Source organism: Sarcophilus harrisii, chromosome 3, assembly GCF_902635505.1.
Source record: "Sarcophilus harrisii chromosome 3, mSarHar1.11, whole genome shotgun sequence".
Lineage (NCBI taxonomy): Eukaryota > Metazoa > Chordata > Mammalia > Dasyuromorphia > Dasyuridae > Sarcophilus > Sarcophilus harrisii.
Genome location: NC_045428.1, coordinates 204023704 through 204167882, shown reverse-complemented (window position 1 = coordinate 204167882; position 144179 = coordinate 204023704). Strand labels below are relative to the sequence as shown.

At 36.7% G+C, this 144179-nt stretch overlaps 2 protein-coding genes and 1 long non-coding RNA gene across 4 annotated transcripts; 1 reads left to right on the top strand and 2 right to left on the bottom strand.

Annotated features, from left to right (window-relative positions):
- Positions 1–60211: 60211 nt before the first annotated feature.
- CLDN34 (claudin 34) lies at positions 60212–65983 on the bottom strand. Its single transcript, XM_031959010.1, has 2 exons — positions 65168–65983; positions 60212–61391 (listed from the first exon to the last, which is right to left on the bottom strand). The coding sequence occupies exon 2, from the start codon at positions 61349–61351 to the stop codon at positions 60647–60649; it is 705 nt and encodes a 234-aa protein (XP_031814870.1). The 5' UTR covers positions 61352–61391; positions 65168–65983; the 3' UTR covers positions 60212–60646.
- Positions 65984–92402: 26419 nt separating this feature from the next.
- On the top strand, positions 92403–104525 carry LOC116422311. Its single transcript, XR_004232902.1, has 3 exons — positions 92403–95449; positions 100783–100932; positions 102509–104525. It is a non-coding gene; the product is annotated as an uncharacterized LOC116422311 (long non-coding RNA).
- Positions 104526–116400: 11875 nt separating this feature from the next.
- On the bottom strand, positions 116401–122454 carry LOC105749986 (claudin-4-like). 2 transcript variants are annotated; one of them, XM_023500340.2, is made up of 3 exons: positions 122323–122454; positions 120750–120822; positions 116401–117342 (listed from the first exon to the last, which is right to left on the bottom strand). In XM_023500340.2, exon 3 carries the CDS (start codon positions 117297–117299, stop codon positions 116631–116633), a length of 669 nt encoding a protein of 222 aa, XP_023356108.1. In that variant the 5' UTR covers positions 117300–117342; positions 120750–120822; positions 122323–122454; the 3' UTR covers positions 116401–116630. The 2 variants fall into 2 exon arrangements, 1 of the variants encoding a protein (XP_023356108.1); XR_004232901.1 differs by lacking the exon at positions 116401–117342 and adding an exon at positions 118637–118960.
- Between the last annotated feature and the right edge of the window lie 21725 nt (positions 122455–144179).

The following is a 144179-nucleotide window of genomic DNA, read 5'->3' as shown; positions in this document are numbered from 1 at the left end:
CCTGACTAGGAGCACATTTCCTGTATTTTTTTTTTACTTTACTGCAAGAGTATGAGGCTAAACCCCACTGGTCAACAGGAAATAACCATGTTTTTCTTCAGTACCAAGTTTGTTGTGTCCTGTCTATTGACTAAACGGTATTATCTCATTCAGTGTTCCAAGAATAAATTTAAAAAGGGAAAGATACAAAAGGTTTCCTTATCAGCAAGAATGATAAGCCATCTAAGAGGAAGAAAAAGTACTATTTCTTATCGCTGTCATTTGGAAGAAAAATTAGTCTTTTACTAAAGAGCTATCAGAAGTCAGATTGCCAATTTCGGTGATTTTTTAAAAAATGGATATGATTTTTGTCTGTGGTATCAACACATACAGATTGAATTTAATCACTGATAGTGGTCCAAACTATATATGATGAAATGTTCTTATATCCCTATCTCTCAGGGACCACCATAAGGAAAATAATTTTGAATCTCTCCATGAATATTTTGTTCTGAGGCTGTTCACTGGCAGAGATGTCAATTAATTATATTTAAGCCTTCTGTAGGGAAGCTAGGCAGTGAGTTGGATAGACTATGGGGCTTGGAATCAGCAAGACTCGTCTTCCTGAGTTCAAATATGGCCTCTGACACTTAATAGGGGAGTGATTGTGGCCAAGTCACTTAACCCTGTTTGTCTCAGTTCTTTATCTGTAAAATGAATTGGAGAAGGAAATGGAAAGCAATAGTAACAAAAAACTTTCTGTACAAGAGTACATGAAGTAGCCAGGTAGTACAGAACACAAAGTCTAGAGTCAAGAAAACCTGAATTCAAATACCCTAACTCTCATAGCTGTTTGCCTTAATTCACTGGAGAAAGAAATGGCAAACCACTCTAGTATCTTTGCCCAGAAAACCCCACAGATAGTTTCAGGATGCTATGGTCCACAGGGTCGCAAATCACCACCACAATAATAACCACCAGCATGTGTGTGTGTTTGTGTGTATAAAATCGCTATGTATATTTAAAACTCGGTCGATGTGCAGTCCTTAAGGACTTACTAAATGTTAAGCTAAATGCTATGGACACCCCCAAAAAGGAAAATACACAGTCTCTGCCTCTAAGAATCTCCCATTCTAATGGATGATACAATGGCAAATGACATGCAAATGATTATGTATGTTAAACACATGCATACATAGTCCCTGCCCTAAAGAAGCATATATTCTAATGGGGAGACATGTAAATAAGTAGATACAGACAAGACACTTAGAACAAAGATGGGTCTCATATGGAATAATTTTGAGACCATATAGTCAACCTTCCCTAGATAATCTCTAATTTTATAATATGAAATATGAAATAAAATATGACACTCAGAACTGAACACAATATTTTAAGGGAGATGTGACCTGAGTGTAGTACAATGAGACTCATCTCATTAGTCCTGAATACTTTATTTCTGTTAACAGAAACAGTTAAGTTCACTTTTTTGTTCTGACTGATACATCACATTATTGATTCATATTATGATTTTTTTTTTAAAAAAGAGGCAAAAAACCCTCCTGTCTAGCCATACCTCCTAATCTCGCACTTATAAAGTTGATCTTTTGAAGCTAAGATTTTACATTTGACTATATCTTTTTTTTCCTCAATAATATTTTATCTTTCCAAATATATATAAAGATAGTTTTCAACATTCATTTTTGTAAGATTTTGTGTTCCAAATTTTTCTCCCTCCCTCCCTTACCTCCCCTCTCCCCAAGAGAGCAAGCAATCTGATATAGGTTAAATATGTGCAATTATTTTAAACATATTTCCATATTTGTCATGTTGTACAAGAAAATCAGATCCAAAGGGAAACAACTCTGAGAAAGAAGCCAAAAAAAAAAAAAAAAGAAAAGAAAATATTATGTATGCTTTGATCCACATTTAATCTCCATAGTTTGCTCTCTGAATATAAATGGCATTTTCCATCCCACTTCTATTGGAATTGTCTTGAATCCCCACATGGTTGAGAAGAGCCAAGTCCATCACAGTTGATCATCATATAATCTCGCTATTACCATGTACAATGTTCTCTGGTTCTGTTCACTTCACTCAGTATTGGTTCATATAAGTCTTTCCAGGCTTTTCTGAAATCAACTTATTCATCACTTTTTATAGAGCAATAATATTCCATTATATTCAAATGCCATAACTTATTCAGCAATTCCCCAAATTATGAGCACCCACTCAATTTCCAGTCATTTGACTATATTTTAACAGACAAGAAAAAACTGATTCTAGATAAAGAACAATCATTTCATTGTTAGTTCATAATTTCCTAGTTAGAAGAAAGGCTAACCATCAACAATCAATCAATTAACAAACATTCATTAAGTATTTACTATATTTCCTGTTTTACTAGGCACTAGAGCAACAAAAATAAAATAATACCTGCCTTCAAGGAGCTTACATTTTACCAGTGATGAGGTAAATAGAAGATACTTTTCTTACATTTCAGTAACTCCAATTTAACCTGTTTATACAGATTAATAACAATAAGTTGTTAATTGTGAAAACTATGAAATAGACAAAAACAAAGACGTTAATGCTATCACCATTTTTTGGAGAATTTTAACAAATGAAAAATAATCACCATACAAGCAGGTTACAGGAATTCAGAAACCAGCTCAACCAGAGAACGCTTAATTTTCATGCTAACTGGAAAGACACAGGAGCTCTAATAAAAGCAACATCTTAACCTATTCCCCATGCAAGGTAGGCTAATTTTTCCTTAAAAGCAACTATCCTCCAGACTTAATTAGCTTTGGGTCAGAAGACTTAGGCTATTGACCTCATTTTCTGGTCACTTGAGGACAAAACAGCTAGGAGGAATTTTGGAATTGCTCTGATGTTTGGCTGGTGGGATCAAAACTCAGGCAAGGGAGCTTAGTTCAACTAAATCATTTCAATGTCCAATATTTCTTGTCAAATACCCTTTCCTTTCTATTGCTAAGCAAATCTCCTTTTGTTTACTGTCATTAGTGTCTCATTTTGTTCCAATATTAAATGTAAACTATCAAATGACTGTTCTGATTCTGGCCTAGTCCAAAACAAGGGAAGAAGGTGGAAGGAATGTAGTAGGAAAGTGACATTTCTATTTAATTTTTTTTCAATTACATGTAAAGATAGTTTAAAACATTCATCTTTGTAAGATTTTGAACTCAGAAATTTTTCTCTTTCTTTCCCATTCAATCTGATGCAGGTTATAAATGTATGGTCATGTTAAATATATATCCACATTAGTCATATTGTGAAAGAAGATTCAGGAAAAAAAGGGAAAAACCCCAAGAAAGAAAGAAAAAAACAAAGTGAAAATAGTACATGAAGTCCTTCTCAGTATCTCCCTGCATCTTTCCCCTCCCACTACTAGCACCTTCCTTCTAAGACTAACTTCCATTTCAGTGGGGTAGAGAGGTGGTTGTTTTTTGTTTGTTTACAGCTACACTGAGGACCAGAAAACACAAATAGCTTCCTCCTTTCCTCTTTCCCTTCCTCTTTTCATCCCTCCTTTTCTTTCTTCTCTGTCCTCTTCCTTTCCTTTCCCTTTCCTGCTCTTTCCCTTTCCTTTTTTTCCTTTCCCTTCCCTTCCCTTTTCACTTTTGTCTTTCTTTTCTTTTCATTCTCTTCCTTCCCCTTCCCTTCCTTTTCTTTGTCCTTCTCTTCTTTTTCTTTTTCTTCCTTTCCCTTCTCTTCCCTTCCCTTTTCTCTTTCCTTCTTTTCCTTCTTTCCTTTCCTCTCTCCTTTCCTCTTCCCTTCTCTTTCCTTCCTTTCCCTTCCTTTCTCAACAAAAGGTCCCAGACCAAGCCATGAAAACCCAAACAATGACCAAGTAAGGCTCAGGCTGGGACCTATTGTTGGCCAATCTGTGGGAACCAGCGTGTTTTGGGTTATGGAATGGTTGAGTAGCTCCATTTTGACTCACTACCAGATACTTAGTAAGTGCTTAAAATGATCATTGTCTAACTGATTAATGGATGGTCTTCATCCAGTGACTGTTAAGAAGGGAAAATTGTCCTGAGGGAGTTGAATTCATTATGGTTTCAGTTAGGATGGACACTGGGGGAGATGGGCAGCTCTTTGTGAGAACTAGGTGGTCCAAAGGCTAAAGTAGTGAAGGAGAATGCATCCAGGAACTTAATAAAGGGTGACAATTTATATTGAACTGAAAATTGACAGAAAACTATAAGAAGTATAATGCCAAAGACCAAAAAACTATAAAGGAGTTTCTCTTTGCCTAGAAAGCAGGGTGATTTCAGTTTTCACTCTTCCAAGTGCTGGATTTTGAAGCAAAAGACATGTATCTAAATCCTGGTTCTGCTATTTATTACCTATTGGTGTGGCTGGGATAGCAAATGATGCAGTTTATAGGCTCAGGCACCAAATGATGTGATTTAGGAGAACACCAAATGTACAATAGACACCAGGAATGGAAAATATAAGAGTGAAAGAACACATAGCAAGGAAAGGGGTTTTAATGATCAATAATGGGAAAAGTGGAACTTACAATTAGCCAGGAGAAAGGAAACACCCCCAAGAGATTAGGGCATGCCTTTAGTTAGCAAGCTAAGTCCTAAAAAGGGATTTAGCACACCCCAAAAATCAGTTAGCTCTAAGGAGAAAAAGATACCCCAAGACATGGTGGGGGGTGGGGGATGAAAGGAAAGATACCATGTGGCTAATGGGGGAGGTGTGAAGGGAAAGACACCATGAAGCAAAGTTCTATGGTGGACTGATCCAAGGGATTCATCAAAGCTGGCATGAGACATGGACAGATTTTATAGGAGAAATTTAACTTTAAGGACATGACTAGGACTTTTGACAAGAAATAGCTGGGCGGTCCATGACCTTCACAGGGTGTGGGCCTCAGAGTTTTGACATAATTTAGATTTCTTGGCTGGACACCGCAAGGTGAGGATATAAGGTTAAACCGATCCCCATCAGTGCCCTTCCCTGTTTGCTTCAGGGCAGTACTTCAGAGTTTCTCTGCCAACTGGACCCACTCATCCAGGACCTCATCACCTCATTACTATTTGACCCTTAACAGGTGATTTTGCATTCTTGATTCTCAAGCCTAATAATATATAAAATGACAGAGTCAGATTAAATTATTCCTTAAATTACCTTTCAAGTCTAAATCTAATATCAGCTTATACTTGGTGAAGGAAGTATTTATATTGAAGAAATCACAGAGTCATCAACATCTCTTGTTATCCAAAAGGCTGGTACCTGTCAACAAATCAAATTTGCACACCTGGATTCTTATGCTATTTAGAGCATGCCTTGGGTTATGATAGTTGGTGTAATCTGTGGTGTGGGATTTGTCAGCAAATGATGGGGTTCAGTCATGTGAAGAATTCACAATGGCCATTTTCTTTGGCAAAAAGTAGAATTATTAGGAGGATAGATTACAGACAAAAATGAAGGGATACAATAGACATTGGGAATGGTAACTATAAAATAGAGTTGGGAGAGCTTATGAAAGACAAGCTCCTTAGCGGAACTCATAATTACCCAGCAGAAAGGGAGTACCCCATGAGGTTGGGGCATGCCCTTAGTTGGCAGGCTAGATCCTGAGAGGAATTTAGCATTCTCAAAAAGTTAGTTAGCTGTAAGGAGAAGTGGGATAGGGAAGCATAGTGGAATTAAGAAAGATACCACCTAGGGTCCGGACCGGCTCACTGGAGGATTTTGATACCAGCACAAATCCTGATCATGGGTGAAGGGGCGGAACTCATGTGGATGATCAAAACATGGAATCCATTTATTCCAAATTCTCTCAGTCTTATATACCCTAATATCCTTACATAACTATAGCACACTGGGCATGCACTAACTATATACTGTGCATGTGAGACCACATAAACAACTTGCTATTGTGTGCAATGTCTCCTTGCCACTTTAGTATCACTCTGCTTTAAATACAACACAGGTTGTCATGCCCTCTGACTTCTCAGGAGACACATCTAGGGGGAATGGGAGCCAAACCAGACATGTCAGCAGGTTCCCTGGCTGGGCTAGAGGACCTTATACCTTACCCAGAGTTACCCCCACTATCTGTGACCCTCTACAATCTGGCATGGGGGAAGGGAAAGACACTGAATGGCAGAATGCCATGGTGGGCTAACTTTACTAAAGGAAAGTAGCAGCAAAGTCATGGGCCATAAGTTGTTTTATAGGGAAAATTTAGCCTCAGGGTTTTGACATAACTTGAATTTCTGACTGGATTTACCTTTAGAGGGTGGGACCAAGGAACTAAACTGAACTCCATTATCAGAGCCTTCTTCCAGTTTGCCTAAGGGATTAATTTATCAATCCCTCTGCTAACCACACCTAATATTGAAGACCTCATCATTTCCCTACTCTTCTAATTTATTAAAGAAATCTTTTGAAGAAGGGGTTGGGGGTTCCTAAACAGAATGGGATCTATCACACCAATGCTGAAATTTCAGGGGCCAAATCCTGGAACACTTGTTAAATAGTGTCCAGAAACTGGGAGTGAAATTCAGTGGTCTCTGGAGTTGGGTGACAACACAGGGATACAAAATTAGTTACCAAGACACAATAGCAGAGATTAACACAGAGTCACTTAGCACCTTTCTGGGGGCCTACTCAGACACTAGGTAATATTTTGCTGGGATCCATTTGCCCCCACAATCAGTTCCCTCCAAACAAATGGAACCCAAAGTCCTTTGGGAAATGGGGTGATGATCTCATCTTTTGAAACTACTTCCTGCTGAGAATGGATGTAGAGGTTATTTGGAGGGGGTGGGCCAGGAGGGGACTGAAGTAAGTTATCCAGTGAGGTTCTGAGTCAGAGCCCTGAAGTTGGTCAAATTCAACTGTTAGATGCTGGTCATTTGAAGGTGACAAAAGCCTAAAACTAACCTAAGAAGCAGAGGCTAGTAGTGTTGCAAACAGCAAAAAAGTCACGGGTGGCCAAGGAAACATGGCCAAAGGGTTCAAAAGGACTTTGGCTTTGGTAGAGAGGAGAACAGATTGAGATCTGGTTTTGTTCTAGTCTGACCAAAAATTCTCCTGTCCCAAACTGACAGGAGCCCACAGTGGAAAGGGATAGTTTGAGAAATCACCGAGAGCAGGGTTCTCATCCCAGGAATATGTGTTTAAAGGGAATAGAGTCTTTTCCAACCTTTTCTGAAGATAAGAGTTTACCAGACAGAGTGGAGATAAAGAGCTGGTCAGACCAAAATAAAGTGTTTTTTGTAGAGATTTTCCTGTTCTTGTGCTGGCCTGGTTGTTCCTCCTGAGGGATTTTTTCTGCATCAGTAGAAACGGGCTTAATTGGGGAAATATGACACCAGCAGAGAAATATAACCTTGGGAGTTTGACATGATAATATGGCTTTCTATTTGTAAAGGTAGTGTTTCCAGATCTCCCCACTTGGAATGGGACTTTAATCAAAAGTCTGTTGCTTGGAGAACTAACTAGGGGAGTAAGAAGGCCAAAATCATAGCAGCCTCTTTTGTGGCTTCATCAACAAACCAATTTCCTATAACTTGGTCTGTGCATATAAAATAAGTTGTTAAAAAAAAAAAAAGTTGTGTCACAGACAAACAGATGTTATTCCCCATTAATTTAAATAGAATTGACTTTTTTACATGTATGTAACAAAAACTTGTAAGTTATATTTTTTAAAAAATGCACTAAAATTCTTTAAATCATACTGCATGAGAATAGCAGCTGGGTCTCACAAATGGTTGCATTAGTAGCTTATGTTATGCTATGAAATATTCTTACAGTTTGGAAGATTTAGAGACCTTATACAAATATATTTCAAATAAAATATATTTCTAGTAACAAGCGGATGACTAGGTCAAATATTCACTTACCCAACGATGGCAAAGTCATTTACTTAATGAGTAACACATTTTCAGATAGACAGGAAGATTTTATACTTGCATTTTTGCTCATGGCTTGTAATGGTCATGGTCAGTTTAAAGCTAAGTTCACTTACTCTGAATATAGAGATTTGCTATAAGAGAAAAAGCAGAGACAGAACAAAACATCCTTAGCTGTTTGATTTCAGGTATGGAAACCACTCAGGAATTCCATGCCTCTGCCAGACCCAGAAATAGATGGGAATCATTCCTATAGAAAAGAACAAGATTTGGGGGATTTAGCTAGAAAGGCCTGACCTCAAGAACAGCTCAAAAAGCCATCCTTCAAAACTCCTTTATCCAGATGAACAAACTTCTACCTTTTGAGTTCTGTGGCATTTCTCCGGGATGACGGGTTTTCTGATTTATTGGTTCTCATCTATACCTGGATTCAAACTCAAGAAATAAGATAGTTATAGTTCCCCAAAATTTTTCTCTTAAATAGTCAAATCCCATATAGAGGCTTCAGGTCTGAAAAAAGGCCTAAATTAGACATTCTCGTGTGTTATGGGCCAGAAGTTGAAACAAGATGCTAAGTCAGTGGAACTGATAGAGACAATAGTTATCTAATTTAGGATGGTGCTTAACAGTTCTCTAGTTCAGTACATGTACTCAGTACTTACTACAGTTCTACAAGATTCACACTTTTTATAAAAGAGTATATAAGCTTGAACAAACTCAGCCACAATCAGAACTAGGGAAGGCAGACAACTGGTGGCAGACTCTCCTCCTTTGCTTCTCCACTGAAACCAAGATTCAGAAGGCCTCCAAAAAACTAGTGAAGGAGATAGGACTTTGAAGGAGACAATAAAGGATTTGGACGGTGATTACTGAACTGAAAAGAAGGCTGCTCCCAGAGGCCTCTAGAAAACCTCAACAGAGAACATTACATTTTAGAGAGAATATTACACTCATGGTATCCTTTTTTTTTTTTTTTTTTTTCACATGCAGATAAATTTGAAGACAGGGGATTTCATTCCCCCAGGGCTGTGCAGAAGGCACATACAAAGAAGAATATCCTGCTGTGGGTATTTTAAGAAAGCTATAAATCATAAACTTTAGGGAAGATATATTAGATGCATTAGTGATCCTGAGACTAACTATTGTTCTGACAATCTTGTCTGTGAATGATTTTAAAGTCTTCTGGCTTTAGGATAGTTCTGGATCTGCTGATCAGTGTGAACCAAATTCCTGAGATTATCCTCATAAAATTAGCATGTCAATGACATGAAGAACTGAAGAAAGGTGTCTCTTCTCCAGGTTCCTTACTAAAATCTTTGGACTTTTGCCCGCTTCAATTGCCATTACAATTATAATAAACTTTGCCCCTTGACTTGGATATGGGTTCATACACAAATTCTTTTGAGACGCTTCACAAATCTGGTCTGTGACCCCAACCTTTTGGGGTCCCTTCCCAATCTCAATACTATGATGTGGGATTTGTCACCAAATGATGGCAGGAACCTCAAAAGTTAGTTAGCTGTAAGGAAGAAAACTGGGGTTGGGAAGCATAGAAGAGTTAGGGGAGATAACACCTGGCAGAGGGAAAGGGGAAAGGCACCACGAGGCAGAGTGCCATGATGGGCTGACCGAAAAGAAGGTAGAAGTAAAGTCATGGACCATAAGTTTTTTTATAGAGAAAATTTCATCTCGGGGTCTTGACATAACTTGGATTTCTGACTGTATTACCTTCAGAGAGTAGGACCAAGGAACTAAACTGATCTCCATTATCAGAGCCTTCTTCCCGCTTGCCTAAGAGATAATTTATCAATTCTTCTGCCAACTACACCTAACATTGAAAATCTCATCAATAGTTATATACCCAAATATCAATTGACCAATAGGAAGAGTATGTGGAAATATTAATAAGAGAGTATATTAAAAAAAAAAAAAAAAAAAAAAGTTTCCCTGATTAAAAGGCTATTTTCAACCCCTACCTTCCCCTTTATATTCTGAACTCATTCTTCCCAAACATCCCGGATTCCTGTCTCACAGGTAAGATTCTGTTCCCTTAAGGAAAAGGCAGACTGGACTGTAGCTTGAAGGCTGCCCCCCCCCCAAAAAAAAGTGAAAAAGAAAGGGGAACTGAGGGCAGGTTTTCCTAGTGATAACTTCTTGAACAATGAGGAATATTTAATTAAATTCCCAGGACTTTAAACTAAGCTATAAAACCCAATGCCCCACTTTTGATGGAGTGTAATAAGGAAGTGACACCAAGAAATCCACAGACTGTCTCTGATGAAAGCAATCCTATAAAGATTATCTGTTTCTGAAGTGAAATGGATTGGGTTACCTCAGTTTTGTTTTTTAAGCCATTAAAACTAGATTTTATTTTCTTGAAAGTTTCAGCTTCATCAAAGTCTCATTTCAAGCAAGATGAAAGCCTATTTGGGTGGAAAATAATGTCTTGTCCTCAAGAACCTAAAGGGATTCTTTAAGGACCCAGCAATGATTTTGCCGCTTGGGAGAAAGGAAATGAACTGAAATCTGAAAGTAATAGAATGAAGGTAGGATGGCAGAGAAGGGACTTGTCAAAATTCACTCTCTTGATGTTATTAGGAGCCAAAGTCTAGGAAGCAGTTCTCTAGTTGGGGTATTGATTGTACACAAGATCTTTTTGTAGGATTCTATGATGATGTCCCTGGAGCTGGAAAAGAACTCCTGGGGATTTCACAATCCATTCCCTTCATTTTACAGAAGAGAAAACTGAATCTCAGACATTATGTGAACAGTAAATGGTGGAGCTTGCGATTTCAAAAGCTCTTTTTTTCTTTATAGAGAGTTAATTATCATAAAGATCCTACTCCTTCCAGGCTCTGTTTTGCAAATATTCTTCAACCTACTCAAAGAACCTAAGGCAGTCCTCTAATGAGCTAATTAAGAATAATGAGACCTCTATATATTATTTGAGTACCAAATACTAAAATATAGTTTGAAAGAAAACTCCTTTTTTTGACCATGTAATCATGTCTTCTGCTATCACTATTCTTTCAGAATATTTTCTCTTATCCCTGAATACAACTGGAATGTAGAAGCAGGATAGTTGCTATTATCTTCTTATTTTAAGCAATATAACAGGATTTTTTTTAGCACCTAAAATAATATAGGACTTTAGTTTAAAAAAAAAAAAAAGACTCACTTATGATCTCACTTGTTAGGAAACTCTCATTAAAATGAAAGTTTCTCTTACAATGTTTCAGAAAAGTACCTTTCCTGCATCTTTTGGCCTTAGATATTTACCTATAGCACCAAGAAATGATGGGACTTGTCCAAGATCATAAACCCAATATGTGTCAGATGGGAATTGAAACCAAGTCTTCCTGCCACAAAGGCCAGTTCCTGCTTGTGTGCTATCTATCAATGCCTTTTCTTTAGTTCCTTTTAAATAATAAAAGCTGCCATAATATATCAAGTGCTTTTACGGTCTACAAAATACACATTTGATACACCAATCTTGTGAGATAGCTAATATAAAACTCCAGAGAAGTTAAACGATTTCCTTATTAATTTTCTTGACTGTGTCAAGGCTGGGATTTGAACTTTTAAGTCTCCTAGCTTCAGATCTAATGATCTCTTTCCATTAGGCTTCCCACTTTAGTGTTATGACAACAGCTATCTTTTAAATAAACTTCAGGAGGGCGGACATATGCCAATGATATGGGAAATCCTTAGTATTGTGATAGAATCCCCATTCTAGGGAAAAGAGGGACTAGGTTGAAAACAAAATCCCAATGAAGGGAAAGCAAAGAACAAGAAGATGGATTGGGAGCCAGAGGATCTTTGCATATTCAAATCCCAGAGCCCAGTGGCTTATGGGAAAATCCCTATCTTCTTCCCTTTAAGTATCTGAAGCAACTTTTCCTGGGTTTCAGGTCAGCCAAGATCTTTCAGCCACCTCTAAACTCACTGATCTTGGGAGTTGCACTTGACCTCTATTTGATTTGGGGCCAGGAAGATGAGTCCTCCCATCTCTCTCCCCATTATTTACTGTACCACTTAGCAGCCCAAACATTTCTTTGGATGGTAGCTATTTTGTTCTCTAGACAAGATGGAATTGCTACTATAAATGTAGTAAAGACTCATTCTACACTTTTTTTCCATTCCTTTTTTATGATATTTAAACACCAAATCATTCAAAGGACATTAAGTGAAAGTTTGTTTCTTATACAACACTTTATTCCTCAAGTGACTCGTTGAAAACAATTTTTCTGCATAATACAATTTGATTCAACTAAGATCAATCAACATTTTAAGTGTCTACCATGTACATTCTGCTAGATTCTAGGAAAAATTATGAAAAAAAATGAAGCTGTATCTGTCTTCAAAATGCTTACATTTTACTTGTACAGATAGTAGAATTGAGGTAATTTGAGGTGGTAGTGAGCATAATAATGGTGCAAAGTGTAGGGTTGAAGGGAGAACCAGGTTTGTATTTCTGTAGAAAATAATAAATGATCTAAGCCTTAAAGAAAACTATGGATTTTGAAAAAACTGAGAGAAAAAGAAGCATATCTCAAGTTCTACAAAGATACAGAAATAGGAAATGGAATGCCAACTTTGACAAATAGGTAGTACTCTAGTTTGGCTGAAAGGTAGATGATGTAAAATAATATAATATGAAATAAGTCTGGAAAGATGGGTGGGATCCAGACTGTAGAAGCCTTTAAATATCAGGCAAGGATATTGTAATTTGTCCTAGAGGAAGGAATAGGAAGTCACCAAAGTTCCATCTTCAAGCACTTATTACAGATTTTTGTTTATGTGAGTGACATGATCAGACTTAGGAAGAGAAAAAAGAGAAAGGAGAGGTGGAAGAAAAGAGAATGAGGAAGAAGGAGAAGGGGAAGAAGGAGAAGAAGAAAAAGAGGAGGAGGTGGTGGCAGTAGTAGTATTTATATAACCACTACTATGGTTTAACCTATGTCTTAAGGAGGGGAGAGGTAAAGAAAGGAGGAAGAAAAATTTGGAACACAAAGCTTTACAAAAATATATGTTGAAAACTATCTTTACATATATTTGGAAAAATAAAATACTACTGGAAAGTATACTTGGCAGTGTATTTTCCAGGGATGTTTACATTGATAATAAGATTGTAACACACATTGCCAGAGCTAGGTCAGTGTTTTTGAAGCTCTGAAGGAAAGTGTGGGAGAGGAAAGGTATAAGACTGAGGTCTACAGAGCTGTTGTGCTGACCTTATTGTTGTATTGTTGTGAGTCCTCGATAGGATACAAATACTATGTCAGGAAACTGAATTTGAATTGTCTTAGGAAACCTTGAAGATCACCTGGCAGGATAAGATACTAGACACTGAGGTCCTTTCTCAAACTAAACTGCCAAGCATTCCAACTCTTCTGCAGAAAGCACGACTCTGTTGGACTGGTGACATTGTTCAAATGTGTAATATATGCTTGCCAAAGATTATTTTATGGAAAACCCAAACATGGTCAGTACTCACAAGGTGGTAAGAAAAAGTCAATGAGGACACTCTCAAAGTTTCTTAAGAACTTTAGAATCAATTGTATGACAGGGGAGACACTGTCAGGGGACTGTCCAGCTTGGTGTGCCTTCATGAAGGAAGGTGCTGTCCATCTTTTGCTGAGCAAAGCAAAATGGAATTAGCTCAGAAGAAACTTGAGATGCACAAAGTGAGAGAATCCTCCCCAAATGTACGTGGGGGCTGTTTTTGTCTCACCTGGATAGAGTAATCCAAGCTACTATTGGTCTGATCAGCCACAGTCAGACATGATGTAACTCAATTCAAACTTAGTGTTGTTATTTTGGTCCTTTTTGAGAATGAAGGACAACAACCACTACTGGAAAATTTAAAAACAAAACAAAACAAAACAAAACTATGGGCCAGACTGTGTGCTAAGCACTTTATAGATATCATTTCATTTGATTCCCAAAACATCACTCAGAGATAAATATTATTAAGAGAACACTGTCACTCACATATCCCAGGATTAAATTTATTAGGAACTGCTGTCTTTTCTGCTATAGCATTCAATAAACATGAAATGAGACAGGCTTAAAAGATGGTCTTTAGTTTGTGAAAGATGTAAACTACTGTACAAATTATTCCTCTGTAAATATAAATATATGCATATCTCTAGTTATATATATATATACATATGTGTGTATGATTTGAAAATTAGTTGACAAAAGAGTGCTAAAAAGAAGGAATTTGTATGGGGAACAAAGAGACTATTAAATGGTGAGATGAGGCTATCTGATGGTAGTTCCATATTGTGGAAATTGAGGGCATAACAACAAAGAATATAGAATGTGAGGATTATGCAGTGGAAAGTAAACACCTTAGAATGAAATCCTGGAAAGGAAGGACTTGGGACTGAAACTAAGTCCCTATGTCTTGAGTCAGATTCAACTGCTAGTTAGATTAGGGATTCAGTGATGAAGAATTGGTAAAGGTTTAAAAGAGAAGATTTGATTTTGGTCAAGCAAGGTTGTATGTTCTACCCTCATTACACCTATTTGTGAAAGTTTTTCTTGGAGGCAGCCTTAGTCTCAGTTACAATCAATAATTAATCCAAAATCGCAGCCAGCTGATAAAAATGCAAACATTTATTTCTCCTTCCAAATTAGTCCGGTTAGTTGAGGCCTATCTCTCTGCCTGGCTCCAAGAGCTCTTGCAGCTTTGTCCTTGGCTTCTGCCTCTGCTTTCTTCAGCCTCCAGCCAGCACCAAGTTGGAAAATGCAATGAATCTCTCTGTACCTCCAGTCAATTCCCAAGCTCCAAGAGCTCCCTCTATTTATGTGATCTCCCAAAGGTTAACTCCACCTTCTGGAGGGAGAGGGATTCTGGGTTATCTCCCAGAGTGCTCTCTGGTCCTAAGAACTTCAAGGGAGGTGTGAATTCAGACTAAGCCAGCCCTGAATTCTCATGTGAACTCCATTGAGTACTTAGATACGTGAGCTCTCGAAAGGTGTGAACACAAGCATTGTTTTATCAGTTCCACTTAGTACTTTGTTTCAAGTTCTGGCCCAAAATATCTCTTTCTAAGATCAAATCAACTCCAATGACTTAACACTTTGTAAAGATTCCAACACCTATTATCTTGGAGCACACTTCACTGATTAGTGAAGAATCATTCCTATTATTCATAGTATATAATTGCCTGTATTTTGATTAAATATTTTAATGATAATAATTAATAAAATTAACAATTTAATAATACCATGTTTCTTATAAGGAGTTAGTTCCATGTAGCATTTTGAAAATAGATTTTAAGATATCGGAAGGCAGGGACTATCTTTTGTCTCTTTTTTGTATTCCTAATATTTTGCACAGTATATGGCCTATAGTAAATAGTTAATAAATGTTTGTTGATTCATTTGTTCCCAAATATTCATCTTCTATATTGCTAGGCAGAATAACCATAATTTTTTCAGGCAATACCAGTTTTCTGATAAATCTAACCCATTTTGAACTTTGCAATCTCACCTTTTTTGTTCTGTCATAATGTTCCTTGGGATGCTATTGAAGGGGTGGTACTAATGAAATCTCATTTGTTTTCCAAAACTATATAGTGTGATACATTACTCTATTTTCCCTGGGGTCCTACAGTATGTTTCATATATCACTCAGTAGAAACTTAATAAATACTTGGATGATGGATTGAGCTAACCTTTCCCATGATTACTTCTTTGTGTCAGATCTCTCCATCATATTCACACATTATGATTCCCCTAAGCCAAGCTCTCAACCTTTTTTTCCCCTTAAACCTTGTCTCTTGGTTCCATCTGTCTCCCTTTATAAAGATCATTTGGCGATTTTCTATTGCCACAAGTCTTCATCCAAACTGTCATGACATAATACTATTTCATATTAACAATGCATTAACACTTGTGTGCAGGCCAAAAAGCATTATAAGATCCTTCATTCCTTGTATTTCACCTAAAATGATATTATTAATAATGTATTTCTCCCCTACATCATTAATCATTGTTGAGACGTTAAATTCCCAATCAGAATCAAGAGCTTGGTGAGACAGTATAGTACCATTTATTTCACTACTGCAATTTTTTAGATTTTTTTAGATGCAGTAAATTTTTCTGGAATTTTTTAGATGACATATGGTTGGATAACTCTGTAAAATTTGTGATTGAGGATCTCCAATGGTACCTCTTGTGGAACCAAATTTTCTTTTCATTATAACTCAGTATAAGGTCCTGATCAATGAGTATGAATTATTTCATGTAAGGGAACAACAGTCTGAAACATCTCCATTGATATAACATGTTAAATACATGTTTCACAAATATATCAGTTCATATATAGCAACCCTTGTTAATGTTGTAGATTTAAGGATGTTTCTATAAAAAAAAAAAAAAGGGCCACCTAAAAAAAGCATATTGTTCTTTTGCACAATAGTTCAAATTGACTGCCACTGGATATTCATAACCACTTATATGAGAAAGCTTAAAAGTTGTATCATATTGAAGAGGTCAATGACAGGATGCTTCAGGATTCCATAGTACATTGCCCAGTAGATTGAATCAAATGACTGATATTTGAGTCCACACTATGGGATATGAGAAAGAGACACATATAAGATATACATTTTCAAATATGGCCAAGGCATATTTGCTTTACTAACAAGCCTCATTTGTTACAAATGTCCTGTTTTTGCTTTTCTTTTCTTTTCTCCAGTTTGGGAATAGAGGAGCATCTCTTTAACTAGATCTGATTAAGGTAATGAGTTCATATCCAAGAAACCAGTTGATAACTTTTTGCATTACATAGGTTCTATTTTAGTGTAAGACCAAAGGATTAAAGCTAGAGGAACACTCACTTATTCACAAGGTAGCATCACAAGCTGATTTCTAAAAATATAAAGTAGAAAAAAGCCACAGTTAATTGAAATTTCTTCAAAATAGATTAATTTTTCAAATGTTACCATTATTTAAAAAAAAAAAAAAAAAACCTAAATTGAACAAATCAATCAATATTGAACACTGAGATTTACTAATCAATCACCAAGTATTAAGTTCTCATTATGGCTAGATAGGGAATGGATATAGTACTGACCCTGAAGTAAGGAAGACTCAATCTTCCTGAGTTCAATCTAGTCTCAAACCCTTACTGGCTGTGTGACCCCAGGCAAGTCACTCCATCCTGTTTGCCTTATTTTCTTCCTCTCTAAAATGAGTTAGACAAGGAAATGGCAAAACACTTCCGAATCTTTGCTAAGAAAACCCCAAATGGGATCACAAGGAATTGGACACAACTGAAATGGACTAAACAACAAAAATATGCTAAACATTGAGGATATAAGGTACTAGCAAATTGCAATATAATATAGGAATATAGCATTCTGGGGTTGATCTGATTCTGATGAAAAGAAACAATTTTATCCATCTCTAAGCAATTTATGTTTTAAAATATGGAATTATATTCACGTACAGTTATCTCATAGTTATGTAACCTTATCATAACTTTGCTTTTTGGGACTGGATTTCCGTTCATTAGGGACTTAGAATTTTGATGAGGCATGTTTATAATTGCTAAAAGTGTTTCTTCAGTTATAAGTCTTATGAAGAAAGAGTCTCTGTCTTGACATGTATGATATTTGTCTGCCATACACTTAGTCAGATATGAACAATTTAAAGCACTTTCCTCACAATCTTGTAAGTTAGGTGGAATCATTTTATAGATGGATGAATGGTTTTATTATGGTCAAAGAGCTAATAAGTAATAGATTTGGAATTTGAACATAAGACTTAATGCTTGTAAGACCAGGGCTCTGCCCCTTATACTAAAACTTCTTAAACTGTGGATCATGTAACTTAGTGTAAGGGTTGCAAAACGATGATTTATTATCCCTAAATGTTTGATTTGTATACCTGTTTTATATATCTATATACTTAAAGTCATGAAAAATTCCTTTAGGAGTGGCAAATGGAACAAGTTTAAGAAGTCCTGCCTTATATTATGTGGTCTAAACAAAGCAGTCAAATCTTCACTTTGAACACCTAAACTTTTAGGACAGTCTTTGGTTTTGTATTCTTTGGTTTGGCTTGATCATGAAGTATTTTGAGTATATATAATGCTGAAATATATTACACAAAGTTTTATGTTTGACACTTGTATTTAATTATCTATATTGGAAGATATGGCAAAAACTCTGATATAGGCAGGTTACTAAATAGAAGCATTATTCATGTAAGATAGCAAAAGATACACATGAATCATGAAAGAATACAGGATATGAATGTAGGGAATGTAGAAAACAGTAGAAATGAGGTCAAGGAGAAATAAGTAGAAATAAAATTCCTAAGAATTTTAAAACAACTGTTGTTTCTTTTACATTCTAATTGTGGAAATCTAACCCAAAATAAATTGCATTTAAAAGAAGTACTTAAATGCTAATTTAAAGGTGGTTGGAAACCAGAAGAAACAAACACCTACAATTTTTTTGGCTATAGCTCTACTTGTTATTATAAAGTCACAGTTAAGGTATAGTTTAAGGCTATATTCTCATGAGAGTGTCTTCACTCAGTTAATTCCACATAATCCCTCATTTATTAACCTTTGAAGACCTCTCACACCATTCTTGATATATTTTCTTTCTTTCTTTTTTTGCTGAGACAATTGGAGCTAAGTGACTTGCCCAGGGTCACACAGCCAGGAAGTGTGACGCCAGATTTGAACTCAGGTCCTTCTGACTTCAGGTCTGGTCTCTATCCACTGTGCCACCTAGCTGCCCCTCTTGATATATTTTCTCAGCCTTCTTATTCTCAGTCTCCAATCCTTCTGAACCTGCCTTGTCCTTTTCCTATACCAGGTCTGTCCTTATCTAACTGGACTTCCCTCGCAGGTTGCTCAGTCTTTCTTTTATGGAAATCCCAGTTATGTTCTTGAGGTTAAATTTTCCCTATAAAACTACTCTCCTCTAGTTTGGAACTATGCTCAAAAAGTTATCAAACTGTGCATACCCTTTGATCCAGCAGTGTTACTACTGGGATTATATCCCAAAGAGATTATAAAGAAGGGAAAGGGACCTGTATGTGCACTAATGTTTGTGGCAGCCCTTTTTGTAGTGGCTAAAAACTGGAAACTGAATGGATGTCCATCAGTTGGAGAATGGCTGAATAAATTGTGGTATATGAAAATTATGGAATATTACTGTTCTGTAAGAAATGACCAACAGGATGATTTCAGAAAGGCCTGGAGAGACTTACACGAACTGATGCTGAGTGAAATGAGCAGGTAGGAGATCATTATATACTTCAACAACAATACTAGATGATGACCAGTTCTGATGGATCAGGCCATCCTCAGCAACAAGATCAACCAAATCATTTCTAATGGAGCAGTAATGAACTGAACCAGCTATACCCAGAAAAAGAACTCTGGGAGATGACTAAAAACCATTACATTGAATTCCCAATCCCTATATTTATGCACACCTGCATTTTTGATTTCCTTCACAAGCTAATTGTACAATAATTCAGAGTCTGATTCTTTTTGTACAGCAAAATAATGTTTTGGTCATGTATACTTATTGTGTATCTAAGTTATATTTTAATATATTTAACATCTACTGGTCATCCTGCCATTTAGGGGAGGGGGGGGGGGGGGGGGGTAAGAGGTGAAAAATTGGAACAAGAGGTTTGGCAATTGTTAATGCTGTAAAGTTACCCATGTATATATCCTGTAAATAAAAGGCTATTAAATTTAAAAAAAAAAACAAAAAACAAAAACTACTCTCCTCTGGGTCAGCCCACCACAGCATTCTGCCTTGTGGTGTCTTTTCCCTTCCTTCTTGCCACTTGGTGTCTCTTAACTGCAGTATGCTTTCTGACCCCACTTTTCCTCCTTATAGCTAACTAACTCTTTCTGGGTGCCAAGTCCCTTTCAAGATTTAGCCTGCCAGCTAAGGGCATGCCTCAAATTCATGGGATGCTCCCTTTCTACTGGGAAATTGTGAGTTCCGCCAAAGAACTTATAAAAGCCCTTTCCTTGCTTGTTGGAATCTTTACTAAAGTGTTAAGACATTTCTTTACAAAGTGTTAAAGACATTGGAGTTAATTTAATCTTAGAAAGAATTATTTTGGGCTAGAACTTGAAACTAGGTACTAAGTGGAACTGATTGAACAATGCTTGTAGAGAGCTCATAAGTACTCAATGGAGTTCACAGTTTGAGAGATTCAAGGTCTAGAAAGAGATCTGAATTCACACCTTCCTTAGGACCAGAGATAACCCAGATATTCTGCGAGATAACCCAGAATCCCTCTCTCTCCAGAAGGTGGAGTTAACCTTTGGGAGATCACATAAATGAAGGAAGCTCTTGGAGCTAGGAGGAATTTCCCTGCTACATCAACAGGGCTCTGAGACAGAACACCCTGGAAGAAAAGACTACTCGCCACAGAGATTGAGAAGCCACAAGTCGGAGCTGACTGGAGACTGAAGAAAGCAGAGGCAAGAGCCAAGGACAAAACTACAAGATCTCTTGGAGCCAGGCAGTGAGATAGGCCTCAACTAACCGGGCAGATTTGTAAGGAGAAATAAACGTTTGCAATTTTTACCAGCTGGCTGAGATTTTGAAGTAATTATTTATTTCAACTAAGACTAAGGCTGGCCCCCAAGAAAACCACCACACTTGCTAACTATGTGCTCTCTCAATTCTGTATGGTTAGTAATTATTTTGACCAGGACCTGGACTCTAATGGCCTATTCAGCATACAAATTGGGGTTCTCTACCCTTAACTTCCATCTGGGGTCATCCCCCAACCACTTGTGCCTCCAGTATTTAGAATAGGTTACCTTCCACAAATAAAAATGCCTATCAGCAACAACAAAATGCTAAACGAAACAGATAATTTGTCTAGCAACAGATAGATGACTAGGCCAAATACTCACTTAATGACCATATATTTTTCAGATAGGGAACTGCAAGATCTTACATCTACTGAACACTTGCCCTGATTATAAAAATTTGCTGTAAGAGGGAAAAGCAAAGACATGATTATGTGAGGGTTGTAGAAGACCCTTACCCAAAATGACTACTCAGAGATTCCTCAGTAGAAGGCAGAAAAGTTGTTTATTGAAAACCTCCAGAGTATGAGCCGTCCCATTGTGAGATAAGAAAGAGAAAGCTTGCGGTAGGAGGGCTAAAGAAGTAGTAAAACTACATAGCTTTTATACAAGAAATAACATCACAAGTAAGAGAGCATTGAGAAGGAGAGGGGGAGGCATCTAATTGGTTGCTGCTATTTGGGGAGATTGGAATGGAAGGTTTCTGTTTCCCTGAAATCTCCTGATTTCAGGGAAACAAAGTCAGACCTTCAGATAGTGGTCTAGCTAATAGACTAAATATCGATAAATGTCAAATACCAATAAATGTCATCAGCTCAGGTTAAATAAATGTTTCTAGCTGGCCAAGACTTAAGTAAAATATGAGCCTGTACATATTATACAGGTCATAGGGGAAACACAGAAATAATAAAATACAGAAAAAGAATTCATACCTTCTTGTAAGTTCTTTACCTTATCTATTCCCCACAATTATAATCAAAAACTGGTCCTTCAGGCCTCAGCTTGGAGGCACATACATGACAGGATAAAGCATCCTTACCTCAAATAATAATCCCCCTTATAGCTAGACTCGGGAATAATCAGGTGGGTTCTTACACCACTGGGAAATTGAGTCAGAAGGATCCTACCTTATTTGGAGATCAAGGTTGTCCTCCCAACTCTTGCCCAGATACTAAGCTCTACCGGTAACAATTCAGGATCACATTCCTTTGAGTAGATTATGGTTTATTTCTCTCAGATGGTGGATTACTGACTTGATGATCCATTAGACAATAAATCTGAATTCAAAACCATCAGCTACAGTGCCAAGAGATTTTATCTCAAGTAGCAAGCCTCATTAATCAAAGTTTCGGGTGAATTTAGCTCTCAAGAATCACATAGCCTAAACAAGTATTGACTATACCTACTTACATTGAGAACAGTAGAAAGTTCATCCTAGAAAGTTCACAGCTTATCTTCATATCTAAGTAGATGGGTTTTAAATTCATCATTTACACAAATCATTTTACTTTAAAATGCTTAGTAACCAATCTATATCAAAACATGTTATTAACCATGTTCAAAGGGAAAAAACATTCTCAGAATTTCCCTAAACAATGGGAACAGATTTAAAATAACTTAATATAACCAATTAAAACTCAGAATATAGAATTTCCTAATTTCACATTTCTATCAGAATTAACAATAATTACTTCATACTAAAAATGTTAATTCAACTCCAATCAAGAAGTCCCTATAAAATAGAAATAACAGGTACAACATCAATATTGCCAAAATTTCTCTAAGCATAAACATTTCCACCTCCCACCAAAACATTCCTAATTGCAAAGTCAATTTTAGAGGTTATAAATTGTCATTAGCAGTCTATTTTTGAGATTCCTTTGCAGATCCTTTAAGCCTGTTGTATTCAGCCTCCAGACTGCAGTCTCATTCATTTGTAATGTCCTTCCACTCTGCTTCTTCCAAGACTTAGTAAATGCTCACTGCAAACTCCAAAGGTGTTGTCTGGATCAGTAATCCTTGCTTCCTAGGGGTTAAAAAGGGATGAGGAGGCCAGTATATAATTCCTTAAAAACTTATCCTTTGTCTGAAAGGATGGGACCTCTTCTTCTCTCCCCTACCCAAAGCATTCCATACAACATTTATAAGGGTGATAATCCTATATGCTGCCTTGGGGGTGTTCTGATTCTAAGAAGTGCTAGTATCAAACATTTCATCCAAAATTATTCCACTAACCCGTCTTAAAGAAGCAGAGATCAGAGGAAAGCTTCCACTCATCCCCTACATCCCAATTTCCCCACTGGTATCATTTCATTAAAACCTAACTTAAATATTTTCGAGCCAGCCTCCCTCCCTCCAGGACACCTCCTCAATACTTTATTTATTGTTAAACATATTACACACCTTTCAGACACAATTTGCTCTGCAATTACACACATCCCTATATGCCAAAGTTTCTTGCTTTTACTTTTTTGTTAAAGGGAGAAAGCAAGGCAAACCTTAAGATTAATATTCGAAATAACTTTGGACCAAATTTTACAAAATTTATACCACATATCCAACTGGGCTAGATGTTAAATGTTAAAGCATAGCTCACTTAATTTTACAAATTGCCCAATATTTCATCTAATTAGGAGATACCAACATGTGACTTTTTTTTTTTTTTGCTGAGGCAATTGGGATTAAGTGACTTGCCCAGGGTCATACAGTTGGGAAATGTTATGTGTCTGAGACCAGATTTTAACTCAGGTTCTCCTGACTTCAGGGCTGGTGCTCTATTCCCTGTACCACTTAGCTGCCCCAAACATGTGACTTCTTTAGCTAAATTACCTGAGAACCAAAATTTTTAACTTAAAATTAAATCAAATACAGATTTAAATTTCTAGTAACAATATTTCAATATCAATACACACAAACTTCTAAAATCTTTTACCAGAATAAACAAGTTCACAGTTTTAGCACACTAACTAGTTAATAGTAATTATCTCATGCAATTTCAGAATCAGAATTCCAATTTAAACACACACAGCTCCAAAATTTATGATGGCAGAAAACTGCCCTTTCAAGTCTGTCCACAGGACTTTAAAAAATTGGAAGATTTTAGGAACCTGGGGGGAGATGGTAGGAGAAATTTGGACCCAAGTGTCTGCAATAGGTCTGTGGCTCAGTGACTAGTCTACCCTCTATGCCAGTGTGTGGACCCCCTTATTCAAATCAACTACTCAGAGACATCTTCAGAAAAAAAAAGGAAGCATTTATTTGGTTCTTGAAAGAAGTCCAAGCACACCAACTGACCAGTGTGGCCCTGGGATCAGAAATGGTGAACTGATTAAATAGCAAATCTTTGGGTTCTTTGAATGGACTAAAAAGGAGGTAATCATTGACCAATGGTCAGCAATGCTGTCTACTTCCTGCGGGTCACATAATTTGAAGATTAGAGCTAGGGTCTGACCTTTCCTACTCTGTAAGACTTCTGAGAATAGCAATCAAGTGACTTCTTAAAACTTAGACCTAAGGTCTGACCCACTCCATCTCACAGACTTTTTGAGAAATCTTCACCTGGTTCCATTCGCCAGAAATACTAGGGGCCATATTGAAGATGATGGGGCACTTAGTACAAACCCCAGAAGAATTCAGTCAAGCCAGGGACACATCCCTAGCCAAGATAGATTCCACAAAGCTGAGGAGGTTGGAAAATCCCAGAGAGGGCTTTTTTTTTCTATAAGCCTCTAGTTCTGGCCTCAGAAGGCTTGTGATCATGTAAATTAGGTCTACTTAAAGATATAATAGAAAAAAACTTAATTTAGCTGATAGTGCTAAGCAACTTAAAACTTAGTCTCAAGAACACCAGAATCTGCTAAAATGTTTTAACAATTCTATAACTTTAACTATTTATGCAGACCCAAATTGGCCAGTTCTAGGTCTACAGAAATGTCACTTTTGTGTGTGTATGTGTGGCAGTGAAAAACTTTTCCTGTATCAGAACAAGTCCTTCCTCTCTCTAGCTAAAAGCTATTTGCATCAGTCCAATCATGTACAAAACTAACACTTTTAAAATGCTAAATAGCCAAATCTTTTCTTTTGTAATTCAGCTGACTAAAAGAAACACAGAAGACAAAACACTGGCTCTCTCTCACACACACACAAACACAAACTGCTTTTCTAAATCAATCAAGCTTCCATTCTCTGCCCCACCTTGGAGTGGAAGGAAAGAAGGGAGTTCAGGAGCTAAAACTTTAGGAGCTGTCCTGCTGGTATTGAAGGCTCCTTTGAATTTACAACCAAGTCTCAGGGTAATGGACTCACAATGACCTGGGCACCTGCCCAAAGAGCTATCTTCCCTGGACACCAAATAGGTTTAGAGCCAGCTATTTTCACTTCATAAAGTTAACAGCATCTTATCTTCTTTTTTTTTTTTTTTTTTTTTTTTTTTTTGCACCAAGGCAACTGGGGTTCAGTGACTTGCCCAGGATCACACAGCTAGGAAGTGTTAGATGTCTGAGGTCACATTTGAACTTAGGTCCCCCTGACTTAAGAATTGGTGCTCTACTCACTGCACCATCTAGCTGCCCCTATCTTAGCCTCTTTTAATGAAAGTCTTACCCAATCTTACCAAAAGAAAATAGGAGAATCCTTACAGATTTGAACTGCCTAGAATTTCCCCGTTATTTAGATGACTCACCAGTTACTTGGCAGAGGAGAGTTCTCTATCTGGATAGAGTCTCTCCCCCCTCACCAGTTCTTGCCTGTCAAAGGGAAATAGGAACCTTTTGTAGACTCTTAACTGCTTAAATTCTCCCAATCCCAATCCCAGTCTCCAGATGGCTCCTCCATTGCTTTGCAGAGTCTCTCTCCTTCCCTCACCAGTTCTTACCTTCTGGGCTGTGCTGTACAACTACCTGACTTATTTCAAACTTTTCTCAGTTGGATTATTTCCTGGGCCAAATTTATTCTCTACCTTTGCTAGCCTACTTCTGTTTTTGCTTTTTCTAAGTTTCTCTCTTCAGGAGTTTATCTGATTAGAGCGGGAGTTCCTGAGACTGATATAGGTTATACATGTATAATCCCTTTATTATATATAGAAATATATTTGTCATGTTATGTAAGAAAAATCAGATCAAAAGGGGGAAAAACACAAGAAAGAAAAAAAGCAAACAAACAAAAACGGTGAAACTATGCTTAAATCTATATTAAGTCTCCACAGCTTTCTCTCTGGATATGGATTGCATTTTCCATCAAAAGTTTTTTGGAATTGAAAGAGACTATGAACTTAAGTCTTCCTGACTGCAAGTCAAGTACCCTATCCCCTATGCTATGCTGTATCTTTATATAATTGTGTTATTTTTTTCCAACTTGGAATTCTTATTCATATTAACAATGTAATGTTGTGTCTGAATTCCTATGGCAACTCCAATATTTACCATTTCCATCTTTTATTTATTATCATCAATTATTAATTAATTAGATTAGTGTAATGTGAAGCCTTGCAGAAACCTTGTCCAGGGTTTTTTTTTTCTGGTCTATGAATTAAAAAAAAATTTTTTTTATTATAGTTTTTTATTTACAAGATATACATATAGGTAATTTTTCAGCATTGATAATTGCAAAACCCTTTGTTCCAATTTTTCCCCTTTCCCCCCTACCCCTTCCCCCAGATGGCGGGTTGACCAATGCATGTAAAATATGTTAAAGTGTAAGTTAAATACAATATATATAGAGATGTCCATACAGTTATTTTACTGTACAAAAAGAATCGGACTTTGAAACAGTGTACAATTAACCTGTGAAAGAAATAAAAAAATGCAGGTGGACAAAAACAGAAGGATTAGGAATTCTATGTAGTGATTCATAGTCATCTCCCAGAGTTCTTTCCCTGGGTGTAGCTGGTTCAATTCATTACTGCTCCATTGGAACTGATTTGGTTCATCACATTGTTGAAGAGGGCCACGTCCATCAGAATTGATCATCATATAGTATTGTTGTTGAAGTATATAATGATCTCTTGGTCCTGCTCATTTCACTCAGCATCAGTTCATGTAAGTCTCTCCAGGCCTTTCTGAAATCACACTGGTCATTTCTTATCAAACAATAATATTCCACAATATTCATGTACCACAATTTATTCATTCATTTTCCAATTGATGGGCATCCACTCGTTCCAGTTTCTGGCCACTACAAAGAGGGCTGCCACAAACATTCTTGCACATACAGGTCACTTTGCCATCTTTAAAATCTCTTTGGGATATAAACCCAGTAGTAACACTGCTGGATCAAAGGGTATGCACAGCTTGATAATTTTCTGAGCATAGTTCCAAATTGCTCTCCAGAATGGCTGGATGTCCACCAACAATGCATCAGTGCCCCAGTTTTCCCACATCTCCTCCAATATTCCGCATTATCTTTCCCTGTCATTCTAGCTAATCTGACAGGTGTGTAGTGATATCTCAGAGTTGTCTTAATTTGCATTTCTCTGATTAATAATGACTTGGAGCACCTTTTCATATAGCTAGAAATAGTTTCAATTTTTTCATCTGAGAATTGTCCATATCCTTTGACCATTTATTAATTGGAGAATGGCTTGATTTCTTATAAATTAGAGTCAATTCTCTATATACTTTGGAAATGAGGCCTTTATCAACCTAACCTATTCCACTGACCAACTAGTCTATTTCTTAGCCAATACCAAATGGTTTTGGTAACTGCTGCTTTATAATATAATTTTAGATCTGGTACAGCTAGGTCACCTTCATTTGATTTTTTTTTTTCATTAATTCCCTTGAAATTCTTGACCTTTTGTTTTTCCATATAAACTTTGTTATTTTCTCTAGGTCATTAAAGTAGTTTTTGGGGAAGTCTGATTGGTATAGCATTAAATAAATAGATTAGTTTAGGTAGTATTGTCATCTTTATTATATTTGCTCGCCCTATCCAAGAGCATTTAATATTTTTCCAATTGGTTAGATCAGACTTAATTTGTGTGGAAAGTGTTTTGTAGTTTTGCTCATAAAGTTTCTGATTTTCCCTTGGCAGATAGATTCCTAAGTATTTTATACTATCAGTAGTTACTTTAAATGGAACAAATGTTATTCCTACATTAGTAACAAACTTAAATAAAAATGACTTTCCCGTTGATGTAACAAAGTATTCCACAAGTTAACATCCCTCAAGAGAAAACTTGAAAACACTAAAATTTTCTTCTCTAAATCCATGAAAGATGTTTTAATAATCAATAAAAAAAAAAATAATAGGTTCCACAGACAGTTGTATCAATTGTTTTTACATTTACATAAGATCCTTTGAGGACTTTTATTTCATAAGATATATAGCAACATATAGATGATTAGGCCAAATTACTCATTTACCTAATTATAAGATATAATGACAACATATTTTCAAATGAAAACAGCAAGATATTACATACTTGAAATGTGCTTATGGTTTCTATTGACCACTTATTTCTGATTATAGAAATTTGATATAAGAGGAAAAAGCAGGGGCCTAATTATAATAATAATACAACTTTCTCTCAAATGGTGGATTGCTAATTTAATTCAGATAATCATTCTCAAATTCAAAACTCAAAACAGTATCAGTTATAATCCCAAGAGATTTCATCTCAATAGCAAGTTTCACTTAAAGGTATTGGATACCTGCAAAGCAAAGCCAAAATTAGATGCAGGACAGACAGCTTGAAATCCTGCTCTAGGTATTTCAAGAAAGCTATAGATCACATTTGCTATCATGTTCTCATTAAACAATGAGACCATGATGCACTTAATAAATATTAGATATTTGCTGAATAGGTTTTGAAATAATCATTTTCAAAGAATTTGCACAAAAACGTAACAAACTTCTCTTAGAAATTCCTTGCATGGCTAAGCAACATCACAAATGGCTTTGCCTCAAAACAACCACAGATTTGAAAAGTAAAAACAAATACTCAGTTATTAACATTGTGTAAACGTAAGTAATTCCTTTAAACAAGAAAAGCAATTGTGTCAGTTAGGTGGCACAGTGAATAGAGCATTAATCCTGAAGTCAGGAGGACCAAGTTCAAATTTGGCCTCAGACACTCAACACTTCCTAGCAGTGTGACCCTGGGCAAGTCACTTAACCCTAATTGCCTCAGCAAAAAACAAACAAAAAACAATAGAAGTAATTGATGTTAAGTGAATTTAATTTAAGGGAGGTAGAAAAGGGGGCGGGGGGGGGGGGGGGGGGGGGGGGGGGGGAGCTCCATGAGTGGATTTGTTTTCTTACTTCTAAGGAGCAGACACACTCAGTGGAGGAAGAGTGAACTAAGCCTTCACCTTCCCAAGCCAACAGATCATGCAAATAATTAGTATGCAGTTTTCAATACTAAATTTCAGATTAACTACCAAAAATTCCAATCAAAAACCTTCAAAAAGCTAAAAATGAAGAGACTGGAACTCTATACCCAGAATCAGATTTTCCCAATACAGCAAGTTCACAAACCAGGGAAATGGACTCCAGAGCTGAGACCACTCCTCCCTGTCCAACCCCACTTTAGAGTAATCCCTGAGGCAGGCAGGGAGAAGTCAATGATAGAGATCAGTTTAGCAACATGGTCCCACCTTTGGGAAGGTGGTCTAGTGTGAAATCCAAATTATGTCAAACTACTGAGACCCACCTTCTATATGGGTCTAGGGCAGTCTCACTTTGCCATGCCCTGTCAGGAATCCCAGTCATATCCATGAGGTTAAATTTTCCCTATAAAATCTACTTATGGGCCATCCCATGGCAGCTATTTTCCTTTGGATTCAGTCTGCCATGGCACACTGCTTCTTGGTATCTTTTTCCTTCCCCTTTCCCCATGCCATGTAATATCTTCCCCTAAATCCACTATGCCTCTCAACCCCATTTCTCCTCCTTATAGCTAAACAATTTTTAGAATTTTAAAGTCCCTTTTAAGATTTAACCTGCCATGTAAGGCCATGCCCCAATTTCCTTTCTCCTGGCAAATAGCAAGTTCCACTAAGGAATTTGCCATTTCCATCATTAATTATTAAATTCCCTTTCTATGTTCTCCCACTGTATTTTATGTAATTACCATTACTTGTGTCCGCTGTGGAAAATTCTTCATATGACCAAACTCCAACTTTTGGTGTCTATCATCATCCGATATCTATATAACCCACATCGTTTTTGGATCCTCAAACTACATTATTTGGTGCTAGCCCAACATTCTGCTCCTTTCTGTGTCTGTGTCCAACATCCCATTCCTCTCTGTGTGTCCAACATCATAATCTACATCAATAGTACTTATCAATTTTAGGTTTCAATATTATGACAATAATCTCAAATAACTTAATTAGCAATCTCACAATTTTTATAAGTGATAGCCAAATAGACATAACATACCCTATCACAAAAATGGATGGGAATCCCGTGTAATTTACGGTCAAGTTTCTAATTTTAACATATACACGGATTTAAAAAGTTATTTTTAAAATCAATACTTTAGCTTGTGAGATTCTAACTGGATATTCCTTTCAAACTATCAATTACTTTTGCAAATCGATCTTTATTGTCCCTTGTTTTTAAAAACACCTTTTCTAAACTTTCTATGAAATTTTACAAATTCTACCCTTTGGAGAAAGCAAGACAAACCTTAAAATTCAGAATATAGATAGTATCTAAATAACTTTAGACAAAATTTCACAAAATTTATACTTTGGGTCCAACACAACTGACAAAATTTTAAAGCATAGCTTATATAATTTTTATAAATTGCCCAATATATAATCAGCAAGCAACATAGTATCTTAAATATATTTTATCTGATTAGGAGATACAAACATATGACTTCTTTAGGTAAGTTACCAGAGAACTGTTTTAATATGTGGTTTTTTTTTTAAACTTAAAATCAAATCAAATACAGATTTAAAATTCTAATAGCAATACTTTAATATTAATACATACATATTCATAAAATCTCATTTCCAAATGAATCAATTGAAAGTAATTCTATCATATACAATTTAAATTTAAACACACAGTCATTTAGGTCACATCTTTTTTTTTTTAATAATTTTTTATTGACAGAACCCACTCCAGGGTAATTTTTTACAACATTATCCCTTGCACTCACTTATGTTCCGATTTTTCCTCTCCCTCCCTCCACCCCCTCCCCCCAGATGGCAAGCAGTCTTATACATGTTAAATAGGTTACAGTATATCTTAGATACAATATATGTGTGCAGAACCAAACAGTTCTTATTGCACAGGGAGAATTGGATTCAGAAGGTATAAATAACCCGGGAAGAAAAACAAAAATGCAAACAGTTTACATTCATTTCCCAGTGTTCTTTCTTTGGATGTAGCTAGCTTCTGTCCATCATTGATCAATTGAAGCTGAGTTAGATCTTCTCTTTGTCAAAGAAATCCACTTCCATCAGAATACATCCTCATACAGTATCATTGTTGAGGTATATAATGATCTCCTGGTTCTGCTCATTTCACTTAGCATCAGTTCATGTAAGTCTCTCCAAGCCTCTCTGTATTCATCCTGCTGGTTATTTCTTACAGAACAATAATATTCCATAACATTCATATACCACAATTTACCCAACCATTCTCCAATTGATGGGCATCCATTCATTTTCCAGCTTCCAGCCACTACAAACAGGGCTGCCACAAACATTTTGGCACATACAGGTCCCTTTTCCTTCTTTAGAATCTCTTTGGGGTATAAGCCCAGTAGATAGGTCACATCTTTAGGAGAAAACTCCTCTTCCCCTCTCAAAAATTCCAGTCTTTTAGGCTCCTCGAAATCTTTGAATAAGACCTGAAATAGAGACACAGGACCTTTGGAACAAAATGGTAATGGCTCCCATCTCTCCCTCAAAATTTTGTACTCTTCCCTATGTGCACTGCTGTATTGGGAAGTAATAACTTTTAACATGTAAAGTGGATTATCTTAGATTTCTCTAAGCTATGTGGAGATAGACCACACCCTTTTACAGAATCCATAGTTTTTAGAGAAGCGTTATGGGACTCTGGCAGGTTGGGAGATGTAGAAACCCATCTAGAGAGAAATTGAGGCTGCCTCCAGAGCATGGGGTTTTTGGGTAGTCTACTGTTCTCTGAAGAGGCTGGACTGGACATAAGTCCATATACATCGGCCCTAGTCATTCCTAGTCCCCTCTAGGAAAAGGAGCTTGAAAGCTTAAGAAAAATTCAGGTTAATAGTTCTCAGAAAAAAGAAAGAGGTACCCCCTCTCCCTTCTAGTAGGAAGACCCAGAGATGGCATTATCAACAGAAGAAGAGGAGAGGATGTAGTGCAAGAATTTAGGAGAGAAATAAAGGCTGGATGTCTAGATTTAGTTTATGTAGTTATGACTTTAATTCAGCCTCTCAACACCTTTTCCTTAAATTATTTCAACAGCCTCTTAACTCAACTTCCTCACTCAAGTCTCTCTCCATGACTGTCTATCCCCTACTGGTTTTTCTTTGGAGAAGATCTGAGGATATTAATCATCTACTCAATAAACTCTATTGGCTCCCTAGTCTGTCTGGGCTAGAATGTTAATTTTTCTGTTTGCCTTTTAACCTTTTTAGAACTCAAAATATCTTTCTACCTTTACTATACATTACTCTCCCTTTCTCCCAGACAAACTGGTCTTCATCCTTTTTCTTACTCATGGCATTCCATCTCACATTTCTTTGTCTTTGTATTGGCTGCCCCTTTTCATAGAATATACTTACTTTTTATATCTATTATCTCTCTTCCTTCAAGATATAGCTCCTAATAATCAATTTTTACAGTGTCACTTCCCCACCTCCTTTCTTATCCCCAGCTCCCCAACAATTTTGAATTGTTGCTGTTTGTCCTTCATTCTCAAAGAGGACCATGACATCAGGAAGTGATGCCATGCCATGATATGCTATCTTGAATTAAAATGTTGCTGTTATTCAATTATGTCTGACTCTGTGACCCTATTTTTTGTTTTTGTTTTTGGCAAAGATATTGGAGTGGTTTGGATTTTCTTCTCTAGTTCAGATGAGTTACATTTTATTTACAGATGATAAAAGTGCGGCAAACAGGAAAAAATGACTTGTGCAGGGTCCCACAGTTAGTAAGTCTTGAGGCCAGATTTGAACTTATCTTCTTAATTCCAGCAACCCCTGAATTAAAATAGCACGTATTTATTTATTCTGTACATATTTTTTCCCATTAAAATGTAAGTTTCTTGTAGATATTGTTTCAATCTTTTCATTTAAAATGGAAGGTTGACTTATTCATCTTTCTAGTCACTAAAAAACTACTTGTATTACATGGAAATTTTTATTTGAATATAATACATTTAAATGAAAATGTTTTCCCCTGCTTTGCAAAGTACCAAGAAGTTAAACTCTTCAAAAAGTATAATTAAAGATAATGAAAATACTTTGCATTTTAATGACTTCAGTCAATGATCCTTATAGACATTTTCTGATTTGAAATGGTCTTAGTTAGCTATATATATATATATAGTTAGCTATATATATTCCTGTGGTCCCAATAATGTCATGGAATAAAGTATGTTAGAGAGAGAATAGCTGATGTTTATATAATCTTCTACATATATTAATCAAAGCCCACCTACCTTCCCCCAGCAAAAGATTTCACCTCATGTTCTAAGGAAAAGAAACAATTCAAAACAAAATTGTGTTCATTCTGTGAAATCTCCCCTATTTTCTGAAATCTACATTTCAAAAACACCTTGATTTTATTCCTATCCAATCTTTCTTGGCTCTAGTTTTAGTGGAAGAGATATCACTTCTTGAAAATGTAATTGATCTTATTTCCTCTTATCTTCTCCAGAAACTTGCCCCTTAAATCATCCTATACCTCCTTAATTTTCAACATTTTCTTTATTCACTGATTCCTTCCATTTACTTGATCCTGATAGTTCCTAACAAAGAAATTCTTAACCTGGGGTCCACAGACCTTTTTTAAACTTCATGATTGTGTTTCAGTAATTCAGTAATGAATATGAATATAATAACAAAATGAAACATTGTTTAAAATAGTTTATGTATTAAATTGGTTTTGTAATCCTATGTATTATTTAAAATATTATATTTTGTAATCCTATATATTTTACTTTAGGTATTTAAAGACATCTTTCTAAGGAATAATCAGACTTGATAAAAGGGCCCACGACATACACAGGCTAAAAACAGCTTTTAAGAATCCCTATCAGAGTTACCATCTTGTATATTTCCTCCCTTCCTTAGCTAAACTCCTAGAAAAGGACTGTCTATGCTCATTGCCTGTGAATCTTCACTTTTCACTTTTGTTAACCCGTTACACTCTAGCATATATTTCTACCACTTGATAGAAACTATTGTCTTTGTAATCCAGTGGCCCTTTCTCAGTTTTTATTCTTCTTGACTACAATCTTTGTCACCTCCTCTGTCCCCCATGCCAGAAATGACTTCCCTCTTCATCTTTACCTCTCATAATCCTCCAGATCACTTCAGGCTGGAATCAGGTTCTACTTCCTGAGACTTCCTATTTCTCTTAGTTGTTGATCTCTCCTATAGCCCACACCTATCACATTGTATTTATGTTCTATATTGCCTGCATTTGCTTATCTGTGAATATAGTTTACCACTTTATTAGAATATGTCCTCCTTGAGAATTTTTTTGTATTTGTATTTTCAACATCTAGCACAATTTTCAGCAACTAGTAGATGTTTAATGAATGCTTACAGATTAAAGTACCATGTAATGTAAGATCCATGTAAGATCATAGATCTGAGCTTGAAGAGAACCTTAAAAGACATGTAGTTCAGTCCTCTCGTTTGATAAATGAAGAAAACAAGTCCCAAAGAAGCTAATTATTTTATTTAAGGTACATAGGCAAAAAAGTGTGAGAGATATAATTTAGACTCTTTTCCTCCAATACAAAAGCCAGTATTTTTCTTTTAAGCAATACTTTGAAGTAAGGCATTAGATTACCCAGTGGATAGATTGCAGGGCTTAAAGTCAGGAAAGCACATTTTCAGGAGTTCAAATGGCCTCAGACACTTCCTAGTTGTGTGACTCTGGGCAAATCATTTAAACCTGTTTGCATCAGTTTCCTTATCTATAACATGAGTTGGAGAACGAAATGGCAACTCACTCCAATATCTTTGTCAAGAAAACACCAAATGGGGTCATGAAGAGTCAGACATGACTGAACAAGCAACACTGGAATTATTCATGCCTATGTTTCATAGGTAAGATGTGAAAACAGGCTCAGACAATTGAGTTGACTTGCACAGAATCACTTGTTAATAAGTGTTAAGTATTGGAGGAAGGATTTGAATCCAGGTCTCTATGGATTGCTCATTCAAAACTCTTTTGTATTTATACCCAAAATTCCTGACTCTCATCTAAGACCATATTGAACAGTACTATGTCCAATCCGATTGAAGCAGGTACATTATTTAAAACAATAATAACCCTTTATTCATTTTTACTCTCCTTTCAGAGATGATGAATATTTCATTAAAAAATATTTAGCAGTACCCAAAGTATTCACTGCCATATCCCTTTTTATTTCTAAGCTGCTACAGATGTGCACATTGTACAATAGTAACCTATGTTTGATTTTTGGGCAGCTACAAATAGCTGTGTGCTATTTCTTGAAGTATAATGTTCTTCTCTAAAATATAATCTTCTCTGGGAGCAGGTTTCTTGATGGGCTTCTGGAGCAGCCTTTGTTTCAGTTCAGAGTAATCACCCCAAATGCAGCCAGGGTTTACTAAAGTCCAATTCCTTTATTGTTTCCTTCAAAGTCTTGTCTCTTTTCCTGGGGCTTGGCTAGTTTTTCTTAGAGGCCTTTTATAGTCTTGGTTCCAAGAGCTTAAATTGCCTTCTCTGGCTTGTGAATCTCCTCTCCTGGCTGAGACTCAGAGCTTCTAGTGGGCTTGTCCTTCCTGGCCCTGAGACCTCTTCCTTATATATCCCACACTGCGTATACACCAATCATTATATCACTAGGAAACCATTATTTGTTGTAGGAGTAAATCAATGCTAAACCAGATTTAATCACTGTCTTCTCAATTCCACTTAGTACCTTGTTTCAAGTTCTGGCATAACATCTCCTTGTAGGATCAGATCAATCCATACTGAACCATGTTAAATTAGATAATTATTGTCTCTATTAATTCCATTGTTTTAGCGCCTTGGAAGAATTCTAACACTGAAGCTATTTCACTAGAAGTAACCTTCAACTCTCAAACTTTGCCCTAGTCCCTGTGGGCTGGATCCTCACAATTGCTTTTCATGCTTTATTATGAGTTTCTTGTAATTATAATTACTCATTACACTGATAAGCAACAGGTAGATGGCAAATAGATAGAGTGCTTTGAGGGGTCTGGAGTCAGGAAGATGTATATTTCTGAGATGAAATATGACCTTAGACACTTATTATGCAACCCTGGGTAACTTAATCCTGTTTGCCTCAGTTTCCTCCTCTGGAAAATGAACTACAGAAGGAAATGGTAAACCAATTTAGTATCTTTGCCAAATGGGAATATGAGGAGACTGACACAACTGAAAAATAACAAAATAATGCACTGATAAAAGCTTTTAATTCTTCCCAAGGTGTTTGCTTTTGCCATATTGTTGACATTATATAAATTGTTTTCCTACTTCTTCTCAATTAACTTTGCAGAAGTTTATATGTCTTCCTAGTTTTCTCTGAAACTATCGCCTTTATTATTCTTTTTCATAAATGTGACAATATTCTGTCACACTTATATGACAAAATTCATTCATCTGTTTTCCAATCTGTGAGCACTCCCTTCATTTCCATTCTTTGCCAACTCAAAAAGAGCTCTATTTTTTTCTACATATTTAGGTTTCAGGACAAATTAGCCAAACTTTGTTTTTCGCTCATCTGTAGATATTTTGAAGTCATTTTCTTCTGCATTTGTCCTGAGCTTCCCTGTTATCATAAAGGCTCTTTATAGTGGTAATGTTTTATTTTCTCATTTTTCTAGACTAGTTCTTCACTAAGGATTTAATGTTAGGGCTTTTTGGCACTTTTGCAAGGAAGGTCTGGGCTAGTCCTGTGGATGCTTTCTTGGAGTACTGAATTTTGTGTTATTCCATAATCTTAAGGGTAGGCTGGGGTCTTGTAAGCTATTAGTGCCCACAAAGTGGCCTGATCCAAGCTAAAGGTTGGGTAGTGGTTCCCTGATCTCAGCTCTACAAGTTCCTGACCTGGGTTTGAGTCTAAGCAATAGAAGAGTGCTTCTGGATTTAGCCCCTCTCAGCTAGCTGGAAAACTCTATAGGTTCAGAAAGAGAGAGATCTGGGATTCCTACCTTGGTTATTCTTCTTCAGGTTGGCCTAGATGTTACAAAGGGGCCTCTGTTCTGCTCCTGGGCTCTTCCCACTACTGCTTCATTCTGAACTTCCTCCTCTTCTGATAGACAATCCAGGCCTTCTCTATCCAGGAATGCCAGCCTCCTCAATATACTCTGGATCTGTAAACCAGAACTAGGTAGTGCGGGTAACAGCTGCCAGTCAGTTCCTGTCTCTGTTATTCACAATATCTTGGTATGGGTTTAGGAATGTCACAGTTTGAGTCTTGGGCTTTCTCTTAACTTGGTAGACAAAACTAAGCAATGAAGTGCTTCTTATAGTGTGTTCATGTCCCCAAATCATCCCCAGTGACTACAGACTTCTGTCTGCCTCCCTGCTTCCCTTTGCTGATTCTGGCTAGACCAATGATGCACTGTGACTTTTTCTGTTGTTGTTCCCATTAGGATTCATTATGTTGTATTTTCTAGTTCTGTTTGGAACTTTGAGGAGAGGAAATCTGCTGTACTTCCTGCTGCTCAATTACATTTGACACTGCCCCTATCTTTTTAACTTTTGACACAGAGATAAGATGGATAGGTATTTCCCCAAAGGTGTCCATTACTGATAAAAAGAAAACCCTAAAAATACCAAAATATTTATATCAGTGCTTCTTGTAGTGGCAAAGAACAGGCTGAACAAACAAAAGAGAAACTCACTGATTGGGAATAGCTAAATTATGACATGAATGTTTTTGTGCTATATGATAAATAATAAATTTAATTATAAAGAATTAGAGACTTACATGTGTTCATGCACAGTAAAGTAAGCAGATCCAAGAAAACATTCTACACAATGAAAATGACAATATAAATGGAAAGAAAGGAAGTTAAGAAAAAGACTATATGTAGAAGGAAATAGAGGGTAAAAAAATCAGTAAAATTTTATTTTCAAAAAGGAAATTAATATTTAAAAATAAAGATAGCAAGAAAATTTTAGTGATTAAAAGGTGGGAAAAAGTCACTTGAAAAATATTTAACCTCATAAATAATGAAAAGGATATAAATTAAAACAACTTTGAGGTACTACTTTGCACTCAAAAAATTGGCCAAAATAATCAAAAGCTACTAATTCCAATGATAGGAATAGAAGCTATGTAACAAAACAGGCAAACTCCATTGCTGATGGAATTTCAAATTGTAGAAATTTTCTGGAGAGCAATCTGGTAGCACACAAGAAAAGTTACAAAAATAATCACAGTCTTTGACCCAGTAATTCAGAATATACTCTTTGATTCTTCATTTCCTGTTTAAGTTCTTTCAAGAACTCTTTTTGGGCTTGTAATTATTTGATTTGATCTTTGCCATAGGAAGTTTTAAAAAATTTTCTTCTTCTTATTTTTTTTTTTTACCTTGCTATATTCCTCTGAATATGAACCCTGATATTCTTGTACACTAAAGTAGCTATCTATGGTCAGGTCCTTTTCCCTTTGATTACTCATTTTTATTTTATTTTATTTTTAGTAGCTTATTGTTACAATCAAGTTTTAATTCTGATTGTGGGTATCTCCTCTAAGTAACAGTTGGGGCCTCTAGCCATGTTATCCCAAAAAATGTTCATGATCTCAGTGGCCACTGCATTCACCTGATGTGTGCTCATTCCTCTTCATCCACAGTCACAGCCTGGGATCACTCCTGGTCCCACACTGCAGGGGGAAGAAGGTAGCCTTCAATCTTCCCACTGTCAGTCATCTGCTGTCCCTTGAATAAATGTTGGTGAGGGTCTTGAAGCTTCTCTGCTTCTGGCAGAGCTAATACAGGTCCTGCTATTGGCTGATTCAGCAGTCAGTCTGTAGGTGTTGTATTGCTAAAGAGCAATGTGCTTCAGGAAGGTCTTTAGTTTTGGTTCTGATGGAGTAAATAGACTCTTGCACCACTGGGGGGGGGGGGGGGGGAAGGTTGATTTTAATCAAATAAAAAAAGAAATAAACATTACCAAACTGGGGAACAACCTACATCTGGATCACACAGTTAAATCACATAGTTCAGTCACCAGAGTCCTAATTGGGAAAGTGGCAGGTAATGCATCCATTCCACAGATGAGACTCTGGAGAATAAAGAGGAGAGCCCTGCTTTTTATATAATTTTAAAAATATTTTAGTTTTACTCAACTTAAGTGTGTAATCACCTGATAAATATATCCTAATTATTCAGGGTGTTTTGTTCACTGTAAACTGGGTCAGATCTTCAGAGAAGACATTTACCAGGGTTACATCCAACTCTGAGGCTGCAGATAGCATTTTCTTTTAGCAACAAAGGGGTGGTCATATTCCCACAATATTGAGCCCATAATTAGGCTTATTAAAGCAAAATGGAAGAGATTGTTATTGATTATTCCTGTTTCAGGTGTCTACACTTCACTCAGGCCAAACCTCAGTTTCTGGAGGCACTGTCTTTTTTGAGGCCCACTCAAGTTGTCTCAGGAGGAACACTGCTTTATCCTTTTATTTTTGCTGCTCTACATTAATTTCCTGTTAAATTTCTGTCTATTTGTGGAGGAAGTCTGGAGAGCCTAACATTTCTGATTACTCTGCCATTTTCCCAGAAAAAGCCCTGGGCCACCTTGAGAATAGAAACAAAAAAGGGCCATCTATTCACTGATTTTCCTGGCATCATTACATATAACTTCAAAACAAAACAAAACAAAACTGGAAGCAACTTGAATATTCAATCATAAGGAAGTAATGAAATATTTTGTTGCACATTAATGCTATGGAATAAGCTAGTGCTATTGAGACCACCAAATGGGAGAATTACAAAGAAATACAGAAAATCTTTCTGAAAAAAAGCAAAGGGGAAAAAGAACTAAAAGAATAGAACACACACTGTAACTATACAAGAGGAAAAAAGTGAATGAGAATTAATATACAAAGGATTCTTACAAAAAATAAACATACATACTAAAAAATAAACATAACTTTAACAAGAATTTACAATAAACCATGATCCAAAAATTATACCATGTAATGCACTAGAATTAGTTCACTTAAATATAATGACAAAGCAAATTTTTAAAAAATATTGAATCAACTCCTTCATCTCCAATAACTATTACTACTCAAGATACACTTAAAACTTTCCAGAGATCAAGTTATCAAATTCCCATATATTTCTGGAGATTAAACTCTTAATTATGCTCAAATTCCATGTGTTCTTTCATTCTTCCACAAGGTGGCAGCATAAGCACAAACAAAAGGAAGGAAAAGATCTTTTCAGTAATGAAAACTGATTTTACTTGCCTCTTCATTGTTCCTCTTTTATTTCAATCAGTGTGGTTAAAGTTATTAAAGTAGGTGATTCATAATCAAGGATATCCATCTTTGGTTTAAGATAAAAACAAAAAGGGTAGCTAAGTGGTTCAATGGTAGCATCTATCCTAGAGTCAGGAAAACTCATCTTCCTGAATTCAGATCTGACCTCAGATACTATGTGATTCTGGGTAAGTCACTTAACCCTGTTAACCCCAGTGTTCTCTTCTGTAAAAGGAACAAGAGAAGGAAATGCCAAACAACTTCATGATCTCTGCTAAGGAAACCCCAAATGGAGTCATAATGAGTAGGCTGTGACTGAAAAATGACCTAAACACACACACAAAAAGAAGTAGGATCTCCTTTTGTTTATTTTGAGAGCTTAGCTACCTCTCTAAGACTGAATCATTCTGGTAGAGATGACTGACAATGTCACTAAGTCCTGATTTTAAAACCACTCAAAATCCTAAAGAAATGGCAAAAGAGGAGGGGAAAATAATAAAAAGGGGGTGTCAACAGAGCCAGGAGAACATTTAATATTGTAACAGCAATACTGTTTGATGAAGAATTATGAAAGATTTAGCTATTCTCAGCAATACAATGATCCAAGACAATCCCAAAGGACTAATGATAAAGAATATTATCTTGCTCTAGAAAAAAAAATATTATTTAAAGACAGACTGACATGCTATTTTTCACTTTCTCTCATTCCAAAGAAGTACCTGGGTACTAGGTGGTGGGAGAGCTGTTTGCAATGTGAAGAACTCACATGACATACTTAATATAGGCACAAAGAATGCCATTCATTAATGTGAAACAGCTCATGGGCTAAATCATATGTGATTAAGCAAGATGATTCAGGTGAGCATGGCTTTTTAAGTTGGAGGGAAAAGGAGGAAGGAAATAACAGCAGGATCTTGGGAGGAGTTAGGGCAGAACCCAGTTGAGAACTCACATGCACATTGTGAGTAGTTGCATGCATTGTAACTATATAAGAGGAAAAAAGTGAATGAGAATGAACATACAAAGAATTTTTATGAAAAAAATAAACATACAAAGAATGCTAACAAGAACTTACAACAAGCCATGACCCCAAAATTATATCATTTAATATATTAGAATTAGTTAACAGACTGAGGCTGAGTTGAAGCCATCTTAAATATGCTAATAAGATAATCCTACAGAATTGAGCTCCTTTTGTGTATGATGGTGGTTGATAAGGAGAACAAGATGAACTTATTTAGCATTGACAATTTTTTGATAATACTTTCAGAATGAGCTTCTTTTAACATTCACATCAATTCTTTTTCTGTTATTTGAGTTTTCTTATATAAAATCACATATGGAAATGTTTTATAGGACTACACATGTATAACCTACATATGACTACCATCTCAGGAAAGGGGGAAGCAGAAAAGAATAGAAATTGAAACTCAAAACTTAAAAAAAAGATGTTAAATTATTTCGTCATGAGATTGATTCATCATGTGATATAGTAAAAAAAAAAATTAAAGAATTATATTCAGAGACAGAGTCATGATAGTGGAGAGGATAGAAATTATCTGAGCTCTCTATAGTTTCCCTCAGAAGCAACACTAAATCAATCCTCTTTACTGGATTTTGTAATAACAGAACCCCTCAAAATTTGGAGGAAGCAGTTGTCCAGGTTAAGATAATATAGAACTTCAGAAAAGGTCTATTTCACTTGGGTGGGAGGGAAGCACGGGTATGATGAGGAGAATCTAGTAGAAGGCTTTTAGGCAAGACCAAGTTCAGCAATTGAATCTCTCAGTACGGGCTCAATTTGGCCAGGGGCTCCTAGAAGGCCAGCTGTGAGACCTCCAATTCCAGTATAGAAGGCAAACTGCCCCTGAATGCTTGCACAATAGGCCAGGCCAACCCAGCACAGTGGGAAGGCTTGAAGTACTCTGGGCCCCAAGGCAGTGATAGATCCCTATCCCCTGTGTTTTAGGAATAGAGTTCAAATTTAAGAAAATGAACTAAAAAGCAAAAAACAAAAAACAAAACAAAACAAAAAAACAACCCTTACCATAGAAAGCTACTATGATGTCAGGCAAGATAAAAACACAAACTCAGAATAGGACAGCAGTGGGCAAAATTTCTACATGTGAATCCTCAAAGAGGAATATGAATAGGTCTCATTGAAAAAGTGCTCTTGGAAGAGCTCAAAAAGTATTTTAAAAATTAAGTAAGAGAGGTAGAAGAGAAATGAAGAAAAGAAATGAAAGGTATGCAATTAGAAATCCTGAAAGTCAAAGGAGAGATTTAAAAAAACGAAAGTAAGAAAACTATAAACAAAATTAAAGAGTTGGTTTGGTGAAAAAAAAACTCACAAAATATTTAAAACTTGGCTAATTTGATTTAAAAAAGGAAAGAAGAAAATCAAATTATTCATATCAAAAATGAAAAGGGTGAACTTACCACTGATGAAGAAGTTAAAGCAATAATTAGGAACTATTTTGCCTAACTGTAGGCAAACAAATCTGACAATCTAATTAAAATGGATAAATATGTATGAAAATACAAATTGCTCAGATCAACAGAAAATAAAATATTTAAATAATCCCATTTTAGAAAAAAAAAAACCAAAACAAACTATAAATGAACTTCCTAAGAAAAAATTTTCAGGGCCAAATGGATTTACAAATGAATTCTATAGTTTAAAGAACAATGACTACTATATAAATTATTTGGAGAAATAAGTAAAAAAGAACTGCTACCAAATTCTTTTTACAACACAGATATGGTATTGATATGTAAACCAGGAAGAGACAAAAACAGAGAAAGAAAATTTCCCTAATGAATATGACTGCAAAAATCTTAAATAAAATATTAGCAAAGAGATTATAACAATTTATCACAAGGATAATGCATTATAACCAAAAGGAATTTATGACAAAAATTCAGGCCTGGTTTAATATCAGGAAATATCAGCACAATTGATCATGTCAATTATAAAATTAACAGAAATCACAAGATTATTTCAATATATGAGAAAAAGTGCTTAAAAGTATAGCACCCATTCCTAATAACATCAAAAAACAGAGGAATAAATGCATTTTCTTAAAATGATAAATAGCATGTATCTCAAACCATCAGCCAGCAATGGAGGTAAATTAGAATCATTCCCAATAAGTTGAAGGGTGAAACAAAGATACTCATTATCACAGTATTCAATATCATAAAAGAAATCAAAGGAATTAGAGTAGACAATGAAGAAACAAAACTATTACTCTTTGCAGAATATATATGATGGTATAGTGTTGGAATCTTTACAAACTGTTAAGTCATTAGAATTGATAGAGACGATAATTATCTAATTTAGCATGGTTCAGTTGGTTGATCTGATCTTACAAGGATATATTATGGGCCAGAAGAAACAAGATACTAAGTGGAACTGAGAAACAATTCTTGTGTTCACACCTTTAGAGAGCTCATATAAGCAAGAAACTCTTAGGGCCAGAGAGCACTCTGGGAGGAAACCCACAATCCCACTCTCATATCCCACAATCCCACTCTCGGAGAAGGAGCATGAATAGAGCTTCAGGGAGCCAGTCAAGTTAGTTACTTCGGAACATTGCCAGGGATTGGAGAGGAGCACTCTGGGAGGAAGCCCACAAGCCCTATCTTCGAGGCAAGAGAGATTCATTCCATCTTCCACCTTTGTGCTGGCTGGAGGCTGAAGAAAGCAGAGGCAGAAGCAAAGGACAAAGCTGCATGAGCTCTTTGAACCAAGGAGAGAGAGAGGCCTCTAAGAAACTAACAGGGCTATATTGGCAACAATAAAAGATCAGAACTTTTATCACCTGGCTGCATTTGGGTGATTATTACTTTTAACTGAAACTGAAGCTGCCTCCAGAAAACTTCCCCAAGAAACCTGCTCCCAGAGATAACCATCTTATATTTTATTAAAGAAGAAAAACACCACAGTATACTAAGAGAATCCTAGAGAATTTAACTTAAAAACTGCTTGAAACAATGAACAACTTCAGCAAAGTTGCAGGATATAAAATAAACCCACATAAATCATTAGCACTTTTATTTTTAGCACTTTTTATTTTTATTTTTATTTGTTTAGCAACAAAAACCAGCAGTAAGAGATAGAAAGAGAAATCCCATTTAAAATAACTAAAAACAATATTAAGTATTTGGGAGTCTGCATGCTAAGAGAAACCTAGGAACTTTATGAACACAAGTATAAAACACTTTTCACACAAATTAGTTCAGATCTAAACAACTGGAAGAATATCAAGTGCTCATGGATAGGCCGAGCTAATGTGATAAAAGTCTCAATTCTATCTAGCTTAATATACATAAAAAAAGTTGTTTGATAGAGCTAGAAAAATAATTATAAAATTCAACTGGAAGACCAAAAGGGAATTAATAAAGAAAAAAAAAGGAAGGTAGCCTAGCTGTATTAGACCTAAAACTGTATTATAAAGTGGCAGTCACCAAACCCATTCTGTACTGGTGAAGAAATATGGTGGTGGATCAGTGGAATAGGTTAGGTACTCAAGATACAATAGTCCATGACTATAGTAATTCTTTGATAAACCCAAAGACTCAAGCTTCTGGGATAAGAATAATATTTGACAAAATAATTGCTGGAAAAAGAGGAAAATAGTATGGCAGAAACTAGGCATAGAATAGCATCTCACATCTTATACCAAGATAAAGTTGAAATGCTTTGTACATAAAGGGTGATATTCTAAATAAATTAAGAGAGCAAGGGATAGTTTACCTGTTAGATCTTTGGAAAATGAAAGAACTTATGATAAAGAAAGAGAAAATTATGAAATGCAAGACTGATAATTTTGATTACATTAAATTTAAAATATTTTGCACAAACAAAACCAGCTCTGCTAAGATTATAAGTGAAATGGATAGTTTCTTTGATTTAAATGAATAAATTATGATAGGTAACATTTATTTTAATTATTTTATAGAATCATCTATACCAATTTTATAACAAGTAAGAATTCTAATAATTGTATATTTGGCAAACTATTAAGTAATTTAAGTGATATTTTCCCTCTCCATGGGGAAAAAAGGAAGAGATGCAAATTAGAACAACTCTGAGGTACCACTTTACATCTCTCAGATTGGCTAAGATGATAGGAAAAGAAAATGATGAATTTTGGACGGAATGTGGGAAAACAATTCCAATCATTCTGGAGACCAATATGAAACTATTCTCAAAGGGTTATAAAACTGTCCATAACTTTTGATCTAGCAGTATCACTACTATGCTTATATCCCAAATAGATCATAGAGGAGAAAAAGGGTCTCATGTGTGCAAAAATGTTTGTAGCAGGCCTTTTTGCAGTGGTAAGGAATTGGAATTGGGTGGATGACCATCAATTGAGGAATGGCTGAATAAGTTATGGTATATAAATGTAATGGAATGAATGTTCTATAAGAAATTATGAGCAGGCCAATTTCAGAAAGACCTGGGAAAACTCACATAAAATGAACAGAATCAGAATATTATATACAATAACATCATCAACTATGATAGATCTAGCTCTTCTCAGCAATACATTGATCCAAGGCAGTTCCAATAGTTTTGGAATAGAAAATGCCATCTATATCCAGAGAGAGAACCACAGAGATTGAATGGGATCAAAGCATATTTCTTTCACTTTTTTTTTTTGTTTTGTTTTCTCATGGTTTTTTCCTTTTGTTTTGTTTTTTTCTCTCACAGCATAATAATATGGAAATGTTTAGAATTATTTCACATGTATAACATACATCAGATTGCTTGCTTTCTCGGGGAAAGGGGAAATGAGGAAGGGAGAAAAACAATTTGGAACTCAAAATTTTATAAAAATTAATGTTGAACACTATTTTTACATATAATTGGAAAAATAAAATACTATTGAAATTTTAAAATAGAATTATGTTTTTAAAAAATTTTTAAAATTTATTATGTGATCAACTATTTAATATTGATTTTGTTTCTGATTGCATGTTACCACTTCTCTGGAGTAGAATAGAAAATAAATACAACCAATTTTATTAGTTAAAACTACATTGAAACCTGCTTAACTTTATTTTGCTATGTATATAGAAGACTTAATTTTAATTATTTGTTAAGAACTTTTTTAAAATGAAAAAGGAATAATAAAAATTGCATTGACATCCTCATAAACTAACCATCAGACCCCATTCTCATTTTACATTTCTTCATTTACATTTCATGAGACCTGAGACTCATTTTATATTTCTTCATCCATAGCAATGAAGTTGTTATTGAGTGTCCTGATTAGTGTAAAATTAAATGAAAATTCAGGTCTCCATATCTCCCCCTATCAACCACTACAGTGAAATATAGGCAAAGTGGGATATTTGGAATCAGGAAGTCCTGAGTCCATATCCTGTCTCCTAAAACATTTAAAAGTTAAAAGTATACTAGCTGTATGACCCTGAATAAGTAATAAATAATATTTTTGTACCTCTTTAAGATTTAAAAGTCATGCCGGAACCTTACTTTCACTGGGAATAGGTTAAAGAGGGAAAGGCATATATATCCAGAAGGACATAAAAGATTTTTAAATCCAGTAAGAAATGAGAGCAAGGGTGCAGGAAGAATTTAAGAGAAGGATTCTTCAAGGAGTAGATGAAGGAATAGGAGGGTAAGGTAATGGATAGAAATAGTGTGAAGAGGGAAAGGATCAGTAGAGTGAGAAAGATAATGGGGAAAACAGGAATAAGGAAGAAACACTACAAGTAATTTTAGCTTAGAATGTGAATGGGATGAATTTATACTTATATAAAATATGTCCATATTTTATGAATTTATTTCCACAAAATGGAAATACATAGCAGACTAAATTCAACAATATGTAGCTTTCAGGTAATACATAAAAATAAGAGATACAAAGGAGTAGAATTTATCATGTTAAAAAAAAAAGCAGTGTTAGTAATTTTGGTGTTCTTGTTCTTTTTTATAATATAATATAATGGTTCTCTCTGGGAGCAGGTTTCTTGGGGAGGTTTTCTGGAGGCAGCCTTAGTTTCAGTTCAGAGTAATAATCACTCTAAATGCAGCCAGCTGATAAAATCCAAACATTTATTTCTTATCTCTTTCCTTGGGCCCAGTTAGCTTTTTTAGAGGCCTATCTCTCCTTGGTTCCAAGAGCTCTTTCCCCTAATCCTTTGCCTCTACCAGCTTCAGATTCATTCCTTCCAAATGTCTCCAGCCAGCACCAAGGTGAAAGTTGGAATGAATCTTCAAGAGAGGCCTTCTGGGTCTCCTCCCAGAGTGCTCTGTGTCTGTCCCAGAGTGCCCTTTGGCCCTAAGAGCTTCTTGCTTATATGAGCTCTCTAAAGGTGTGAACACAAGCTTTGTTTCTATCAATTCCACTTAGTACCTTGTTTCAAGTTCTGGCCCATAACATCTCCTTGTAAGATCAGATCAATCAGACTGAACCATGCTAAATTAGATAATTATTGTCTCTATCGATTCTAATGACTTAATAGTTTGTAAGGATTCTAACATCAAATGTGGTGTTCTCTTTTTAAAAATATAATAGTTCTCTCTGGGAGCAGGTTTCTTGGGGAGGTTTTCTGGAGGCATCCTTAGTATCAGTTCAGATCAATAATTACCCCAAATGCAGCCAGGTGTCAAAAGTTCAGATCTTTTATTGCTTACTCCAAAATAGCCCGGTTAGTTTTCTTGGTGGCCTATCTCTCTGCTTGGTTCCAAGAGTTCCCTCAAAATGTCTCCAAATCCAAAGGTTTGTCCTTCAGCCTCCAGCCAGCACCAAGGTGAAAGTTGGAATGAATCTGTCTTGCCTCCGAGAGAGGGCTTCTGGCTCTCCCAGAGTGCTCTGTGTCTGTCCCAAAGTGTCTCTGGCCCTAAGAGCTTCTTGCTTATATGAGTTCTCTAAAGGTATGAACACAAGCATTGTTTCTATCAGTTCCATTTAGTTCCTTGTTTCAAGTTCTGGCCCAAAATATCTCCTTGTAAGATCAGATCAATCATACTGAACCATGCTAAATTAGAGAATTATTGTCTCTGTCAACTCTAATGAATTAACACTTTGTAAGGATTCCAACAATTAATCATGATCTTAGATAAAATTAAAGTTAAAATAGGCTTAATCAAAAGAGAAAAACAGGGAAACCACACAATGTGTCAACATTATTCAATATTGCTTTACATTCTTAAAAATAACTAGACTGTATAAAATACCTGAGAATATACCTGCTAAAATAGATACAGGAACTATATGAACATAAAAATAAAACACTTTTCATAAAAATAAATTCAGATCTGCAGTAATATTTATTGTTCATGGATGGGTAAAGTCAAGAATGTAGCCTCCAAAGCTGAGATGCAGCAGACTACGGATCATTTCTTTGTACAGCAAATGGAGAAGTTTAGAATACTGTGGATAAGTTCACTTACTTTGGCAGTATACTTTCCAGGGATTACACATCGATAATGAGGCTGACACAAGCATTGCCAGGGTTGAGTTGGTGTTTGGGAGGTGTTAAAGATCATAGCCAAGTGTGAAACCCAGAAAGGGTTAAAGGGGATTGTACCATTAAGGGGCAGGCTGGTTCTCTGAAAGCCCCCACAGCTGTGAATCATAAAACACTTGAAGGAGTTGCAAATCAGCCTTTACTGAGCAGATGCTGTTTGTGAATTGGGAATGAAACAAATCAGAGGCAAGAGGGAAGAGGAAAGAAGTCTCCTTGTATCGTTATCCCTCTCACACAAAGGGAAACATTCTGCTGGTCAGAATTAGATCCTCAGCAGCCACTAGCAGGTAGCTTCTATAACAAATGGCCCTGGAAAAGGGAGGTTCAGAAGGAAAGTGTGGGAGAGAAGAGGTATTAGACTGACTACCCAACTGAAGGATTACAGAGCTATTGTTCTGACCTCATTGTTGTAGGTATATGAAGCTGGGACAATCTACCAGGGCCATGCCAGGAAACTGTATTGCTTCAATGTCAGTTGTCTTAAGAAGATTCTGAAAATCACCTGGCAAGATAAGATACCAGACACTGAGGTACATTCTATAACTAAGTTGCCAAGGATTCAAACTGCCAAAGAGTACATAACTCTTGATGGCTGGCCATGTTGTTTGAATGACAAAAGTATGCTTGCCAAAAGGACTATATTTTGGAGAACTCATAGAGAGAAAGTGCTCACAAGGTGGGCAGGAAAAAGTGATGTAAGGACAATCTCAAGGTTTCTAAAAATTTCAGAATTGATCTTATGACAGGGGAGACGCTGGCCCACAATAGCATGCCCTCATCAGAGAAGGTGTTCTGCTCTATGAACAGAGCAGAATTGAATTAGCTCGGAAGAAATTCTAGCTCTGCAAAATTACAGAGTCCACCTCACATATTCATAGGGACTATTTGTGTCTGATCTGTAGAAGAAAATTCCAACCTTATATTGATCAGATCAACCACAGTAATAGGAGAAATAGATAGGAATTTCTTTGGTTTCCACAGTTATGAAAATTAAAGTGGAGAAATGAAACAAAATAGAAAACTGAAACCTAAAAGGACACCAAAGTTGTGTCTACTAACCTAGACACTCATTCTTACAAGAATGGAATATATCAGTCTTGCCTGCATTTCTCAATAAGTCAGTGGAGGTTATTTATCTTCTCCCAAAAAAACATAAGTTACTTGGTGGCAGAGACTGACTTTTGTAATCAGGGGCAGTGATCTGAGATTTCAAAAGAATCTTTTGTCCTTTGCCTTTACCTTCCTCTGCCACCTTCCCCCTTCCAGAATGTAAGCTCCTTTGGAGCAGGGGCTGGCTATGTAATGAAGAGTGGAGATTCATGTCTTGTAACTTCTGTAATATCCAATTAATGAGGAATCGGGAGGAACTTGTGCTTCAGGATAGAAAATAAAATGCTGCCTTTGGAGTTTCAAAGTTGTGTCTACTAACCTAGACACTCATTCTTACAAGAATGGAATATCAATCTTGCCTGCATTCTTCAATAAGTCGGTGGAGTTCTTGGTAAGATATGTTTTTTACAAAAAGGAGCTTTATCAGAGATTCAGACATTATAAGTTAGGGTGGCCCCATCAAAGCATGAGTGTTGTGCCACAATTCCCTTTTGATGTCCTGACCTAGTTTCCCCATTGTTCTATTTAGTTATTCTGCCTCAGGTTATAACCTTTCCCTCTTAATGTTTGATGAGATAAAGGTCTACCTCAGTTGCTCTGCCCCAAAACCCCAGGCTGTAATCATTCTCTCTTAAATGGTTGATGAGATAAAGGGTTTATATCTTTAGGTTATAGATATTCCTTCTTAATGCTTGACAGGATAAAGGTTTATCCATTTTAGACATCATTAGAATATCAGTAACATCCCTCCATTAGGTTATCCCCATCCAGGTACCGCCCCCATTATGTCATTTTTCTTGTTATCCTAGAAAAATCTTGCCCTCTGATAATTAAGTGCTGGACTCTTTGAGATGATAGTCTTGTCCAGCCCTGGGACCAAGATCCATTTGGTCCCAGTATATCTTTCCATTTAATAAACTATTGAATTGGTCTCTAACCTCTGTCTTGCTCAGTTTCTCCGGCATTACATGAGGAGCTCCCCCAGCAAGATATTGGGAACTGAAAACGGGACTAGGGGTTAGAGACATTTCAAGTCTCCACTTTGGGCCTGGAAACAGTTGGGCGTCTGGGTTTTCTCTTTCTTGGAAAGGCGTCCTCTGGATTCCTCCAGAGGCTCCAAGAAGAGAGCAGTTCACCAGCTGGGGCCACTCCCAACAGTGAATACTTTCGATTTGGCCAAGAGAGAGTAAGTCCAATCTGATTTGTTTTTGTCTGTCTGTGTTAGCACCTGGATACTCAGAATATCAGAATATACTTGCTTGTGATAACACCTGGGTTCTTAGAATAAATTCTGAGTAATAGTGTCGAACTGCATGCAGTTGACACTACCTGAGTGTCTCCGAAGACACGTCTGGTTCTGTGTGCCAGTTGGCACAACTCTGGGCATTCCAGAGTATAAATCTGGGTGTCTTTTAAAGACACCATTTGACTTAGCCTTGTGTGTGTCTAACCGGACGCGGTTGTCACTGTTGGGATATCCTTGAGACGCCATTGCTTGGTTCTTGATTAGTCTCTAACCGGAGGCGATTGTCACTATTGGGGTGTCCTCTTTGAGATACCATTTGGCTTGGTCGATTAGTGTCGAACCAGACATGGTTGTAACAATTGGGGTGTCCTTTGAAGACACCATTTGGCTTGGTTTTAATGTTGGTGTCCTACTGAATGTTGTAATTGTGCAGTCTAAGCGTGATCAGTGTTCTGTATGTCTTATATGTTATTGCTCCATTTGGATTATGGGAGGGAAGACTGGAGCAGACAACTTCCCTCAGGGTTATTCTTTCCAGATAGCCCCTGGTCTGTATTAAATGGCTGCTGGACACTCTAGTTGTGTTCTGTGTTCTGTGTGATTTGTTTGTCTGTTTTGTTAATTTAAGAGCACTGTTAAATTTAAGAACAATGACCAATTTTGGGAATTGGTTATTTCAATACTGAACTCCAGCTAAAGAAAATATTTAATTAGGAATTTAAAGATGATTCTAAATTTGGGAAGTTTTACTGTTGCCTATGCAGGCTAGAATTAGTTATCTTTAAGTATAAGATCTTAAAAGAATAGCTTATTAAAGAAGTTCTGTTAACTTGCCTAAAAGGGGTCATGTGCCTCTAATTAGGTAAAGTATGTAATAAAAAGGATCTGACTTTTCTGAGAGCTTCAACTTTGGCCAAGTTGGAGCTTAGGAAGAATCCATTGGGAATAATGGCCACATGGGGCCAAAAGGAGAGAAAGAAACTATGCTGTTTCATTATTTGAAATGAGATAGGAAAAGCAGTTTTATATTGCTGGGGATTTAAAACTGTTTGTTACCTATATTATAACATTGTAAATTATGCTTTAAATCCAGTTCTGTTGGACATGTGGGTTTTATGGAATACCCCCATCCACCCACCCACCCACTGATTTCTGCTACTTTAAATGTTGGGTGGGATAGGGATCTTTTGTAGAGATTTAAACTCACTCCTTCTCCACTGCTGTTACTTCAGCTATTGGAGCATTTAGTTAGTCTGGAGTGAAGTTTAGTTCGACTCCCTCTGAACTGTTCCAAACATTTTTTTTTTTTTTATCAAGTTGTAACTACTTGGTTTTTGGCTAAAAGCAGCAAACTGATTTGTATAAATATAAGGTAATGGTAAATATCTGTTTAGGATTTGTTGTTGGAGGTAAAATTTCTTGGGTTAATGTCACTGCATTTTTTTTTCCTTCTGTCACTGATTTCTATAATCAGAGCAATCGTCAATAAAAAATTGTTAATGCAATTCAATTATGTAATACCTTGCTGTTTCCAATCTGGTTATCTGTAATCATTATATCCTAAATACTTGAGCAAATAAGTATTTAGTCTGGTCATCTATTGGTTACTAGATATTGTGTCTGGATATTCAGGGTTTTTTTAAAGTTTATAACTGAGAGGCCACATCTTGTAGCAGTCCTTGTGGACCAGTCTTTCTATTTCAGACTGTTCTAACTTTTCTTTGTTAGATTTGGTCAAATTACAGATATATTGACTTGCTTCTGGGACCTACATCAAGCCTTGATTGTCAGCACGCCACACTACATACACTCATCCCCCTCCCAGACTAAGTACTGTCCCTGTTCAGCAAGAAGAAGCAATTGAGAACCATCGCCTACTTTTCCTGATGTAATTTGGACTGATATGGGGGAGTGGGAAAGTGATTTGACTTGTTAGAATTTTAATTGTATTACTGTGTGTTTAAGACTTATGATGGAAATTGTTAAACTTGTGTAATTATTGTTATGTTTGAGGAACTTTTTAGCCTGTATATGCATATGTATATGATTTATATGTGGGATGGCCATTTGATAATTCCTTTCCAAAAGAAAAAAGGGAGAAAAAATAGGAAATTGGGGAAACTGGTGTATTTCCTTAGGCACTCCTGCCCTATCTCCTATATTGTTAGTTCAGATTAATTGGAAGTCTTTTACTCCTTGCTTAAATTTACTAGACTATGATTTGCTGGTTGTGCTTTAACTTGGAAATCCCTTATTCTGTTGGAATTGCCATGGTAGACTCAGTTTTGGGATTATTTTTTAGAAACAACCAGAAATTGGATACCTGTCTTGGAACTGGCAGTCTCTCTGAGCTGTTTCTCCACTCCTGTTACTCCAAGTCCTTAATTAGTATTTCAGCGTACTTAAAAGGACCTTGTAGTTGATATCAGACCTCTAAAAGTTTGGGGTTGCCTTCCTTGGTCTTACTGTCCATAATCTGCTCAGAAATCTGCTTTCTGCAGCCTTGTCTGTTCCTCTGGGCAGGGACAGGTGGAGCTATTCCAAGCCTCACCCTTCTCCCCTGGAGCGGGTTGCTCCTCTGAATGGGCAGCACAACTGCCTTGAGCCCTGCTGCTCTGTAAGCAGAGGCCGAGTCACGCACAAATGACCACAGCTGTCCATATTCTCCCCAACTGCAGAGGATCTGACAATTGATTGTCAGAAATAATTAAAATAAGGAACTTTGTGTATTGCTGATTAACTCTGGGGTTATCAGGGAGAGACTTGACCTTGCCATAAGTCCTTGCATTGGTCTAGCTTTATTTTGATTTTTATTTGGTCTATTCACTTCACATAGGGTTGGTCAAAATTATGGTGTTAAGACCTTCTAGAGGACGGTAATTCAAAGATTTGAATAGTTCCAAGAGAAAAAGTGGGCAATGTAATGTCAAAGTTCCCTTTTAATGTTGTGACCCAGTTTCTCCAATTGTCCTATTTAGTTATTCTGCCTTAGGTTATAACCTTTCCCTCTTAATGTTTGAGATAAAGGTTTTATAGACATTCCTTCTTAATGTTTGACAAGATAAAGGTTTATCCATTTTAGATATCATTAGAATATCAATAACCTCCCTCCATTAGGTTATCCCCACCTAGGTACCTCCATTATGTCATTGTTCTTGTTATTCTGATCCCTGTAGACACTGTGAGTGAACATACAAAGCTAAAAATGCGAGAAAGTAAGTGGGTATATCACTCCCAAAAGGACATTTTTATAACTTTGGGGTAGTGGGAGTCTATCATGACAGCAAAATTTAAGCTAATTGAGTTTGTTACTTTTACTCCACGGAATATATAAGAATGTCTTTGAAGTACATGACAATTCCTGAATCTAGCAGGTTATTAGAAGATGGCATCCATGGCATGATGTAGTCAGAAAAGCACTGGATTTGGAATTAGAAGCACTGGATTCAAATCTTTTCTCTGCTCCTGACCATCTGTGTGAATTTGAGCAGGTGTTTTGTTTTTTTTCACCTCTCTGTGTCTCAATTGCTTTGTGTAAAAGAAGGAAGTTCAACTGGATGACCTCTGAAGTCCCTTCTAGATCTATGACCCAAAATAGATTCATTCATTCAATCAATTAATCAATACATGTTAAGTAACTGTTATTTACTCATGAACTGGTGTGTGGAACCCAGATGATGTAAGGAGTGGTCAAAGGATATGGACAAGATCTGAAATTTCTCCTTGTCCTCCTGAAGAATGCATACTAAGTTGGACTCCTGCTTCATATCTAGATGAAGGAAAACTGGAGTCAGATTTCAAATGATCAATACAATTTGGGAGCAGTGGCAGAAGAGTTCAGCTACGATTTGTGACTGTGTTAAGGGACCTATAGTAGTGTCTCACTCTGAATTCACTGCTCCTTTTCATGGAAAGCATCAGAGCTCACACAATGTCAAACAAGGGCTTTATTTGGTCCTAAGGAAGGAGCTGGTGTCTTGAATAGCTGCTTAGAGTGACAATGTTTACATAAGCCACCAGAGGGCACTTCAAGTTTGAGCTGCTTCCAGTTCATTCATGCTGCTTCTCTGTGGACTTTCTGCTCATCCCAGCCTGGAGCAAACAGTTTTCTACTCACTGAGGATGCTTCTAGTCTCCTTTCCAAGATTTCTATCAAGGGTTTATAAATAATTTTCCTTTAATATCATAATTGTCTTAGCTTATTGGCCCCATTCCCACCAGTACTCCTAAGTCTTGTTTAGTAGGAGCAGAACCAAAGGAAATATTTTAAGTAAGGAAAGAATAGGTTATATCCAGAAGGGGGAGAGGGGAGCTGCTGAAAAGTATGTGCCAGGAGGTTTTTCAAGACTGGAGATCATGCAAGAGGGTTTTGTTGTTTTTCCTACTTTACCTCCTGCCAAAAACCAGCACAGGTACCCTAGTAAATGTGGAGGCTTGGCTTGTCCATGGATTTTTTTTTCATTTGACTTTGGTGTACTTGTCTAATAATGGAGTTTGAATAGTTAGAATTTTTATTTTCTTTAAAAAAAAACTTATTATAAATTTTTGTATTACTAAATTTTTTCTCAATGTCTATTCCCCATCTCCTATCCCAGAAAGTCACCTGGTAGCAAAGTGGTGAAATGGTTAGAGTACTGAGCCTAGAGTCAGGAAACCTGATGCTAAATCCAGCCTCAGACATTTATTAAATGTATGGCTTTGTGACTTAAATTTTGTTTGTATCCTTAACTATAAAATAGGTTATAACAGCATCTTTCTTGCAAAGATATTGTATCAAATATATAGGTGTTCAATCTCTTCCCCTTCCCCTAATAAAAAGGTATTTATAAATTTAAAGAGAAAAGGAAAGAAAAAGAGGAAAAGGGGAAAATCAGCTAAATTTAGCAATACATTAAAAAAAAAGTATAGGGCAGTTTTTGCATTGATTCAGCATGGTGGTGGCTGCTCTGGGCTAGGAGAGCTGAAAGATAACTGTCCCCCCAACCCTGGGGTGGGGGTAAAAATAACCATATGCCTGGTAAATTGTAGGAGGTCCAATGGTCCACACACCATCTTTGGGAAGAAGAAACCAATTGGAGATCTCTGCCATGCAACTCCAAGCACCTGGAGTGCTTGTTAGCTGTGGACCAGCAGGAGCAGAATGTCCAAGGGGCTCCCTTGTTAGTGGCAGGGGCTTATTGAGGAGCGAATTAGGCAGCCCAAACCCCTCATTGACATCACTGACATCACACCATCTAGAGTTTGAGAACACTAATGTAACGAGATCAGACTCCTTAGAGTGGCAGAATAGTTTGTCCCCAGCTCCCTTGGGGTCCTCCAGCCCCATGTCATCAAGAGAATGTTCAGACTGAGACCAAGGAATAGACAGAGTTTGGGGTCAGGAATTCTGCAGAGGGTTGGAATCAAGCAGGTAACTGCAAGGACCATGGTAGCAATAGCAGGAATGGAGAAGGGTCCCAAGCCATCATGGGAGGAAGCCAGGAGGCCACAACCACCCAGGGACAAACAATCCCTGTCAGGGTCTGACATCCAGACCCCAGCAGTTCCATCTCCAGGGAGTGGGGTAAAGTCATTGACTTGAAGGGTTTTAACACACACACTCTTGTGCTCCCGCAGACCATTCAACGAGGGCCCCCAGGAGAGTTCCATAGTCCTGCTCTTACTGGCTCCTCCACAGGAGGCCAGTCCATAGTTAGGTTGCTTCCCTGTACTGTCCAATCCCAGAGCCTGCCCCTGCTCAAAGTATCCTGAATGCACACAGGCCTCAGAAGTCCAGCTGGCCTCTTCTGTCCTTCCCCACCCCCCTTCAACCTGCCCTGCTGTCCCCCTTCTCCCCCCCAAGCAGAGTCCATTTGCCCCAGGTGTCCATCAACAGTTCTGTGAAGCACTGCATCTTGTGGTCTACTCTGGCAGTCCCCTTCCTTTCTTTGTTGTGATATGGGAGCCTGCTCTGGCAGGAGTAACTGGCCACCTGCCAGTGGCTGCTGGAGGTCTAACTCAGACCTGTAGCAGATGATACAAGGAGATTGAGAGGCAGTTGCTGTTCTCTGACCTCTCCTCTCTTCCCTCTCCCTCCAGTTTATTTCATTCCCCATCCACAAGGAACATCTGTGTCAGGAAAGGCTGCTTTGCAACTCCTTCAGATGTTACGATTCATAACCATAGAGGCCTCGGAGAATTGACCTGCCCCTTCACCTAGACATGGTCCTTAACACTTTTTCTCCCCCAATCCCTTCTTCCTGCTCACCTGGACAACTTCATCAAAACTGGCAAGAGTTGCAATGGTACTTTGTGTATCTGCACTGTGTAAAGCAGGCTAACCGGTCACTGTGAAGATGGATCTTTGGAAGCAGTAGCAACAAGAGCTTCTCTTTAATGAGGTGATCAGAGTGAGATACTGCTAGCTAGCATAAGAATGGGGTAAAGACAAACAACAGTTGTCTGATTAGAGAGGTTCTAGGAGGTCATGGAACAGGGAGCCCTCGTGGACACTGTCACTCACACCAGAATGAAGGGGGAGCAGATTGCTGCTGGTAGATGGTAGATGGGGAGCCAGCCCCCTTATTTAAATGACTGGCACTTGAAAGCCTTGAAGATGATCCAAGACAACCTGCTCCCTAAACTGAAAAACCTCCACAAAGTTTCTCCCTCCCTAAAGGACTTCCTGGATGGACACCTGGTACAGAACCCAATCCAGAAAACCATAGCCAATGAACTGTTGAAGCATCCTTTTCTGGGTAATGTGAGCCTCTCAGCCAGCAACGTCCCCCTCCTGTGCTACAATCACATGAGTTAAGATTTGATAGCCCTTGACCCTTCACCTTAGTAAAAAAGCACTTCACAAGGTGAATCCCATCTGGGAGTGGGTAGGGAGATGGTGGAACAGATTCATTTTTCCCCTTCCAAAACAGGGCAAAAAATGCCCTGGGTTAACCCCTGCCTGTCTCCCACCTCTACCATCATTTGCTAGATGCCTCCTGGGAGATGATCCTGTGACTCATTTCTTCAGACTGTTAGGGGACTCATTTATTGAGTTTCAGTTTTGATTTTATGATTTAAAGTAATGACTTGAGAGCAAAGGTCACTTTTGGGAACAGAGACACTATCCCCAACTCAACCAGTCAGCTTGGAAATCTGAAAACAAGGAGAGCCCAAAGCCTCCTCTGATCACCTCCCTCTTATGCATCCATTGGCAGAGCAAGAGGGGGGCTGAGGTGCCTGGGAGCTAACTACCTGGGATAGCTGTTGGGGGTGGACAGCATGGAGAAGTGTCATGGGTCTTCTGGGTGGGGGTTGTTTCTGGGTCTGAGCATGTGTTTCTTGGGTCACCACATTGTGTCTCTGTACATGTCTGCAATGGATGGTTGTGTACCTGTGGCTTTTGTGTCTGTGCACATCTGGCTGGCATTAAGGTATGTTGACATGGAAAGTATGTGGAAACCTGTTTTCCCACTCCAACTCAGATGGGGAGATGATTGAGATATATGGTGATCAAAGGATAGATTCATATATCTAGGTATGTTTATAAATGGATGTTTTTGGGAGGAGTGTGTGTATACATATATATGAACATATGCAGACACATACGTGTGTATATACATACACACAATGGTCTCTCAGCATTTCTGCTTCAGAACTAAAATTCAATATTTGACGCATTTTGATGTGAAAGAAACTGCTTTAACACTTGACACTTGCTTTATCATACTTGGTTGTTGTCTTGCTGAGCACTAGGGACAGGAAGCTGGTCAGGCTGACCGCCCAGCCTGCAGAGCCCTGGCCCTGCCTTCAGCCAGGAGCAGCTCCTCCCTGGTGAAAGCAGCAGTGCACAGGACGTTAGATCGAAGCCCAAAATGCTGGGTTGCAGGCACCAGTAGGCAGATTGTTCCTGCAGAACAATGGGGCTGCAGCATAGTCTCTCCTATCTCTCAAAACAGCAATGCTGGAGGGGGCAGAGAGGGGCTGGAAAGTTCAGGAGGAGCAGGGGGAACCTGGGCCTTGGAGGGCATGGGACCATAACTTCTCCATCCAAATCCAGGCCAGTCGAACTGCGCTGGGCTAGCTTTTTTTCCTCCATATCTGGAAGCCCCACTTGTCCCTTTGGAGAATTGGAAAAAGGGGATTAGGTTGCAGAGAGAGATGTGCTCCTTATGGGAAAAATTCATTAGATACTCGTTGTTTTGGCTACTCGTTATGGTCTCTGGAACCAATTAATGAGTAGCAAGGTACCACTATATAAAACATGTATAAATGTATATGTTTCTAATATACAAATCTACATCTGTTTATAATAACTGTTAATTGCAAATTAATCTTGGAAATCAAATCCTTATCTGAAAAATTTGATAAATTTTTTCCCATCCAAATGCTTCCATTCAAAACCTAGATGCATTGATTTATTTGTGCAAAAGTAACCCAATTTGTCTATTTTAAAAAATTTCTTCTCATTTCATTAAGATTACATTTGCTAAAACAATTATGCAATAGCAACAAAAATGTAAATATGGACAACTTTGAAAGACTTAATACATATAATATACATATACACATTCATATCCACCCACATATAAGTATATTTATATATATACATACATAAACCTACATGCTCACATATATACTCAAACACATATATACAAATGCATATATACATATAAATTCACATGTATCAAACAATATAGTTGACATATAATGGAGATTTCTCTCTTCATTGAATCTTTAAGTTTGACTGTCTAAAATCAATAATTACTAGCCCTATTTTTTTTTCTAATAAATTTTGCAGCTGATCCTTATAACTGTTTCTATATATCTTTCAATTCCTATTCTTGCTAACTCTTACTTCAATTCTTCTCCTTAACTTGCCTTGATATTACCTTCCCCTCACCCATGGATCCTTGTCTTTTCTCCCTCCACATTTTCCTCTTTATCCCATTCCCATTAATCTATACCTTATGCCATTCTTGTTAATTTAAACACTTTTCTGTACCCCACCTTATCTTATGCTGCCCTTTTCCTTCTTTATTCCTTTCCCATTAATCTATGTACCTTATCCCACTGCCAAAAATCTACACATCCTTCTGTATCTTATTCTATTTCCTTCCACCTTATTTCTATATAGATTTTAGATGGAGCTATACCCTTCATAGTAAATATGTAATGTTGCCTATTTAATCCATTCCAAATGTGAGGTTTTCAGAACTACAAGCCCTAATGTCACTGTCTTATTCCTCTGCACCTCATTTGTATAACATTATTTTTATCTTTTCCTGGACAGTTTTGCTTTTTAGAATCAAACCATAACTCACTCTGCCTCAATATTTCTTTTTAGTTTCCCAATTACTGATATCAGTCTTAAACATTTGGTTTATGGAAATATTGGAATATGGAAATTTATTGACAATATTTTTTTCATGTGAAAAAAACCAATTGGTCCATGTTAAGTTCTTTGAACTTAATCTTTGATATTGGCTCTTATGTTAAATTTTCTATTAAGTTTGGGTTTGCTTGAGACAAGATTCAGAAAATATGCCAGTTTGTTGAATATCTATTTTTTTGTCATTCAATATTATGGATAATTTTGCTGGATATGATATTTTTGGTTGCAGGCCTAGTTCTTTTGATTACTGGTATATTTAGTTCCAGGACTCGTAGTCTTTTATTGTGGCTGCTGAAAAGTAGTTCCAGTGTACTTCAATTTTTTTCTTTTATCTTGAACATTTGTCTCTTTGATCTGGAAGTTTCAACATTTGATAATTTTCCAGTATGTTTTCCACCTTTAAAAGACAGGAAAAACATCCCACCTAGCAACATCAGGATGGCAGCTACAATAGCCATACTCACCGCATCCCCTATTTCCTGTGTTTCTGGACTGGGAGGGATATGGAAAGTAGCAGGGAAAGTTATACTCTGATTTTTAAACACAGAGTGATAATTCCAGATTACACAAATTAAGATGCAAATCCCAGCAGATATATAAAAGAATCCTCCAATGGTGAATGGATTACATATTGCTGACCTCCGAGGAACTCCCAAGTAAAAGTTCCTTATTGCAATGGTAATAGAGACTTTTCCCATGGCCCCCAGAATGCAAGCAAACAGAAAGATGTTCTGAATAATCCTAAAGTCTTGAGGGAGAAACGTATCATGCTTGATATAAGAGTGGCAAATTTTGCCATTTTTCCCCTGATGAGGAGGATGCAGGCGGGGGCTGTAAAAGCACACTTTCCAGATCCCCACCCAAGTGATGCCAGAAGAGATCATGGAAGATGGGTCCTTCTCTAAATGCCACACCCTCCAATCCATTCGTCCCATGGAGGCAAGTGAGAGGATCCAGCCCACAGTGAGTAGGGCAAAGCTTGAGAGTTGAAGGTTACTCCTAGTGAAATAGGAGCTCATGGCCTGGATAGCTTCAGGAAATATCAGGTAGTTATGGCTGCTGTAAAAATAAACATAGATTACTATTGTACAATATGAACATCTGTAGCAGCTTAGACTGTAATACCATAAACAGAAATAAGGAAATCTAAGAGAAGGGAAGGTTCAGAGGTTGACACAAGTACAGAAGAAGCGTAAAATAGATAATTGAACAAAGTTTATTAAAAAAATGCCAATTATCAGCAACCATATCGAAAGATACTCCAAATCACTAATAGTAACAGATATTCACATTAAAACATCTGTAGGACTTCACATCATATTAATTTAATTAATTAATAATTGAGAATAATTTAAATGAAAGATGGAAACAGTCAATATTGAAATAGGCATAGGAATTCAGGCACAATATTGCAATGCTGATATGAATTCTTTCAACTAGGAAAAATAGCACAATTACATAAAGACACAACATAGGGTAGGGGATAGGACAGTGGACATGCAGTCAGAAAAACTTGAGCTCATATTCTGTCTCAATTCCAATAAACCTGGGATGGAAAATATCATCTGCATCCAGAAAGAGAACTATGGAAACTGATTTTGCATTGAAGCACAGTATTTTCTTTCTGCCCACAGAGACTAGGGCAAAGCTTGAGAGTTGAAGGAAAAATAAAATAAAATAAATGTAAATATAATAAAAATAAATAAAATAAAAAAACAAACTTTGCGTCAGATATTTACTAGCTGTATGACTTCTCAACCTCAGTTTCCATCTTTGTAAAATGAAAGAGGTAGGTCTGATGACTTTAAGGTCCCTTTAGCTCTAAGTCTATAATGTTATAAGAAAAAGTATTAAGCTGTATTCTGGACCTTTTCTTCTTCCAGTTAGTATTTATTCCAGCTCTGTAAAATATTTTTTGATAGCTTAATTGGTATGGCACTGAATAAGTAAATTAATTTGTATAGAATTGTCACTTTTATTATATTGATGAAGCCCATCCATGTATTAAGGGCTAAAAATCTCAGAAACAAATGCAGAAGATTAGAAATATTCAATTCACCCTTTTCAAAACATAATATAATAAAAATTACATTCAATAAAGGACTGTAGAAAGATAGATTAAAAATTATTTGGAAACTAAATAATTTAATCCCAAAGAATTAATGGGTCAAAGAAAAAATCATAGGGAAAATCAATAATTCCATTAAAGAGAATAACAAGACAATGTACAAAAATTTAGGGGATGTAGACAAAACATGTCTTGGAAGAAATTATCTGTAAACGCTAATATCAATAAAAAGAGAGAAAGAATAGATCACTGAATTGAGCATGCAATTTAAAAAGAAAAACTAGAAAAAGAAAAAATTAGAACTCTCCAATTGAACACTAAATTGAAGATCCTAAAAAATCAAATGAGAGATTAATAAAATCGAAAGTTAGAAAACCATTGTTCTAATAAAACTAGGATCAGGTTTTATCTTTAAAAAAACAATTATAAAATAGATAAAACATTAGTTAACGATTTTAAAAAGATCAAATTGTCAATATCAAATATAAAAAAATTAAAGCAATAATCGAAAGTTATTTTGCCCAATTACATGCCAATAAATCTGACATTTGAAGTGAAATGGATGAAGATTTATAAAAATATAAATTATCCAGATTAACAGAAGAAGAAATTGAACATTTAAATAATTTTCCCTATCTCCAAAAAAGAGATTGAGTGGTGATCCAAGATAATTCCAAGAGATTTGAGATAGAAAATGCCATCTGCATCCAGAAAGACTCTATTGAGATGAATGTGGATCAAAGCATAGTATTTTCACCTTTTTTGTTTATTTGCTTCCTTGTTTTATCCTTATGATTTTTTCCTTTTTTGGTTTGATTTTTTTTTTTTTTGCACAATAAGAGAAGTATGGAAATATATTTAAAGGGATTGTACATATATAACCTATATCAAACTGCTTGCTGTCTTGGATGGGGGCGTAAAAGAGGGAGGGAAGGAGGGAGAAAAAAAATTGGACAACAAAATCTTACACAAGTGAATGTTGAAAACTATTTTTACATGTATTTGGAAAAACAAAATACTATTGAGAAAAAAAAAAAAAGGAAGAGAGGCTGAACAAGCTATTTATTGAGCTGCTAAGAAAAAAATCCCCATGACAAATAATACTGCACTGTTTGCCCTTGAAACCCCCAACTTATCCTGTATATTGTAGTCCTTACAGCAGCATGAGAGTCAGTGAAAGATATACAACCAGGAGGGGCTTTAAATGCCAAAGAGAGTTGTTTGTTTCATAACTTTCAAGTAATAGAGAGCTTGAATTGATTGAGCAAGAGAGTGAGATTAAATAAAAGTGAGTCAAATTAAATGGTTTAGGAATATTGTTTTAGCAGTTGTGTGAAGGATGGATTAGAAAAGAGACAAGAAAGAAACCACTTAGAAGGTATTGCAGTAGTTCAAGGGATAGATGGTAGGGGTCTAGATTATGAAGGGTCATATAATTTGAAGGAGGGGGACAAATATGAGAAATGTTATATTATGGAGATAAAACTAACAAGTGAAGGATAAATGAATCATCTCAGTTTTCTTAATATGAGAAGATGTCTGCTGCTAAAGGTGAAATGGAAGACAGTGGTCTGGCAGTTTGAGGAGAGAAGAGGAAGATCCAAAATGGTAATTATAGAGCGCAATACAGAAAGTCAATTAGAAAAGAATAGAAGGTTTGATGTGGTATTGAGAACCTAATTGAGATAGAATAACATCCATTTCCAGTGGACTCAATCATTACAGTTGTAATTTCTTTCAACACTATTCAGCAGCAAGAGCATAGCTGTTTTTAAAAAAATAAAAAGTAGATGTAATGGGCTGAGATTTATTTTCCCCTAACCTGAATTCCTGACTCCGACTGATTTTAAAATATGCGATCTTCACAAGTAGGTAGGTTTGGGATTTGACAAAATATGAGCAATCAAGGAGACAAAAGATTAAGGAATCCAAGAAAGAATAGTTAATATTTAAAGCTAATTATGGGGACAAGACTGAGAAGGTAAAAAAAAAAAAAAAAAAAAAAAGTGAAACCAAATCAGGGATGCTGTCAAGAGAAGTGAAAGAATTGAAAGTTATATTTTAAAATATAAAATGCTTAGACATGGATAAAATTGTTCCTTTTCATTAGAAGCAGACCAACACCAGAATGCTACATTCCTAAAGTACATTGCAATTTGTTAGTATCCTGTATCCTCAATGTTTAGCATATTTTTTTTTTTGTCATTTAGTCCATTTCAGTTGTGTCCAATTCCTTGCGACTCCATTTGGGGTTTTCTTGGCATAGATTCTCAAGTGCTTTGCCATTTCCTTCTCCAAGTCTAAATTTAGAGAGAAGGAAAATAAGACAAACAGGGTGAAGTGACTTAGCTAGGGTCACACAGCCAGTAAAGTGTTTGTGACCAGATTTGAACTCAGGAAGATGAATCTTCCTTATTTCAGGCCAGTACTATACCCATTGAGTCACCTAGCTTCCTACCAAGCACATAGTGAGAACTGAATACTTGGTGACTGATTAGTAAATCTTATGTGTTCAATATTGACTGATTTAGGTTTTTTAATTTAGGTTGGGGTGGGATTTTTTTGAATAATGGTAACATTTTGAAAAAATCTATTTCAAAGAAATTCCAATTCACTGTGACTTTTTTTCTACTTTGTATTTTCAGGAATCATCTTCTGATACTACCTTGTGGATAAGTGAGTGTTCCTCTAGTTTTAATTCTTTGGACTTGCACTAAAATAGATCTAACCTATGTAAGAATGCAAAAAGTTATCAATTGATCATTACCTTGATCAGATCTAATTGCAGAGATGCTCCTCTTCTCCCAAACTGGAGAAAAGAAAAAAAGAAAAACAAGATGTTTATAACAAATGATCCTTGTTAGTAAAGCAAATCCACGCTTTGGCCATATTTGAAAATGTATGTCCTATATGTATTTATCTCTTTCTCATATTATATACTGGGAACCAAAGTCATTTTTTGATTCAACAATCTACTGGGCAATGCACTATAGAATTTTGAAGCATCCTGTCACTGACCTTTTCAAAATGATATAACTCTTAAGCTTTCTCATATAAGTGGTTAAGAATACTCAGTAACAAGCATTGTGAACCACTGTGCAAATGGACAATATGCTTTGTTAGATGGGTCTTTTTCTTAAAAAAGCATCCATCAATCTATAAGAAGAGTATTTTTTACAACATTAAACAAAGGTCGCTATACCTAAACTGATATATTTGTGGCCATTTGTGTATCTTCAGTGGGGACCCAAAGATCAGTGAGAATCAGAAGATGGAAGGTGTGGGATAAGATCTAACATGAAATTAACTGTGTTATTTATGGAAGAGACATTCCAGAGAGCAAAAATGAAAAGATCCTTAGCTTTAGAATGGAACATTGTGGGTTTGGGGGTAGGGAAGGGAGTGCTGGGGTGAGGCACATGGGAATGAGAAAAAACTTTCAATACTGATAGCAAGAAAGACTATGAGCCTGCCACCAAATTTATGGAGGACAAGCAGATGAAATTTAATCTGAATGGCATTTCTTATGGAAGTGGCACATATAGGCCTTATGCCCTAATGAGATTGAAAAATAAGTACTATTTATTTATTTATTTTTGGAGCCCATCCAATCACTTTTATTTTAACTAAAAAAAAAAAAAAAAAGGTCTTAACAAACTTTATTCACTTAGAATAACATTTATAGTAATCAAGGAAGATCCCACAACTTTTGTGACCAGAAGAGACCTTCCACTTTAGGACTTTCAAATTGCTAGATCCTTTTCAGAAAGCTACTTCTGATACAAATAGGAAGATAATTAAAGTTAATCCCAGGTCATTTCTGTTTTCTTAATGTAAGGACTACACTTGGGTAACATTTTTATAAGTCACAGGCAGGGCTGAAAGTAGATTTAAATCAACAAAAATACTATTGAATATTTTTTTTCATAATTATAACTTTTTATTGACAGAACCCATGCCAAGGTAATTTTTTACATTATCCCTTGCACTCAACTTCTGTTCCAACTTTTCCCCTCCCTCCCTCTATCCCCTCCCCTAAATGGCAAGCAGTCCTATATATGTTAAATATGTCACAGTATATCCTAGATACAATATATGTGTGCAGAACCGAACAGTTCTCTTGTTGCACAGGAAGAATTGGATTCAGAAGGTAAAAATAACCCGGGGAAGAAAAACAAAAATGCAAACAGTTTACATTCATTTCTCAGTGTTCTTTCTTTGGGTGTAGCTGCTTCTGTCCATCATTGATCAATTGAAACTGAGTTAGATCTCTTTGTCGAAGATATCCACTTCCATCAGAATACATCCTCATACAGTATTGTTGTTGAAGTGTATAATGATCTCCTGGGTTCTGCTCATTTCACTTAGCATCAGTTCATGTAAGTCTCTCTAAGCCTCTCTGTATTCATCCTGCTGGTCATTTCTTACAGAACAATAATATTCCATAACATTCATATACCACAATTTACCCAACCATTCTCCAGTTGATGGGCATCCATTCATTTTCCAGTTTCTAGCCACTACAAACAGGGCTGCCACAAACATTTTGGCACATACAGGTCCCTTTCCCTTCTTTAGTATCTCTTTGGGTATAAGCCCAGTAATAGCACTGCTGGATCAAAGGGTATGCACAGTTTGATAACTTTTTGGGCATAGTTCCAAATTGCTCTCCAGAATGGCTGGATGTATTCACAATTCAACTAACAATGTATCAGTGTCCCTGTTTTCCCACATCCCCTCCAACATTCCGCATTATCTTTCCCTGTCATCTTAGCCAATTTGTCAGGTGCGTAGTGGTATCTCAGAGTTGTCTTAATTTGCATTTCTCTGATTAATAATGACTTGGAAATAGGTACTAGTTAGAAAATTATTTTAACTCCCTAGAAATATTCCCACCTTTGAGAGGGATGGAATAGTACAAAGGGATTTCTAAGCCACAGAATACAAACAGGGCTTGGATCATCCTTATTTTCTGTCTCAAGACTACAAAAATCAACCAAATACCAATTTTTCATGCTAAATTAATATAATATGATTTTACTTCCTAACTGGGTTTATTGGTATCATGCATTTGTAATTAATTTTCTGAAGGAAGAGCTATTACATGTCAAATGAAATGGGAACAGACCAAAGAGAGACTTGTTCCCCAATTTAGTGATTGCAAAGTTATGCAAAATGCCTTTCAAATATAACTAGAATCAGTCTTTCTTTAGACAATGGGATACTAAAAAGATATCCCATATATTGGGATGGGAATGTATTCCTGGATTCTTTTTGCTCAGGATTTTTGGAGATGTTGCAGCATACGTTCCCATTTTGTGCATCCTTTTCCTTTCTTGATCAGCATCTTCGCTTCTACCTCACTTTCTAGCTCTTCCATGGAACTTTCTTCCCATCTCTGTTTCATTCTTCACTCCTTTCTCTATCTGGGAAATTTTTTTTTGCTCTCTTCTACCCTCAGAATTTGTCCCCATTTCCATGACTGTCTTCTGGCTCACTCATTGCTAGAGAAGATGTTTCTAGATTTATACCTGATGGCAAAATTAGGCCACGGACACACCCACACTTACCTCGAGGTCCCAGACTAAATTCTACAGTGAAATAAAGTGATGACCAGACACATTTTAAGGGTGGGGGGGGGAGATGCCTGTGGTGGGGTGTGGGTGGAGGAGCACCTCTGTGGGAGGATTTGATGAGCCCTTTTCAGGGCTGCTCATCCACCTAAGGTGTCCACTTTTCACCCAATTGTCCCCTGGGATTCTCCAGAAAAACCCTTTGAGCACATGTGCTAAATCAGGCTGAGGGTAGCCCCCAGGCTTCAAAGCCATTGGGGAATTAAAGTCATGCATCAGAAGAACTGCCCAGTGGAACAGGGGCATGAGAACAATGTGCCCCAAGAGCCATGAAGGGCAGCACTTGCAACTTGGCAGACACTTCCAAGACATTACTGCCACCCAGGCCATGGCCAGTCTCCCCATCTTTGTACCACTCTGTCCCACTTAAATCCAATCCCTGCCCAAGCCAAGAGATTGCCCAGGGACCCTATCACAACTCTTCCAAATGAAAGAACAGCCCTGCCCAACCTGGGTCAGCATGCTGTGGTGTGCCAAGCTCTGGCAGATACAGTGACTCTGGATTTTCTACCATTCTAAGTGAAAATGATCAAATATAAAGTCACCAAAGCTTTTCCCCCCGACTTTCTCTACTGTTTCAGGCCCTCAACTTCAAAGTTATTTCTGTCCAATCCAAGAAGCCCTCCAAGCCCCAATGGGTCACTCCTTGAGCCTGCCCTGCTTTGAGTGCCAACACTCTGCTATCTCTGCCCAAACCTTCCCCTCCTCCCCCCTTCCCCACCTCCACCTGGGCTGGGTTGAATCCCTCTCTCCCATCAGCTGATGGGTTTGGAGGCGGGGGTCCACGTCGGATGCTCCTCCTGCTTCTCCCTGAGCCCCGCACGGTGAGTCCCTCGGCTGCTAGAGCAGAGGAACCTGCGAAGCCCGGGAGCGTCAGAGAGCCGGCGACCGTTGAAGGCCAGCAGACTGTTTCTGGTCACAGGCTCGCTCAGGCTAAAGGGAGCCCCGCCCTCGTGCCCCTCAGCCCAAGGTCCTTTCTTCTCCCCCCCCCCCCCCCCCACCTGGAGTGCCGGGAGTCGCAGGCACCAGATCTCCCCAGACACTGGAGCCATTTCCAAATCCCAACTAATTCAGCCTTGGCAGGATGTTCGGGAAGGAAGAAGTCCGGGACTACTGGCCATCTCTTAGGGTCATTGAATGGACTTTGGACTTTGGCCTCATGAGCCCGTTCACAAGGACCTCTGCAAAGAACACCCCACCCCACTCCAAGGATGGGTAATAAATTCACCCCAGATTGGTTATTTATGTGGAATGATTGCAGGATGGATCCATTCTGGGGAGGGGCTGAAGGGATTCCCCCCCATCTTAGTCTTAAACAACCCTTGGCGTATATGGAAAGAAAAAGCATTTCAGTGACGCCCCATGCAGTCAGATTATTTTACCAAGACCATAGTAAATTCAGTTATTTTGCCTTTTAACATAATATTTGTTGTAGTCGGTAAACTTAAGATTGAACTTCATTCTGGAGTGACTTTTTGGGATTTCTAGATGGCGCAGGAAGACCTGAGTTCAATTTGTATATTTATTAGTTGTGGGATTCTAGGAAAGTTATTTGTTAATAGAATTTTACCATGTTGGTTTCTAAACTGTGTATAGATGGAGCCACATAAAGCAGGACTGGAGACATTTTTTTAGAGATCAAGTAACAGTTTAATTAATCATTTTCAGAATGAGGAATACAGTTTGTAAACTGGAAGTTCTCCTGGGCAGGAGACCTCTTGTTGTTGCAAGAAAGGTAGAGATTTTATACACAAATCATAATCAAGAAGGGAGAGGGAAGGTATTACAATACAATCATTTTCAGGGCCTGAGTGACAAGAGTAGGAGAACAGGATAGGTGTTCTCTAATCCTTGGATACAGTTTGTAAGTGGTTGTTTCAAATGGGGGAGGGATGTCATTGCTTGGTGCAGGGACAGAACCAGAAATCTGTAACAGGAACAGATTCTATAATCTTTGTTTCACTTCACTTGATATACATAAGAGTATCTCAAAAATTGATCTGGGTCAGCTAATTAGGGCAGTGGATAGAACGCCAGCCCTGAAGTCAGGAAGACCTGAGTTCAAATCTGGCCTTAAAACACTTAACACTCCTTAGCTATGTGGTCCTGGGCAAGTCACTTAACCCCACTTGCCTCAGAAAAAAGAAAAAAGAATTGATTAATCTGGGAACAGCTAGATGGTCTAGTGGATAGAGTACCAAGTTCTGAAATCAGGAAGTACTGAGTTTAAATACTGCCTCAGATGCTTAATACTTCCTAGCTACATGAGTTTGAGCAAGTTATTTAATCCCAGTTGCCTCTTTAAAAAAAAAAAAACAATTCATCTTTTCAAACTGCAACTCCCAAGCCAGAAAAGGTAGCTCTGAGAAATCTAAATTATTAGTATATTCATTTCACATATCATCTTAATAATTATGAAAATCATTGTAATTTTTTTTCTCCTAGTAGGAAGGGAGGGAGATGGTGGATTACAATGGTCATTTTTCAGAGGCTGAATGGTTTCCTATGACAAGGCTACAATAGAAGATGATATTGGTATTCGGCATTCCTCTGGGAACAGTTGGAACAGGACCAGAGTTCTGTGAAAGCAACAGGTTTTGCAGAGCTCAAAACAATAGTGAATTACAATCCCACAAGTTTTTACCTGAAATAGCAAACTTCCACTAATCTCAATTTAGAGCTTGAATATCTTTCCTGAAGTTTCCCTGTTAAGATTTCATTTTTGCTTTACTTTTAAATGAAGCTACTAAGTCATAATCATTCTCAGTTCTTAAGTAGCATTTCCATTGTCATGAGTGGACAAGGTTCTTGGGTTCTGTGGGAAAAGTCTTCAAATTGATTATCTCACAGCGGAGTATAGAACCAGATGGAACAGGAATGCAGAAACTGATTTGGTTCACTTGGCAGTTATAAGGAACAAGGACTTTGAGCATGCAAGAGATGTGATGGATGGTTCTCAGGTCCCTGGGAACACAGGCCAGTGAATACTCAATGTTGAGCAAAGCAATATGCTTTGACAGAAAGTAAGATCACCAAAAATGCAAATAATTGTTATTATATTAAACTCAGGACACAGCCTGTTTGCTGGGCCTTAGCTTTAGGAAATAGGGGGTCTTAAAAAATACTGTAACTTCTGTAACATCCAATTAATAAGAAATCAGGGCAGGGATTTATGCTTTAGGATAGGAAATAAAATGCTGCTTTTGGAATGTCTACTAACCTAGACCCCCATTCTTGCAAGAATGTAAACTCTTTCCTGCATTCATCAGTGAGTCAGTGGAGTGCTTGGTAAGATATTTTGTTTCTTACAGTAAGACACACTAACTTGTCTCTAACATAGTGTGTGGAACAAAGACCACTGGGTCAAGTAAATCAAGATTTCTCAAGGTAAAAGCAGAAAGGAATTTTATTATGATATCTGAGAAAGAGCATCGCCCTCCCAACAAGCAGTCAGACAAGGAGAGGTGGAACACAGTAAAAAGACAAGGATTATATAGAAGTCTGGGCTAACATTTCCTATAGGCTGGACCTTTGCCCTGATTAATCAGGACCAATGATTTCATATTCTAAGTCATAAATGAGGAAAAACTTTTAACCCAACCACATCTTTAAGATTACCAAATTGCTTTATATGGGAATTTTAATGCCAAACTGGCCCTAACTTAATCTCACAAAGAAAAGGACTATATAATCTCATTCTTTGTAAACCATGTGATTTCTGGAGAAAGAAACTTGAGCCTGGAGCACAACTGATTTTCACTCAATTTTTAGAATGTAAGTTATTTTGAATGCTCTTTTCACAAGAAGAGAGGGGAGTTATTAGAGGAACAGCTATGAAGGAGTGTTCAGGATAGAAGACACTGTTCAGCTGCATGAGTACTCCCAAGCTGACCAGAAATATCCTTTAGTAGATCAGAATGTAGAGATCCCAATTCAGATCACAATAACTCTGTACATCAGGGAAGTATTAGGGATCTTAGAGAATTGATAATTATGAAAATTTGAAATGCAGTCCCAAAGGTCCAAAACATGAAAAAGGCCTTTGGAGTGACTCAGAGGAAGGACCAGTTGGATATCTGAATAGACTAAAAGACAGCATGAGGAAGTGCTCTAGGTTTGATCCTGAAGACCTAGGAGTAGAAGATGCCTTGAAATTGCACTCCGTGATCAATGCATGGTCAGATATCAATAAGAAGTTACAGAAATTAGAAAGATGGAATAATAAGAGCCTTTCCAATCTATTTGAAGGGTCTACCAAGGTATTTGTTATGAGAAATGATAAGAAACAAAAGGCAAAATCTTAGTGCAAATAGTACAGGGAATTGTGAAGAATGCAGAAAAGCCAAAAGGACAAAGCCTCAAGGAAAGGAAATAGGAATATTCAGGAAGGAACCGGGGCCTGCTGTCCCTGTCAGCCAAAAGCCTTTGAAATGTTGGGAATGTCAAAAAGGACACATATTAAAAGATTGTCCTGGTATCAAACTCAGATTAAACTCTATCTCAGGATCTCTAATAAAGGTCACATATTGACTTAAGAAACCATGTTGTAATAATACAATCAAAATTAACACACCAACCCATTAAAATTAGAAACTACACTGGTTAGCACTCCAAAGTGTTGTGGGCCTCATGTGGCCCATGGACCCCATAATCCATACACCACTTGTATATAGAATTTTAATTTAATTTATAAGATCTTTTTAAAAAATTCTTTAAAAGAAATAACTCTTCAATTTCTTCCAGGAATTCTCCTGTCCTCCTTGATTTTCTTTCACACATGGCTTATTCATGTTTTGAGATAATTCTTTCCCTCTGGGTTTCTATCTTGGGTGTCCCTAACACCCTAGTCATTCATAGTGGTATTCTATTTTGGTTTGTCTCTTTATTGATTCTTTCCACACTCTTCAATTCAGACTTTAGGACTTTGCATTTAGGGCCAGGCTCCACATGTGCATTTCTGGAGTGAATGTCTGGTCGCACTTGACCCTATTTCGTATTCTCTTGGGGACCTGTCTTTACAATGATTTGATCCTGGGTGAGGTCTCTCCTGGTCTTTAATACCCAAATTCCTGATTAAAGGCAAATTAGGGTTTGCTTTTAGACAATGAAGCTCTGGGGTTGCCCTCCTGTTAGGAATTCTAGATGACTTCCCCTAGCCCAGTCTCCATCAGCTGGTGGGAAGATTCTATAGAAACAGTTCAGGCTACCCCTTGGTCTGAGTTTCCCACTTGATTTTTTCCACTGTAGGCTTAAGTTATGGGAATAGGGGGCAAGATCTAAGTCTCTGCTCTGCTTTGGGAATCAGAATCCCACAGCTGCTAGTTGCTTCTATTACCTGTTCCTTGTCCAGTTTGTATAAACCAGGGGTCCTCAAACTACGGCCCACGGGCCATATGCGGCTCGCTGAGGACATTTATGTGGCCTGCTGGGTTATGGCAAAATCATACCGGAAGTGATGTTCAACCTAAACTCACTTTAGCAACGCACACTTCTGGCACTGGGCTGAGGCAGCGGAGACAGAGCATGAGGTGATACCAAGGTGAGGTGAGGAGTTCCCAGGCCAGGGTGTGTGGTGTGGGGAAGAGAGAGAGATGCAGAAGACGGAGAACTGACGGCCCACGGCCTTGTACAGTAACGGCAGCCACCACAACAGACAGGCATGGGGGATGTACAGTGCATGTTGCACATATCACAGCTGCTGCAGGGGGAATTCACTGCAGTAGTGAAGGTCAGAACTGGGAGCGTGAAGAGTGGGAGAGAGAGTGCGGGAAACAGAGGCATCACAGCACAGAGGCAGCTTGGAGGAAGTTGGGCATTGCAGTCTGTATGTCTCTGTGTGGGCAAAGTTATTGTTGGTATATTATTTTTGTAGTGCTGTATATATATATATTATATATATATATACATATACATATATATATATATATAATATATATGTATTTACCAATAGCAATTTGGAATCCCTAGGAAATAATGATGTCAAGAAAAAGAAAAATTGACTCGGAGTGTAGGATATTCAAAGAACAGTGGACTTATGATTACTTTTTCATGCAGTACAAGGAAAGAGCTGTATGTTTGATATGCCAGAATATAGTGTCTGTGTTCAAAGAATATAATTTGCGTGGACACTATGAAACTCAACATAAAGATAAATATGATTATGATTGTTTGGTTGGAGAAGTGAGAAAAGATAAAATATTAAAACTGAAAAATACATTGACAACTCAGCAAAATACTTTTGTGAAGTAGAAGCAGCCAAATATTTCATCACTGCAAGCAAGTTTTCAAGTTGCCAAGCTAATAGCACACACTGGCAGACCATTTATGGAGGGAGAATTTGTTAAAGAATGCCTTCTTTCTGTTGCCAAAAAGATGTGTCCAGAGAAAGCCGATTTATTTAATACGGTGAGTCTTTCAGGACCTACAATTACATGGAGGATTGAAGAATTGGGAAACAATCTGCATCAGCATTTGCAAAACTCCATTAAAAATTTTTCATATTTTTCCTTGGCACTCGATGAAAGCAATGATGTTCATGATTCTGCACAACTTCTAATTTTTATTCATGGGACAAATGATTATTTTGAAGTCATAGAAGAGCTTGCTGCACTGCAAAGTATCAAAGGAACAACTACAGGAGAGGATATCTATGAAAAGGTTTGCCAAACTATGAATGGTTTGGAGCTGGACTGGGCTAAACTAGCCAGCGTGACAACTGATGGTGCTCCTAGCATGGTGGGGGTCTAAGAAAGGAGTAATTGCTCGCATTAACCAAGAGATGGACAAACATAACCATTCTCATCCAATAGCCATACACTGCCTCATCCACCAACAAGAGCTGTGTAGTAAATCACTGAAGTGGGACTCTGTTATGAAAATTATGATATCTTATGTTAACTTCATTAGAGCTAATGCACTAAATTACAGACAATTTCAGGAATTTCTGTCTGAGCTAAATGTCGAGTATGAAGATGTTCTATATCACACAGAAGTCCATTGGCTGAGTCAAGGGAGAGTTTTGAAACGTTTCTATGACTTACTTCCACAGATTACAACTTTTCTGCTTTCAAAAAACAAATACCAGAGCTCAATGATGCAGAATGGAGATGGCACCTTGCCTTTCTGACAGATGTAACAACTTTCAGTTTCAACTTCAAGGAAAGGGGAAGCTCATCTGTGATATGTAATCATATATCAAAGCATTTGAAGTAAAATTAGGCTTCCTCATCAAACAAGTGAAGGAGGAAAACTTCTGCCATCTCCCCACAACTCAAAATCGGTTAGTGGAAAAACCGCTAATTGCATTCCCAAACAAAACATGTGTGGATTCACTGGAAAAATTGCAAAAGGAGTTCCAGTTTAGATTTTAAGAGCTTCATCTCCATGAACAGGACATAACCCATTTTCTATTGACATTGAAAATGTGGATACAATTTACCAAATGGAACTGGCTGAACTGCAGAAATGTGACTCTCTGAAAGACGTATTCAAGTCAAGCAGCCTTCATAATTTCTATGCATCTCTCCCCTCTGAGACATATCCTCATCTCAGGAACCATGCACTCAAAATGGCAACCATCTTTGGCAGCACTTATATCTGTGAACAGACTTTTTCTAGAATGAAACATTTGAAATCTCCAACCAGATCAAGACTAACGGATTCATCCTTGCATCACTTGTTATGACTAGCAGTGACAAATATGGAATCAGACACTGACCATCTTATTAGCCAAAAGCAGGCCCATAGTTCCCATTGAAATACTGGTAAGTTTGTTGAAATATTTTGAATATTGTATTTGTTCCCATTTTGTTTCTTCACTTCAAAATAAGATATATGTAGCATGCATAGGAATTTGTTCATAGTTTTTGTTTTTACTATAGTCTGGCCCTCCAACAGTCTGAGGGACCATAAACTGGCCCCCTATTTAAAAAGTTTGAGGACTCCTGGTATAAACTAAGGTCCATATTTCATCTTTGTCCTAACCCATTCCTCTAGCTGCAGGTTCCTTCTCCAGTCTGCACTGCATGGGGAATTACTTCCTGCATTGCATCAGGTCTCTATTGACTGGACCTGGGATTCAGGAACTTTTCTTTCTTTAGGGTACAGCTTCAGTCCTCATTTCATTTCCCAAGTTTGACAACTCCATACACCTGTCCCAAAGTCTACAGACCTCTGGCTATCCCTTCTGATCTGGAGGGTAGGGAATAGCCAAATTATTCTTGGATTTCCTTAAGATTTGGTCTGGGGCATTTTCTAGATCTTGTTAGAGTTGTAGAGTTGAGCTATATTCCTTCTTCCTACTCTACCATCCTGGCTTAGTCTCTTACCCTGCTTAATTATTAGTAGTGGTAATAAGACGTGAATATAGGAATGTTTCCATATTTCAATAGCATTTTCACTTATAATTTATGAAAAATAGGAGGATACTATGTTTAGTGATGCAGTTTGATAAATGTTGGATCTGCAGTCAGGAAGACCCCTCAAGTTCAAATTTGGCTTCCCACATTAAAAGAGGCACAGAGTGGTCTTCAGCTTTAGATAAAAAAGCACATTTGCCTTTGCCAAAAGTCTTCTGAGTACTTGGTAATGAGTTTGGGTAATATTTTTATACTACCCAACTTTGTACTTCATAGTGTTCATCTAATAGCTTTTTATTTTCAAAATACATAGTTTCCAACATTCACCCCTGCAAAACTCTTTTGTGTTCCAAAATTTTTTCTCCCTCCCTTGCCCCTCTCACTGCCCTAGAAAGCAAGCAATTCAATGTATGTTCATCTGTTTTCAATATCTGAAGAACCCAAAAGAGTGATCTTCAGTTTAGACCTAAAAGACCTTTTACCTTTGTCTCTTATACTTGGTAATGAGTCATAGTAAAAAAAAAAATTTTACTACCCAATCTTATCCTTTATAGTGTTCATATTTTATTTTTAAAAATTTATAGTTACTAATATTCATCCCTGCAAAACCCCTTGTTCCAAATTTTTCTTTTCCCTCCCTCCCCCCTCCCCCCTGCCTTAAGACAATTCAATATATCTTTTACACATTTGAAGAGCCAAAAAAAGTGGTCTTCAGCTTTAGGCCAAAAAGCACATTTACATTAGCTAAAAGTCTTTAGAGTACATAGTAATGAATCCAGGTAATTTCTTTAGTAGCCAACATTATACTTCTTAATATATCTCTTTTAAACATTTGAAGAGTCCAAATACACAAGAGTTTCATATTTCAGAAACTAATGTCCACTTATAGTGATAGGATGTATTTCACTGTTCATGTCAATTTTAAAAGATAGGAAAAAAAATCCTACTTACCACATCAGGAAAGTGTGAAGACCAAGTTAGCACCCTGGATACCTTAGAATCAGCTGAAGTCAGGATAAGCAAAAGTCCTTGATCTTTATACTTGGTCTTTAGGGGTAGAAGTGAATTGGATTGATGTAGGAACTCCATGACCTCCTTCTTTCTTGTCTACCGCCAAAGTGACTCTGGCTTGTCTTACTCCAACCCCTAATCCTTCCCACAATTCTCTGTATACACCAAAAGATTGAACCAGCACAGAATAGTGGGAAGGGCCATTTTCCAAGCATATGCTAATAGAGTCCAATCGGTAGTTAGCCTTAAGTGCTCGGTTGTCTGTCCTCAGTGCATCAACTCAAGAGTTTCAGCCCTTTACATCTCCTCCTTTCTTTTGTTTTAGAACATAGGTGGTCATACCATCCCTGACTTCTCAGGGAGGTGAGAACACCAAAAAGGAGGCAATCACACCCTCCCTGACTTCTCAGGAAAGGAGGTGAAAACACCGAAAAGGAGGTGATCATGCCCTCCCTCACTTCTCAGGAAGGGAGATGAAAGCACTAAAAAGGGGATGATCACACCCTCCCTGATATCACAGGAAGGGAGATGAAAAGCACCAAAGGGAAGTGGGGATTGCTAGCGAGTTTCTGGGCTGAAGTGTCTTATTAAAAACAGGATGCACAAACCCATCAGCATGGGAGGTATTACACAAGCACATAGCAATAACGTACAAGCTATTAGTGATGACTCTTCCCCACAGCCAGTGCAAGCTCAATGTGGTGTAACAAACATGAATTGTACATGCAAGTAGTGGTATAACAAACAATATAAATCAACATGGTGTTGTAAAAGATTTCCAGAAGTCATAGAAGGAGGGTATGTAAACAACAGTCACAGATATGCCTTCTTCAGCAGCCAAGAGATAGCCCCAAACCAATCTATTGTCCATTGCTTCATGTGTCCCGGAATCCAATGATCCCCACAAGTTTTTGAAGTGCTACAACAGTCTTTTTATGTGTTAAAGAATCCAATGATTCCTGCATATTTTGAAGTCCTGCAATAGTTTTATCATTTCTCAGAAAATCCAATGATTCCTGAGAATTTTCAAGTCCTACAACAACTTATCATGTCTCAGAGAATCCAATGATTCCTGAAGGTTTTGAAGTCTAACAATTTTTGATGTCCATGATTCAAACACCATAACTGCCATGCTCTTTCGGTGGTGGGCACAGTCAGCAGTGGAACCATTCACTGTTTCTTGAGTCTTCTCCTTCGTTTCAAGGGTCTGCTCCTTCTCTCTCTGATGGACAAAGCAAATACGGCTCATTGGTACCCATCTGATTTCTTCACTTGTAGAGATACAAGCAAACCCTCTCCCCCAAGCAGTTAACGTATCTGGTCCCTTCTGTTCACCACTTTCTGGGTCTCTCCACATCACCTGGTGATTATCTAAAGATAGTGGAGCTGCTCACACTGGACATTGCCCTTCCAGTGGGTTATAAAACCTGTCTGCCGGAGCCAGTGCATCTTTGTCAAAAATCAAGAAGTTAATAGTATAAAGGGCTAGATTTAGAAGTTCTCTAGGGTTATCTGCGACTCCCCCTTTCTTTTGTTTTTGGAGGAGCGTCTTAATGTCTCTGTTTCTCCTCTCTACTATTGCCTATTAAAATCTTATACTATGCACAAAGTGTGCAAAATGTTTAGCAGTATATGCAGGTCCATTACCTGTTTTTATTGCTTATGGCACATCCATAATTGCAAATGCTTGGATAAGGAATTCAGTAACCACTCGGGCTGTCTCTTTTGCTGGTATTGCAAAAGTGAATCCTGAAAAGGTGTCTATCACAACATGGATAAAAGACAGGCGACCAAAAGATTTATAATGGGGTCACATCCATTTGCCAAATTTCATTGGGTCTCAAACCACAGGGGTTCTTCCCTGGAGGCAGTGTAGGAGAGTGGAAAGGAAGGCAAGCCATACAGGCTTTTACTATGCTCCTAGCTTCCTCTCTTGTTATTCCAAATTGTAAACATAAAGCTTGAGCAGCCTGATGATATTTAAAATGAGATTCTTCTTCAAATAAAGGAGTATTGGCCAACATAGTTAAAAGGCTATCTGCCTTTGAATTACCATCAAAAATAGGACCTGGAAGTCCACTATGAGAGTGGACATGCAAGATATTAATCTTACCTGGATGTTTTCTCACTTGCTCTTGAAGTTCCTTAAAGAGCTGATATATATTAGAGGCTACAAATTTTATTTGGGCTGTGGCAATTCTTTGTACCACACCTACTGAATAGGCCAAATCAGATATTATATTTATATCTCCTGGATAATAAGTAAGAGCTAGAATGATTGCATACAATTCATTCTGCTGAGTGGACTGAAAAGGAATTCTAACTACTCTCTTTATAGTTTTCACAAGAGTATACAGCACAAATATTATGTTTTGATGCATCTATAAAGATAGTTGGTCCTTTAAGAGAAACTTTAGAAACTTTTTCTTCAAGAATCCAATGCCAATTATGTAATAGTCTGGTTACCTTTTCTTCTAAAGGATTATACTCTTGATTATAATCCTAGCTCTAAGGCTTTTGAGAATATATTCCAAGCTCTCCTATCCTTTAATGTAGAAGTTGCCAAATCTTGTATTATTCTGACTGTGGCCCCACTATATTTGAATTGTATCTCTCTGGATAGTTGCAATACTTTATCTATGACCTGGGGGTTCTGGAATTTGACTATAATGTTATTGGGGATTTTCATCTTGGGATCTCTTTCAGGTGGTGATCAGTGGATTCTTTCAATTTTTATTTTACACTCTGGTTCTAGAATATCAGGATAGTTTTCTATTTGCTCTTTTTTAATATATCTCTCCTGGATCCCAATTATTCTTCCAATGAGATATTTCACAGTGCTTCTTCATTCTTTTGTTTTTTTTTTTTAATTGTATCTTGATTGGTCATAAAATCATTAGTTTCCATTTGCTCGGTTCTAATGAGTAATTATTTTCCTCAGGGAGCTTTTGTACCTCCTTTCCTATCTGACCAATTTTGGTTTTAAAGGCACTCTTCTTCTCATTAAATTTTTGCATTTCCTTTTCCATCACTCTCATTTCTCTTCCCAATTTTTCCTCAATCTTTCTTGATTTCAAAAATCCCTTTTGAGCTCTTCCATGCTCTGAGACCAATTCTTTTTTCTTGAAGGTTTTGGATGTAGCTGTTTTGAAAAATCTTCTGAAAGTGTATCTTGAGCTTCTTTTTCACCACTGTAACTTTCTATAATCAGAATCTTTTTCTGTTTGCTCATTTTTCCAGTCTATTATTTGATTTTTAACTCCTTTAAAGTAGCCCTCTGTTTCCAGGATGGAGGAGACAATCTACCAAGATCCATATGTTTTGTGCACCTGTGTTCAGAGATTTTTCTGGGACCTATATTGTGAGCCAGCATTACAATTCAGATCTGTGTCATACAGGAACAAAATTCTATCTCAGTGACAGAAGATAGGCCCAGGAAATCTCTCTCTGACAAACTGTTTGGTGCCTGTGGGCTGAGGTCTCCAGAAGTCAATGCTGTTAGCATCACAGTCACTGCTGCTACAGTTAGTGCTGCTGCAATTGATTCAGTAGATCCCAAAGTCGATCTTACTTTGCTGGGGTTCCCATGACATCCTAGTATGTCAAATCTTCCCTGGTTGAGTTGTCCTTGGGTCTGTGGGTTAAAAGGTCTGCAGATCATTGCTACTGCCACAGATTCAGAGTTCCCATGGTTGACTCCTAGTGCTGACATAGCCTGCACTGTCATTGTGCTCTAGACTCATACCAACTTTTCAAGTCACTTTTGCCTGGAAAATTTTCCCATTCATGTCTTCTTGTGGGTTCTGATACCTAAGATGTATTTTAAAGTCATTATTTAAAGGTTTTTGGAGAAATCTGAGGAAGAACTCATGCGATTCCCTGTCTTCATTCTACCGTTTTGGCTCTGGCTCTCATGAAAATAGCTTTTAAAGATTTTAAAGATTATATGCCCTGGGAACAGCTAGATGTCTCAATGGATAGAGCACCAGCTTTGAAATCAGGAGGGCCTGAGTTCAAATTCAGTCTCAGACATTTAATACTTCCTAGCTGTGTGACCCTGGGCAAGTCTAATTGCCTCAGAAAAAAAAAAAAAAGAATAAAGAGAAAAGAGAAAAGAAAAGAAAAAAGATATATGTCCTGATTCAGCTACTATCAATTGGATTCCTCTTCCAAGGACAGACTAGATGGAAAGAATGATTATGGTAAAGCCCTTTTCCAAAACAACAAAGTTGCTTATTTGTCATTTTAAAACCAGTATTTCTTTAATGTATTTACTTCTTATTCCAGGAAGATCAAGCAGAACCTCTTTTGGCCTTTTTTCTTGGTGTAGCATGTGAGATGTTGATCTATGCCTAGTTTCTGTCATACTGTTTTCCAGTTTTCCTAGTAATTTTTGCCAAATAGTGAGTTTTTATCTCAGAAACTGACATTTTTGGGTTTATCAAATACCACATTACTATAGTCATTATATGATTACCTTGAGTACCTAACCTATTCAACTAATTCACTGTTTTATTTCTTAGTCAGTACCAAATGATTTTGGATAAGAACAAATTTATAATCTAGTTTTTGGTTTAGTATAGCTAGGCCACCTTCCTTTGAATTTTTTTGTTTTATTAATTCCCTTGAAATTCTTCACTTTTTATTCTTCCATATGAATTTGTTAATATTTTTCCTAGTTCTATAAGGTTTGGGTTTTTTTGTTTTTTGTTTTTGGCAGTTTGATTCCTATGGCACTGAATAAGTGAATTAATTTAGGTAGAATTGTCATTTTTTATTATAATAGTTTGACTTATCATGACCAACTGATATTTTTCCAATTGTTAAATATGACTTTATTTGTGTGAAAAGTAGTTCCTAGTTCCTAAGTTTGCCTCGGGAGGTAGACGCCCAAATATTTAATGTTCCCTGAAGTTTTTCTTTTTCTATCACTTGCTTTATTCATAATGTATGGAAATGCCAATGGTTTATGTGGGTTTATTTTATATCCTGCAACTTTGCTAAAGCTTTTAACAATTTCAACTAGTTTTTTAGTTGATTCTCTAAGATTCTGTAAATATATCATCATTTCCTCATTGCCTACTCCAATTCCTTCAATTTCTTTTTCTTCTCTTATTTTTCAAGCTAACATTTCTAATACAATATTAAATAATAGTAATGATAATAGGCATCCTTTTTGCCCCTGATCTCATTGGGAATGCTTCTAATTTATCCCCATTATATATAATGCTTGCTGATCATTTTAGATAGATGCAGCCTATCATTTTAAGGAAAACTTCATTTATTCCTGTGCTCTCTAAAAACACAGATTTTCTTGCCAAGATTATAGTAAGTTTAGTAATGTTTTTGTTTTATTATCTTGCTAGTTAATTATTATGACCAGTAAATTTAAGACTGAACATCATTTTGGAGTGACTTATTTTTTAGGGTTGCTAGGTAGTACAAGAGCACTTGAGTTCAAATGTGGACTCTGACATTCACTGGCTGTGTGACTCAGAGCAAGTCACTTAAATCCTGTTTGGTTCACTTTACTCAACAGTAGAATTAGGGGAAATGGCAAACCATTCCATCTAGTACAACAGGTCATTTTTTTTTTTAAATGAAAAAGTTGAGGCCTAGAGAGGTAAAATAACTTTGTCTGGCTCATATAGCTGGAAGCATCTTGAAGGCAGGAATTCAGTCTCAGTTTCTCCTCATTCTAAGTTGAAATACTCTTTTCAAGGCACTACCAAGCTGCCTATGTTCCTCCTGAGTTTGTGAGTACCAGACAGATTCTCTCAGTAGGTAGTATTCCAGATCCCACTCTAAATCACTTTGTATTGATTTTGCTTCTGGTCCAGACCTGTGGTTCCATTGGTATAGAGGAGTCTCAATGGGGAAACTCCCTCTGAAAATGCCAATTGGCAATTTACAGCCTTAAAGTTGCTACACATTCAGAAGTTAAATGACTATCCCAGGGTCACCCAGTAAGAATATGTCAGCATTAGACTTTAGCCCATGTCATCTCATTCTGAGGTCAAACCTATCCACTACACCAAGCTATCTCTCTCCATACTTTTTCTTTTCCTTTTTGAACTTTCTCTCACTAAAATATAGAATAATTTTTGCTTTATCCCCAGTGCCTGGAGATCTCAGCACTTCCCTTGGAGACATAATAGGTGCTTAGTAAGTCCTCCTAAAATGAAACTGAAGAGTATGAGCCCCGAAGCCATTACATCTGAAATGTGAGAAAACTCCACAGAAATCTTGCTTAAATTTGAACTATGCCCAAAAGGTTCTCAACCTGTACATACCCTTTGATCTGTAGTGTATCTACTGTCTGTATCCCAAAGAGATCGTAAAAAGGGAAAAGGACCCACATGTGCAAAAATGTTTGTAGCAGCTCTTTATTCAGTGACAAGAAACTGGAAACAGAGTGGATGTCCATCAGTTGGAGAATGACTAAGTTATAGTATATGAATATAGTTACAAATTATTGTTCCATAAGAAATGATAAGCAAGATGATTCCAGAGAGGCCTGTAGAGACTTATATGAACTGAGGCTAAGTGAGCAGAACAAGGAGAACACTGTACACAATAACAATATTATATAATGATTGATCAACTATGATAGACTTGGCTTTTTCAAGTAATATAGTGATACAAGACAATTTCAATAAACTTGGGATGGAAAATGCCATCCATGTCCAGAGAGAGAACTATGGAGATTAAATGTGGAGCAAAGCACACCAGTTTCATCTTTTTTTTGTTTAGTTTGTTACTTTTTCCTTGTTTTTTGGTCTGATTTTTCTTGCACAATGTGACAAATACGGAAATATGTTTAAAGGGCTGCACATGTTAAACCTATATCAGATTGCTCTCTTGGGGAGAGGGGAAATACAAAAAGGAAGGAGAAAAATTTAGAGCACAAAATTTACAAAAATGAATGTTTTAAACTATTTTTACATTTATTGGGAAAAATAAAATGCCATTATTTGGATCTATGCCCAAAGGGTTATCAAACTATGCATCCTTTGATCCAGAAGTGTCACTATTAGGTCTGTATCCCAAAGAGATAATAAAGGGAAAATGATTCATATGTGCAAAAATGTTGGTGGCAGCCCTTTTTGAAGTTATTATGTGATGATCAACTCTGCTGGATGTAGCTCTTTTCAACAATGAGGTGGTCAAGTCAATTCTAATGGACTTTTGATGGAGAGAGCCATCTGCATCCAGAAAGAGGACTGTGGGGACTGAATATGGATCACAACATAGTATTCTCACCTTTTTGTTGTTGTTTATTTGCTTTTCTTTTCTTTTTGATCTGATTTTTCTTGTACAGCATGATAAGTGTGAATATATATATATATATATATATAGAAGAATTATACATTTTTAATATACATTGGACAACATACATTTAACATACATTACTTGCTGTCTAGGGAAGAGGGTGGAGAGAAGGGAGGGAGAAAAATTTGGAACACAAGGTTTTGCAAGGGTGAATTTTGAAAGCAATCTTTGTATGTATTTTGAAAATAAAAGGCTGTTATTTAAAATAAATGCTATTAAAAATAGAAATTCTGCTTACCTTGAATAAAAAATTTAGAGTTCAGGGAATTTACCTTAAATTTATACATTTTTATAAAAGAGAAGAATTAATGATAACCTCTGTTATTCATTTCAAAGTAAGAAATGGCTTATTGTCTGGTATTCCTTAAATACTAACGTAATTACTCCAATTATGAGTACTTCACAGATATTCAAATAATGCAGATCCTGAAGGGGAGGTAAATTTCAAATTCTTATTGTCATTTACATGAATACTTTCCTGGATTTTGGGGGTTGTTTTTTCTTTTCATTTTTTTAAATGCTCAATGGGCAAGTCCATGCTAACAGAAGGGATCTAGTCTCTCTTCTCTTCAAATTTACTATCTTATCTTTACTTAGAAAGGGGAGGATGGGAAAGGAATTGTTTTAGGATTTTATTTCCTTAGTTTTATGTCCCCATTTGGTTTGCTATCATGGATGATTTATTTTTATTTGGGTTTGTGAATGAGAAACATGTGGACTTTATGTGGACATTGTTTTTAGTTGGGGATTCTTGTTTGTATAGATATCATATCATTTTTTCTCCTATTATTATAAGTAACTAGAAAAGAATCTAACTTTTTTTTAATGATACTTTAATGTTTAAAAAATGTTTATCTTCATTTGGGTTCACAAGAATTATACTTTCTCACTGCTCCTGAATGAGTTTAAGAACACTTCTGTAATTCTATCTAATTCCATCCCCAGCTCTTGCAGGGTTCTCCAGCCCCATGTCATCAAGAGAATGGGTTAATTAAGGCCAAAGAAAAAGGAGGTCAAGCTCAGGGGACACTCAGAGTCTGGGGACAGAGATCCTGCAGAGAATCAGAATCAAGCAACTAGACAAAGAGACTGTGGGGACAGTAATAGGAATGGAGAAGAGGCTCAGGCATCAGGAGAGGGAACCAGGAGGCCATCCAGGGACTAACAACACCTGTCAGACACCTAGAATCCCAGGTGCAGGAAGTGAGGTGAAGTTATGAGCAAAGAACTAATAATGAAATACCTCCTAAAAGATGATATACTTGGAGTGCAGATTGAAACTTTTTTTGGACATAATCAATGTGGGAATTTGTTTTTCCTTGTCTATAAATGTTGTAAAGATTACATTTTTCCTTATTTTTAAGTGGGAAGGGAGGTGTTAAAATATAAAGAAGATATTTTTTTAATTGAAAAAATGCATATAATTAAACTCATAATTATGAAAAAGATATGATCTGATTTTCTTCCAGTTTTTTTTAATGATATTGTTGAAGGTGAAAGACACCACAACTAGGTTAGGGTCCCCAGGTTGGTGTTGCAGTATACGTATAGCAAAAGAATTTACAAATTCATTTTGTCTTCAAGTTAAGGGGCAAAGATTTATTATGCTGGCAACAGCGGGCTGTTCCAAAAAAGATAAACAAAGAACCAGGAACAAGAAGATAAATTTATAGGAAAAAAGAGTTTTGGTGCTTCATGTCACTGATATATTAATTTTATTATGTACCTCAATATTGAATTTATGCACCTCAAAGTTGAATTTCATGGTTTAAAGGTGAAAACTGAAGAGTAGTTTGGTATGCATATCACCCTTTGTCTCAGAAATTTTATCATTGACCAACTGATCATTATCTGGAAACCAATATTATCGCTGCACATTTCCTCTAGAAGCTATATCCCATCAATATGACCTTAATAGTCACGTCCCATATCCATTTTGCATTTATTGTGAAATATGAAAAATGTTGGTGTATGTCTAATTTCTCCCAGATTGCTTTCCATTTTCCCAAATGTTTTTTGATCAAACAGAAGTTGTTTTCTAAGTAAATTGTGTTTAGGAGTTTAGCAACTACTGGGTTATTGAATCCCATTGTTTCTGATTCTCTCTGGTCTGATCTGTTGAGGATTTTTTTTTTTTAATGTGGTTATGATGATGTGTGAGAATTGGGGTAAGAGATCCCCTCTGGTTGGAAGTCGCAGGTCCCTTGGGAAAGAATTCGCAACCCCAAGTCTATGTGGCAAAAGGGAATTTTTTTCACTAAGAGCAAAGTTTTCTTATCAGGCAAAACTCCTGATTAGGAATTTGGCAAAGGTGGGTTAACAAACCCTTGATTATATTGTGTAAATCTGGCCTGAAGGCTGGGGAACAGTTTGAGGCACTCAGTAGAGAAGTATTGACTGTGCTTCAGGCTGAAATCTCTATTTGTATGAGACCATTTAACTGGGGAAGGGCCTGTGTAGGAAAGGTGTACTTTTCCCAGGGTTTGAGAGTCCCTCCTAAAAGGGGACACAGTTTACATCCGGGATCCCCCAAAAGTTAAAGGGGACACAATTTACATCATTTTTCCCAAAAAAGATCTGTTTACATCAGTTATGTTGACAGTTTCCCTAATGTTGACCTATATTTGCTTCTATCATGGCTATAATGAATGATTTCTTGGATGAATTAGTATCATCGATTTGACCAGATTTTATTTCTTTCTTACAATCAATATTCATTAATGATTTTAGTCTTTGGTTCTCTTTCTTTGATCTTTATCCTTTCTTGGTTTAACATTATGACTATATTTATCTAATGAAAGAAGTCTGGTAGAATATTTCCTTACTCAGATTTTGAGAAAAATTTATACATTATCAGTTCTATTTATTTTTTCAGTTTGACAATATTCTCCTGTGAATCCATTAGGATACAAAGTTCTCTTCCCCTCCCCCTCCTACTGGCAGTTACTTTACAGTTAGTCCTTGTTTCATTTCTGAGATTACATTATTGAATATTTCTATTTCATCTTCATTTAGTTTGGACATTTTATATATTTTTTGAAGGTTTTCCTTGACATATTTTGGTCTCTATTTTCTTAGCATTTTAAGTTCTGATAGTTCCTTTTTTCTTCTGATTTTGCTTTGACTTCATCTTGTTTATCTGCTATTTTGCTGATTTGATTATCTGCCCTCTTACCCTACTTGACTAAAGTTTATCTATTTTATTAGTATATTCAGAGACTCAAATTGTAGAAAATTTGAGGATTTTTTTTTAATTGTTACTCTAGCATTTTTTTTCCATTTCTAATTTAGCTGTTTTTTCTTGCATTTTTAATATCTTCTCTTTTCTGTTTATTTTGGCTTTATCTGTTGGCCTTTTAAATAAACATTTATGTTGAGTTATTTTCTATCCTGCAACTTTGCAGAAGTTATCAATTTTTTAAAATTAATTTTTATTGACACTGTATGGTTCTCTTAAGTAAATCATCATATCATCTGAAGTAACCTGCTTTTCTAATTGAAACTGTCTCTTCCTCTGAGGTTTCAGGATTGTTCCTCTTAACTTCTGATCCTACTTTAGTCTCTTAACCTTTACCTGAGGACTCAAGTAAGCATTAACTTCTCTTTATATTAACTCCTTTGCCTAGGATCTGTGTTTTTCCTTTCCATTGCTTCTGCTGCTTTCTTCCTATTGAACCACATCCCTAAAACTCCAGACTTGGTTCTTTTCACTTGTGGTCTTTCTCAGTAGTATGTTTACTTCAATTGTATATTACCTTTCTTCAAGATGTATTAGCATGAAGTCCATCTAAAAATCTCAGGATCATGATTCCTAAGTGGTTGACTTTATTAGAAGCTTTGGATTTTTAACTAGCAAATGGATTTTAATGTTCCACAAATTTCTCCAAGAAGTGCCACAGGCTATCCAGAGAGGAAATAACATCCTTTCTGGTTGGACTTTGACCTTTGATGTAGTTCCTAACTTTAGCTAGAATTATTTCCTTCTTTTGCCAGCAATCCACTGTTTTTGGAAGCCAAATTTTTTCTGTTAACGTTGAAATTTTTGGGGAGAAGTGTTAGGACATCTTGCCTTCCCTTAGGGCTCTCTATAGAACAATAAAGAGTAATGAGTTTTTGGGGAGCAGTGATACTTAGCATTTTGGAGTGTCAATTTGATGAAGCCTATGGATTTCTTCTCAGAATGTTTTTTTAAATTTATAATTAAATGCTAAATTTTAGATAGAAGTTAATGAAACTAATGATTCCCCCTCCCTTCCATGGTCATGTGCCTACAGAAGAAGTAAAGCTTTAGAAAGAATATGCCAACTATTTTTCTAAGTATTTGAAGGGTTAACACACAGAAGGAGGATTAGGTTGGTTCTGCTTGACTTGAAAGGACAGAAAAGCAATGGAAGTGGTAAAGAGATCGGTTTATACTTGAGGTATGTTAAAACTTCTTAATTGATGATATTGTTCGGTCCTGTCTTAACTTTTTGTGACCCTATTTTCTGAGCAAAGATACTAGAGTGATTTGGAATTTGGTTCTCTGGCTTTTTTTTTTTTTTTCTTTTTTTTTTTTTGTTAAGGAGGAAAGTGAGGCAAAAAGAGGGAGAGCTGAGGAAAAGAGGGTAAAGTGACTTGTCCAGGATCACACAGCTAAGAAGTGTCCAAGTCCAAATTTGAACCCAGGAAGGTGAGTTTTCCTGGCTTGAGGCCTGGCACTCTATCCAAGGCATCAATAAAAGTCTAATGGGAAATCTCAGGAGCGCTAGATTGGGAACAAATCACACTGGGAGGTTTTCATGCCAGGAATGCCACTTATTGAGTATGATGTAGAGAGGTTCTTAAGGGGTAATTGTTGGAGTAGTTAGCCTTTGAGATCCTTTCCAACTTCAAGTTTAGGGAATTCTTTGATTATATCACTCTGTGATGAGCTTTTATAACAGAGAAAACAAAACTGTTTTCATAGATTGAGGCAATTATAATCTTCATTATACTATGATCTTTCCAAAGACTTTACAAAATAAATCAAGTTTTGTTTGAAAGGGTAGAAAATATTGGGGAGGCAAGGATTTTTTGAATTCCAAATTCTCTCATTTCTCCCTCCTCCTCTGATTGAGAAGGCAAGCAATTTAATACATGTGTTGACTTGCAAAATATATTTCTATATCAGTCATGATGTAAAAGAAAACACAGAACAATCCTTCTTCCCCCAAAAACGAAAGAAAGTTTAAAAAGTATGCTTTGATCTTTATTCAGATTTCATCAGTTCTTACTCTGGGGATGGATAACATTTTTCATCATAAGTCTTTCAGAGTTGCCTTCAGTCACTGTCTTGGCAAGAATAACTATGTCATTCACAGTTGATAATAATGATATTATTGTTACTGTGTACAATGTTCTTCTGGTTCTGCTAATTTGACTTTTTTTGACTTTGCATCAGCCAATGTATGTCTTTCCAGGTTTTGCTGAGATCATTCTGCTCATCCCTTTTTAATAGAGTAACAATACTATTGTATTTTTATATACTTATATATATTTTTCAGATTTTGCTGAGATCGTCCTGCTCATCTTTCTTATAGAGTAATAATACTATTGTCTATTCCATCAAAATCTTATGCCACAATTTATTCAGCCATTCCCAAAAATTCTTTGCCACCATAAAAACAAACTGCTACAAAAATTTTTTGTACATATAACTCATTTTTCCTTTTTTAAAGATCACTTTTTGGTTATAAACCTAGTAATGTTATTGCTGGGTCAAAGGGTGTGCATGATTTTATAGCCCTTTGGTTTATAAAGTTCCAAGTTGCTTTGTATAATGGAAGAATCAATTCACAACTTCAGTAACAAAACATTAATATCTCAATTTTCCCATATCTCCACTAACATTTGTCATTTTCCCTTTATGCCCTATTAGCCAATCTGATAGGTGTAAGGGTAGTACCTAAAAATTGTTTCAATTTGCATTTCTCCAGTCAATAATGATATAGAACATTTTTTTTCTTTGGCTATAGAGAGCTTTGATTATTTCATCTGAAAACTTCCCATCTTTTGATCATTTGTCAATTGGGGAATGCTGCTTATTTTTATAAATTTCACTTAGTTCTCTTATGTCCAAGAAATGAGGCCTTTATCAGAGAAGCTTACTTCAAAAAATTTTTCTTAGTATGCTAACTGTATTTCCCTCCATCCTATTTCTCTCTGTTCTATTTTATCTCTCTTTTCAATGTGTCCTTTTTCAAAAGTGCTTTGCTTCTGCTTACAGCCTCCTCCACTCCTCCCTCCTATAGTTTCTGCCCCTTCTCTTATCCTTTTCCAGCTCCTACTTTTCTCTATGGTAAGATAAATTTCTATACTCAGTAGAATATATATGTTGTTCCCTCTTTGAGCCAATTCCAATGACAATAAGGCTTTAGCATTTGCTGCCATTTCCCCCAGTTTCCACTTCACTGTAAGTTTTTCCCTGCCTCTTTTAAATGAGATAATTTATCCCACTCCACCTCTTCATTTCCTTTTCTCCCAGTGCATTTCTCTTCCTCAGCCCTTTGTTTTATTATTTTTAGATATCATCCCTTTATATGCAACTCATAACTGTGCCCTCTCTCTTTGTATACCCCTGCTAACTGGCCTAATAATGAGAAAGTTCTTATGAGTTACAAGTATCATCTTCCCATGTAGGAGTATAAACAATTTAACTTCATCGAGTCCTTATTTATTTTCCTTTCCTGTTTATCTTTCAATACTTTTTTCAATTCTCTTCAGTATTGTATTTGAAAGTCAAATTTTCTATTTGGCTCTGGGGTCTTTTCATCAAGAATGCTTAAAATTCCTCTATTTCATTGAATGCTCATTTTCCCTCCTAAAGGATTACACTCAGTTTGGTGGAATAAGTGATTCTTAGTTGTAATCCTAGCTCCTTTATCCTGTACAATATCATATTTCAAGTTCTACTTTAATATAACATCTTCTAAATATTATATTAATCTTGACTGTGACTATAGTACTTGAATTGTTTCCCTCTGGCTGTTTGTAATATTTTTTCCTTGACCTGGGAGTTCTGGAATTGGGATATAATATTCATAGGTGTTTTCAACTTGAAATCTCTGTCAGGAGGTGATTGGGGGATAAATATCAAGGCAATTCTTGAAAGATGATTTCTTTTGGGGCCGTGTCTTTCAGGTAGTCCAATAATTTTAAAATTATATCTCCTGGATCCATTTTCCAGGTCAATTGTTTGTCCAATGCTATATTTCTCATTGTCTTTTATTTTTTCATTCTTTGTGTTTTTGTTGTTGTTGTTGTTATTATTTCTTGATTTCTCATAGTTATTAGCTTCCACTTGCTCAATTCTAATTTTTAAGGAATTGTTTTCTTCAGTGATTTTGTACTTTGTTTTCCATTTGACCAATTCTACTTTTTAAGGAGTTTTTTTCTTTAGTGAATTTTTGTGCCTCTTTTCCCCATTTTGTCAATTCTGTTTCTCAAGGCATTCTTCTTCTCTTTGGATTTTTGTAAATCTTTTCCCAGTTTTAAGGTGATTTTTTTTGTGTGCCTCCTTTACCAAGCTATTGACTCTTTTTTTCATGATTTTCAGGCATCACACTCATTTACCTTCCCAATTTTTTCTTCTAACCTCCTTACTTGATTTTTAAAATCCTTTTTGAACTCTTCCAAGGTCTAAGATTAATTCATAGTTTTCTTGGAGGCTTTGGATGTAGGAGTTTTGATTTTACTGTCTTCCGAGTATGTTCTGATCTTCCTTGTCACCATAGTAACTTTCTGTGGTCAGAAATTTTTTTTTTCATTATTTGATCATTTTTCTATCCTATTTCTTGACTTTTGACTCTTTGCTAAAGTAGGGCTTTGATTTCAGGTTGGAAAACATACTGTCCAAGTTTCATGGGTTTTGTGCAACTATTTGTAGAAATACTTTTAGGTACATGTAAATTTTCAGTTCTTCCAAGGAGGTATAATCTAAGAAGAGGTGTATTTACTCTCTCCTGTGTTTACTACAACCAAAAGCAATCTTTTCTGCATTGGATCTATGGCCAGGGGCCTTACTCTACTAGGACCATATGCACTGATATGCTATTACTTCTCACCTTGGAGGTGTCATCCATAACTGTGTCTCAGATCTGAGTATGAGCAAAAGAATTAACCCCCTGCTAAAAAAGAGACTCCTGTATTCTCCTTCTGACCAGTTGTTTGACCCCCTTACTTGCTGTGTAAGGGCTGAGAGCGTTGGAATTAGCCATGTCTGCTGCTGATTCAGTGGCCCCCAAATCTTGTTCCTGGTTTGCTAAGGCTTGGTCTGGTTTGGCACAGTCTACACTATATGTGCCGTGCCTTTCCTGCCAACTTTCTAAATTGTTTTTGAATGGAAAATTATTTCACCCTGTCTTTTTGTGCCACTCCCGAATTTGTTTTAGGGCATTACTTACAGATTTTCTGAAGAGTTTGGATGAGAGCTCAGGCAAGTCCCTGATTGCTCTGCCATCTTGACTCTTGGACAATTAAAGAACTCATTTTTACGTTAAAATATTAATAAAATAAACATGAAATACATGAACATTTAGTAATAGATTACTATATCAAGATACAGATTATATATATTATTATTTACGAAAGTTAAATATTTGCACAATTTGGTCACCATCATATCAGATGGCAAAGAGTGAAATAGGCCTAGAAACTTGTTAGAAAAATTCCTTTGTCCAGTTCAGAAGGAAATCAGATCTTTGTAACTCCATCATGTCCTGGCAGAATTCAAATTCTTTGTGAATTCATTTGAATTTAGACTGCTACTAGAAGCTTAAAGTCTTATCCAAAGTGAGATTGGATTTCTATTCCTTTGATCTGAAATTCTGAAAGTTCCTGACTAGGTTTTGGACTTAAGTAACACAAATCTAAGTTTGCCTTCTAGTTAAGAACTCTGACCCCGTTATCAGATAGCTGGGAGGTTCTACACGGTCCCAGCAGCCTTGATTTGAGGTCCCTGCCCTGATTTTACCACAATAGGCTTCAGAATAGGTTGGGGGCAAGAATTAAGACTAGTCGGCTTCAGGAGTCAGAATCCCACAGCTCAGCTATTTGCTTTTTATTCCTATTTCTTGTTCATGATAGAAATTAACTACTGTTTCTTGTGCTAATCTACCCTGAACCACTAACTGCAGGTCTTCTTCCCAGTCTGTATTGCATTTATGACTCAGCTCTGATTTAGGTGACACAGCTGCCACTTAGCATCTGTGATTACTTCCTAGATAACGAGGCTCCTACAGACTGGACCTGGAATCCAGGAAATTTTGCTTTATTACATAGTTTCAGTCCCCATTTAAGCTGGACAGCTCACTATTGTTAATGCTTCAAAGGCACTGATGAGATTCTGATGGGATATTTATTGTGATAGACTAATATTTGTTTAGGCCATGGAGGATACCTGAAATGCATTGGTTTGCTTTTGGCTGTAGGATCCTGCTTTGAAGTTTCCCCATGACTCTTAGAATCATAAGTTGAGAGGGATCTCACGAGTCACCGACTGAGGGAAATGAGTGTCTCTCATATTAATAACAATTCTTAAATTGGGGAGAGCCCAACTTTTTCTCCCAATCCTATTTTCTTGTATAATCTCTCAAGAGTGGGGCTGATAGAAAATAAGATTAACATTCTCCTCATTCTGAGTATTGGTATTTCACCCAACTAGCTCAGGCTTAGGTGGGGATATGGATTTTGTCTAGATTGCCCAAGGGCAGGGGTAGTCTGAGTACAAAGATAGTCTTGAAGGAGGTTTTTTCCTTTAAGGATTTTCAGAGTTTTGGGGTTCCCTCTTCAGTCTGACCAAGAGTTACATGACTGCACTCTCAGCCTCTCACCGTAATGAATTCTCTTCTCTTTGAAAAGTCCACCTCTCATTAACTGTTAATCAATCAGAATTGATTGCCACACTCAGGAATACTCTTCTTCCAAAAGGCATATAAGTAGCGAACCTGCTCTAGTGATTGCCTTTAGTATTGATGAGCTCCATTGACGATTTATTTAAAATGCTGGCATTATATTTGATTCATTTACCCAGAAATGGTCTCTCAGACTTTTAAAATCCCATAATTTTCTGATTCCATGAAGGAATCAGAACTTTGTATTCCTAGATTCTTGACCAAAAAACTCATGTTTGGACTACATGAAATGTTTTTCCACTTTGGGAGTTCTCTGTTGGGAATCTGGCTATGATCTGACTCCTTTTTACCTTTTACTTTTTATCTGTCTCTCTTTTTAATTATGTACTGTTTGAATTTTCAATCTCATTAGGACATACTCCTATAGAACTGGCTGTGGGGAAAGATTGTATATGCAAATGAGACCACCTGAGAAAGTTTTTAAAAGAACTTATTTTTGTTTGTGTGGTAAGGGTCACTGCCCATCTCCCATATTCTAATAGGTGAAGCATAGCAAGGTAGAAAGGAAGGCATATATGATTTAATTGGAAAACTGTTTTTTAGATAATAGAAAAGATATCTCTTTTTAAGGAGGCTGGCAAGCCTTTTGTAAATTGTTAAATGGGCTTGAGAACCAAAATGGAGGACACGGATGTGTGGGATGGTGTGTTAGACTGCTCCTCACCCAAATTGACTACTCTGGAGGCATCTCCAGATATAAACAGGAAGCATTTATTCATTCTTGCAAGGAGAGGCTCAAGCACCCCAGTTGAGCAGTCCAGCATGGTGTGTGGAAATGATGCCGGTAAACTCTTTAAAAATACTATCCCCTTTTGACCTGTAAAATTAAATCTCAGAAATTCTATCCCCTTTGTCGCAAAGGACCTGCGCCGACCAGAAGGGGATTCCCACACCTCAGCTCTCTGAACTGCCACTAACTCTGCCAGCACATGGCGGAAAACAGAGTGAATTATATAGCAAAAAGATTTAGGTTCAACCTCCTTTTCCTGTTGATTTTTAAATTCATTGGTGGACTGAAAAGGAAGCAACTATTGACCAATGGTCAGCAGTGCTGTTTACTTCCTGGGGATCACGTGACCTCCTGAAACTTAGGCCTATGTCCCATAGCCTCTGAGAAATATTCACCTGGTTCCATTCATGGGTCATGTGTTCCAAGTCCCTTTGTTCCATTGGCCATATTTGGCATAGGGTGTAGGGAAAGATATGATGAGCAAGGTGCTCCTAAGTGTGATATTTAAAATCCCTTATCTACAATCATTTAAAAAATCTATGGCAGTAGATTTCTTGAAACTAATGAATCACATAATATTAAATGCTTTGAATAAATAACCATTGTGTAAAATATGAAATACTAAATCACTGAAATTGGAAATTAAGGCTCTTTATGATATTATTTGGAAAATAGATCCAGATGTAATAGAATTTGTTCTGTTCTCATTTTAAGTGAAATTAGTATCATTATTATTATTATACATTATGACTCACAAAATTAGTAAGCTGAATTACCCTGGTTTATATGATTTATAATGTGTTAAAAGAAAAATGCTTAACATTAATTTCATAATTCATTGTTTTAGAAATTGTTAGAACAAGTTGCTCTTTTTTAATTTGGGGGGGTTATGGATTTAAATGCTAAAAGACTGAAGTAAATATGTTTTCAAAAAGAAAATACGTGATTTATAGATAATATCTTTTTTTCTTTTGAAGTGCTATGAGTAACGGGCTTTGGAAATTAATGTACCATTAAAAATTATAAATTCAGATTTGATTTTATTTAAGCCAAAAATCTGTCTTGAAGAAAAGAACCTAACATAAGACATTCATTATCGGGCATTAAAAAACTGAAGTTACCTTATATTTATTTATTTCAGTTTTATAAGGAGATAATAATAGCACTCCTCCTAAAGTCCTTAGGAGGATCACATGATAGTAAAGCTATCGGTGCTTGCATGATCAATACACAATAGCAATAGTAATGAGGTGAATGATTTTTTTGTGTAAAGTCATTTGGAAACACACTCACTTCAACTAAAGGCACCTGATTGGTAATGGGTTTTGTTTCAAGTTTCAAATATCTGATATTTGTTAGGGCAATGTCATTCCTCTAAATTTTCTTAAATTGTTTTATTTGGTAAATTATCTATATTGTTAGAAAAGCAACTTCTCTTATTTTGGATTAAGAATTCTACTATTAAAAGATTTTTTAAATGAGTTGGAGAGCAGTTGAGGACCATGCCTAAGTGTGAAACCCCCAAACCCTATAAAGGGTTAAAGGGGATTATACCATCAATTCTCTGAAGCCCCCACAGCTCTGAATCATAACAAACTTGAGGACAGTTACACAGATGTTGCTTGTGAATTGGGAATGAAATAAATCAGAGGGAAGAAGGGAAAGGTCAGAGAATGCAGGTGCCTCTCACTCTCTTTGTATCATTATCTTCTACCGGCATGAAAGGAAGCAGCCCTAGCAGGTGGCTCCTGTAAAAGAAAGCTATTGTCATTTTATCAGCCCTGCTGAATATATTATGGTATTCTGAAGTACTATGATTTGAGAACTTAAAAACTTGCAAGTTTTTCCTTCATTTAAGAGGAAGTTTGACCTAAATTAATTTGACTAACTCTTGTGAAATTTATGAGATTGTTAGCTATTTGAAAGTGCTAATGTTAAAACCTGTTAGATATTTCTATTGAATAAATAGGGTACAAATAATCCTTGCAAAAAACTGGGGGTGTAATTTTCATACATGCTTATGATATAAGGTGTTTCATCTAAGATGTATATATATAAATCTGGAGGTACAGCAATTGTTCAGTGCTGTTTTTCTAAGGTTTTAAGCCAACTTAATTTTGATAAATTCCAATTATAAAAGTTTTGATTTGATTTAAGGTTGTATAAGAAAAATTTTTTATAAGTAATGTTTAAATTAAAAAAATCTTTTGTGTACATGCCAAGGCCTAATCAATTTTGTTAGTCAACTTATTGTGGTAATTTGATAGTACTGATAAAGATTATGCCCAGATCTACTGTCATTAGTGAGAATATTGTTTGAGGAGAAAGCTTTTTTGGGATTCTTGAATATTCCTTTTGGACTTTGATTCTCAGTGTGTTTTGTCCTTGGACTGACTTGAAATGATCCCTTTAAGAAAACCATCAACAATTGGCAGCTCAATGAAAATGACATCTCTGATTTGAGAGTAGTGAATGTCTGCCCCTGGGAATAAGGTAGTATGAGAGACAAACTAGCATTAAGTTTCCACAGAACAGTTAAAATTATTTTCCTCAGAAACCTTGAGCAGACAATGAGAAATCTTGAAAAACTAAATTTCCATAGAATGTTGCAGGCTTCAAGATACTGTAAGATAATAAGTATCACTGATCAATGAGCTTTCAGAAGGAGAAATTGACTTGGTTGCAGAAGTCTGATAAGGAAGTCTAGGCTAGAACGTGGCTTAAACCTCAGGAGTCAGTGACCAAAGAAGGCTTTTCTTTATTGTGCTTGCTTAATAAAGCTCATACATAGTAACTTCTCCACCCAGGGGAGAACAATATCACAAATTTAGTCACAATGGGATGGTGAAGAGGGTGTTCCTGGGGTGTCCCAGGAACTGTTCCTCCAGCCAATTAAAGGCTAAGTGGAGGTTGACCAACCTAGAAAATCATCCTCTGGCCTCTGTAACTCCCTCTTAGGGAGGGGAGCCTGCTTCTCATGAGAATCAAAAGTTGCAACCTTCAATCTTTCTCACTCTTTAAAAAAAAAAATCAGACTCTGAAATTGAGTCTGAGGTCTTTTTTCTAACAATATGGGGGCTCATCTGGGATAAATGGGACTACTGAAGGAGGTGAGAAGCATTGTGAAAGGGCTTTACAAAAACACTGTGGATTCTCTAATGGGTAGGATGGCTTTCTAGACTTAGAAGGGGGAGGAATCCCCAGGAAGAAAATATTGAGGATGCTTCCAGGGCTAATTGGATATGTCAAGCTTAAATCTGTATGATAAGCTGGAAATAGAATATTTTTTTGTCTATGTGTGGATGTCTGCTTTACATTCAGTGTTCTGTGTTAAAAGTTAACACACTTGAGACATAAGAATTCAGCCTCATTGTTCCTTGGAGAAGTATCAGGCTGAGTTGCTGGAATTCATTCAAAGTAGTAATTCAGAGTGGCTCAAAGTAAGCTCTCAGAAGTTTCAAACCATCCTGTTGCTCTAGTGTCAGGGCTCTTGATTTTGCTAGACTCCTAAATTCCTCTGCATCAGACTTATTGTGTGCTGAAGAAAGTGGCTTTCTTACTTAGACTTCCCTAGACTTGGGAAATGTAGGAGAATAAAATCGGGGTGTCAGATAACTTTGGGAAAGGGAACCTGTACTTTAAAAGATCCGCTCTAGCAGGTTTCATATCTCTCTTGTTTCTTGAAAGGAAAGAGTATCTAACCCAGGAAGACTGTTTTGAGATTGTGATTCATTTGAAACTGAAAATCTGACTATAATTATGATTGCATGGATTGAATTATTGGTCTTTGATCTTGGTAAGGTAATTTGGAAGCTAATTCTGGATTCCTTGGGATTAGGACAGTGCAAGGAAAGAATCTTTTTTTTTCTCTCCCTTTGCTTCTGGCTGACTGCAGCAGCTTTGTGAAAGAGGTAGAAGAGAAGGTGAAAATACAGTATAGTGAAGATGATAAAAGCAAGTAGAAAATAGAAGCATCAGATCAGTGTAAGAAAGAAATGAGACATACAGTTTGAAAGGAGCTTTAATCAAAGTCCACTAAAGGGATATATAGAGAGAAAGGTAAGTGAGCCTAGCCTTGCTCTCTCTAGGAGTCTAGCTGTGGCCAGTGATGTAGAGGTAGCTGAAGGGAGGCTAGACTACTTGCTGATGGTGCCTTCATAGGGGCACCCAGAGGACCTCTCCTGGATTCATGATTGTGCTGCACCCTATTCTTAGCATCTTGTCTAGGCAAGAACCAGGCCTGCCTCCTTGAAGCCTCAGAATCTGCTCTTGGAAAAAAGGGAGAGGAATATTCAAGGAATTACCTAACACCCTTTGTGCCCAGGGCTGCCAGAACCCTTCCCTCTGTCATATGTACCTATCAGATATCACCTGGAAAATAAGGATCCTAAAGAGTGAAATGATGGGGGAAAGGGAAGACTTTCTCCATCCCCTCCTCTCCTTGTTTCCCACTACTAAAAGTGCACTATTTATTGCAATGTATAGTTATCTTGGGGTTTGGGATGGGAAATTTATATATACCCTCATTGTGGGGGAAAAAAAAGTTAAGTGAGAAAGTTTAAGGATGTAGGAATGAGAAGAGCATAGATAGAAAGGAATTAGTGAGTTTGGGAACTTTGGGGAAAACAGAAAAGTAGTACACTACCACTTTAAAAAACTCCTGCAAGCAAGGAGCCTATAACTTTGTTATTAGAACTCAGGTTTGTGGAATCATATCAGGAAGAATCTCAATGTAAAAACCACTTGAAGCAAAAAACAAAACAAAACAAACTTAAAAAAAAAAAAAAAAAGCTTAGCACTTAATCCTTTCCCAGCTTATAAAACAAATTTGCCTAAATGGGGAAAACAACTAAAAGGTTTTGTTTGAATGGAACATTTAGGTATATTTCAGAATAACAATTATGTGTTAAAATTGGACATTTAATTGGTTGTGATAGATTCTGTTCTTCCTCAGTTTTAAAAATTGTCTTGTTTTCTCCCGGTACTAAAAGGGAAACTTTTTTAAAGTAACAGAGGAAGCCTCTCCAGAGACTATAATAGCTTGAGGCAAGAAAATCCTACCATTTGAGTTTATTACTGAATGACTCATAAGTAATCAGTTCTTTCTGAGATTGTAGGACTCAGCTTTCGTTTGTTGTCTAGTACTCTGAATGTTATTAGAATATAAACTAAAAAAACTAACAGGAGGTGGAAAATGTGTTTAAAAATTTATTGATACTATCAGCCTTGCTAACCCAGTAAATGTAATTTAAGATATTGTAATGTAACGTAATGTAAATTAAGATATTAAGATACTTGTGAGGTAAGAGGAAAATACAGCTAAGATCATTTGGTGTTATTACTTATAAAAATTCTAAGATTGTTAACTAAATTTATTTTGGAATTAGGGTCATTACGTTAAAACGTACAACTGGTAATTACCGTATGTGAAACAAAGTGGATGGGTGAAGCAACATTGGAAGAACTCCATAGTAGACTAAGGAAGAAACAATGCAAAAAGGGATATTGAAAATTTGCCCTCGATTGGACAGATGGAGGTAGGAAGAGGTGTCTTAGGGTGGAGTGGTCAGATCACTTGTTATTATTGTGACAAAAATGGACACTTCAAGAGGGAGTATATGGAATTAAAAGAGGAAAAGATGATGTCCCTCTTACCTTTTGGAGAAAATGAGGACTAGAGGTACCTGAAGTTCCTTCTTTCTAGACTGCATTGGGAACCCTTAGTAAATTTGAAGGATGGGATTAGCTGGGAGTATAAAAGATTGTAGTGAAGAGATCCTCACTCTGTAAATTAGGCAGGAATTTTAGGAATTGTTAATGGATGGGAGTAAAGGAAAAGATTTATGTGTATCTATTATAGAAGTCACTCCTGTATAAGGGAAAAATATAGATATATATCCCAGAAGTAGGGAATAATTTATTAGGCAGAGATTGAATGATCCAATTGATATTGGAATTAAAGATGTTGAACCATCAGGTGTTATTTAAAATGAACCCTCTTTTGGTAGAATATGAATGATAGAAAGAGAGGAAATTTAAAATTCCCCACTTAGAATCAATCTGGAAAAAAAATCCAGAGGATAGAGTGTGTATTTTAGAGAATATCCTATATTATTGAAAATGAGATTGCAATTAGTAATAATGTGAATGATAGGCTATTAGAACTTTATATATCCCCTTTCAATATCCCTCTTTTGGGGATTTCTTTTCATATCTAAGTAGATGTTTTAAATTCAACATTACACAAATCACTTTGCTTTAAGATACTCAATCTTAAGAAATCAAATGGGATTTATGGATTAATAAAAGATCTTGAGGCAGTAAACAAGATAGTGACATGTTGAGAGAGAGCAGCAGAAAGGAAGAACTCCTGAGGTATTAAGGAGCTGTTTAACTAATGAAGAAAATGTTTAAAGGGAGTGACTTTGTAGAGAAATGAACAGTATCCTTATACCCCACTTTGTCTAAAATAGAGGCAGCCCTAATATTTTCTAAAGAGGAGGAGAAAAGATTGGAAGATATGGGGGCAATGAAAACCCCCTGAAATATAGAGGGGAGGAGAATGTTAAATAAGGCCATAAGTAGGCAAGTTTTAATTGTATTAAGAAAGCCATTGAGGTGCTCAAGCAATGTGTGGTGTCTTTTTAAGAATATTTGGTTGTTATAGAGATATGTACAATTGCAGAACAAATATTTGAAAGATAATATGTCTAAAGATATATAAGAAGGTGTTGAGGAGGCCTCCCTCCAAAGAGAGGGAGTCTGGCTCCAGCATATTCAAATTACATTTTAACTAGTGGAAAAACAGATATTTATTGGTTATAGTGGGCCATTTGATAGAATGGGTGGAAGCTCTACTTGAGAGAGGTTAGTAGAATAACATTGGAACAAATCATACCTAGGTATGGATTAGTAGAGATATTAAATTGCTTTGGACCAAATGTTTGCCTATTGTTTTGTTTAAGAACTAGAATTGCCCCAAAAGAGATCTGAGGCTTTTCCCATATGAGATCGTGTTTGGTTTACCTTATTTGGGAGGGGAAAGGGAAGTAGCCTCTTTTGAGACAAAGTTGTTAAGGAATTATATACTAGTAGTATTCTCATTCCTTTCAGCCCTTAGAAAACAAGAACTGCTTGCTGGTCCAGACAACACTTTTGGAGTTTGTAATTCCAGGAGAAATGGTACTTATTAAGTCCTTGAAGGAACAGAGTGGGAAGGACCTTATCAAATGTACTGATGATCGACACTGTGATCAGGGAGGCTGAGAAGAGATGTTCTCATTGCACCATTGTTAAAGGGCCTGTGGAAGAATCTCAAGAATGGATTGTTATGGACAATTTATAACCTCTAAAATTGACTTTGCTCCAAGGCAATTAGGAATGTTTTGGTAGGAGGGGTACTTAATCATGTATGAAGGAATTTTAACAACATTGGTGTTGCATTTATTATTTATATGTCCAGAAAAATTTATAGGGACTCCTTGATTGGAGGAAGTTGAATTAACACTTTTTAGGATGAAAAAATTATTAATGTTGATTTTGATAGGGTTTTTTTTTTAATGCAAAATTAGGACAGACCCACCCATTTCTATATTCTCTCCCTCTTAATACATTAGGGCAGCTGGCAGAGAAAATGACTGGTGCCAGCCACTGAATTATGGCCATAGTACCCTCCAGTCTGACCTGAATTTTCAGTAACTAGTCAGAGGTAAGAGATGGTACTGGATTTTGGATTGAGTTTGAAAGGCATAGTTGGTCCCTTGCTAAACAAACACAGGATATATCAAAAAGCATATCTCACAAAAATCCTAAGGATAGTTGGGCTTGAATAGTCAGGAACATCAAGATCAGCCCCTTCTCTGATTGAAGCCTCTGTTGATTCCCTTTATTTTGAAAGTTACTATGTTTCTTGAAACCATCTTGCCAGTCCTGGGGGAAAAAAAATTAGTTTTGGTTTTATACCAACAAGGAATGGGTTTATTGATAATCTACAAATTTGTTACATATAAATGATTTCTAATGTTTATCTCTTACACCAGAATGAATTTTAACTCAGGAAGGAAAAAAAAGGGGAGAAAAGGGTCAAAGATGTTAAATGAAATCTCTTATGTATGTGAAGTTTAGTAAACTTTGTTTAATTGGCTATATTAAGTCAACTTGAAGCTGTTCTCATTATTTAAAGGATTCTGATAATATTGTCTTTGTCCCTTTGAACATGGCTAATAATTGAACATATTTTTTGCTATAGACAATATGCAATTTTAGAATTTTTATTTTTCTAAAAATTGAATGGTTATTGGTTATTGAGCATCTTAAAGCAAAATGATTTGTGTAATGTTGAATTTAAAACATCTACTTAGATATGAAAATAAATCTCTTATTGTTATCAATGTAAAATTATATTTAATAATTAATTTAGGATATGTAATTCTTGAGAGCTAAAACCACCTGAAGCTTTGATTAATGAAACTTGCTGTTAAGATGAAATCTCTTGGGACTGTAACTGATATTATTTGAAGGTTTGAATTCAGGTATGAATGTATAATCCATCATCCAAGAGAAATAATGCCACAGCTAACTCGGAGGAATGTGATCCTGAACTGTTAGAGGTGGAGGTTTGTATCTGGAAAAAAGTTGGGAGGACAATCTTGATCTCTGCTTAAGGTGGGATCCTTCTGACTCAGTTTCCTCAATGTGTACCTTTGAATAGGAACCCACCTAATTATTCCCTGTGTTTGGCTATAAGGTGGAATTGTTATTACACGATTGGTTGTCATCTGTGACTATTACCTAAAGGCAAACTGAGCTAAGGATGCTTTATTTTGTCATGTATATGCCTTCAGATGAAAGTCTGAAGAACCAGTTTTGATATTATAATCATGCCCTTGCCTTTTTCTTCTTATGTCAAGTTTCTTTAATCAGAGCAAGTGGTCAATAGAAGCCATGAATACAATTCAAGTATGTCAGATCTTGCAGTTTTCAATCTGAAAATGTCATTATATCCTAAATAAGTAGATAAATGAATATTTGCCTGTCATCTATTTATTGTTCAATGCATATGTATGTATGAAAAGATGTTATTATTAAAGGTTTCAAAATAATGCAAGAATAACTTATAAAACTATCTGTGGTGTGCAAAAATATTTGTGTCAGCCTTTTTTGTAGTGGCAAGAAACTAAAAACTGAGTGGAAGCCCATCAGTTGGAGAAGAACTGAATAAGTTATGGTATATGAATGTTATGGAATATTATTGTTCTATAAGAAAAACCAGGTATTATTGGAGAGCTTGATTAATTGACTGGATCAGATTTGATTTACTGCCATTAGTGCACTCCTATTTGAACATCCCAAATCCCAGCTGGGCAGTGATTGTTGGCTCTGCTTTAACTCTGAACCCCCTTATTTTGTCAGAATTGTCCTGGAAGACTCAGTTCCTGGGACTACAGCCTTGGTCTACTTGTTCCTGGGAGCAACCAAAAATTACTGTTGGGAATCTCCAAGTATCCAGTATTGAATGTGGGACTGTAGAGATTCTTTATAGGGTTTTGATAATTAAGAAGAACATTGATGGATGGGGGAGGCACTGGACATTCTGATAAGTTGGGATCAAGAAGAACAATGATAGAATAAGGGGAGGCACTGGAGATTCTGATAATTAGGGAAGGCTGGAGTCATGATGTCTAAGATAGAAGGTCTTTCTCCTTATCTGGATCATGATGATTAGGAGGGAGAGGTGGTGTTGCAACCAGGGGGATTGGGGCAGAACAACTGAGGTAGGACAATTCAAGGAGACTGAGGCATAACATTCCACACCCTGTCTTTTGAATATTCAAACCATTGAATCACCTTCCTCTTGATACCCAGGAGGTCTTAGCACCATAATTTTGACCACCTCCATGTGGGAGTGGATAAGGTGAACAAGATTAGAGAAGATGCAAGGACCTACGTATGGCAAGGAGAAGGAGAAGCAAGGGTCCTGTAAGAGATGTAATAAGGGTAGTTAGCCATGGGGAGGAATTAAACAGAGACTGGTACCAGTTCTTTCCTTGACTCTGCTCCAGTCGTCTAGACTCAAGATTCTTACGAACCAGGGCCAGACTTTCTCTGATCACCCCAGAATTATTAGCATAAAAACAGCATTCCTCATTTAGGGCAGCACACAGACTTCCCTGTTGCAGAAATGACAGGTCAAGTCCCCTACGGTTTTGGAGTACCATCTCAGCCAGGGAATCAACATGGGCTTTCCACTTCCAAGATGGATGATTCGTTCTGGGTCCGGTCTGTGGTCATTTGTGCACTTAACTCAGCATATCCAGAATCACCTATCAGGAGGGCTGCAGTGCTGAGGGCAGCGGTGCTGCCAGCCCGAGCCCTACAACGGGAAGGAATGGCAGAACGCGTTTCTGTCTGATAGACTCCAGCGGGAAAAAATGGGATTGGAAGTGGCTCTATCCATCTCCTCCTAGAACAGACAAGCTGGGAAACACCACTACCAGGACACAGAAACAATCTGGCCTTCTGAGGAGAGTTCTAGAGTAGGCACACCTAGTCAGTCCATCACACCAGGCAAACCATGAACTTCAGGGGCTTGATACCAAACTGCAATGTCCATGGAGGATGCTGAAATGTTAATTAAGGAACTGGGGTTACAGGACTGGAGGAGAGGATCAGAAAGATTTGTGGAAGCAGTCACCAGACAGGTCCCTATGCCTTGAAGATTCCCAACAGTAATTTTTGTTTGCTCCCAGGAACAGATAGACCAAGACTGTGGTCCCGGCAACTGAGTCTTCCAGGCCAATTCTGACAAAATAAGAGGGTTCAGAGTTAAAGCAGACAATCACTGCCCATCTCGGACTTGTGGTGTTCAATTTGGAGTGCACTAATGGCAGTAAATCAAGCGTGGGGTGGGGGTGGGGCCAAAGGATTTGGGGGAGGGCTGTCAACTGGAACTCATGGGTCAGGAAGGGCAGGGGGACTTTGGGCTAGGTCTGGTGGTGCCAGGGATGGCTTTGGCCAAACAGGATCAGCCAAGGTGATGAGTCGGCATACCATGGTATGTCAGGCACTGGCAGGCAGCAGATAGCAGTGTCCCTGGATTTTTGCTTCCTAATGGAACTGACCAAAGGCAAAGTCACCAAAGCCTTCCCATCTTCAGGCCCTCAACTTCAACGTTATCCCTGCACCATTCAACAAACCCCAATGGGACGCTCTTTGACCCTGCCCTGCCTCCAGTGCCCAAACCACCTCTCCCACCCCCTCAAACACATCTGGGCTGGGCTAAATTACCTTCTCCCTTCCCACCCCTCCAAGTTCTTGCACCTTCAAGGGCACTAGCTGGTGGGCTTGGGGGGAAGGGAATCCACAAGCGCAGCTCCCGCAGCTGCTGGGATGCCCCATCTTTTCCTCAGAGGCCCACGGTGTGTTCCTTGGGCTGCTGGGCCGGAGGAACCTGCAAAGGCATGGGAGCGGCCAGACAGCAAACAGGTCTGGGAGCCATCGGGCTGCTGGGCCGGGGAGCGACCTCTAGCCCGTCATTATCACAAGACCGGCAGGCGTGGGACATCCGCCGAAGGCCAATGAGTGGGGGCGCTTCCAGGGAAGCCGGGGGCCTGAAGTGTGAACAAACGCGCCTCCCACATCTGCTGCCGCTGCAGGTCCCAGAAGCTCGCGCCCAGAGCTAGCCATGTTCTGCCTCAAGCCTCCGACTGCCTGCTTTAAGACCAACTATTACAGGTGCAAGAGTGAGGACTAGTGCACGCCCCTTCCTCTTTTTGGGGGCCCTTTTCTCTGGCGTAGGGCCATCCAAGCTGGACCCCGCCCTTGCGCCCCTCCTCCCAGCCCTTTGTCTACCTCCTCACCCCAGGGTGTCCCCGTGCTGTGGGCCAAGCTGGATCCCCCTGGAGCGCTGGGAGATGCGGACCCGGCTCGGTTCTGCCTGGCATCAGAGCCCTTCTCACCTCCCAAGCAGGATAAATTTCGCATCTGCACAATGTTCAGGAATAGTGAGTCTTGGGACTATTGGCCATCCTTAGGATCATTGAATAGACTCTGGGCTTTGGCCTCATGGGACCATTTACAATAAATCTCGTGACCCAGAGGTCACTCCACCCTCAACCCAAGGCTGGGTAACAAACCCCAGATTGATTATTTGTATGGAATTAGTGCAGGATGGAGCTATTCTGGGAAGGGGCTGAAGAGATTTCCTTCATTTTAGTCTTAAACGCCTTGGTGTATGTGGGAAAAGAAAAAAATTGACCCTTTTATTGCCCCATGCAGTCAGATTGTCTTGCCAAGACTATAGTAAGTTCAGTTATCTTGCCTTTTAACATTTTGCTGCTACTATTTGTCTTGCCAGTAAACTTAAGATCAAATTTTAGGGTTGCTAGGTGGCCCAGGAAGGCTAATTCTAATGTGACCTGCTATTTAATAGCTGTGTGACTAGGGCAAGTTACTTAACCCTGTTTGCTTCACTTTCCTCATCTTTAAAATGAGCTGGAAATGGCAAACTACTCCACCATTTTTTGGAAGAAAAAAACATTAGGATCATGAAGAGCATGATACCATTGAGCAACAAACGAATCCAGTATCTTTTGACCTGGAAAGCTCTCAAATGGGCCCACAGAAACTCAGACAATAATGGAACAATTCATTAACAACAAAATATTTCAAATTTAACTTTGCATTGATACTTGTGGATACACATTATGTTTCATTCTGCAAAGGAAGACAAAAAGGGACTAAATGTTGTAACAGAATGAGAAACTAGGTGATAAATATTACATATAAACGTATACACACATATGTGTGCATGAACATGAGATGAAAATAAGTTTTCTTTTTAAATTTTTAAAAATTATGTAGCATTTATTTTTCTCCTACTTTCTCTACTCCTTTCCTCCTACCCCCAGTGGGGGGAGAAAAACCTTTGTAAATATGCATAGTTCAGCAAAATTAATTTCTGTATTACTGAAGATGGGCAAAACTCAGATTAGTTGATTAGACAATGCCTGAAGAAACCATGTAAATGATATTATATCTTTAACTGAGAAATATACATTAGACCACACTGAGCTGCTTCCCCATTGAATTCCTCTTCCTCTCACACCTCATTTATATAACAGGATTACTCTTTTATTTTTTCCTACATAGTTTTTACTTTTTAGAATTGCATCAAACTTAACTCTGCCTTAACCCTTCTTTTGAACTATCCAATTACTAATGACAATCTTAGATATGATTTATATTTCTATGTATAAATAAACAATTCATCCTTATTACTCCCTTGAAATTAGTCTTTGATATTTACCTTATATTTCTCTTGGATCTTACGTTAAACTTTCTATTAAATTCAGTGTTTTTGTTTTGCAACAAAATTCTAAATGGCTGGCAGTTCAATGAATTTTTTTTTTCCCATTCAGCATTATGCTTGATTCTGAAGGGTATGACACTTTTTAATGCTACCCTAGTTCTTTTGTTGTTTGATACATAATATTCCAAGACATACAATCTTTTAATGTAGCCATTCTTAGGTCTTGTGTGATTCTCCTTGTGGCTTTGCCATATTTGAATTTTTTTTCTTAACATTAATAAAACATCTTGTAGTTTTGAAATTTGACAGTGATTTCCTCATCAAATCTTTTTTAGGTGGTAATTCTTGGCTTTTTTCTATTCCCACTTCCCCCTCTTGATCTAACACTTCAGAAGAATTTTCTTTATTTCTTGTATTATTATATCAAGATTCTTTTTTTGATATTAGCTTTCAGATATTGCAATTATGATTTTTCTTCTTGGTCTGTTCTCAAGATTGGTTGTTGTTCTTATAAGAGTTCACATTTCTGTTTTTTTCATTCTATATATTTTATTTTATTATTTCCTGGTCTCTTGTCTTTTCTGGCTTCCCTTTGTCCAGTTCTAAATTTCAAGGAGTCATTTTCTTCTTTAAGACTGCATCCTTTTCTGATAGGTTGACTTTTTTTTCATAATCCTTCTTGAATTGTTTTTGTTTTTTAGTTTTTCCTCAGGCTCATTTTATTTTTAAAGTATTGTTTTTGAATTCTTCTATAAATTCTTTTTGGGCAGGTGACTATGTAATATTACTCTTTGGGGTAAGAGAGGCTTTTTTTTTTTTTTAACTTCAGTATTATCCTCTGAATATGAACTCATGTTTTCCCTATTCCCATAGTAACTTTCTATGGTTGGGTTCTTTCTCCTTTCCCTGGTCTTTTTGTTGTTACTGCTGTTGTTTTTAAAATAAGAGTTCGTACAAAATCACTTTGGGATTAGCCTGCCACAAAGTTCTACCTCATGGTGTTTTTCTTTTTATTCTTTCCTCCATGCTTCATGCCTCATCTCTCTCCTTATTATAGCTAACTAACTATTAGGGTGCTAAATCCCTTTTAAGATTTAACCTGGCAGCCAATGACATAGTCTTATCTCATTGCTTATTCCCTTTCTTCTGGCTAATTATGAGTTCCCATAGGGAACTTTTCCATTGTTAATTGTTAAAAACTACTTTCCTTGCTAATTAAATGTTCTACCAAATCTATTTCACATTTACCACTCCTACTTCTTATTTTACCTCCTCATTTTGTCTGTACCTCTTCTTATAAATAAGTGTACCTTTTGGCAAAGAAAAAAATAAGAGTTTATTAGTGTAATCACCTAGAGTTTGGTTCTCCTTCAGTTCTCCCCTCTATCCTGGAATTGAAAACCAAGAGCTATACCATCCTGTAAATATCCACAGCTAACAGTGTCCCTGCTTTACTGCTTTTGCACTCATAGGGTATGTGCTGGTTCCTTCTCACCCAGGCTTCATCTTCTTAGTAGAGCTGGGCATGATGTTCCTTATCAGCAGAGGCATTTTCAATCTTTCCCACCTCAGATGCCCAACTCCCCACCTTATCTGGGAGATGAACATTTCTGTGGCTGTGACATGAAGCTACCTCCCATCCCAGCTAGCCCCCAGAGCTCTCAGCTTGCTGTGTCAGTGGAACTAGCCTAAAGGTATTTACACTTTACAGGAGCCATACCTCCATCCTGGTATCTTTCTTCAGAGTCTTCTCTTATTATCCTAAGAGAACCACTGTTCTGCCCCAATTCTTATTTATTTTTAAACACTACATTTGCCCTGAGGTGAAATTTTAACTTGTTTGTAAGGGAAATCTGGAGAGCTTGGAATTTTCTGACCTAATCTGCCATTCTCCCAGAATGCTCTCTACCCTGACAATGTTAAGAAGAATCACAAAGGATTCATCTCATCTATTCACAGATTTTCCTAGCATCATTACATATTATTGTAAAACAAAACAAAACTGGAAGCAACCTGAATGTCTAACCATAAAGAAATGATGAATTATTTTGTTGCATATTAATGTTATGGAATACATTAATGCCATTGAGATCAACAAATGGAAGAAATACAAAGAAATCAGGAAAATCTTTCAGAAATAAAGCAAAGGGGGGAAAGAACTAGAAAAAGGGAGTATATACTGTAACTACATAAGAGGAAAAATGAGGATGAACATACAAAGAATAGAGATGGGAATTTCTGACCAAAAAGTTATATTATTTATAATATGTAAATTATTATTTATATGATTTATTTTTATATTTATATAATTAGCTACATCAAAATTAGTTCATCTAAATATAATGATGAAACAAATTAGACTCTTCTAACTAGTACTACTCAAGATACTCTTAAAACTTTCCATAGATAAACTTAATATCTACCCATGTACATTTAAAACTTTCCATAATGCATCATAAGCACAAATAATAACCAAAAGGTGAAAAAAATTGAGCTTTCTTTTAAAAACGGATTTTAATTGCTGATTCATTGTGACTTTTCTCTATTAATCATTGTCATTAAAATTATCATTGTCAACATTTGGTTTAAGATAAGAACTTAGGACAGTGGATAGAGTGTCCAGCCTGGAATCAAGAAAACTCATCTTCCTGAATTCAAATCTAGCCTTAGATACTGTCTGACTCCGAGTAAATCATTTAAACCTGTTTACTTCAGTTTCCTCTTCTATAAAATGAACTAGAGAAGGAAATGGTAAATCACTCCAGTCTCCAGTATCTCTGCCAAGGAAACCCCAAATGGAGTCATGAAGAAATCAGACATGACTGAAAAATGAGTTAACATTAAAAACAAATTTTTAAAAAAGGTTTCCCTTTGTTTACTTTGAGGGCTCAGCTGCCTCATCAAGCCTGAATGACCTTGGCAAAAGTGATTGCCAGTAGATGTCATTAAGTCTTAGAAAACTACTAGAAAACAATTCAATATCCTAAAGAAATTGCAGAAATCAGGAGGAATACAAAAGGGATGCCAAGTATCCTTATGATATGGACATTTATGATTTTCTGTATGCAGAGATAAAGAGTAAGGGATGTTGAATTTCTTAAGTATTTTGTATTATCATAAGAAGCATGATTCTTAATCCTTCTTTTTTTTTTTTTTTAATCCTGTATCTATTTGGCAGTCTATTTATTGCCAAAGGGTAAAATAGAAATTGAAAGAATCTACTGATCACCTCCTGAAAGATCTCAAGATGAAAACTCCTAGGAATATTATAGCCAGATTCTGGGACTTCCAGGTCAAGGAGAAACTATTTTAAGCATCCAGAAAGAAACAATTCAAGTATAGTAAAGCCACAATGAAGATAACACAAGATTTAGTACCTTCTCCATTAAAGGATTGGGCTTGGTATAATTCCAGACAGCAGTAGAGCTGGGATTATAACCAAGAATCACTTACCCAGTGAAACTGAATATAATCCTTCAGGGGAAAAGGTGGATATTTAATGAAACAGGACTTTCAGAGGACTTTCAAGCATTTGTGATGAAAAGACCAGAGCTGAATAGAAAATTGCCTTTCAAATACAGGATTCAGAAGAGGCATAAGGAGGTAATCAGGAAAGGGAAATCATAAGGCATTAAGGTTTATCTGGTTACATTCCTACATGGGAAAATGAAAATGATACTTGTAACTCATAAGAACTTTCTCATTATTATGGTAGTTAAAAGGAGTATATATAGACAAAGGACATAGTTATGAGATGAATATGATGGAATGACATTTAAAAAAATAAAATCAAGGATTGGAGAGGAATGTACTGGGAGAAAGGAAAAAGGAGAGGTGGAATGGTATAAATTATCTGTCATAAGAATGAAAAAAAAAATGTTTACACTGAGGGGGAAGATGAAGAGTGGAAGGGGAATGAGTGAGTGAACTAAAATTTCTGTTACCAAAATTGGCTCAAAGAGGAAATAACATACACACTTAATATAGGTATACAAATCTATTATTCTGGGGACAGTGATAAAAGAAAGGGCTCATTGGGGAAGAGAGTAGTTAGAAACAAAACACTTGACGAAGGTTAGGGTATAAGGAAGGAGAGAATAAAATGAGTGGGAAATACAGTTAGCAATAGTAATTGTGAAAAGAATTTTGAAGGAAGTTTCTCTGATGAAGACCTCATTTCTAAAATATATAGGGAACTGAGTCAAATTTATATTAAATAAAGCAATTCCCCAAATAATAAATGATCAAAAGATAGGAATTGTGCTCAACAGGCTATAAAATCATGCATACCTAATATCTCTATTAGAAGGTATACCAAAAGACATTTTTTTAAGTTTTTAAAAAGGAAAAGGACCTATATGTACAAAAATATTTATAGCTTCTCTTTTTTTCAAAGCAAAGAATTGGAAATTGAGGGCATACTCATCAATTGGGGAATAACTGAATAAATTATGCCATGTGATTATAATGGCATATTATTTTATAAGAAATGATCAGCAGGATAATCTAAGAAAAACATGGAAAGTTCTCCATGAGCTCATGCAAAGTGAAATGTATTTTGTACAAAGTAATAGTAATATTGTAGGGTAATAAACTGTCAATGACTAATATTCTCAGCAATACAATGATTCAAGACTACTTACTCTGAAATACTTATGGTGAAAAAAGACTGTCCATTGTGTCTAAATACAGATTGAAAATTTTTTTTACTTTATTTTCCTGTTATATGACCTAATACTGACCATTTGTCCCACTGGCTGGAACAGCTATGTCACCTTACCCATTGGAACTATTTCTGGCGACTATTGAATGCTACACATTCCTCCATAGCTTGAATTAGAAATTTTGTTTTTTGGGGTTCATAATAAACAGTTCACTATTTCTAATAGTTTGCTAGGCATATTTCCTCACTGCCAGGAAGTTTATCAGACATTAAAGGAGCCCTAATTTTTCCACTTCTATATTAAGTTTGAGTTCCAACAACATTTAGACTTTGCTTCTTTGGAAATCTGTATGACTATTCTCTGTGCAGAAATTTGTACGGATCATTAGTAAAAGTCTGGAAAAGAGGGTATTGTTTACAAAGAGCCAAGAGAGGATAATCAGGAATAGTTAATAGATAAAATTGTGAAATTATGCCCAAAGGGCTATAAAACTGTGCATACCCTTTGATACAGCAGTGCCTCTACTAGGTCTATATTTCAAAGAAATCATAAAAGAGGGAAAAGGACCCACATGTGCAAAAATGTTTGCAGCAGCTCTTTTGTTGATAGCAAAGAATTGGGAAAGGAGTAGGTGTCTATCAATTGGGGAAAGGCTGAATAAGTTGTGGTATATGAAAGTCATGGAATATTATTGTGTTATAAGAAATTATGAACAGACTGATTTCAGAAAAACCTGGAAAGACCTACATGAGCTGATGCTAAATAAAATGAGCAAAATCAGCAAAAAATTGTATACAGTTAACAATAAGAGTTTATGATAATCAACTATGATAGACTTAACTCTTCTCAGCAATTCAGTGATCCAAAGCAATTACATAAAAATTTGATGGAAAATGCCATCTGCATCCAGAGAGAGAACTATGGAGACTGAATGCAGATAGAAACATGCTATTTTCACCTTTTTTTCTTTTATTTTTTTCTGTTTCATCATTTTCCCTTTTGTTCTGATTTTTCTTTTCCAACATGACTCATGGAAATGTGTTGAAAGTGAATGTACATATATTACCTAAATAAAAAAAAAATGAAAGAAAACAAAGGATGTTTAAAACTATCTTTATATGGGGGCAGCTAGGTGGCTAGAGCACCAGCTCTTAAGTCAGGAGGACCCGAGTTCAAATCTGGCCTCTGACACTTAACACTTCCTAGCTGTGTGACCCTGGGCAAGTCATTTAACCCCAATTGCCTCAGCAAACAAACAAAAAAAAATGAAAAACTAGATTAAAACTATCTTTATATGTAATTGAGAAAAGCAAAATACTATTAAGTGGAGAAAAAGGAATAAGCCAAATTGGAAACTAGACTTATTTTCTTTACTTAAGTGGTTACTCGACTGGTTTACAGGCATACTGTAAATATAGTTGACTTAAATTTTGGCAAAGCTGCTTTTTTTTTCTCCCAAGGCAATTGGGGTTGTGACTTGCCTAGGGTCACACAACTGAGAAGTGTGTAAGTGTCTAAGGTCAAATTTGAACTCGGGTCCTCCTGACTTCAGGCTGGTGCTCTATCCACTGTGCCACCTAGCTGCCCTTTTTGGCAAAGCTTTTAACAACGTTTTTCATACTTTGCTAAAAAAAAAATAGTTGGAGAGATGTGGACTAAACAATTGTATGATGATGTAGATTTAAAACTAGTTTGCTGAATGGATCAAGAATAATCATTAATGACTTAATTTCCACTTGGAAGATGGAATCCAGTAGTGTGTCCAGGGCTCTCTGCTCCAATTTCTAGCATTAACATTTTCTTTTTCTTCTTCTTCTTCTTTTTTTTTTTTTTACTAAAGATCCTGAAAAAGGCTGAGATGGCATGTGTTTCAAATAGCATAAAGCTGTAAGCAATAGCTAACAGTGAATAAGAGAATCAGAACTTTAAAGGATCTCACTAGGTTTGAAATTCAGTTAATTCAAATGCAATGAAATGTGATATGGATACATGTGAAATTGTTACACTTAGATTCAAGAAATAACTTGACTAATACAAGGTTGGGGATGGCTCAATAACAGTTCAGTCCATCTGAACAAATGTCTTGCCTAGTCACACAGACAGTAAATGTCTAAGACCAGATTTGAACTTAGAAAGGTGAATCTTCCTGACTTCATCACAGCACAAAAGCACAGACTAAAAATACCTCTGTCTGTTGCAATCACCAAAAGAGTAATGGGAAGCCTTGGGACTGTTAGACTGAGATAAAATTACACTAGAGGTTTCCATGACAAAGATACATACCACTTGTGAGATATGGTGTAGAGGGGATTCTGTGGAGTAATGGCTGGCCTGATAAGCTTTTGAAGTCCTTTCTAATTTCAGGTGCTTTTAGAAATTGAGGCAGTTATAATCTTCATTGTAGTAGGCCTTTGGGTAAGGCCTTACAGAATAGCTCAAGTTTTGTTTGGAAGATCAGAAAATCTTGGGGAAGCAAGGAAGAGAAAAAATATCAAAGAAAAAGTGAAGTCATAAATAAAAGAGAAGTGAGTGAGTAACCCTGAGAAAATGAGGAAAGAAATATATGCATTAAGAAAGTATATGGCTAAAAGATAGTTAGTTCGTAAGATCATAGCTTTAGAATTGGAAACTTCTAGTCCAAACTTTCTTATTTTTATAAATGATAAGAGAACCATATATTTAGAGCTGAAAGGTACTTCAGATGTTGTTTAGTCCAAATCTCTCATTTGACAGAGAAATCCTAAAAGCATAGATTTAGAGCTGAAAGCAATCTTAAAGGCTCTGAGCTCAACCTCTGAGTTTGATCAATGAGGAAAGTAAGACACCAAGAGGTTATATGACATATGTAGAATTATATAACTAATAGGGATCTGAGGATTTATGACTCCAAGTTCACTCTGAGGAGCCATGAAATAACCCCAGTGAGAGGACTAGGCCTTGGAGGTAGAAGCAGGAATGGCAAACATAAACTTACCACCATTTTGGACAATTAAAGAACTCATTTTTATATACAAATTTTAATAAAATGGACACATTAAATAATACACATATTAATAAATCAATATAAAGACTATACACATTGATATTTACAAAGGCTAAAAATGTGTACACTTCACTCAATATAGCACCAGAAAACAAAGAGTGAAAACTGCTATGTCCAGAAATAGGTTCAAAAAATTTTTAAGAGAAATTCCTTTGGCCCAGTTCACAAAGGAATCAGCTCTCTTGTCACTTTATTTGGCATTTTTTCTTGTCAGTTTGTTTATTTACTATTTAAAATGTTGTCCTGAGGATGCACTCTTGAAAACTTTGAACAAAGTGAATGGCAAAAAAAAAAGACTCCACTTATAAACGAACAAACTGCACTTGAAATTCCCATTGGAAAAGCAAGCCCAATTTCTTTGTAAATTATTGTGTCCCATTTAACTGGAAAATCTTGTGGCAATTCCAAGGCGCTAATGTCTGTTATATCCATGTAAGTATTACAGATCACTGAGATACTGATACTGATGCCACTGATGATGAAGCAACATCCAGCAATTAGATGACATGTGTCAATGAAATATGGGTATGATTCATTCTTGAAGATCATCAGAAATGCCCCAAAACTGAAAATCTGACCAATCATTTGCAGGAAGATGGACAATGTGATCAGGTCCTGACTATATTTCAGTTCTTGGGGGAAAACCCAACTTGAATTGATTTTCATACAGATTACTGTTGGATAAGTTAACTCAAATTTTAACTCAAAATTCCACTGAAGATAGCAGAATTTCCAAAGCCCAATCCAGACAGTGGAAATGTTTGTGTTGTTAAAATGCCATACTCTCCAATATACAGAACTTCCTAAGTCAATACATAATAACCAAGCTATCAAAGCAAATAGTAAGAAAGTCACCAGCAATAAAAATTTTCTGACATGAAATGTCATGATAGGCTGAAGGCTGATGAATCATGAAGACTATTCTGGAACACTGAAGGAAAAAAAAAAACAAGAACAGAGAATTTTTTTAACTTTCCACACAGATACCTTTTCTAACATGAGGACAAAGCTGTATTTGAGTATTCCACATAGAGCAGTAAAAGTATAAAAAAAACTTTGGTTTATATGAACATTTGTTTTTATTGCTTCTGAATTTTCTTGAGATTTTACCTTTTAAGATTAAAAGGGACAAGTAGATGAGGCCAGTGGTTTCAAACTCAAATAGAAAGCAGGCATTGACTTAGAAATCTGCAAATGAGCATTATCTATGTTGTATTATATTTTTATTTATTTTTGTTAAACATTTCCCAAATATATTTTCATCTGGTCCCTCCTCACTCGGGAGTTTGGTAGCTGCTCAAGGTAAAGGAGTTTGATACCTTTGACATCCTTTTCATGTCCAACATTACATGATTCCCAAACTTGGTTAGAATAAGGATGATTCTGCTGATATCTGAATGTGTGTGTGTGTGTGTGTGTGTGTGTGTGTGTGTGTGTGTGTGTTCTAGTAGACTTGTTATTTCATTAATTTAGGGAATTTTCAGTGAGGCAACTGATCCTAATGCACATCTGCAATTATTCTGCAGCTTACACTTTTAGGAGTAACCTGAGACACTGAAGAATTCAATGACTTTCAGAGAATCAAACAGTATCTCAGAGACCCAGAGACTCACCTATTCCACGCTGCCCCTCCTCGCTCAAACTAACTAAATTTTTTTAATTGAAGCAACATAACGAAAGACTCTTGATTATCCACTTTGAGATAGGGGTGGAAGTAGCATAATTACATTTTTTTTTCCAAAATTGAACAATGGAAACATTCTCAGAAAAAGTAGATGAGGAGCAGGCCTCTGAATCTTCACAATCTGAGTTGAAAAGTCTAACATATATTAGCTTTGTGATATTGGTCAAGACCCTGAACCAAGGTCCAGCAATCTTCTAAGGCAGATAATTATAAATCAGCTGCTGGAAGCTCAATGCAATTGTTATTTTGAATCCTCTAAAAATATTCCAACCTTAGGCTTTTTCAAATTCAAAAGGACCATAGAAATAATATAGTCAGGCCAGGAAGCCCCACTAGTGAAGCCCCAAAGATTTTGTACTTCTCTCTATTTTCAGATTTTCTCTACTTTCAGATTTTCCTAAATTCTTCAAAGAATTTTAATATATCTGTCCCCTTCCTTTTCCTCTTTTACCAAGCTCACACTCTCAGATACCCTCACATGTATACATGTGTACACACACACACACACACATAAGCACACACATACACACTCCCTAGGTTCATGTATCAGCAGAATGATCCTTTTTCTAAGAAAGATAGGTCAATATATTTAAAAAAAAACAAAACAAAAACCACTTTATTATGGATTTAATAATTAATAATGCTAAAGTAAAACAAGAGAATGTCTAAATGTCTAATAAGTAGAACTCAGATTTATTTGGCACTTTGTGCATGCCTTCCTCACTTCACTTTTACAAGGAAGGTCATGTAAGCATTGTCTGATTTTTTTCATGGGAACTGAGACTCCAAAAGGTTAAAAGTAGTTCTTGGACTCAGTTTTTCTATTGCCATCAGTGCTCTTCCTTCTCCACATAAAGTTCAAGACCTTCAAGAGTAGAAAAACAGAGACCTTATTTCTGTCTCTTTCTGGGGACCCCTACTCCTAAATTCTTCATTAACAACTCTGGGAAGTTTATTCCTTTGATTTATTTCCTCTTTCCCTTCAGTGCCTGAAGAAGGCACACTGGGTAACCACTGGCTCTGTGCAGATCCACTTAACTGGTCATTTTGGGAAGAAACCTTAAGGTTAAAAAAGCTAGGGGGTACATGAACATTTGAACCCTTATGGCAGGTAGGGAGACATATTTACTTTGGGTCATTGTCTCAGAACTACTTGAAAATCCAGAGGAAAAATCCATTTCCTTGCATCAAACCTTTTATCTTATAAATAAGGAAACTGAGACCTAGAAAACTAAATGTTCACCTAAGGAACTAATAGAAGAATCTGACTTAGAACTCAAGTTCCCTCCTCCTAATTCCAGTGTGATCTCTGGTGGATGGATTAAAGGGAAGAAGTTCTGCAAAGTAGGGAAGAGGGCTGCCTCTTTTGGCTGGCAAAGTAGCCTGTCCCTCACATAGTAGTTTGTTATCAGAGGTGCCAAAGATCAGTCTATTGGCATCAAAAATTTTGCCTTCCATGAAGCCTAAAATTCCCACCAGCTATATCAGTCATCTGTAGGCTACTGCATATGTTTAATCAAAGTTAGACAATGTAATGTAGTGGAAAGAGGCTTGTCTTTGCAATCAGGAAGGCCTCCATTCAATTCCTGCCTCTAACTCATACTCATAGCTAAAACACCTTTTAATTAATTATTTAAACAAATTAAATCAAAATATAAATATATTGATATAAAACACATAGGATTATGAAAGAAAATTATATTGAAACACAATTATCAAACTAATTTTTTTAAAAAAAAAGATCACCTATGCTAAAAAGTTATCAAACTGTGCATCCCCTTTGATCTAGCAGTGTTACTACTGGGCTTATATCCCAAAGAGATCTTAAAGGAGGGAAAGGGACTTTTATGTGCATGAATGTTTGTGGCAGCCCTCTTTGTAGTGGCTAGAAACTGGAAATTGAATGGATGCCCATCAATTGGAGAATGGCTGAACAAATTGTGGTATATGAATATTATGGAATGTTATTGTTCTGTAAGAAATGACCAACAGGATGATTTCAGAAAGGCCTGGAGAGACTTACATGAACTGATGCTGAGGGAAATGAGCAGGACCAAGAGATCATTATATACTTCAACAACAATACTATATGATGATCTCTTCTGATGGACGTGGTCATCTTCAACAATGTGATGAACCAAATCAATTCCATTTAGAGCAGTAATGAACTGAACTAGCTACACCCAGCGAAAGAACTCTGGGAGATGACTCTGAACCACTACATAGAATTCCCAATCTCTCTATTTTTGTCCGCCTGCATTTTTGATTTCCTTCACAGGCTAATGGTGTACTATTTCAAAGTACAATTCTTTTTGTACAGCAAAATAACTGTTTGGATATGTATACATATATTGTATTTAACTAATACTTTAACATATTTAACATGTATTGGTCAACCTACCATCTGGGGAAAGGGGTGGAGAGAAGGAAGGGAAAAGTTGGAACAAAAGGTTTTGCAATTGTCAATGCTGAAAAATTATCCATGCATATATCTTGTAAATAAAAAGCTATAATAAAAAATTAAAATTAAAATTAAAAATTTTTAAATTCACTAATTGCTTGTTAAGAACATTTGTTCTAAGACTATAGGTAATGAAAGAGTTGGCGATCTCTATTGTTGAAAGGATATAGTTCCTATCAGGACTTTCCCATACCATGGAATCAACAGTCAGATTCTGACACCTTCAACCCAGTTTTTTCTCTCTCCTCCAAAGCCATTCTGTTACCCTGGAAGAACAAGATTAACAGAACCATTATGAGTGAAATCTAATTTAATGAATCTATAATTAACACTTATATGACAAATTTAGAGCTGGAAGGGACCATAGAGGTTATCGAGTCCAACTCCCACATTTCACAGATGAGTAAAATAAAAATCTGGAGTGGTGAAGTGAGTGAAGGTCACACAGTATTATAGGTGCCTGAGAGAGGATTAGAACCCAGGTTTTGTGTTGCCTAATCTAGTGCCCTTTTCACTGTCCCAAATTGTATTTCACTTAAGGGAATGGAATCAAGGACAATACATTCTATTGGAACTGGGAGTCCTGACTGGGGGTGGGCTAGAAATGTATTGGTCAGATGGAGAGTAGCACAATGCCACAATGTTGGGAGGGGACAAAGAAGTAACATAGAAGAGTTTCAGCTATTTTTTGAAACTTGCTTCAGGATTTGACCTAGGGCTGTCCTAACAAGCAAAGGAAAAAGAATCATTTCAGGCAAATGGAATATGGTAGTTTAAGACCATGTCAAAAATACAGAGTTTAGTTAAATTGATTGTGTAATATGTACAATTCTATACTCCGAATGGTACCCAACATGTTCTTTGTCCTTAAATAGTGAATGAGACATTTATGTCCTCATGGTTGTCTACAAAAAGATGAATAAAATTCAGTGTAAACCAAAGCATCAACCTTCCTCCAAATCCTGATTCTCATTTGTAACAGGAAAATTACCTCTAAAGTACCTTCTGGCGCTGAAAGATATGTTTCTAAAGTGAACCAAGTGAAATAACTGAAATAGAATCAGAAAATATACTTCCCTTAAAACCCAGAGTCATACATTTCCCTCAGTCTCACTTTCATGGAGATTTGTTAAATGACTATCCATTAAAGAACAAAGGCATCTTTTTATTTCCTTTGGCCTCCTTAACTTTTATTGTTGCTGGTTGCTTTTCTTGACTAGAACCTCTTAGCTCACCATCTTTGTCAAAAGCATCCATGTATATTTTCTAGTCTTGATTAAGCCCAAATTAAACATTTGCATCTTCCCCCACGCACACACTATAATCAATGGTTGTAGAACAAAAGGGGATGTGACCACCTAATTTGTATTGAAAATTATACAAAATGTTCACATGAACTATGGCAAGATTAGCTAATTGAGAGTACCACAAGATCATAGACTTATAACAGGAAGGGACTATTGGGAATGTGAAAAATTCTGCATTCCAATCAGTATTAATCAATTTGATAAAATCATATCAAAGTTCTATATATAGTCCCTAGACCTGAAAGCTGCAGATTGTAAGATCACTTGCTTAACTATATAAAGTTAACTACAGGCCCTCCACCCTTTTTTTTCCTTGTCATGGTGACCAAGGCAGAGATGACAATGACATGGTTAAGTTCCCCATCATTGGAAAGATGAGTTAACTGTAACATGAATGTCATTAGCAAATTCCATTAGCAAAATCTAGGACATAAGAAGTTAAACCATAATGTTCCTTACCTCAGGGTTATCTCAGAAAGGATGTCTTCCTAAAGAGAACAAACATCCAGAAATTTTCAATTGAGAGAAAAGAGAGTCAAAGCCAAGAGAGACTACAGAAACATAGGCATCATGCTGTACTGGCTATTCTGAAAATTCTTTTTAGAATGCACTCATTTCTGATCACGTGACCCAAGACTTGATGCTTATTGGAGCATTCAAACACTGTTCAAACAGCTCAGAGTTCCTCTAAGACTAAAATTCTTGTCTTGCTCTTGATGCAGCCCGGACAGTTTTCTCAGTGATTCCGAGTCACATAGGGCAGCTGAAAGTTAGATGAATGGTGGGAAAGGATGCAGGAGCAATAGCCATTTCTCTCCCCCATTATCTGAGCTCATGTGGGCAAGACCATGAAAATGACATTCTTTCTCAGAGGAATTACACTATTTGAGGATTGCCTCTGTTTTCCCAGAACATATTCAGAGAGGGGCCATAATAACAGTAAGTAGATGTGACCAGTTTACTGGGGATTTTATTAAAGGAGGTTTCTTCCCTTTTTCTCCTTCACAGTATGGCTTTTGAATGCACCAGTAAGAAACAGTGATGACCATGTGTGACTTTGGACTAATCACTCTCTGGGTCTCAGCTTCTTCTTCTTTTTTTTTTTTCTTTTTTTTCCTGATGCAATTAGGGTTAAGTGATTTGCCCAGGGTCACACAACCAGGAAGTATTAAGTGTCTGAGGCCAAATTTGAACTCGGGTCCTCCTGACTTTCAGGGCTGGTTCTCTATCCACTGTACCACCTAGCTGCTCCAGAGCCTCAGCTTCTTTATCTAAAATATGAGGAGGTTGAACAAGACTAAGCAAGTCTAAACACACCTGACTTCCTGAAGCACACAACAGTTTTAAGTGCATCCCAAATAAGATAAAAATGGAATTTAAAAGTAATTAATAAAATAAAATACAATAAAACAGAGATAATGTTGGTATGTGGTTTTCTAAATTAATATATGCCTACAGGAATCCTTATGTATAGTTTTATGCTTCCCCTCCTTCCTTTCATTTCTATTCCAGTCTGACACCACTGGACTAGAGGATTTTGGAGGTTGCAATCTACCTCTAAAACTATGGTCCTCTGAAAAATAAAAGAACATTTCCAATTCTCAGTGTCTCTGATTCTGTAAGGCCCGGAATAACTCATTTGCCATTCTTCCCAGCTACCCTTTCCACACACACTTTCAATTTATTTAGCAAGTATTTGGCTAGCTTCTATTCTGGACAAAACAAACAATGCTAAGTCTTGCTCTTAGACAGATCTTTATGTATCTTTCTCCCTTATCTTGCTCAGTCATTTCACCTTGTTGCCAACAGTTGGAAGGAAAGGAATTTTCCAAGAACTCTTGAGTTTGGCTGTAGACTCAGTCCCCAATAGCATCCAAGTCCCCCCTTTTTTTTAGCACCCAGAATGATTCTTGTATTTAAAGCTTATTTATTTTTTTTAAAAATTTAATAGAAAAAAAAATACATTGCCATATAGGCAACAGAACATAAGAGAGGATTCAGCCCAGAGTGATTCTTTAGGATGCTCTCAGCCTCAGACATAGAAACCTCAATTTAATAGTAGAGGAAGATCCTAGGAAGGAAGAAGTCAACTTGCATGTTTCCATTCCCTTCTCTCCTTTCACTGTCTTCCATTCTCTTTATCTTTGGTTTTCCCCTTAGCTGTCTTTTCACAAGAACAGTGCTCACTAAAGAACTCCTTGGGATAAGATGCCTGCTGTAAGACAGTACATCAGAAATAACCCTGCAATAGAGCACACGTAACCCCCACCTCTTCCAGATATATCACATGTAACCATGTAGAAATGTTTGAATTTTAATTCATTTTGAAAGTGATCCAATGCTCAGATGAACTTAGTCTAAACATGGCAAGATAGGCTAATGGAGAACATCACAAGATCATAGACTTATATCAGGAAAAGGCCATCATCAACCCCTCTCAATTTCAGATGAGCAAGTGAGGAACAGAGAAGTTAAGGGACCTTCTTGGGGTCCCACAAGAAAATGCCACAGCCACAGTTTGAAGTCCCATGTCCTCTGCCTCCCAAGTCAAAATTCAAATGCAAAGTTCTCACATTCTATGATCAGAGTGCTTTGTGCTGTCAATGTGTTTTGTGCTGACCTCGTCCAAGGTACCATCCTATGAAGTCCACTTTGATCACAGGAATGATGATTGAGGTAAGTGTAACATGACAATGTCATGTTGGCAAAATCTAGAGCGTACAAGGTTAAATCATGATGTTCCTTACTGCACAATTCTTATGAATCTCAGAAAGAATGTCTTCTTAAAGAGAAAAAATGTCAATTTATTTTTTCTATTTCTATTTGTTTCTTTTTTCAACAACAATAAATAAATTTCAAGAGTTTTATATTGATTCTATCTTATAGAGATGTGATCATTGTCCAATCTGGTGGGGGGGGGGGAACAAAAAACAAAACTCTGAGATATGCTCTGAACCAACAGCAGCTTATTAAAGGATCCATGGTTTCTTCTAATGAAGTGAACTTCAGATTTTTATAAGGCTTGAAACCAGATTTGATACTTAAATACTCTAGAGAGGCTACAAAAACAGAATCCCATTGATACAACTTACTTTAAGGGTCAAAAATTGATGCTTTAGTTAGAAATTATATTTCAGTGGAGGAAGAGGGAATTGCCAAGTTGGGTGAAGCATGGGCCATCTCCATTGACTAAGTGGTCATAAAAAGAGAAGATTCCATGTAATGGAGGTGTCATGGAGAAATCACAGTGACATAAAAATAAAAAAGGAAAGAATAGCAAAAAAAAAATTAAATTGGGATAAAAGCCAGTGGTTTTTTAAATCTATAAAAATTAATATTATTTTTAACTATCAAGGTAAATGTTTGCTAAGATCCATCTTTCAGGTCTACTGTCTTAGTAGACCTAACCTTGGAATGAACACAGGCAGTTAGGTAGTACTTGAAAAAGGTTATTTCACCTTTGAATAAGAAGGATCTCAGTTTGAATCTTGTCCTCAAGATACTTCCAACTATATGACTGTTTAAGTCACTTCACCTGTCTAGACCTCAACTTCCCCATCTGAAAAATGACTTGTTAGACTGGATGTCCTCCAAGGTCCCTTCCTAAATCCATACTCCAAATAACTGGTTTTTCTTGTGGTATTTCTTCTTTCATTCTCTGGAAATTCCTTTTGCTGATTTTGGTAACATTTATTGAAGTTTCAGTTTTAGAATTCTTTCAAAAGGATTTTCATGTCATATGATTTTGCATGAAGAAAACTAATAATTTTATTATTGGCCACCTAAATAAGATGATCACAGGTCAAAAACACAAGCACTTTTCACATTGATAAACTCCAGACGGATTTATTTCTTAAGGAAGACAGTCTAAAAAGGCATGGGGATGGGGAAGTTACAGAATCATGATAACACATTTTGTTCTTATAAAATGCCTACAGAAAGCTGAAAGCTGGCCCCCACATCACAAATGTTCACAGTCCTGCCTTCATCCTTTTAGAACCCCTTGAAAGATCAACTCAAGTGTGACATCCTAGAAGATACTCCCAGTACATAGTATTCCAGGTTCCCCATCTAAATCACTTTGTATTGCTTTTATTTCTGTAGTATTCCAGGTTCCCCTTCTATATTTTATATTGCTTTTATTTCTGGTCCAGAGCTGTGATTTGATTGGTGTAGGCAATTCCTAGTGGGGAAAATTCCCCTACAAATGCCAATCATCAATTTCCAATTTTAGAAGATAGCTAGGAACATTGAGAGGTATCAAGATATTGGAAGACACTGTACCCTGAGCTTGTCATAGCAACAACCCTTTGTATTCACCCTCTAGATGATATCAATCATAGCAAAATTCCAGAATTGTTTCTGGTCATGAAGCCCTATTATGAATCAAATTAAATCACATTGTTACTATTACCCCCCATGTCAGGGCTACAGGTCACTCTAGCCATAGGTATAAATATTGAGATTTGGTACTGATACCTAAACCAGGTAGGCTGAAAACAGAGAAAGAAAATTATAGACCAATCTCCCTAATGAATATTGATGCTAAAATCTTAAATAAGATATTAGCAAAAAGACTACAGAAAATCATCTCCAAGATAATACACTATGATCAAGTAGGATTTATACCAGGAATGCAGGGCTGGTTCAATATTAGGAAAACTATCAATATAATTGGCCATGTCAATAACCAAATTAACAAAAACCATATGATCATCTCAATCGATGCAGAAAAAGCATTTGATAAAATCCAACATCCATTCCTATTAAAAACACTTGAGAGTATAGGAATAAATGGACTTTTCCTTAAAATAATCAGCAGCATCTATTTAAAACCATCAGTAAGCATCATATGTAATGGAGACAAACTGCAACCATTCCCAATAAGATCTGGAGTGAAACAAGGTTGCCCACTATCACCGTTACTATTTAATATTGTATTAGAAACGCTAGCTATAGCAATAAGAGCTGAGAAAGAGATTAAAGGAATAAGAATAGGCAATGAGGAAGCCAAATTATCACTCTTTGCCGATGACATGATGGTATACTTAGAGAACCCCAGAGATTCTGCTAAAAAGTTATTAGAAATAATCCACAACTTTAGCAAAGTTGCTGGTTATAAAATAAACCCACATAAGTCATCAGCATTCTTATATATCACTAACAAAATCCAACAGTCAGAGTTACAAAGAGAAATTCCATTTAAAGTAACTACTGATAATATAAAATATTTAGGAATCTATCTGCCAAGGGAAAATCAGAAACTTTATGAGCAAAATTACAGACCACTTTTCACACAAATTAAGTCTGATCTAACCAATTGGAAAAATATTAAATGCTCTTGGATAGGGCGAGCAAATATAATAAAGATGACAATATTACCTAAACTAATCTATTTATTTAGCGCTATACCAATCAGACTCCCAAAAAACTATTTTAATGACCTAGAAAAAATAACAACAAAGTTCATATGGAAAAACAAAAGGTCAAGAATTTCAAGGGAATTAATGAAAAAAAAATCAAATGAAGGTGGCTTAGCTGTACCAGATCTAAAATTATATTATAGAGCAGCAGTTACCAAAACTATTTGGTATTGGCTAAGGAATAGATTAGTTGATCAGTGGAATAGATTAGGTTCAAGGGATAAAACAGTCAACAAATATAGCAACCTAGTCTTTGACAAACCCAAAGATCCCAGCTTTTGGGATAAGAACTTACTGTTTGATAAAAATTGCTGGGAAAATTGGAAACTAATATGGCAGAAACTAGGCATTGATCCATACTTAACGCCGTACACCAAGATAAGGTCAAAATGGGTTCATGACCTAGGCATAAAGAATGAAATTATTAATAAATTAGAGGAACATAGGATAGTTTACCTCTCAGACCTGTGGAAGGGGAAGGTCTTTATGACCAAAGCAGAACTAGAGATCATTACTGATCACAAAATAGAAAATTTCGATTATACCAAACTGAAAAGTTTTTGTACAAACAAAACTAATGCAGACAAGATTAGAAGGGAAGCAATAAACTGGGAAAATATTTTTACAGTCAAAGGTTCTGATAAAGGCCTCATTTCCAAAATATATAGAGAATTAACTCTAATTTATAAAAAATCAAGCCATTCTCCAATTGAAAAATGGTCAAAGGATATGAACAGACAATTCTCAGATGAAGAAATTGAAACTATTTCTAGTCATATGAAAAGATGCTCCAAGTCATTATTAATCAGAGAAATGCAAATTAAGACAACTCTAAGATACCACTACACACCTGTCAGATTGGCTAAGATGACAGGAAAAAATAATGATGATTGTTGGAGGGGATGCGGGAAAACTGGGACATTGATGCATTGTTGGTGGAGTTGTGAACGAATCCAACCATTTTGGAGAGTAGTTTGGAACTATGCTCAAAAAGTTATCAAACTGTGCATACCCTTTGATCCAGCAGTGTTACTACTGGGATTATATCCCAAAGAGATTATAAAGAAGGGAAAGGGACCTGTATGTGCACGAATGTTTGTGGCAGCCCTTTTTGTAGTGGCTAGAAACTGGAAACTGAATGGATGTCCATCAGTTGGAGAATGGCTGAATAAATTGTGGTATATGAAAATTATGGAATATTACTGTTCTGTAAGAAATGACCAACAGGATGATTTCAGAAAGGCCTGGAGAGACTTACACGAACTGATGCTGAGTGAAATGAGCAGGACCAGGAGATCATTATATACTTCAACAACAATACTAGATGATGACCAGTTCTGATGGATCAGGCCATCCTCAGCAACGAGATCAACCAAATCATTTCTAATGGAGCAGTAATGAACTGAACTAGCTATACCCAGAAAAAGAACTCTGGGAGATGACTAAAAACCATTACATTGAATTCCCAATCCCTATATTTATGCACAACCTGCATTTTTGATTTCCTTCACAAGCTAATTGTACAATAATTCAGAGTCTGATTCTTTTTGTACAGCAAAATAATGTTTTGGTCATGTATACTTATTATGTATCTAAGTTATATTTTAATATAATTAACATCTACTGGTCATCCTGCCATTTAGGGGAGGGGGTGGGGGGGTAAGAGGTGAAAAATTGGAACAAGAGGTTTGGCAATTGTTAATGCTGTAAAGTTACCCATGTATATATCCTGTAAATAAAAGGCTATTAAATTAAAAAAAAAAAAAAAAAAAAAATATTGAGATTTCCATCACACTGCTTCAGGCCCTACCTCTAGAGACAGGGATCCAGCAATGTGTTTTTGCTTGCAATCTTTTTTTCTCACTTTCAAATTAAACTTTTGTTTCGATTCCTGACTTTCCTGTCTCTTGCCTGCTTTGTTGGGCTCCAGCCAATCAAAGTTAAGATGTTGGTTCAATTTGGTTGACATTAATTCGTGTCAGAAGTGGGACTGAATATGGAACTGGGCCATTGGACTCTCCAGTACCAGTGGAACCAGGTTGTGTGCTACAGAAGATTTATTTCTCCAGAGTGTTTAGAATAATGGGAAAGATAAATGAATTTTTATAGTTGATTCAGTAGTCCCAGTGAGCAAGACCAATCCCAACTTTAAGTTTTCCAAAAGGGATTAAGTTATAAGAAAAGAAAAAGAAAACCTATATTAAACTTTTTTTCCCTTGAGACAATTGGGGTTAAGTGACTTGCCCAGGGTATCACACAGCCAGGAAGTGTTAAGAGTCTGAGATCAGATTAGAACTCAGGTCCTCCTAACTTCAGGGCTAGTGCTCTATCCACTGTGCCACCTAGCTGCCCCATAAAACTTTTTTTTTCCCTGTCATTTTAGTTTTGGCTATGTTGAAATTATCAGACAAAAAGTCTAGTAATCAAAGATTGTTAAACTGTTTTTTTTTTAAAGCATATTTTGGAGGTTTAAGATTGCAGAGAATTCCTGCAACTTTGGGGCAATTCCAAGAACTCACTCTATTCTGAAATATCTTAGTAAGTTTTAGGATACTATTCTGTATAACTTGTTTTAAGGAAAACTAATTTTTAATACAAATTTTGAAAGTAAATGACAAGATTAATATCCTCATTCATTGAGAACAATGAAGGAAAAAACCAAGATTGACAGTAATCTTGGAATGAAGACAGAAAAAAAAAGAGTAAGCATTTTGCACCCTAGAATAACTTCTTCTTAACCCTGTCTTTATTGCCCCAGGTCAAAAGATCTTCTCTCTGCTAACCCTCTTATCCCAGATCAGACTCCCAAATACAGATGTGGGGGAAAAAAGGTGCTAGGAAAATGTAGGCAAACTTGAATTACGTTCTGATTTTCTAACCAAGTAGTAGCTGCAGCAGAGCCCCTCACATTGACAGTGATCCCAAGGGCCCTGTGTCCCTGGGCATCTGACAACCTATTCCTCTAGACAAGCCTGGGGATACCATTCTCATGCAGTACATGCTGACCAGTCTGCCCCAGCAGCTGCAAGTGGCCCCAGTAGCCTCTGGCCAGAAAAGCTGAGGGGGGCAGAGGCAGGCCCCACAGCCAGCATACATTTTGCCCTACCCTGAGGAATGATCACCAGTGAAATAGTCTTGGCACTGACCATCCAGCCCCTAGTATTCTTATTCTGCAGCTAGTGCCCTCTGTTGCATACCCTGCTTCCCCCCCAAACAAAACAAAACAAAAACAGTCAGTGTCTCTGATGAAGGCTCAGCACTCAGCAGAGAACCAGCAGGTCTTGTGGAAAATCATAGACTAGAAATGAAAATGGCTAGAAGCCCTCCAAAGAACCCAAACCCCCACAAACTACTGAGGGACAGAGTCACTCATATGCAACAGTAAGCTGGAGTCAGCACCAATGGGTTATTATCTGTGTAAGCATTTATATCTCAATCATCTGAAATTGCTACATATCAGGGCTTGCTTTATTTTCTTATAGATTTCTTGACCAAATAAAGTAATAAGGCAGATTAAATTTAAAAGTGTATGCATACTTTAAAAAAAAAAAAAAACTGTGGAGATCCTACTTGTTAAACATTTGCCAACATGACCTGGTTTTGTTCTGTAGACATTGTATTGTAAACTAGAGATCTGTATTCTTTAGGCTAATTATAACAACGACAACAACTGCCATTTATATAACACTTTAGGATTTACTTTTATTTTTTCCTTTTTTTTTATTTTATTTTTTTATTTTTTATTTTATTTTATTTATTTTATTATTTCCTTTATCTCACTTGAGCTCCATTAATACCTATGACTCCACCACCCAATCAATCACCTTTATTTTTTTCACTCCAAAATAAAAACTTGACTATATTCCCTCAATAACAATTTTTTCTCACTTTTACATCTTGTGCTGGTTCCACAACTCTACCTTTAGGAATTTCCATCCTTTCAAAGTCTGTTGTGACCATCTTAAGAGCTCAAAATATATGAGCTAATTATAAAATACTTTTTACATGATTAAAGACAAATCTAAACAAAACAAAAAAAATCAAAATATATGAGCCCTTTGATCTCAGATATGAGATGAATGAGGTAGGATACTCATAAAGTGTGAAAAGAGCTCCTGTTTATTATGCTGTACAATCTTATTGATGTACTTTTTTGCAATTATAATCAGTGTGTGAACAGGAGACAATCCTCAATCACCATTCAGAGAAGCAGTTTGTGGGTTTTGTGTATGCCTGACATCTGCCAATGGGAGGAGAGCCAATCCAGCAATTTAGCAATTTACTCACAGGTGAGAGACCCTGTCAAGGCATCCCTGCTGATGAGCAACTAGCTGTGATCCTCCGACTCAATACTCGTTCCCATGATCACAAATCATTGCTCCTTGCTCAACAAGGGCATTTCTGCAACATGGCAGAAAACTTATTGTGCACCCGAGATCAAGGTGGTCTCAGTACTCCCTCTCGGTAGAATCCCATAGCCTAGCAATTGAGGCCACTGAAGCACCTTAAAAACTCTGAGATTTTATAATTCTAGGAAATGGCAATAATCAGTCTTCATTTTTATTTAGTGTCCATTTTTCAGAACAAACATTTGTTTAATCAGAACAAACATTTATTTGTTTCTTTGAGTTACTGGAAGTACATCTATCATTTCTTCATCCTTTTCCCCAATATAATGTTACTTTCACCATTGTTAAAAACAACAATTTGCCACAGTAATTTTCCACAGTACTGCTCTCTCTCACCATGCCCATGACTATCTGCAGTTCTTTAAAATATTTCACTTGACCTTAAAATTCCCTCAAATTGTGTTACTATCTTTTGTTCAATTCCCAGTTCTAGGTCATTGATCCTATAATATCAAGTTATAAAAAATCATACACATTTCTTGTTTACACCTTCCCTTTTCCTCTCAAACAAATGTAATATTGTTTCACTCTCATCACTTAAGTGAAATTCCTCTCTTCAAGCATATCAATGAAAAAGTCTCACCAAATCTAATGAACCTTTCTTGATCTTTATTCTTTCTGTCATCTCTGCAGTATTTGATGCCATTGAGCAAATGGTGTACTCTGTCCTCCCTGGGTTTTCATGACACTGTTTTCTCCAAGTTTTCCTATATGTCTTGCCATCCTTTCTTAGTATTCTTTGCTAGTTCATCCTTGTATTGCTCACTTGATGTGAGAGTTCCCCAAGGATCTGACCTGGGCCTTTTTTCTACATAGATTCAATAATTTCATCAGTTTTCATAGGTTCAACTATCATCTCTAAGCAAATGACTCATAGATCTACATATTCAATTTTTCCTTAGATCTGGTTTCACATTACCAATTTCCTATTGGATATTTACAACTGAATTCCCTTAGGAATTCAACTCAACAGGCCAAAATAAAACTTATATACCTTCCTTCTTCTTTCTTCTTCAGAAGTTCCCTCCTTCTGCTAAAGGTAATACCACCTAGGATTGCAACAAACTCAGCCTCTACTTTTCCCTCTCCCTCCTTCTCCATATATAATCAGTTGCCAGATTTTCTTGATTTTTTTTCTCTGAAACATCTTACTTTTGTCTATTGTGTAGATACTCCCCATGCACTATAGAAGTCAACCTATCTGCAATTTTTATCACTGAGAACTCTGCAAATTCCTTTCTGGAATTCCCCTTGAATAAAGCAGAAGTGGAGAATAGGGGGCAGGAAAGAAAGAAAAGGAATTTGTTAGTACAACCTCTAAGTTGTCTTTTCTTGTCTTGTCCTTTTATGTAAGGACAAAGTAGCTAGGAATTCCTAGGAAATCTCTGAAAAATTATTTATTGAATATAGCAAGATAACCTTGAATAAAATGTATTGAATTTGATTATTTAGTTTATTGGTATCAGAATGTGAAAGCTCTTGACTGGCAGGGTAGTCATTATTTGGCAAGGATTAGTGAGCTAATGAACTGTTTTTAGTGAACAAATTACGTGAACAGATGCATGCAGAAGATATATTAATGTGTCAGGTACATGTGGAAAATGAATTGTAGAAAAGAGTCAGAGAAAGCAAAGCTCTAGATCATCCCCAGAAAACAAATGGAAATCAGCGACATCATCATTAATACAGAAGTCTATATGATCTAAAAATCTTTAATCGTTGATTTTGAAATGGAATAAGTAGTTGTGCTTTTTGGAAGCAAGTTTCTCTTCTCACTTTTGTTTGTTGGACACTAAAATTACTTGACATTTTTTGAGCCAACATATATTATCTAGTGTGTGGGATGGAACAGGTGCAAGACCTCCTTCCCAATCCAATTAACTAATCAGAGACATCATCAAGTACAAAGAGAAAACATTTATTTAATCCCTGCAGGGAGAGGCCCAGACACACAGGGGAGCCATCCCAACTCCCACCATGTGCTCTTGGAACCTGACCAGCTTCCATCTTGTCCAGGGTTTAAAAACAAAATACTTGAGCCTTCTCATTGGATAGACTAAAAGGATGTAACCATCTTTGACTAATGGTCACCAATGCTGACTGCCTCCCACCGGTCATGTCACTTCCTGCAACTTCCTGTATCTTAGGTTCAAAGTCCATTCCTCCAGAGAGTAAATGACCTTCCCAAGGTCTCAGTTCTGAAAACAGGGAACAAATGATTCAATACTGAGAAATACTTCATCCAATCAGTCCCATTCATTAGACAATAGAAAGGAACGATAAGAAATTCTGGTATCTGAGATCAGATTTGAATTCAGGAAGATGAGTCTTCCTGACTTCCAATGGGATGCCCAATTACCCATGTTTGTTTTTATTTTAAGCCAAATGTGCACATCACTTCTAATTCTTTATGATCACCTACTTTAATAATTTTAATGACAATAATTGACAAAGAAAAGTCGAAATGAACAGACAATTAAAATTAGTTTTCAAAAGAAATGTTTTCTTTTCTTTTCCTTTTTGGATGCTATTTGTACTTATTCTGCCATCTTGTGGAGGACTGAAAGAACACATGGAGTTTGAAGAAAAGAATTTAACCTCCAGAGTTGTGTGGGAATTGGTAAGTTACTCTATCTCTGAAAGTTTTAAGTGTAAACTTGGGTAGGATAAATTATTAGGAAATAAAATGGTTGGTTCAGTATTTTAAAATAAACTTGTTTTGTCATTAATTGCATTTAAATGAACTAATTTTGATGTACTAAACTGCATAACTTTTTTGGTGATAGCCTATAAATTTCTAGCAGCATTTTCTGTTCATTCTCATTTACCTTTTTTCTCTTATATAGTTACAGTAAGTATGACTCCATTCTTCTAAGTTTTTTTTTTTCCTTTTTGCTTTATATCAGAAAGATTTCCCAGATGTCTTTGTATTTCTTCCATTTGTTGGTCTAAATGGTATGTATTCCATAACATTAATATGCAACAAAATAGTTCACCATTTCCCTCTATTGGACATTCAAGTTTCTTCCAGTTTTGTTTTATGATTATATGTACTGATACTAGAAAAATCTGTGAATAGATGGCTCTTTTTTGAGTCTTCTTAATATAGGGTAAACATTCTGGGGAAATGGCAGAAGAGGTCAGAAATTCCTGGTTCTTAGAGATCATTATTGACTACAAAATAGAAAATTTTGATTATATCAAATTGAAAAGTTTTTGCACAAACAAAACTAATGCAGACAAGATTAGAAGGGAAGCAATAAACTGGGAAAACATTTTTACAGTCAAAGGTTCTGATAAAGGCCTCATTTCCAAAATATATAGAGAATTGACTCTAATTTATAAGAAATCAAGCCATTCTCCAAATGATAAATGGTCAAAGGATATGAACAGACAATTCTCAGATGAAGAAATTGAAACTATTTCTAGCCATATGAAAATATGCTCCAAGTCATTATTAATCAGAGAAATGCAAATTAAGACAATTCAGATACCATTACACACCTGTCAGACTGGCTAGAATGACAGGCAAAGATAATGCAGAATGTTGGAGGGGATGTGGGAAAACAGGGACACTGATACATTGTTGGTGGAATTGTGAACACATCCAGCCATTCTGGAGAGCAATTTGGAACTATGCTCAAAAAGTTATCAAACTGTGCATACCCTTTGATCCAGCAGTGCTATTACTGGGCTTATACCCCAAGAAGATACTAAAGAAGGGAAAAGGACCTGTATGTGCCAAAATGTTTGTGGCAGCCCTGTTTGTAGTGGCTAGAATCTGGAAACTGAGAGGATGCCCATCAATTGGAGAATGGTTGAGTAAATTGTGGTATATGAATGTTATGGAATATTATTGTTCTGTAAGAAATGACCAGCAGGATGAATACAGAGAGACTTGGAGAGACTTACATGAACTGATGCTGAGTGAAATGAGCAGAAACAGGAGATCATTATATACTTCAACAACGATACTGTATGAGGATGTATTCTGATGGAATCAATTGATCAAGGATGGACAGAAGCAACTACACCCAAAGAAAGAACACTGGGAAATGAATGCAAACTGTTTGCATTTTTGTTTTTCTTCCCAGGTTATTTTTACCTTCTTAATCCAATTCTTCCTGTGCAACAAAAGAAATGTTCGGTTCTGCACACATATATGGTATCTAGGATACACTGTGACATACTTAACTTGTATAGGACTGCTTGCCATCTGGGGGAGGGGGTGAAGGGAGGGAGGGGAAAAGTTGGAATAGAAGTGAGTGCAAGGGATAATGTTGTAAAAAAAAAAAAAAAAAAATTACCCAGGCATGGCTCTGTCAATAGAAAGTGATAATAAAAATAAATAAATAAATAAATGAAATAAAAAAAGAAACTTTTTCAACTTAAAAAAAAGAAGAAGAAATTCCTGGTTCTCCAGTTTTCCTCTACAAACACATGAAAAAAAGTTGCCAGGGAATGAAGGTAAAGCAACAAAAATAATGTGTTAAAGCAGTTGTCCTGCTAAGATAATTTAAGAGAACCTCAGAAAAAACAGGGTCTCCAAGGGCTGAGGTTTGGCTCAAGTGAAGTGTAGATACCTACAGGTTGACTCCACTAAATCAACAGACAGCAGGACCTAGAGTAGCTCTGTCAGGAAACTCAGACAATTTCACCTCAGGAATTTTCACCTCACAAACATTTACCTCATAAACTTCCTTATGGGAAGGAAGGAAGGAGGGGAGGAGAGAGGGAAGGAAGGAAGGGGGTAAGGAAGGAGGGGAGGAGGGAAGGAAGAGAAGAAGGAAGGAAGGGAGGAAAGAAAGAGGGAAGGAAGGAAGGGAAAAAGGAAGGAAGGAAGAAGGGAGGGAAGGAAGGAAGGGAAAAAGGAAGGAGGGAAGGAAGGAAGGAAGGGAGAAAGGAAGGAGGGGAGACTGGAAGGGAGGAAAGAAGGAAGGAGGTGAGGAAGGAAGGGAGGGAGGAAGGAAGAAAGGAAGGAAGCATGAAAGGGAGATAGGAAAGAAGGAAAGGAGGAAGGAGGGAAGGAAGCAAGGAAGGAAAGGAGGAGGGAGGGAAGTAGCAAAGGGAGGAGGGAAGGAGGGAAGGAGGAAAGAAAGAGAGTATGGAAGAAAGAAGAGGGGGAGGGAAGGTGGGAAGGAGAGAAGGAGGGGAGAGGGGAGGGGGAGGAGAGGAGGTAAAGAGGGGAAGAGGGAAGGAGAGGGGAAGAAAGGAGGGGGGAAGGAAGAAACCTGGGAGGAGAAGCCCTCTGGTTTCTAGCCAGAACAAATACAATTGCTATGATCAAAAGTGATACCAGGCTGCAGCTGTGGGCTAGGAATAAGCACATGCTGCAAGAGTGTGGTACCACAGGGAGAAAGATCATTTTGTGGGACAACTTATCTATGGAACATTGGCTTAGAGAAGAAAGAAGGTCCTGAGATTGAGCCCCTGGACAGATTTCAGAAAACAATAAGGAGGACCTGAGGACAAGGGTAACATTACTCAAGATTAAAACTTGATTATAATAGCAAGTTATTAAAAATAATATAAAAATAAAATGAGTAAATAAAGAAAAAGTACCCAACAATAGATAGGAACTTTGGTATAAAAGATGATCTAAATATAAACTTAGATAATATATAATATTCTTAGATATAATAAACTTAGATAATAAATCTAAGTTTATATTCAGAGGAAGACAGTGAAGTTAAAAAAAAAAAAAAGCCACTCCTACCCCCAAAGAGTAACATCAAAAGATCACAAGCCCAAAAAACTTTTGGGAAGAACAGTAATTGAAAAATCAAATAGGAGAGTATATTTTGAATGATGAAATTACTGGATCAAAAGATGTGATTTTTTAAAAACTTTTATTGTGTACTATCAGATTGCTTTCCAGAAAGTTTCAACAATGTGCAGTTTCATGAGCAAGGAAGGAATGTGTCTGTTTCTCTATATATCTTCCATTCTTGTCATTGAAATTGGTAGCTTTTCATTATTTTGGCTAATTTCTTGAGTTGAAATAGTACCTCAAAATTTTTTTTCAAGCATTTTCCTCCTCATTTTTTAATTATTAAATTAAAATTTTATGGCTTTCTTTTTGTTTTTGAATTTTAATTTTTTTTGAAAATTAATTTTTATTGATTTTTTTCCATCACCCAAATTTTTCTGTAGCCTTTTTTTAAGGGCTATGCTACATATATATATAATTTAAAGAAAGAGAAAAAAGATGGGGGGGGGAGCAAAACTTGTAAATACATTCAAACAATATGAAAATATATATACTATGTTCCACTCCCATGGAATTCCTACCTCTTTAAAGGAGTTATGGGAGGAGTTTTCTTATATCTCTTCTTTGTGGCCATTCCTTCTTGCAAGATTCTCTTATGATAGTTTTATGGAAGTTCTAGGGGTACAAGCAAGAAACTGCTTGAGTTCTCCCAGTTTCCCTTGAAAACCACATGAAACTAAACCTCTAAACAGAGCCTGGAATGACAGAACCTGCAGAGAGATGGACTTTTCCAGCATAAGATAATCTATCTTATCCTTGGAAGGACTTCAATCAAGAAAGGTCAGTCTCACTGAGTGAAAGAAGTGCACAGCACAGCTCAGACAGTGTACAGGAAAGCCAGTGGGAGAGTCTTAGTCACAGCTGATAATCCACAGAGACCCTATCCTGACTCAGTAAAACAGTAGCAGAGCAGAGCAGTAGGACAGCCTCCAGTCCCATCTCAGAAAGCAAATTGTCAGAGAAACCAGGAAACAACATATGAGACTAGGTCAGCTTATCTCAACACTGTGAGCAAGATACCAAACACAAGAGACCCCTGTGCTTAAAGACAAAGCTCAAAGCTTCACAAGAACCTTAGAACAGCACCCTCTGTGTCCCAGGAGCAAAGCTTGAATTTAAAAGTATGAAATAGAAAAAAAAAAAAAAAAAAAGAAAAAAAGGAAGGAAAGAAATGAGCAAGAAAGCTACTATGGTGTAGAGGAAGACAAAAATACCAACTCAGAAATGGACAAAATGCCCACATGGGAAACCTCAAAGGGGGATGTGAATTGGTCTCAAGCTCAAAGAGCCTTCTTAGAATAGCTCATAAAGAAATAAGAGATATTCAACAGAGAGTAGACAGCTTGGAAAAGGAAAACAATTCCTTAAAAAATTACAATTGGCCAAATGAAAAAAAAAGAAGAAAAAGAAAAAACCCCACTGAAGAAAGCAACACCTTTAAAAGTAAAAATTATCAAATGGATGAGTGAGATTGAGTGAAGGACTGGTCAGAAACAGAATACTAGTGAGGAGTGACAGAGTGGAAAGGAAAAAAATAGGATGGAGGGAATTACACTGCTGCTAATCATAACTGAATTGATCCAATTATCTTATAAAACAAAAGCAGATAGTAGATTGGATTAAAAATCAATTGTGTTTAGTTGTAAAAGGCTGAAGCAGAATATATTCTGAAAAGCCAACTGAAAAAAAAATCATACATGTAAAACTAGAACTGGGCAAATAGAAGCTAATGACTCTATGAAACATCAGGAGTCATTAACAAGAATGAAAAAAAATGAAAGGAAATGTAAAACACCTCATTGGAAAATAGCTGACCTGGAATATAGATCCAGGAGAGATAATTTTAAAAATCATTGAACTCCCTGAAGGTCATGATCAAAAAAAGAGTCTGGATGCATTCTTCAAGAGATCATCAAGGAAAATTGCCCCGATATACTAGAACTAGAGGACAAAATAGTCATTGAAAGATTCTATCAGTTACCTCTGGAAAGAGATTCCACAAGGAAAACTCCAAGAAATTTTGTTGCAAAACTCTAGAACTATAACCTCAAGATAAAAATACTTCAGGCTGCCAGAAAGGGGAAAAAACAGTTTAAGTATCAGGGAGCCATAGTCAGGATTACCCAGGATTTGGCAGTTTCTACAATAAAGGATCAGAGGGCCTAGAATACCATATTCTGAAAGGCAGCAGACCTTAGATTACAACCAAGAATCAACTACTCAGCAATATTGAACATCATCTTTTTTTTTAAAAGATAAAAATAATTTATTTACTGAAATTTCATATTACTAATAAATAGATAATAAAAGCATTTATTAAGCAATTATTATATGCAGAAAATTAAGTACCTGTGATACAAGTAGAAAATCAAACAGTGGCTCTCTTGGAAAGCTCTACTAGGTGAAATTAAATATATGATATAGCTTTATCACAAATAGCCCTTAGAAGGAAGTGGTAGGATATCTTTTTAATTGTCAATTTCATTGATAAAAATCATCTACATTTCTGATATTTAACAATCTGATAGAGCATCATCTTTCAGGGGGAGAAAATGAACCTTCAGTAAAGTAGAGGACTTTCAATCATTTCTGTTGGAAAGATGAGAACTAAACAAAAAATTTGATCTATGAATACAGGACTCAGGAGAAGCATAAAAGCATAGAAAGGTAAACAGTAAAACAAAAACATCATTTGAAATTTATTATTTAAAGGTTAAACTCTTTACAATTTATCATTTTATCTTTAAAGATGATACTTGTAACACTCAAGAACTGTAGCTTTTATTAGGGCAGTTAGGGGAGGCAGACATAGAGGGTGTGGGTGTGTTGACTCTAATGTTATGATATTAAAGAAAAAGACATTAAGGGGTGGAAAAAAAGATGGTGCTGGGAGAAGAGGAAAGGTGGGGTTAAATGGGATAAATTAAATCACATGAAGAAGCACAAAAACCTATTACAGTGGAGGGAAAGAAGGAAGATAGATGAGCATCATCTGAAGCTTAATCTCATCAGTCTTAGCTCAAAGTTGGGTTTAGAAATTTATCTTATCCAATAGGGAAAATAGGAGAAGAAAAGGTCAAGAAAAGGGAGGGGCTGTTTAGAAGGGATGGCAGAACCAGCAGGAGAAAGGGGTAAGAGAAAAGGGAAGGGGGGTTAAGTGAAGGACTAGTCAGAAACAAAACACTAGTGAGGAGTGATAGAGTGGGAAGAAAAAAATAGGATGGAGGTAATTATACTGCTGCTAATCATAAAAAAGCAGGGGTAGCAATTCTGATCACAGAAAAAGCAGTTTTCCCAGACTATTTTGATTGGTATATCTTTAGACAGATCTGGGACCTGGTTCTCCAGCTGCAGATCATCTAGCTCTCTGATCCTCCCTCTTGAGTTCCTACCTTTGCACCTGAGAAATCCTCAAGGCTATATTTCCCCTGTAAAAGATCTGCTTATGATGAAGATCTTTGCTAAGTTCTCTTCTGGACTAAGCTGGACTAATAACTATGGGGTTATTCACCTCCCACCCACCCCCAGTCATAGACCTTCCTTCTAATGAAAGAAAGACTCTCCATGCTCTTTCTCTAGCTAACTCTGTAGTCAGTCTAACCTGCCTGTCAATGATATACCTCATGGCAAATTCGTTTAATGGATTCTTCCAAATTCCTTTCCTTTCTAAGAAAAAGTTCTTCCAACTCTATTTCTCATTGGCCATTCCTGGTATCTATTTTACTTCTTATTTTTGTATGTAAACTCTTTTCCTAAATAAACCTTCCTTTTTGGCAAAGAGAATGGCCATTGTGAATTTGTCACATTTTTTTTTTTCAAATTAGGTATTGCTACCTCAACAATCAGAAGGAACTCAGGTTGCCTGCTACAGAGCAACATTCTAAGAAGCTAGAATAAGCATCTTCAGGGCTGCTTACTTATATACTGCTCTGGAAGCAAGGGAAACATCTCTTTGGCTTCCTGGTTCATGACAGTTCAATGTTTTCCCTGGAAGATCCTGAGGACATTACTAAGGGAGCACAGAAAGGCAGTGGCAATTCCTGTGCATAAAAATAAAGCCCACTGGACCATGGAGCATTGAGCCTATGTTCTGCTCCTGCTGACAGATCAGAATCTCTCTACTCCTCTTTTCTAGGCACTTGAACTCTCTACATTTGATTCTTTGCTTTTGGTTTGGAAATATTTCCTAGATTTCCCTTCCTGACACATTGTCTTTTCATATAATTACTTTTTCCTACTTCAAGTTCTTTGCTGTTACTTGACCTTTTGTACGAACTTGTCTAGCAGTGAATAGTCAGCATCATCAGAGATAACCACCGGGGAAAAAGCTTTATCTCACTCCTGACAACTTCCAACACCATGGGGGTTCCCACAGACTACAATATTGACAATTTTTCTTTCTATAACTGGAGTCCTTGTCTTGAAATCCCCAGCTCCTGTGGTTCATTTCTTCCTGTGGTTAGATTTCAATAGGTGCATGAATATAAACAAGGGGGGGAAATCCTATCTTAATTTTCATTAACTTCTAGGATGATTTCAGAGAGGCTTGGCGAGACCTACTAAGATGCTGAGTGAAATGAGCAGAACCAAGAGATCATTATACACAGCAATAACAAGACTATACGATCATCAAATCTGATGGACTTGACTCTCAACAATGAGATGATTCAAACCAGTTCCAATTGTTCAGTGAGGAAGAGAGCCATCTACACACTTGTGGAAGCTGAGTGTGGACCACAACATAGCATTCTCACTCTCTCTGTTGTTAATTGCTTGCATTATATTTTCTTTCTCAGTTTTTCTTTTTCTTCCTTCTTGATCTGATTTTTCTTGTGTAATAACTGTATAAATATGTATACATATATTGGATCTAATATGTATTTCAACATATTTAACATGTATTGGACTACCTACCAGCTAGGGAAGGGGGTGGGGGGAGGAGGGAACAAAAGGTTTTGCAAGGGTCAATATTGGAAAAATTACCTATGTATATGCTTTGTAAATAAAAAGCTTTAATTTAAAAAAAAAATTCATCTTGAGAAGGAGTCCACAGGCTTCACCAGATTGACACACAGAAATGCTAATAAACACTACTCCCCAAAGCTCAATTCTTTTCTTCATTACCCTTTCTGTGCCTTGTTCTGTAGAGAGCCCTAAGAGAGGGCAAGAGATACTCATACCTGTCCCCAATAATTTCATCAAGTGCTATTGGAAACCAATGACTCCAAGATTAGCTGATTATGGGGAAAGAGAAAAATGGCTAAAATCAGGAACTTCATCAAAGGCCATGGTAGTATAGGAAAGGATGTGTTTCCTCTCTGGGTGGCTTGAGGCACTTCTTGAAAATTTAGGGGGCATTAAAACCACTTGCAGTCAAAAATCCCAAGTCTCTAATAAAGCCAACCACCTGAATCCTGAGATTTTTAGATGGGCTTGGTGCCAGAATAATGTGTCTTGAAGAAAGCTATCACCCAATTATTATATTGTAACTAGTCATATTGCTGAGAAAGATCACAAGTGTGGAGACCCAAGTTGGTAGCTTTAGTGACTATGGATCAATAAGAAGACAGTAGCAGAAACAATGGAAGGGGAAAGTACAAGTCCCAGGCAGAGAAGATGATACAAACAGATGGTAATATTCACCAAGCCCTCTAGGTGAGGGTTAAGATTCTAAAGTAGGAGCAAAGTTAGGAGAAACAGTCCTGAATTCTCAGAGGAAGGAAGATTTCAAATAGGAAAGAGGAGATTGTTTTAGATGATATGGTTGTTTAGTTAGACACTAATTGATACACTAGAGTGTCAATAAAAATTCATTGAAAAAATTGATAATTTTTGCAAAGTTGCAGCATATAAAATAACCTTACATAAATGATGATTTAAAAGGGCAGAAAATAAAAACAAAATATGCAGAAAAAATAAGATATTGAAAATGGATAAATTAGAAATTTAAAAATACTACAGAAATGATAAACAAAACAAAAAAAAGCAGAATCTTTGAATATACTGGTTAAGAAGAGGGCAGAAAATCAAATCAACCAAATAGCCAAATAAATAAAGATGAAGACATAGCAAAACCAGAAAAAATAAAAAGAATGATCATAACTTTATATGCTAAGAAAATGGAGAAGCAAAAATATATTGAGGAATACTCAAAAAATATAAGATGCCAAAACTAAAAGAAAGTTAAAAATAAACATTCAACAATCCAATCTCACAAAAGGAAGTATAATAAAGTGTAACGTGACTGCCAGTGAGGTAGGAGGAAAGTAGGGAGGAGAAGTCTGTATCCTGATGAATTTGTAGAGGTAAAAAAGCACTGAAGTGGCAAATAGAAATAGATTTGGGAGAGCAAGCATTGTAAAAAAAAATTATATTAAAAATTAAAATTAAAAAAAATAATAGAAGAGAAATTCAATTTATAGCATAAAGAAATTATGTCATAGGTATCCATTACAGGTTACAAAGGGTTGCTATTTTACTGTCAAAATAGTTTCACTGGCTCAAGCAGGTATTACACTGAAGAAGCAATTTGGCTTGGGAAAACAATCTTTTAATGTCTCAAGTGTGAGAAGCTGGGTTTCTATATTGTCAAACAAGATAAGGGGGGATGGTAAAATATCTTGTTAAGACATCTCCAATCAATCACATGTGAGTTAAGGAACTGGTTAGACAACTAAATTCCTGACAAAAGAGGCTTAGGGTTATGTTAGAATC

Coding starts and splice junctions, on each gene's coding strand:
- CLDN34 (XM_031959010.1), bottom strand. CDS start 61,351: ATGAGCTCCTATTTCACTAGGAGTAACCTTCAACTCTCAAGCTTTGCC.
- LOC105749986 (XM_023500340.2), bottom strand. CDS start 117,299: ATGACATTTCATGTCAGAAAATTTTTATTGCTGGTGACTTTCTTACTA.